The 144179-nt window shown below is 46.0% G+C and overlaps 1 protein-coding gene across 3 annotated transcripts; it reads left to right on the plus strand.

Moving 5' to 3' along the window:
* The first annotated feature begins 3248 nt into the window (after positions 1-3248).
* Positions 3249-111268, plus strand: SYNE3 (spectrin repeat containing nuclear envelope family member 3). Of its 3 annotated transcripts, XR_014525730.1 has the most exons (20): positions 3249-3681; positions 27607-27682; positions 38840-38997; positions 41185-41357; positions 42774-43083; positions 51559-51720; positions 53400-53744; positions 54027-54163; positions 57971-58145; positions 60107-60289; positions 60473-60616; positions 62172-62306; positions 70743-70904; positions 83986-84149; positions 86835-86958; positions 89730-89882; positions 91240-91389; positions 93660-93698; positions 108631-109508; positions 109589-111268. XR_014525730.1 is itself a non-coding variant. In XM_083501548.1 (19 exons), exons 3-19 carry the CDS (start codon positions 38854-38856, stop codon positions 108826-108828), a joined length of 2898 nt encoding a protein of 965 aa, XP_083357674.1. In that variant the 5' UTR covers positions 3249-3681; positions 27607-27682; positions 38840-38853; the 3' UTR covers positions 108829-111268. The 3 variants fall into 3 exon arrangements, 2 of the variants coding, with proteins under 2 accessions (XP_083357674.1, XP_083357675.1); XM_083501548.1 differs by having other exon boundaries at positions 108631-111268; XM_083501549.1 differs by lacking the exon at positions 3249-3681 and adding an exon at positions 25814-25937 and having other exon boundaries at positions 108631-111268.
* Positions 111269-144179: the final 32911 nt, after the last annotated feature.

Genomic DNA, 144179 nt, shown 5'->3' on the forward strand with positions numbered 1-144179 from the left:
CCTTAAAACAAAATTCCTCGAGGTGGCTTCACAGAGCCTTGTTCATCCCAGAAATGTAATTATAAAATGCTTGTTTGGCTGCACAAAATGGCACCAAGGTTCTTCCCATAAAGAGCATTCAGATCACCATAAACAGAGCAACAGTAAACAGAGGTGAGTTGGTAGTTACCACTGCCTGTTCACCCATCGCACTGAGCCACTTTGTTTTAAACCATGACTTAATTGTGAACTTGCCGCACCATCACCACCTGCATGGATTGCTTATGGTTTGTTTGAAACGAATAAAAAAATGCATTCTGAGTTCACACAACACAACAAAACGTGCTGTGGTTGGTTTGTGCCATAAGCAAGCAGCTGTGAGGGGACAGGAAGCATGTTCGCGATTAAGCCGTGGTCTAAAATAAACTGACATAGTGTGACATGCAAAAAAGAGCCACTGTGAATTTTCTCTTGGTCATGAATTAGGAAAAATACAAAATGGGGGCGGGCAGTGAAGCTACCCCTCATAATGTTATACAGTGGTACCTCGGGTTAAGTACTTAATTCGTTCCGGTGGTCCATTCTTAACCTGAAACGCTTTAGCTAATGGGGCCTCCGACTGCTGCCGTGCCACCCGAGCACGATTTCTGTTCTCATCCTGAAGCAAAGTTCTTAACCCAAGGTATTATTTCTGGGTTAGTGGAGTCTGTAACCTGAAGCGTATGTAACTCGAGGTACCACTGTAAATCCAAAACCCCCCATTAACATGATGCCCTTTTATTAGGCCAACCAACCAAAATAGTGTACACACTTTAGTAAAGCTGAATGCCCCAATATGCAGTTTTGTCTTCTAGATCAATATGACATCCTCTAACTTTTCTGGTGTTGTAACCCTGCAGGGCTAAAGTATCCATTTTTCAGAGGGATCTTCTGAAAGCTCCTTTTACATAGCCTGGGATTCATTCAACAGCTGGAGTTAAGCTGGCAGGCAGATGGTGTTTTAGTACTAATAGTTTGTATTAATCTGACTGCAACAAGATATTTTGAGCACACATTTTTTATTGACTTTCTGAGTCTATGGAGCGGGGCTGTCTATAAATTACTATTAATTAACTTAATTAATTCAAGTCAGATGGGGACCTCAAAAAATGTTTGTATGTTTTTGTCATTTTCATCTCCTTTCCACTTTTATCCCACCGTGGATATGAATAAAAGAGAATGCTATTGAACACATAAGAGTTTTGTTTGTTTTTAATGTTACAGCTCCGCAAACGTATTCCTGCTGTATCAAAAAATGAGGTTATCCTGTGTACACTTACCTGAGAGCTTACTTCTGAGTTGACACGCATAGGATTGCACCAGCAAAGTATGCATCTATACTTCAAATGTATGTTACTTTTGCACCGCTTTGTCACAGATTGCCCCCAAAAATTGGAAATTGTGGTTTAGTGGAGCTGTGCAGAATTCTAGTAGCCCCCTCCCAGAGAACCACAATTCCCTTGATTCCACAGAAAGAATGAATTATTTAGATTTAGGCTGTAAATGTTGACAGTAACTTTCCACTATTATATTTTTAAATTCATCAATGAATGGCCACTTTCTGCCTGTCAACTGAGAGCTTGAAGTGAAGCTATTATTGGAGTGTCCCTTCAGCCCAAAGTTCTGCGACCTGAGGTTTTTTTCTTGTAGGACCTCACTTGTGGAACTCCCTCAGCAAAGCTGCATTTTAGGGCACTGTTGCTTTTAGGACACCAAAATCAGTTCCATTTACCTAAACCAATAGTTTTCAACCAGTGTGCCATGGCACCCTGGGGTGCCTTGAATGATGGTCAGGGGTGCCGTGGGCAACACTGGCCTCTTTCCCTCATCTGATGCCCTCTTGCTTCTCTGCCTCCCAAAGGCTTGCACAGGTGTTTGTTGCAGCAGCCCTGGCCACAAGCTCCCCAGGTGAATGGTGCCTCTGGGGTTGGCCAGGGGGTGCTTCCCAGGCCCCTGTGGGGCAGTATAAGGAGGCACCTCTCTTTGGGGCAGGAGGGCAGCTCAGAGACAAGGGGCAGCAGCTGCGGCTGCCCAGAGGACACCCAAGGAAAGGGGAGAGGAGGCTGAGGGAACACTCCACAAAGGAAGGTGTTTGAAAAAGGGTGAGAGGCTGCCAGCTCTGCGGGTAAGGGGTGACGTAACTGGGCTCCTGAGCCCCACAGGGGTGCCACAGAAAGGAGGTAGTTGGTCAAGGGAGCTGTGGACTCAAAAGGTTGAAAACCTCTGACCTAAACTTTTAATATTAGTAAAGAGCAACTGGCTCTTTTAGAAGAAGATCGGATGAAGTTTAAAGAATATTTTTTTAAAAAAATATGTTAATAATTAAATCCTAGAATAGCTTTGGAAGTGGATATAGGCTGTAGGGTTAGAAGTAGAAGATAGTGTATTTTAAAACAGTATTATTTGTAAGTGATAAAATGTGAAGATTTCTATGGTAAAAGTAAGTGTGATAAAAAATGGTTTAAAATTATGATATATGTAAACTGCTAAAGATGAGGTAAAATGAAAATCAGATAGGGGGGACTTGGGGAAGCTCACCTAACAATGTTTAGAAAAAATAAGGATAAGACAAGAATTTGTTTGTATTATTTGTTTTTCTGTTTGTGTTGTTTAGTTGTGCTATAAAATGAATAATTTTTTTGGGGGGGGGAGATCAACTGGCTCTTTTGAGAGGATTATAGTTGATGTTTATATGCTGCCTATAGTTTTTAAATTGCTGTGGGATAGTTTTGCTTTGTTTTACAATAAACAAAATGACATGCTCCATGTATCAGTGGAACAAAAGCAGGCACTGACTTTTTCTAGGGAAATGTTCGCTAGGGAGGGAGATTGTGGTAGCTCAGAGATCATTTCAATGTACTTTGATTATTTCTACTTTTAGTTAAGTATTTTTATTTATTTTCTTGATGCGGGGGCAGCTGCCCCCTGGCTATGCCCATGATTGGTGTGGTGCGCCCTGCGTGTGTAGGGAGGCAAAGGCGCCCAGTATAAAGTTACTGTGGTTCAAAGGGGTTGAGAAGCCTAAGCGATTCCAGCAAGGAAAGCCAAACCAAACTGCAACGGGCCAAACTGACCCGCACCGCTTGTGTTTTTGAATGCGGCAACCTTGAATGCGCAAAAGGCCGTGGCTAAGAGGGGCGGCGGCGTGAAGTTCAAAGGCGCCATCGTGCCAATGCAGGCCGTGTGAATTTGGTATATAAACTCGTTCCCGCAACTGCAAGCCTCGACCCCTAGGGAGCATCTGGCCATTGCATAAGCCTCCTCCGGCCTCTTAAGCAGTCCCTCCTGACGCGCTTACATAACACAAGCCCCCACCGCCGCCATCCCAGCGACCCCGGAAGATAAGATCTGCAGCAAGCACCCCGCACCTCCGATCCCGGGGCGCGCTCAGCCAAACCGTCCCCGGACACCTGTCCCGCCGCGCCTTTGCGCAGCGCTCTGCAGAGCGGAGCGATGAGCCCGGCCGATCGCAGGCAGGGCAAGCGGCGGCGAAGGCGGAGAGAGCGAGGCCCAGAGGGAGGAGTCTCCGGCAACGCCATCGACGGCCCCGCCGCAGCTCCGGGTCCTGGAGCCCTCCGGCTGCGGGCTGCCTTTATTTTGCTGCAGGAGCCTCCTCTGCACCGGGATCCTCGCGCGCTCCCTCCGTCTCTCCATGCCTTTTAGGTGAGTGGCGCGCTCGGGCTGACTTTGGACGACCCACAGCGGGGCTTCCCTCGGCCGCGCGACCGGAGCCCGCCTTTGCGGTCACTTTGACAGGCGATGGCGCCACCCTCAGCCTCGGTTCGGGGGCACCGGCTGCTGGCAAATGGGTGTCTCCCTTCTTCCCTTGACGGGGATCATCTTCCCCGCTTCCTCGGAGACGAGCAGGCAAAACTTTTCATGCCCCCCCCCCCCCCCGTCTGCCCTCCTCGGGATCTAGCGGTCGTCGCGCGCGCTAAAAGCGCAGACGGGGAAATCCCACCCCGAGCCGGTTGTCGCCGCCAGGTCCCCTCCCAGTTCTAAGGCTGAAGCCTGGGAACTTTTAGAAGCGGCGCGGGGCAGCGTCACCACCGGCTGTGTTTCCGGACGCTAATAATATATCGATTGCTATTGCTATTAGATTGCCCGCTGCCGATAGATAGATAGATAGATAGATAGATAGATAGATAGATAGATAGATAGATAGATAGATAGATGAGAGAGAGAGAGAGAGAGAGAGAGAGAGATTGGCGGTGAAAGCGGTTTGCGCGCGGCGCGGATCCTAACTGCCTCTGCATGTTGGAAGGAAGTCTCAGGGTGTCCTTTAGGGCTGCAGGCGGAGGTGCTGCATGCGGCACTCGCGGTGCGCTATGGAAAGGCATTGGGGGACTTTCTTGTATCGGATGACAGCTAGTCTTTGGTTTCACAAAGGAGATCTTTCTGTAAAACAGAAACTGAAAAATGCGAGGAGCAGAGATGGGGGGGGAGCGAGGGGCGCTGGCAGAAAGGGGCCGGTTGTGCAATTGCCTCCTTGTATCGTACACAATGTAGCGGTTTATTTATAGTTCGTGGAAGGAGGAGCCTCTGGAAAAAGGCGCCTTTTTTTAGAGAGAGAGAGAATATATTTTAACAGCTGGGCCGCTATTTTCTCAGAGATACATTTCCTGATAGTTTTGTTGTTGTGTGTACGGAGTGGGGGGTGTTCTCCGAAAAAAGAACTTCTGTTACGCCTCCGACGTATGGCGAAATCCTCCTCCCTCATTTTTCAGCCAGTGCAGAATTTCAGGCGTAATTGTGGGTCCAGAAGTAACTGTTTATTTTTGTTTCAATACTACCGAAAGAAGGGACGGCCTCGGTCTGAGCTCCTCCCAGCCCTCCTCTCTTAGCTCGCTGACCAATAGACACTAACAACAGAGTTTCATTCAGAATTAACTGACTCGAATATATTTTTCTGTTCATTTTCTTCCGCTTCTTCCTCCTCCAGCACAGGGGATCGGAATGGGGCGGGGAGGGGGCTTCGGCATACAGATCACTTCCTCTACCTTTGAGCTGCGGCCCTTTGTTGTAATTCCCTATAATCCAGTAGTTCCATCATAGAATTGCAGGGTTGGAAGGGACCACGAGGGTCATCTAGTCCAGCCCCTGGCAATGCGGTAATCTTTTGCCCTACGTGGGGCTCAAACCCAGGACCTTGAGATTAAGAGTCTCCTGTTCTACCTACAATTGTTCTGGAGAATATTTGGCAAATCCCCTCCACCTAAATTTTGCCACCTGTCTGTAGGGGTCACAAATCTTAAGAACCATTTTCACTTCATCCTAAAATAGTTATATTTGCTCTACTTAACATGAGAGTGGGGAATTCATGACTTGGTGCCTTCATGGGTGCAAAAGCAAGTTAATAATTCCTTGGTCTGAAATGGTCTGAAAACGTCAAATGCAGTAGGCAGGATTCCTCCCAACGTACCGGTAGCTTGAAACCTTTGACTCTTAGGAAAGTCGGAAGGGGAGGTGGCAGAGATAGAACTTCTGCAGTACTTCTTCATGCACCACATAGTTAAACTAAAAAGGTAAGAAAGGTAAAGGACCTCTGGATGGTTAAGCCCAGTCAAAGGCGACTATGGGGTGTGGCGCTTATCTCGCTTTCGGGCCAAGAGAGCCGGTGTTTGTCCACAGACAGCTTTAAAGGTCATATGGGCAGCATGACTAAACTGCTTCTGGCGCAACGGAACACCATGACAGAAACCAGAGCGCATGGAAACGCCTTTTACCTTCCCACCACAGCGGTACCGATTTATCTACTTGCACTGGCATGCTTTCAGACTGCTAGGTTGGCAGGAGCTGGGACAGAGCAACGGGAGCTCACCCCATTGTAGGGATTCAAACCACCGACCTTTTGATCGGCAGGCTATGGAACTCACTATCGGCCACTAATGGTTACCAACATAGATGGCTTTAAAAGAGGATTAGCCAAATTTTGGGAGGATAAAGCTCTTCCTCCCCAGTTGGAGGTAGCAGTGTTTCTGAAAGGTAGTTGCTGGAAGCAAGAGCGGCATCTGCTTGGCTACTGTGAGAATAGGATGCTGGACTACACGGGCCATTGGCCTGATCCTGTGAGCTCTTCTTATGTACAGTAATACCTCATGTTGCATTAGGTTCAGGTTGTGTCTTTTTGGCTTCCAAACACGGCAAACCTGGAAGTGTATACTTCCGGGTTTCACCGCGCGCATGTGTGCAGAAGTGTTCTACGTGCTTTGTGCATGCACAGAAGCGCTCTATTGCACTCCACGCTTGCGCAGAAGTGCCGCTCTGGTTGCAGACTTTCCGGGGTGCGAATGGCACCCTGGAACAGATCGTGTCCGCAACTAGAGGTACCACTGTACATATGTTCCAGTGCCGTTGCTCTTTCAATAGATAAAAGGGTGCAATTTGGTACAGGGGTCAAATCCCTGCTTGTGTGCACACCATACACTTAAAGCACATACACACACTCCAGCCCACTGTAGTCTACTCTTCACAGAGGTACAGTTTCCCACCACCCTTAGCAAACTACAGTTCGTAAGATTCCTTGGGCTGGAGGTCCCCCTACCAGCTGCCTGGGTTTGTGGCTGTCTGACAGACCCACCCGCAGAGGAGATAGTTGAGCAGGAACTGCAGAGCAGGTGCAGAAGTGTCTGCCTAGCATCATGTGAAGTGACTTGGGAGGAGGGGAGGCGCAGGGATACACCTGTTCCAAACTAGGGATGGAGCCTTCAGCTGCTATGTACAGCCTGAGCTGCTTGACCACTGAAGCACAGCTCTCATTCCAGCTCCATCCTTTCTGGTCTGCAGGATCAACACGCAATTGTCCTATATATGACTCTAGTTTTTATTCAGAGAAGACCCACCAAAATCAGTGGCCATGACTACTAATTTAGACCCATTAATTTCAGTTTGTCTACTCTGAGTAAAAGTTAGTTGAATACAACCCCTGATAATTTTTTGCTCTCGTTCTTTACAGCATTCCCCAGAAAACACAATGTTTTAGCTTTATGATCCACCTTACTCTTTGAAAACATGAGGAAAACTGGCAGTTTCCAACAATGTTATTGTTTCCTTTGCCTACCTTTCCTAATTTTAATAATATTTGTAAGCTGCAGCATAAGCATAAACTGAAAACAAGATACTTAGGGTGCTCATGCAAGGCGCAAGGATATAGCTGTGGGAAAACACAGGTAGATGTTGGTGGAGAAACTTCTCCAATCGCACTTGTTCGCCTTCTGTGACTGGACCCCAGCACTGCTAATTGTGCCTGAGCCGAGCCAATGGGTATATGGAGATCTTATACCATCCTTGAGCTTCCAGTCTAAAAAAGCAACAACAACAATTTATTATTTATACCCCGCCCATCTGGCTGGGTTTCCGCAGTCACACTGGGTGGCTCCCAACAGAATATTAAAATACTAAACACGTATATCTTCCCTTAGGGAGATATAGGGAACAATGCAAAGGTAGTGTGCTGGCTGGCTGCTCAGCAAAAAGTGAGCCCGTTCTAGCCTTCCAATGCAATGAGCACAAAGGCATTGTTGGCTTGTTTGGATGATTTAAGTGCTTAATCAAAAAGCTGTCCAAAGTGAAACACAGCTAAAATCCAGAAAGCAATGAAAAACAAATGTACATAAAACAAACACCATGCAAACACAGATGAAAATCAATGCAACTTTAGAATGAATATAGGTAACTAAATTACCTGTCTGGGTAAGCATTTTCAGCAGGTCTCTAAAGCAAAACAGCAAGGGCACCTTCTTAATGTCAATTGGCAGGGAGTTCCAAAGGATGGCCACAGTAAGGGACTGACTCCAAATGCAGAACGAACAATCTATGGCCTTTGCAAAAGGTGCAAGTCTGCAGATTGAAGCAGTCGAATAGGCATCTCACCTCAGAGGCGACTGAAGAATGCTAAGAAGTTAGTGGATTAGGCAATCCTACTGCATTCAGTGCTGCAGGTACAGTATGGGTGTGCATGGAACTGCTGCTTTAATTTTATTAAAGTGTGTTTTAATTGCAGCATTAAATGCATACGTTTATGTATTTCAGACTACTTATTTTTAGGGTTTTGCTGTTTTGCATCGATTTAATTCCCCCCTCATTACCTGTGCATTACCTGTTCTAAAGATCATTGAGATGATATACGTAGAGCACTTTGAAATCCCCTGTTTAAATGCTAAGCGTTCTTCTTAATGCCAAGCAGAAGCAGGCATTAATTAGTTTCAGGAGCCCTCCTGAGGCCTCCTCCTTTACGTCTTTATTAATGGCTCCAGGTAGGACCTAAAGGGGGGGGGGGGCGGGTGGAGAAACATGTTAACATTTTGTCCATCAGATTACTGTAACACTATGGCTTGTCCTCCAAGTGAAACACATTCATTATCCACCCATTAGCATTGTGAACAAGTCTTGGCTTGTGCCTCTGCAGAGTTAAACTGCCAAAAGAGCTGCTCTCTGGGGTATAATTACAGCCCAGCACGTGATGACCTTTTTGCATCGTAGACGTGTGTTGTTGGCACCCTTTGGTGCCTTCCCACTGGCGGCTGCTTGGTGGGCCTGTCTCTGCAAGGGATAAACATAGGGATAAGGGATAAGATATCTCTTTCCAGAAAGGGAGGCGCCTGCACGAAAGAGGCTGGGCATGGAAGACCCACCCGATTCAGCAGGGAAACAAGAGGAGGGCTGAATAAATTGCTTGCCATCAGCCAACTTCAAAGCATTCATGCCAAACCATCCAGGTCTTTCTTTCCCCAGCTCTTTGTGCAGAGGGGAAGACAGCCAACAGCCTTTTCGATTTGTGGATTTAGAGAGGCTGCTCAGTATGTCCCTTTTATTAGGGTCAGGGTGGGGGGGACGTGTGTTGCTCAGACTGTTGTTGAACTGCAGCTCCCACCTTAGATAGCTCAGTCGGTAGAGCATGAGACGCTTGATCTCAAGGTCTTGGGTTTGAGCACCACATTAGGAGAAAGATTCCTGCATTGCAGAGGGTTGGACCAGATGGGTGGTCCAAGTTTCGAAGATGGTGGCGCGTGCAGACACTGAGAGCTCCCTGGAGGGGAGTCAGGGTTTGTTCAAACGAATTATTTATAGCCAATTGCACTCTTCCCACCTTGGATCAAATCTATGCTTCCAGGTGCCATAAGAAAGCTGCAGAGATAGCGCAGGATAGTGCGCACCCCGGGAATGATCTCTTTCAGCTTCTGCCTCCTGGAAGAAGGTAAAGGGGTAAAGGGGCCCCTGACCATTAGGTCCAGTTGTGACCGACTCTGGGGTTGCGGCACTCATCTCTCTTTATTGGCCGAGGGAATCGGCGTACAGCTTCTGGGCCATGTGGCCAGCATGACTAAGCCGCTTCTGGCGAACCAGAGCAGTGCTTGGAAACGCCGTTTACCTTCCCACTGGAGCGGTACCTATTTATCTACTTGCACTTTGATGTGCTTTCGAACTGCTAGGTGGGGCAGGATAAAGATTAGGACTAGCCGCCTGAGAAACAGTTTCTACCCAAATGCGATTTTGGTTTTAAACACAGTGTAAGGAGTCTCTATGAGAGTATATTGTATTTAAAAATGGGGTATCAGAGTTTTTGGGGGGCAGACAGGTTGGGATAGCTGGGATAGCAGGCTTGTTGGGTTTTGAATGTTTTATGTAGATTTTTCAATTTCGTTGTTCTGTATGGGACAATGAGAATAAAGATTATCGTATCGTATCATATCATATCGTGGTCACTTCCAACTCTACAGATCTATGATCCCTGGCTATTGGCCCTGCTGTCTGCGGCTGAAATCCAGCAACACCCTTTTATTAACACACCTCTTTGTAACACAGTCCTGTTGTGTGGTATTAACTGGAAAAGGCTACCAACTTTTGTTTAACCTGAGGACTCACCAACGGGCAGTGGTCTTCAACAGGTGTTTCTAGAGCTAGCCACAGGGTTTTACTCAATGGTTTTGGAGAGCCAGAAAAGGAGCTTAGTGGCTGGTGACAGCTCTGTGACACATTTCACAGTAGCCAGCTAGCTATAACGGCTGAACTCTGCCACTGGGGCTGGAGCCAGTATTGCTTCTGAATAACCAGTGGCTGGAAACCACAGGAGGGGAGAGTGTACTTGGGTTTGGGTCCTGTTTGCCGGTATCCCACAGGCATCTGGTTGGCTGCTCTAAGAACAGGATGCTGGACTAGATGGGCTTGATCCAGGAGGCTCTTCTTATGTTCTTACACACTGGTGCTGGGGGGACGCTGTATCTAAAGAGAGAGAAACAGTTTGGCGTTGCAAGGTAGACAGCTGCCACGGAGTCAAACTGAGTCTTGGGGCATCTTAAAAACTAGCAGCCTTATTATAGCATTAGTGGACAAGTCTCTGCTTCATCAGTTGCATGGAGCATAACCTTTAAGTGGATTTACATATACAACAGGGAGGGTGTGTTGTAAGCAGTATGAGTTGCTGGTGGTCAGAACAGAGGTTTGTCTCAAGGCAAATCTAAAAAAATGTACGGTAGTATAAACACTGACGACTGGGAAACACTGGACTGCGAGCGCTCCAGTTGAAGAGCAGCCTTTACCAAAGGTGTCATGGGCTTTGAAGACACTCGAACTCAGGACGCAAGGGAGAAACGTGCTAGGAGGAAGGCACGCTTGGCAAATCCACACCGTGATCAACTCCCACCCGGAAACCAATGTCCCCACTGTGGAAGGACGTGTGGATCCAGAATTGGTCTCCACAGTCACTTACGGACTCGTTGTTAAAACCGTGTTTAGGGAAGACAATCTTACTCGGCTACGAGTGATCACCAAAGAGAGAGAAGGGTTAGGAGAATGATATGGTTTGTATGCAGAATGGTTTGTTAGGAGAATGATATGCTTTGTATGCAGAATGCCCCAGGTCCAATACCTGGCATTTCCAGGTGGAAAAGGCCCCTATCTGTAGCCATGGACACCCCCAGCCATTTAGTGGAACCATTTAGAGCCACCCAGAGTGGCGGGGGAAATCCAGCCAGATGAGTGGGGTATAAATAATAAAACTGTTTTGGACTACAGTTCCCATCAGCCCCAACCAGACAATGGTTTGGCTGGGGCTGTTGGCAGTTGTGGTCCAAAACATCTGGAGGACATCAGAGACACCAGTACTGAATTTGATGGGTAGGGACAACTGGCTGGGATACAAGCTCCAAGAGAACTATAGGCGTGAGGTTCTCTGGTGTTCCTGCTCTTAAGAGTTTACACTCCTGCACTAGGAGCCGAAGCACAAGCAAGAACCAGCTTCCTTACGGACACACCCTTAATCCCTTTACCCACCCATCTTTTCGCGATTCCCTTCCCCAAACTCAAAAGCAGCACGCAGGCTTGTAGTCTCTCTCTGTGCAACACCTTCCCCTTTTTCCTTAGGAGAGTTCTGCCAAATCCAGTTTCAACCCCAGCCTTTCTTCTTCTTCTTGCTTCTAAAACTCTCAATGTGAGGGATTTAATTCCCAGGGAATTAGCTGCATCCTTTCCTCTCTGCCACCGTGTGCTGCCTTCCCTTTTAAGCCATCTGCTCTTCTCTTTTATCTGCCGCCGGAGGAGAAGCCAAGCCCCGTGTTTACACAGCAGCGTGTCAGGCCTTGCCAAAAAGGCTTTTCTCGGGTTCTGGAGGTGCGGCTTGCATTCTCAGCTGAACCCCCTGGCACATTGGATCCTCATTTGGCCACTCCTTGGCTAGCCACAGATTCCTCCCGTGATTTGACAAATTCATGGAGGATAAAGTTATCAGTGACTATCAGCCATGGTACCTGTGTTCCACCTCCGCTGTTGGGGGCAGCAGTGCCTCTGAATACCAGTTTCTGGACATCGCAAGTGGGGAGAGTTGCGCTCATGTCCTTTTCATGGGCTTCTGGACAGCCACACTTAACAACAGGAGGCCGCAGTCTGCTCCCCCTTCTCCCTTGGACCACTCATCACCATCCCAACACCAATCCCCTGACTCTGAGCCTTCTTCCCCTGGGTTTCCCTGGCTGGTGCCTCCTACCACTCCTTTGCCTCCAGCCAGTCCATGACAAGATGCTCAAGAACTGGTCCTTATGGTTCCTCTCTAATATATGCCTGCTTCTAAATAGTTTACCCACATATTCAGAAGGTGTGCCTGGCTCAGGCATTCCACAACAAGCCATTGTTTCTTTTTAAAGATGAGACGGCGTCACCAATTATTTTTAATGGTTTTCAGAGGAGCTTCAATATGTAGCAAGCTAGAAGGCACACAACAGGGAGGCAACAGCTTTGCAGCAGCTCCCCGTCATGAAGCTTTCCAGCCAATAGGCTCTTGAAAGAAACCAACTTCTCATTTCCTCCGTGACTTGCATCTCGGCAGGAAACCTCAGTGTTTTTTCAGCAAGTCTTAGGGAGCCTTTAACCTGCTCATCAGAATAAACTGGTCACAGGGTGCTCATTCTCAAAAATTCCACCCACACCCCAAAATCTGATAAAGGTGTTTCCTTTTATTGATTGGTTTCACCAGTCTACCGCTGATAGTCATTGCAAGTGGCGCCTCCTGCGATCTTTTGCTTTTTGCACTTTCCCCATCAAAAAAATTTACACATTCTTTGAGTGCTCAGCCTGAAAATGCAATGGAAGGAAGTTTACAGGGGGCTTTACAGGGGCCCCTTCCACCACGCCTGGCCTTCACATGTTTAGCACAAATGTCTGTAGGGAATTCCGTGCTTGGGTGCCTCTTTGCAATCTGGACCCTGGAAACCCTGGAAATCTGTGCAAGGAAAATTTTCAGATGCAGAGATTTGGGCGAGGGAACAGTAGTTTATTAACCATAGACTCAGTTACTTGAGAGACTGCCTAACAGGGGTCAGCAAACTTTTTCAGTAGGGGGCTGGTCCACTGTCCCTCAGACCTTGTGGGGGGCCAGACTATATTTTTGGGGGGACAAATGAACAAATTCCTATGCCCCACAAATAACCCAGAGATGCATTTTAAATAAAAGCACACATTCTACTCATGTGAAAACACCAGGCAGGCTCCACAAATAACCTAGAGAGACATTTTAAATAAAAGGACACATAGGACACATTATACTCAGGTAAAAACACGCTGATTCTGAGAACATCTGTGGGCCGGATTGAGAAGGCGATTGGGCTGGATCCGGTCCCCGGGTCTTAGTTTGCCTACCCATGGCCTAACACCTCATACACCTAGCAAGTCACTGCAGCTGTTGGGGGGAATTTCTCCTTCATGTCCCTAAAGTATCAGAAGTCCCCTCCACTGTAACTCAGAGCAGAACTTTCAGTGTGGTTGCCCCAATTTTGCCAAACAGCATCTCTGTTTAGGTACCCCTGCTATTTGTAGTTTCCAGAAACATTTGAAGACATTCTTTTTTCACCAACCTGTTCCAGATGGATGAAAAAGGCCTCTGCCTTAGTTGTCCATTTTGTACAGTGGTGCCCCGCAAGACGAATGCCTCGCAAGACGAAAAACTCGCTAGACGAAAGGGTTTTTCGGTTTTTCGTTGCTTCTCTAGATGAATTTCCCTATGGGCTTGCTTTGCAAGACGAAAACATCTTGCGCTTTTTTCTTAAAGCCGCTTGAAGAGGCGCAGTTGCGACGGACCGTGCTTCGCAAGACGAAAAACATTGCAAGACGAAAAGACTCGCGGAACGAATTATTTTCGTCTTGCGAGGCACCACTGTATTGCGTTTAAATTTGTACTTAGCTGTATTTTTGTACTATTTTTGAATTTTTAGCTGTACTTAGTGGTGTGTTTGCAAATGGCCTTGAGTCACATGTGAAAGGCGATTCATAAATAGATGCATAAAATGATTTACCTCAGGGTATGCCCTTTAAGATGGCGGTTGTCAATGTTCCAGTATCCTTGACTACAGCTCCCATCTTCTCTGACCGCTGGCTATGTTGGTTAAGGCTCATGGGAGTTGTAGTCCAACAGCATCAGGAGGGCACCATGTTAGCTGGGCTGTCAGTGGAAACAGATTCTTTGACTCCAATTCAAGCCCTGTCTTCAGTACTGGACACTTCTCTCTCTGGGTCTGGAATGTGGACCCTGTTGCCTCACTGATGTTGTTGGTCCCCAACTCCCATCAGCCCCAGTCAGCATGGCCAAAGGGCAAGGATGATGGAGCGGTCATCCAACAACATCTAGAGGGCCACACATTGGCCAGCCCTACATATCTGGCTGCCCAGTTCAGACAACAGATGGTTCTTCTGAACAAACCAGTTTTGCAGGGGTAGGCTGCAAGGCTGACTTTCAACCCTACAGGGTTAGTGAAAGGAACAAACAGGTGTCATTTATTAAGAACACTGTGCTTTGCAGAAATGAATCACCATTTTAGGAGAGTAAATCAGGGCTCTGGAGGCCTGGTCTCTTCGTCACTCACTGAAATCCACCCTGAAACCAAGAAATTGAATTGAGTTCCTCCCAGGAAGCCATCAGCCTTCCTGCGAAGACAGTGACTCACAGGAGGTTGAGCTCCTCATTTCGGCTATATTAAGCAGCTCGGACCCATTTTAATGACAAGGACGCATTGCTTCTGGCCTAATCTGCATCATGGAAGAATGAGATCCCTTCCCCCACCCTCTAGCCTATTGGGTTTTGCAAGGCAAATTTTTGTTCTTCTGGCTCAAGCGGCATAATTAGTGGGCTGGCTTTGCCCATGTTGTGCAGAAATTAGACTTTAGGTCTTGATTACTCTGCATGGAGAAAGGCAATGCTTTCTAAGGCAAATATAATGGCATCATAGACATTTGGGGAAGGGCTGTAGGGTCTGCTTTGCATTCAGGTTCCAGGTTCAATCCTTGGCATCTCAAGGAAGGGTTAGGAATATCCGCCATCTAAAACCCTGGAAAGCTACTGCCAGTCATTATAGATAACACTGAGCTAGAGGAAGCAAGTCGTCTGACTCGATAGAATGCAGCTTCCTATGTTTGACTGATCACTTTTTTCTGGTGTTGTTAGAGTCAGAGAATTGTAGAGTTGGAGGTAACCCCAAGGATCATCTAACCAGCCTTTCTCAACCTGTGGGTCCCCAGATGTTGTTGAACTACAACTCCCATCGCCCCTAGCTAGCAAGGCCAGAGCTCAGGAATGATGGGAGTTGTAGTCCAACAACATCTGGGGACACACAGGTTGAGAACCGCTCTAGTCCAACTCTCTGTAATACAGGAATCTCAACACAGAGACCCCCATCCAATCTGAGACCAGACCAGACCCTGCTTAGCTTTGCTAAATGTTCTAGCAGTTTTATTGCTGCACCACTAGGAAGGTTTGGTATTATTATTATTATTACTACTACTACTACCATATAACACCGGTCCTGAAAGACCAACATTGGCTCCCAGTACGTTTACAATCACAATTCAAAGTGTTGGTGCTGACCTTTAAAGCCCTAAACGGCCTCAACCCAGTATACCTGAAGGAGCGTCTCCACCCCCATCGTTCAGCCCAGACACTGAGGTCCATTGCTGAGGGCCTTTTGGCAGTTCCCTCACTGCAGGAAGGGAGGTTACAGCGAACCAGGCGTAGGGCCTTCTTGGTAGTGGCTCCCGCACTGTGGAACGCCCTCCCATCAGATGTCAACGAAATAAACAACTATCTGACTTTTAGAAGATATCTGAAAGCAGCCCTGTTTAGGGAAGTTTTAATGTTTGATCTTTTATTGTGTTTTTAATGTTCTGTTGGGAGCCTCCCAGAGTGGCTAGGGAAACCCAGCCAGATGGGCGGGGTATAAATAATAAAAAATGTTGTTGTTGTTAAATGTAAAACTTATCTTTAAGTAGATTCAAACACAGCTGGTGACCATTCCTTGCATGTGGATGCAAGTGAGTTGCTGTGTCCTTACACACACATACACACACACCGCCTCTGATCTTCTTGCAAGGAAAGACTGAAGCATGTCAGATGAAGCAGTAGGCTAGAGCCCTTCCTTTCTAATGGGTCAGCTTGCAAGGAATTGCCCCACAGCACTGACTCGCCAGTCATTCCCACGCTGCGCTTTGCAACTATAGACTGCATGTGCTCAGAGGGGCAGCCCAGGAATGTGTCAGGGCAAGAAGAGGGGAAATGCCAAAAAGCTTACCCCGGAAAACAGATTTTCCTGGTGAAGTCGCTATCTTGTTTAACCCAGCGTGAAAGTTTTCAAATCATCTCTGGAAAACACCCATGGGAAAAGAATGCTCGTTCAGATGTGAAGTCCAATCCAAAGTAAAAAAGAAAAAAGAAAAACAATGAAAATTGTCATATGCAAATTGGCCTGGTTTGCATAAAGTCATCCCCCCCCCCCCCGGAAATGCTCCCAATTTAGCAGTTCCCCCAGAAAATCCACAGCACAACAATACAACTGTTTGGCTGGCAAGGGCTATTTGAGCTTTTTCATCTGAGAACCAGCCTTGTAAAATAATAATAATAATAATAATAATAATAATAATAATAATAATAATACCCGGGGGGGAATCCTAGGTTGCCAGGAGATGACAGAAGAAGGACAGAGAGCTCTGTGTCTAATTCAGCTGCCCACTGCATTCCCATAGCAGGAAGAAGCATTTCTGCCAGCCTGCTTACTCGCTCTTGCCTACGGCTGCCAAGCTCGTGCTTAAATACAAGGCTGGTATAAGTTAAGCAGCATGACCATAGAGGATTTAATACATATCACCAATGGTGTGGCATCAGGGGAGGCACCTAATATCCCCAATTATGCAGCATATCTCAGTGGGTAGATCACCTGCCTTACATGCAGAGAAGGTCTCTGAATCAAATAATTCCAGCTGAAAGGATCAGGGAGCTGGTGAAGTGTGTTGGCGGTTGTACCATGTACCCACATGGTTTGTGCATGGTTACAGTACGTCGTGCTGCCCACCACCATTTCTCTGGTTTGCAAATCTGCCCCCAAGCCCCAAAGGGATTGGCAACCGCTGGGATTTGTTTCAAAACGAAATAAACAAACAGCAGTATAAGTCGCCTCAAACAAGAACCAAATGCTTAAATACAGCCAGATAGCTCTGTCCTTAACTCTCAGACCCAGTGGTTATGTTTGCCCGGACCCATTAAAATGATCCCTGCCAATTAATCAACCAGCATTTAGTTGATTAATCTACTACCTAAAGCACTTAAAGTTTGCATTGCCAGTAATTACTGGAACAAAGGAATGGCAAGGGGGCAGTTCCGCTAAACTTTTTTTCCCCAAGTAGGCACCTGTACCTAACCAGTCAAAGGTGATTCTGCTAACTGATCCAAAGGAGCTTTAATAAAGAGATTTGAGACTGGTGGCTGGTGTCTCTCCAGATCAGGTCAGCGGTGACTGAGAGTCATTACTATCTGATCAGTGTCTGGAGGTTTAAGAGGAGTTGGCCTCCTCCCAACTCTTTAACTGACAGCTTAACTATCTTCCTGGCAACTTCAGCGGAGAACCTGAGGAGCACAGCCCTTAAAAGAAATAAAGCGCAACACGCCATTCTCTCCAGGTTGAACTAGTGACAGGTTAATGGGAGTCGCATTGCTTACATTGCACATGTGACCTGACAGGTTTCTCTTGGGCCCCTGGGAAGACACACATTTTTCATTCCTGGCGGAATGCAGCAGAGGGTGGCAGGTGACAGCCTGTGTTATGTTCTGCGTGACACAAGCTGGCAAAAACCCCTGTGAAGCTTGGGAGGAGACAGCTTGGCCCGTCGCTGTGTTTATTCAGCACAAAGGGCTTGGCGTGGGAGTTGTGTGCGGACTGTGGCTTCACAGCTTTGGAAATAATTTCCGCAAAAGTCGTTAGCCTGCGCAGAAAATTGCTAGCCCACCATGTGCTGGCAGAGGAAGAATGGAGGTGCCAACAGCTGGGTGCATTTCTGGGCAGTGGGCTGGGGAATAAGACTTATCAGCGTCTGCTAGCTATAAGGGCTGTGCGCTGCCTCCACAGTCAAAGAAGACGGTGATGCTTCTGAATATCAGTTGCTGGAAACTGCAGAAGCTCAGGTCCTGGTTGTGGGTTTTCCAGAAGCATTTGGTTGGCCCCTGTAAGACAGGATGATGGACTAGAGGGACCAGCAGGCTCTTCTTATGTTCTTATGTTAACCTCAGTTTGTCATTAACATCTGAATCGGAAATTGTAGTCAAAGGTTTTTTGGAACAAATCAGGATCATAAACCATGATTTGACCTTGGTGTATTTCTGTAAACTATGGTTTTAACTACCGTATTTTTCGCCCCATAAGACGCACCAGCCCATAAGACGCACCTAGGTTTTTTGGGAGGAAATAAAGGAAAAAATTTTTATTTCCCCCCCAGGTGCGCTGCGCTAATCCCGAAGCTTGGGGCGTGCGGAGCTCAGCACGCTCCAAGCTTTTGGGTGCCGGCAAGGTCTCCGCTAGCTGTGGGAGAGCCGGGCGCCTCTCCCAGGGCTAGCAGACAGCTGCGCTAATCCTGAAGCTTGGGGCGTGCGGAGCTCAGCGCGCCCCAAGCTTCTGGGTGCGCGCAAGCAGTCCGCTAGCCCTGGGAGAGCCGCGGGGCGCTCCCAGGGCTAGCGGATCGCTGCGCTACACCAGAAGCTTGGGGCGTGCGGAGCTCAGCGCGCCCCAAGCTTCTGGGTGCCGGCAAGCAGTCCGCTAGCCCTGGGAGAGCTGGGTCTCCCACAGCTAGCGGATAGCTTCCTGAAGCCTGGAGAGCGAGAGGAGTCGGTGCGTACCGACCCCCCTCGCTCTCCAGGCTTCAGCGAAAGCCTGCATTCGCCCCATAAGACGCACACACATTTCCCCTTCATTTTTGGAGGGGAAAAAGTGCGTCTTATAGGGCGAAAAATACGGTATCCACGGTTCATCCTTTTCAGACATAGTGAGAAACCGTGGCTAGTTTAAACATGGGCGCGCATGCTTCTGATCTCCTTGTATCCAGGAGCATACGAAGTGGTGGGCAGAGGGGGCAGGCCGCCCCGGGTGACACTCTGGGGGGTGACAAGATGGCCCCTTCCACCCCCCAGCTATAGAGTGGCCGAGTGCATGTGCAGTCAGTATGGGCTCCTCTCACACAACAACCGTATGGGCTGCCACGTGTGCACAGTCTGTATGGACATTGCGTGTGCGTCACCAGTTTGCCCCACCCCTTGGCATCGCGCCCCGGGTGCTAGAGAGGGTTCCTCCGCCACTGCTTGCAACTGCACCAAAGGAGAGGGAAAGTGGAAGTGTGAGAGACCAAGGCTTTCCCAGCCTCTGTTGCATGGAACTAAATTACGTCGTGAACCAGGCCATTAAGTCACAGTTTCCCATTTCAGATGTAAGGATAAGCTGTAGATTTTACCCACGTTTTATTACACAGGGATTATGATACCTGAGCTGACCCACTGCATTTACAAAAGTCAGCTACAAGACCTGATCGTGTGTGCATTTCTGGGTTGGAGCTCCATGTTGCTAATGTTATTTCCTGTGTTTGCTTTTCTGCTTCATTTACTGCTTTGAGCATTTCCTTTCAGAGGAGAAAATGGAGATAGATATTTGTGTATAAGTGAATAAAATATATCCTCTGTGGAAGGGGAGTGGGGGAGTAAGGAGCAGCCATTTGGAGATGGTGTCGATTAAAAATATTGGAACAGCTGCCAGTGCTACACACGCTACACACACACACACAATTGTCCAGAGTCGCTGTGCTATCTTCCACTGTACATTTGGAAGGGTAGTAAATCTCTTCATTGCATTCTTCAAAGCCACCAGATCCTCTTTTAAATAAATCCCTCTTTAAATCTGCCTTTGTTATGGTATATACAGATCTTTCCCATCAGGCACTGGACTTGCTGTCAGCCACCTGGAGCTAACAAAATCACTACAAAGGCACATGAATCGTAAATGTCCCCAGGCAACATCCCGTGACTGGTACCTCTTTCGAGGGAAGCCTGTTTTCTCATAGAGTGCCAAATCCCAGTTTAAGCAGGGAGATGAGCAGGGATAAACATATGATTCAAAAAGCCTGCTTAGGGAGAATTCTTACAGTCAGGCATCTGCAAGGTTATCGCCACCCTGAAATTATTCTGCGCTGGCAATATTCTTAAATTGCTTTCTTAATCCTTGAGGATTTAGGCAGTGCCCAAATTCTAAGATGAAAAGGACCAGCGTCACTCAGGCCAGCATTGTCCTCTTTTCAATGGGCGAGGAAAAAGGTGCTCTGTGCATGTTCAGACACACTTCTTTTCATGTGCCACGGCTGGACGCTGGCATTCTCAGCAGGTTGAATGCTAGCAATGCATAAAAGCGTTCTTAACTATTTATTACCCAGCAATCTCCCAGTGGGGACGCGGGTGGCGCTGTGGGTAAAACCTCAGCGCCTAGGGCTTGCCGATCACATGGTCGGTGGTTCGAATCCCCGCGGCGGGGTGAGCTCCCGTCTTTTGGTCCCAGCTCCTGCCCACCTAGCAGTTCGAAAGCACCCCTAAGTGCAAGTAGATAAATAGGTACCACTTCGGTGGGAAGGTAAACGGCGTTTCCGTGTGCTGCGCTGGTGCCGGCTCGCCAGAGCAGCTTCGTCACGCTGGCCATGTGACCCGGAAGTGTCTCCGGACAGCGCTGGCCCCCGGCCTCTTAAGTGAGATGGGCGCACAACCCTAGAGTCGGACACGACTGGCCTGTACGGGCAGGGGTACCTTTAGTCTCCCAGTGAGCGCCCTTTTGTGATCACACTTAGATGCATGCTGGGCTAGTTTAAAAAGCTCCCTTCTTTGCCTTAAAAGCCTTACAGGCACAGAGGAGAGTTGCAGGCTTCCACCCTGAAAACAGACACTAGATGGCAAAGGGCATCACCAGTTAAGTACTGCAGATTAATCAGTGGGCCAAAGTAATCCTTTCAGTAACTCCATCACTTTCTGTGCGTTTAATGGAGAAGGTTTCCTTGTCCACCATTCAGCAAATCCAAGAGAAGACCTGATGGATTTATGGTTAACTGTAGCTAAGCCCACATCTAGCTGCAGAATTATTCCTGGTACAAGGCCACACCAGAGTGCTATCAAAAGCCTTCCTACCACGGCATCTCAATTTTTTTTTCCTGGGAGGTTCCCAGGTCAAGGACAGGCAGTGCAGCATTTGCACTGCTCAGAATGAACTACCGTTAAACAAAGTTTGCAGAATTAGTTTAAAAATCCCTGAAAGTAGTTCTCACCATTGCCGGGTGAACCGGAGGTGAATTAAGGCCATGTTCACATCATACATTTAAAACATTGTGATGTCACCTTGAACAGACATGGCTCCCCCCCCCCCCCCGAATTATGGGAGCTGTAGTTTGCTAAGGGTCTGAGGGTTGGTGCAAGACCCCTGTTCCCCTCCCAGACCTACAATTCCCAGAGTGGTTTAACAATCAATCGCTTTTCACAGGGAGCTTTGAGATTTGTTATTTCTAATGCCTGGCTATGGGAGAGGATTTGCTGCATGGTTTGAAATTATTTCCTTTTACCATGCAGACTTAAATGTCTGGCTGAGCTATCTACATAGGAGCCAACTCCTAGGGGCAGAGGGGTCTTCAGCCCCCCTCAAAAATATCTGAGAGGACTGGGGGGCCCTCAAAGTTGATAGGCACATTGCCGTTCAAATGGTGGGTGGGTGGATGGGTGTACCATGTCATGTGATCAGTTATGTGAAGAAGGGCTTACCTGCCCCCCCCCTAATATTTTATTCAAGCTGACCCTGGCTATCTGAGCTACTTTCTCATTGAGAACATTTGTTTATTAGCTTGCTTGTTGTTGCTTTGTTATATTTGTATCCTTTCTTTCCACCAAATGGTGCACAAGGCAGCCAATAACACAAATATAATAAAACAGCAGTACTGGTTCCAAGTCGTGCAGGCATCTGTCCTGCAAAAGAGGCACAAGTATTATTATGAGTAGCATTTATTAATTTATATACAGTGGTACCTCAGAAGTCAAATGGAATCCATTCCGGAAGTCCGTTTGACTTCCAAAACGTTCAGAAACCAAGGCACGGCTTCTGATTGGCTGCAGGAAGCTCCTACAGCCAATTGGAAGCCACGTTGGACATTCGGGTTCCAAAGAATGTTTGCAAACCGGAACACTCACTTCTGGGTTTGCAGCGTTCGGGAGCCAAAACATTTGACTCGCAAGGTATTCAGGATCCAAGGTACGTCTGTACTCCCTGATGCTGAAATGGCTTCAAAATGGTTTACAAAAACATAGAAAACGGTTGCACAGCATATGGAGTAGACAAAAATGCACAATAAAACAATCCCATCAAAACGTTAAGATATAAATGTCCACAAATCACTTCCATTGCTGATTCCTAGTCATGTAATGTACAGTTTGACTTGCTTCATACAGAAGGCTCCTGAGTTGAAACTACTGTGCTGGCATTTCCAGTTACAGAAAGATCAGAGAAGCTGTTGATGGGATAGAGCTTTGACTGGCACCTGAAGGGGTTGCTGCCTTTCATCACCACAGATAATTCATTTGACCTGGTATTAGGCAGTACTCTGGGTTCCTTGTGCGAATGAAAAAGCCAAGCTTTGTCAAAACTCCATCTGAAACTGTTGAAACAGGAAAAAATAGAATAAGGCAGAAACTAGGAGGAGTCCATTTTATATATTAAAGGAAACAAGAGTCTTGCCAAATCTCCTTCCCCCATATATGCATATCTGTCAACCGTCCCTTATTTGGCGGGAAAGTCCCTTATCCCAGCGCTGTGTCCTGCTGCTGTCCCTTATTGATGATGTCCCTTAAATTTCCCAGGTTTCAAAGGAAGCAGCTCCTCTCCCTCCCTCCCTGCCGGCCAGGAAGGAGGGAGGCTCCAACTGTGTTGCTTGGCTGCATTGCTCACCCAATAAGGAGTCTAAGAATGACTGGGGAGTGGAGCTTGCATGCCTTGTGCCGATCAAATCGGCCATGTTGCCTGGGGACTCGCCTTTGCTCAGCGCTTCCCAGCGGAGAGGTGATGGTGGTTTTCCTTGCTGCATCCCCTTTGCCAGGTTGCTGTGCTGTGGGAACCACCGCTTGAGGCTTCGTTTGGCTGCTGGCTGGGCTTTCTGCCTTTGGCTCGGAGGGGCCCAGAAGTTGAACATACCTGTGCTAGGAAAATCCCTTATTTTGGCTGCTGATCTCTTATTTTTGAGGCTGCTGGTCCCTTATTTTCAAACCTGTAAGTTGACAGCTATGCATATATGCCTCCTCAACCACTTCGATCTGCAAAACTGGCCACATAATATTTGCTTCTTATATTTGTAAGAAATATAGCTTGAAGTGTGACAGCACATGCACTTTGGAATTCCCTGCCTATTCACATCAGGCAGGCAATTTTGCTGTATTCTTTTCAGTGCTTGCTAAAAACACCTTTGTTTAGGAAAGCGGTCTGTCCAGACATGTAGAATGCCAGCACAGGTTTTAATCTGGTTTTTAGCTTATCATTGATCTTAATTATTATATTTTTACTGTTTTAAATCATTGCTTTTAACTGGTTCTCCATGATAATTTTATTCTTTATTTCTTTATATTTTTTTGTAAACTGCTTTGAGGTTTTATTGCAATCAAGCAGTATATAAACGCTGTGAAATAAGTAAGCAAATAAATGGTTCCTATTTTTCCTGTTTGTCTCCCACACGACTGTATAGATGACAGGGGAAGAGCAGGCCGCTGTCTGACTCCAGAGCCATCCCTTTATGCAACTAAAGGCTGGCACACAGCAGGGGTGCCTCTGTTGAAAAGGCGAATAAGATTTAAATAGAGATAATCCCTGAGGGAAAACTCTGTGGAGCCCAGGTCACCATCAAATAAACCTGTTAACTTGCACAGAAGAGTAATGTTTGAAACTTATAAAAACTGACAAGACGTCTGATGAATGGGGACTAGTTGACAGTATTAAAAGAGGAGGAAGTAAAATATTAGGTTTCAGTGTGTGTTAAGGCCAAACTACAGTAGATGTAACATTCGCCATCAGGTGCATACGTGATTTTTGTTAAATAAATAGCTGTTAAGTGGGATAGGGGAGAGATAGGACCAGGGGAATGTTGTTGTGGCGCCCTTTTCATTTTGATGCTTAGTGCCGGTGAGCCAGTCGCATTCTCCTAAAACTGCCTCTGCACCTGCTGTTTGCAATAGTACTGCTGCTTAACAAAAATACGTAAAGAAAAGGAAAGCTCTCATTGCCTCAATCCGTGGAAAAAGAGTCATGGGTGTTAAGGTTGCATATGAAGTTGCCTTATACAGAGGCAGACCGGTACCTAGCTCAGGATTGTCTACTGCAGGGACAAAGGACCTCTGGCATTCCAGATGTAGATGGACTCCTGCTTCCATCAGCTCCAGCCAACATGGCTAGTGATCAGGGATGATGGGAGATATTGTCTGGCAACATGTGGAAGGCCACAGGTTCCCCAGCCCTGGGCTTCCTTAACTTGACAGTAGGTCTTCAGATCTCATGAAGGGTCTTCTCAAGCCCTGCTGCTTTGAAGAGAAGAGACCAGTGATTAAAACTGGGATCTTCTGCATCTGCAGCATAGCTTCCAAGTCCCAGCCCTTCCCTGCATAAAGCATCTTCTTTTAATTCCTGTTCTATAAACTGATCTCAGTTGGGCTTTTCCCCCTCTCCTCTCTTACTCATTACTTCCTTTCTGTTTCTTCTTCATTTCTCCCATCCTCTCCCGCCTCTATCTACTACTTGCAAAAAAAAAAAAAAAAAAATGCACAAAGAAAGTTAAGTTTTGCTCTAACTTCAGAGGACAACTTCTCATTTTGTATTTGAAACAGAGAGGGGTTCTCCAAATCCTAATTGTGAATTCTCCACATCATGTCTGGTTGTGAATTCTCCAAATCCTATCGAATGTATGGCTTGCTACAGCTGTGTCCCATTCTTCAATATGAAGAAGCTCAAAGCAGCATTTTAGCTGCACAACAATCCGATCCAGCACTGAGGGCCTTCTGGCGGTTCCCTCGTTGTGAGAAGTGAGGTTACAGGGAACCAGGCAAAGAGCCTTCTCAGTAGTGGCGCCTGCCCTATGGAATGCCCTCCCAGCAGATGTCAAGGCAATAAACAACTATTTTACTTTTAAAAGACACCTGAAGGCGGCCCTGTTTAGGGAAGTTTTTAATGTCTGACGCTGTATTGTTTTTGATATTTGGTTGGAAGCCGCCCAGAGTGGCTGGGGAGACCCAGTCAGATGGGTAGGGTATAAATAATAAATTATTATTGTATTATTATAAGTTGAATATGCCCAAGCCCACTTAATTGGCTTTGTTGTTTGAGTGGGGATTTGAACTTACATTCCCATATCTCCCCAATCAAGGCACCTAAAGATTTATAAAAGCATGTCATAACTATACTATTAAGGCTCTTAATTTGCACATCACGATGAATCCATGTACCTGGTTTGTGTTGTGCTGCTTGATCACTCCTGCTTACTCCTCTTCTCCAGCATGAGCAAAACAAACCTTGAAATGCACATGATGATACTGCCAGTCACTACAACCCAGCCTTTTTAAACCTTGGGTCCCCAGATGTTGTTGGACTACAACTCCCACCATCCCTGGCTAGCAGCACAGGGATGATGGGAGTTGTAGTCCAACAACTTCTGGGGATCCACAGTTGAGAAAGGCTGCTGTAGACTAGACTGAGTTAGGTGGGCCAAGATCTGACTTGGTGGAAGGCAGATTCCTGTGTTCCTATGATACTCCAGCGTCCTTGCAGAATTGAATGTACCAATTGGCTGAGAAAGAAATACTTTCAGGGATTGAAAGCAGATGTTGTCTGTGCCTCTGACCCACAATGCCTGGCATATATGCTCAGTGGGAGGGTGGGTGACTAATTTATGGAAAACTGCAGAAGTCCAGGCAAAAATGAGTCATGCAAGAAAACAGCCTATTTTACTCAATTCCAAAACTGTGTTCTGCGGTTCAAAAACTTATCTGTGCAATGTGGGGTTTGTAACAGTTGATTTGCTTCCTGAAGGGAGAGCAGCGTGGAGATGGAGTTGTTGGTCGGTCTTCTCAGATTCAGGCAAGCCTTTGCATAACTGGTATTTGCTTTTTGTCAGGGTTGTTTTGCAATATGAAGCACTCAGGGCCGATGCTATTATGAAAAGGAGCTGAATGGCTAGATCATCTAGGAGCAGTTTTAATTATCCTGGAGCACATGGCTTTGAGATCCTTCCAAAAGTTTGGTGCCCAGAGCGATTGTGATCAGATAGTCTTCTCTAATAAGTTTTCTCGCGGTGCAAACAAGAACAGCATTAGCATAGTTGCGCTTTCATCCTGCAATTAATGCTGCTACCATGCCATTAAGGATATGATTGTGTTTTTGGCACGGGGCATCCTGCAGGACTTGCAATTAATTTCTAACTTCAGAAACAATTAAGCTTTGCCACAAAGCCCCCTGCTGGTTTGCCAGGTGATCTGTTATTAAGGTTTGCAAAAAGTACGCTCAAAAGAGCAGTAGTTTTTAACTTTTTGCAGGTGGGCTGGTGAATTCAGCCACAGCCGTACGCTCCTGCATGCTGCATGAAAAAGGATAAACAGAGCTTACACCTATTTGCTTTTATTTGATTTAACGTAATTTATATGCTGCTCGATTGTAGCAAAACCCTGTAAGCGGTTTACAAGAAAAAAGTTGTGCATACCAATCCTAGTGACTCCCATGTTGCGCCCTTGACTTGCTGTGCCGTGTTATATTAATGCTGTCAACTCCCAGCATTAGGAGTAGCTTTGAATAATTGTTACGATGCAGCAAGGATCACTCAATTAAATCGTTGAGGGCGGGATTCAACTAAGGAGCTGCCTCAGCAGAAGTCTGAAATTGGCTGGGGGTGGGTAGGTGGGAGGACCTCCAGAACAGTGTGCAGGAGAGCAGAGGGGATTTTTCCACCTGGCAAACTGCAGTGTTTTAATTCCACCCCTTGTAACTTAACTGCCATTGTCCAATATTTTATTTTTTCCATTTTTAGGGGAAAGGGGCATTTGCGTACTAGTAACCTTAACTTTTACTACATTGCTTTGAGGGTCATATCAAAGCTAACCAGTGCTGCTGAAATGTTAAAACAGGATTTGTGGCTATCATATAGGAAAGAGTAACCAGCATGCATTATAAAAGCAATAACAGCAACAGCCATTCTTTTCAATCACTTAATGCGTTGGGGAAATCCCCGAGATGAAAGTAATCTATGAGATTGTCTGGTGTTGCATTTCCCTGCCGGTTTTCTAAGCAATATTAAAATGAAACTTAATCTGTATTTAGGGTGGTTGGGTGCCCTACATTTCAGAGGATGGGGCTCTGTTTTAACAGCTGCCGGAAGACAGTCCTCTATTTGAAGACATCCTTTATTTGAAGAGCTGTCCGGTCAAAGTCTGATTTTGAAAGTCTGATAAAGTCTGATAAAGAACCCTAAGAAGGGAGCATAGGGTCCTTGAAGTGACCTCTCAGCAGGTAGCAGGTATCTTCAGGATGACAGACTGACTGAGCAGGCAGACAGGTCACCAAGTCAACCGTCCTTTGAAATACAGTTTTTGCCCAGTGTTAGCAGACGCATGCCCCTAGTTTTGCAGTGCTTTGAATCTTGATTGCTGTCTGCAGTAGGAGAGAAGCCAATTCAATCTGGTGATACCAGGTAAACATCAGTGCAAGAGCTCTTCTGTCCTTTGATATATGGATAAAAATATAACTCTTATTTCAGGGAAGTGAAGCTGGCTTCATAGATTTGGGCTGTTTTCACCAGACACCTGCTAAGGATTACAGCCTGAAAGTTGAAGGTAAGTTCCATGTAATGTTTACTGGCAGTTCTGAAAGAACTAGCAAAATGCCCATATATATATATTACGAGCTGGATGTATGTAAAGGGAGGGTCTGCACAATGCAGATAACCTGTGGCTGTCAGATTACAAAAGGCATGGTTCTTCAGGAGGCTTTTGTCTGCTAAGTATCTGCTGTTCTTTTTTTAATGTAATTTTTAGCTGCGGTCTGTGCCTTTTCATTGTGTTTTTTGAACTATTTGATGGTTGCTTTTTTGTTGCATTTCATGACATTGCCATTTTAAATTGTTGCAAGCTACTCTTCACAATGTATACGCGCTTAAAGAACAGAATAGTGTTATAAGAAAAAACTGCTCTTTTTCCCTTATGGGGTATCCAAGATCCCGTATAGAGTCCTTATGTAGGTTCTCTATTGGTAGGAGAAAATAACAGAGGCCAACCAGAGAATATTGAGAAGCAAAGCAGCTAGTAAGCATGATCTTTATTATACTGTTGCACCAGGGTCCCCTGCTCACCCCACGCAGGGAGGGAGGAGAGAAACCCAGAACATTGGTGTGCAAGCTCTTATATAGACTTTTGAAATTGTAGCTGAAGACCACCCCCCAAAACATTATACATACCGGGTACATCACAGAAAGAGGTGGTCCCCCAGCAGAAATTTGAGTGTGTCGCTTCTCCTGTCTGCCAGGATATCTGATAATGCCTTATCTGACTGCCTTTTCTGGGTAGCCTGGCCATTCCTTTGAGATGGTAAATACTTAGTTCCTGAATCTCTTACGCATATTGATAGTGTGCTCAGCTTAACAGATACCATACTTGCCAGACTGTATTTACAGGGAGGTGTAAGCCCCTACAGTCCAAAGACAATTGGAAAGCTTTTCCCATTTCTTTCCTCCTTGCAGAGAAACATTTGAGGTCAATTTGGGAAAGTAAAATGGCTTCAGGATTGTTCTCCTGTACTATTTCAGATGCGTGGTTTATATACTTATGTATGTGTTTGCTTGTACATTTATGAATGAATACACACACACACACACACACACACACACATATGACCTTAGAATTCCTATAACAATAGAAATCTCAATCTTAATGTAAATAAATAACATGCATATGCATAGAGTTTCTGGGCATTTTGCATCAGACATCCCTTTTCCACTCAGCTCCTCAATAAGGCGCCGCTTGGCATTTTTACCCCGCCCTTTCCTCCAAGCAAGCATTTCAAGGAAGTGTGCAGTAGTGGAGGCAGTGCAGTGTAGTGGTTAGAGATTCGGGCTAGGTTCCCCCACCTCAAAGGAGCCTCTTCTATCAATGAAGCACAATTGGACAGGAATCAGCAAGTTCACTTCGGAATGAAAGGAAGGAAGGAAGGAGCAGCATTCCTAAGTCATCCAAGCAGCCTCAAAAGTTCTTATTATCTAGATTAGTACTAACAAGTGTGATAATTATCTCAGATCATTTGATCCAGACAATCCTATGGACATTGGCCAGTTCCAGGCTGTCGCCTGTGTATAACATTTGACGCACTCCAGCATATTTTGAGTAGCTTTCTCCAAAGGAAACTCAGAGCGCTGGTCATTTCCAAATGGAAAACGCTCTGAAAAAGTTGTAATGCTGGAAAATGCCAGGATTGCTCCAGCTAAGGTTTACTCAGCGTAGACCTATTTAAAGTCATTAGGCCCAGGATAGCCATGCCCATTAATTTCAGTGGGTAAAATTTAGTTGACAGCAATCCATTATCTCAAACAGGGACCAAGGTCAATTTCCTGAAGTGTTTCTTATCTCCATGTTTTTATACAGTATTTGTATGAGAATTGGGTTTTGGATGGCAGTCAGGTGTGGAACGTGGGGTAATCTGAGACATGCTGGAGCTATTTAGGAGCCTTGTACAGTATAGATGTTTGGCTTAAATGTGTATTTAAAAAAGGAGTGCCAGGCATTTTCAGAAGCCCATTTTTGTTTTGTTTTTCATCCGAACAGCTTTGGGAACAAAGAGTGGATTAGGAAACACATTATGAAGCATTTCCATTCTTTCTCAGACTGAGCGCTTCTCCAGATTTTGAATTGCGGTTTCAGATCACAGAAGTGCAACTGTAAATATGTGACATTTTAAAAAGCATACAAAATGTGTATTTCAGGGGGAAAGCGCTGAAATGTGTACACTGTGTACAATTTCATGCGTTCTTTCTGAAAGTCTGCAGAAAGCAGGATAAACATGTCTGAGCACCAGCAAAACTGACATGCGACAGGCTTTGGTTTTGTCCATCCCACCTTTATTTGGTAAAGCCATGTTGATAGATCGAGATGTAGGTATTCTGTTTGCATCAGCTTTTACACTGGCCTTTGGAAACGCAAACATGTACAAACAACTTGTGGGGATGTTCAGGGAGGCAGGAGAGGATATATTGTTTCATAATGTCCTTCCTAACTTGCGCTAGCAAGTTCTAGTTACAAGTAGGTAGTTGTGTTGGTCTGCTGTAGTTGAAACAAAATAAAAAATTCCTTCCAGTAGCACCTTAGAGACCAACTAAGTTTGTTATTGGTATGAGTTTTCATGTGCACGCACACTTCTTCAGTTCTATAATTTAGCAGAGTTTTAACATTCCCTTTTTAAATACACAGTGGTTAGCTTCTTCCAAGCTCATTTAAGCTTCTCAGTATAGGATTCCTGGTAATCCCCTTTAAGGTAAAGGGACCCCTGACCATTAGGTCCAGACGTGGCCGACTGTGGGGTTGCGGCGCTCATCTCGCTATATTGGCCAAGGGAGCCAGCGTACAGCTTCCAGGTCATGTGGCCATCATGACTAAGCTGCTTCTGGTGAACCAAAGCAGCACACGGAAACGCCATTGACCTTCCCGCTGGAGCGGTACCTATTTATCTACTTGCACTTTGACGTGCTTTCAAACTGTTAGGTTGGCAGGAGCAGGGACCGAGCAACGGGAGCTCACCCCATCGCGGGAATTTGAACCACCGACCTTCTGATCAGCAAGCCCTAGGCTCTGTGGTTTAACCCACAGCGCCACCTGGGTCCCGGTAATCCCCTTTACTCCCCCTTAAAAAGAATAGACACAACACAATCTTGTGTAAAAGTATAAAAGAAGTTTACTCACACATTCAGTTCACAAATGGGTCCCTGAAGGCAGACTTAGTTACAAAGTATATACACGTGGATTCTATCCCATAAGGATATAGTTCCTTTGTGTTCTGTTGGCTGGAAGCCAACAGGGCATCTCTAGCAAAAGAGATGTTGCTTCTATGAGGAATGGAGTCAGAGAGAGAGAGTGGGCTTTGTTCCTGGTCCTTTTGTCACCTGGACAGGTAAGGTCTCGCCCATCTCTAGTCACATGCAGAGGAAGTTTGTTCTAGCCCAGGAGGAAACAGGAAGTTTTCTATTGGCTGATGCAAACATCCCATTTCATGTCCACTCTAGGAATGTTGAACTTAATTGCTATGTGTTTCACATCCTACACAACTAAGCAGGTAAAACAATCAAACTAAATTAAAACGCCAGCTGGTGCAACATGTGCACAAAATATAAACATAAAAACACCACTAAGCAGATAAAATCTCCATGCTCAATCAGAATTTAAAAATTCTGCAATTTAAAATTAAGGACATTGTTGAGATACTTGGTTGCCAAGGGTTTTGAAGTTTTTGCTGCAACAACCTTTTCTTGATCTGCAAGATATTGATCCATCCCTCCTTGGGTGAGATGGTAGAGCCATGTCAGTTATGCCACTTTTAAACCACTTTAACTTTGCAGTGTAAATGTGCTGCCAGTGGACAAAACAGTTTCAGCCAATGCAGTTGAGCCATGTCTTCCATTTGAAATGCTTAAACCACCCAACTGCCCCTTCATGTCTACTTTCTCCTGCACTAACGAGCAGCCCAAAACAAATCCACCTCTACGCTTATATAATAAGACAATACAGACACAAAAATAACTCCCCAAAATACACAGAACACCAGCAGTGACGTTTTGCAAGGTTCTCAGGATTGCATGACAAATATTGACAATGAAGGTGTCAGCGCACCTTCTCAAGGATCGCTTGTTTCAGTGTCAATATAGTTAAATGGTATACTTAAAACAGAAGAAAACACTGCTCTGGATTTTGAAGTGCCTTGGATAATAAAGAAGATTTCTGAATACAGTCATACCTTGGAAGTTGAATGGAATTCGTTCCGGAAGTCCGTTCAACTTCCAAAATGTTTGGAAACCAAAGTGCGGCTTCTAATTGGCTGCAGGAAGCTCCTGCAGCCAATCGGAAGCTGCAGAAGCCCCGTCAGAAGTTTGGCTTCCAAAAATAGTTCACAAACCAGAACAATCACTTCTGGGTTTGTGACGTTCGGGAGCCAAAACGTCCGAGTACCAAGGCGTTCGGCATCCAAGGTATGACTGTACAGTGGTACCTTGGGTTAAGTACTTAATTCGTTCCGGAGGTCCGTACTTAACCTGAAACAGTTCTTAACCTGAAGCCCCACTTTAGCTAATGGGGCCTCCTGCTGCTGCTGCTGCTGCTGCTGCTGCTGCGCCACCGGAGCACGATTTCTGTTCTCATCCTGAAGCAAAGTTCTTAACCTGAAGCACTATTTCTGAGTTAGCAGAAACCTGTCTGTAACCTGAAGCGTATGTAACCTGAAGCGTATGTAACCCGAGGTACCACTGTATAATGCATATTTGGACTGGGTTCCCCACACACACACTTCTGCATAAACAATTTTAAATACCTTTCTGTTCTTGTTATTTGAATTTATATCCCTCTCTTTCTTCAAAATGAGCCAGCAAACAATAAGCAGTAAAATGATTTTTAAAAACCTTTAAAACAATTCCAGTTCAGATGCAGACAGGGAAAGATCTCAGTTTCAAAGGTATTCCATAAGCACCAAAAAGGCAACAGAGACAGCACTATTGAATCATAGAATGGTAGCATTGTAAGGGCCTGTTGTTGTTTAATCATTAAGACCAGAGCACGCCAGGCATTCCTGTCTTCCACTGCCTCCCGTAATTTGGTCAAACTCATGCTGGTGACTTCGAGAACACTGTCCAACCATCTCGTCCTCTGTCGTCCGCTTCTCCTTATGCCTTCAATCTTTCCTAACATCAGGGTCTTTTCCAGGGAGTCTTCTCTTCTCATGTGGTGGCCAAAGTACTGGAGCCTCAGCTTCTGGATCTGTCCTTCCAGTGAGCTTGTAAGGGCCTATATATTCCCTATATTGTGCAGAATTGACCTCCTGATATCCTGGCCTATTGAGATGTTTTGCCCTTATGTGAACAAGCTCCAAAGAACCACAGACCCTCGTACAGATTCCAAATTCTACCCTCCCCTGGCCGCATGCCATAATTCTCAATTTCCTAACCTTGTTTGTGACAGGCCATAGTTTTCTAGTTTGTCTGAACAGTAAACTATGGTTAGAGCTTGCCTGCAGACTAGGATCAGAAATCAGGATCATAGGCTGGATTGCAAATAAGGCTTTTGTTTGTGAAATGCCCCGAATTTTTGGCTAGCTATGCAGTCATTGCTTGTAGCTTGTTCCTGCAGTTCACTTTGCTAAGATTAGTCTTTTAAATTAAGTTGCCACTTAACTGAAAATGTAGGCCTCTGGGCTGGGCTTGTGCTTCTCCAATAATTTTTGTAGTGTCTAGTGTTTGAGATGATGAAAGCATTGGGGTGGCTTTGTGATGGGGCAGCCTTTCTCAACCTGTGGGTCCCCAGATGTTGTTGAACTACAACTCCCATCACCCCTAGCTAGCAAGGCCAGAGCTCAGTGATGATGGGAGTTGCAGTCCAACAATATCTGGGGATCCACAGATTGAGAACCTCTGTATGGGGGAAGGGGGAAACATCTCTGATAAGATCTCTGTTTTTCTCAGAAAGGAAAAGCCAACCGAGGGGGGGCATACTTAAAATGTGTGTCTGTCTGAGCAGTATATTCACACAGTTAAAAATAGGGCACTTTGAGACAGGGGGAAGAAGGACAAACCCAAAACATGAAGTAGAAAGCCAAACAGATTACTCGTTATTCTCTTCTCTTTTTAACGGTTATTGTATATAGAGTAACTGGGAAGTGAAACAAGCACAGATAATTACATTAAGCTCCCGTGTGCCCTGCTGACAGCTGCATCTGGGATGCTTTCACATCTGCCAAGGCCTGTTACTGATGCATTCTAGGAAATTAAAAAGCGTTTATAGCCCCAGCTCTGCAGTGCTGCTGGGCACTCTGCTTCCACAGCCAGATAAGCCTGACAGGGGCCGCTGATAGGCAAAGGGACAGCGGAACCTTTGCCCAGTGCACCCTCAAATGTGAATCTAGATCTGGTCCCAGGTCTTTAAGTCTTTAAGGCCTTATACAGATCCTATGAACAGTTGTACTTACAACTGTCCAGAGTCTTTTCGGTGGTGGCTCCCAGATTTTGAACTCCCTCCTTAGGAAAGCTAGACTGGCTCACTTCTTGCTGTCTTTCCACTGGCAGGTGAAAACCTTCTTGTTCCAACAGGCTTTGGGGGACTGACTGCTTTTAATGAAAGGGCTGGTGTTGTGCTGTTTTCATTGTAATTATTGGCATGGTGTTAATATATTTATGTATATAGCTTTAATTCTATCAGTGTTTAATTAGGTTTTTAAAGGTTGCTTTTTCTTTTTTTTGGTGGTCCTTATTCTTATCTGTATGCCACCTTGAGTCCTATAAGGACTGTGAATAGCTCAGTTGGTAGAGCATGAGACTCAGAATCTCTGGGTCATGGGTTCAAGCCCCACATAGGGCAAAGGCTTCCTGCATTACAGGGGGTTAGACTAGATGACCCCCATGGTTCCTTCCAACTCTACAGTTCTTGGATTCTAGGATAGCGGTGTAAAAAGGCAAGGTATACATAGATAAAGAAAAGCAAGCAAACATGCTTTCAATTCCTCAAGGGGGGAAACCACCAAAGAGGAATTCAAACAAATAGCCAGCACGTGTAGACACAAAGTCAGAAAAGCTAAAGCACAGAATGAACTCAGGCTTGCTAGAGAGGTTAAAAGCAACAAAAAAGGCTTTTATGCGTATGTTCGTAGCAAAAGGAAGAACAAAGAAACAGTGGGGTCACTCAGAGGAGAAGATGGTGAAATGCAAACAGGGGACACAGAAAGGGCTGAACTCCTCAATGCCTTCTTTGCCTCAGTCTTCTCCGATAAAGAAAACAATGCCCGACCTGAAGAATTTGGAGCAAATGATTCAGCAAAGGAAACACAGCCCAGAATAACTAAGGAGATAGTACAAGAATACTTGGCTAGTTTAGATGTATTCAAGTCTCCAGGGCCAGATGAACTGCATCCAAGAGTATTAAAAGAACTGGCAGATGTGATCTCAGAACCACTGGCAGTCATCTTTGAGAATTCCTGGAGAACAGGCGAAGTCCCGGCAGACTGGAGGAGGGCAAATGTTGTCCCTATTTTCAAAAAGGGGAAAAGAGAGGACCCAAATAATTACCGCCCAGTCAGTCTGACATCAATACCAGGGAAGATTCTGGAGCAGATCATTAAGCAAACAGTCTGTGCGCACCTAGAAAGGAATGCTGTGATCACCAATAGTCAGCATGGATTTCTGAAAAATAAGTCATGTCAGACTAACCTGATCTCGTTTTTTGACAGAATTACAAGCCTGGTAGATGAAGGGAACGCAGTGGATGTAGCCTACCTTGATTTCAGCAAGGCATTTGACAAGGTGCCCCATGATATTCTTGTAAAGAAGCTGGTAAAATGCGGTCTTGACTATGCTACCACTCAGTGGATTTGTAACTGGCTGACTGACCGAACCCAAAGGGTGCTCATCAATGGTTCCTCTTCATCCTGGAGAAGAGTGAGTAGTGGGGTGCCACAGGGTTCTGTCTTGGGCCCGGTCTTATTTAACATCTTTATCAACGACTTGGATGATGGACTCAAGGGCATCCTGATCAAATTTGCAGATGACACCAAACTGGGAGGGGTGGCTAACACCCCAGAGGACAGGATCACACTTCAAAACGACCTGGACAGATTAGAGAACTGGGCAAAAACAAACAAGATGAATTTTAACAGGGAGAAATGTAAAGTATTGCACTTGGGCAAAAAAAATGAGAGGTACAAATACAAGATGGGTGACACCTGGCTTGAGAGCAGTACATGTGAAAAGGATCTAGGAGTCTTGGTTGACCACAAACTTGACATGAGCCAACAGTGTGACGCGGCAGCTAAAAAAGCCAATGCAATTCTGGGCTGCATCAATAGGAGTATAGCATCTAGATCAAGGGAAGTAATAGTGCCACTGTATTCTGCTCTGGTCAGACCACACCTGGAGTACTGTGTCCAGTTCTGGGCACCACAGTTCAAGAAGGACACTGACAAACTGGAACGTGTCCAGAGGAGGGCAACCAAAATGGTCAAAGGCCTGGAAACGATGCCTTATGAGGAACGGCTAAGGGAGCTGGGCATGTTTAGCCTGGAGAAGAGGAGGTTAAGGGGTGATATGATAGCCATGTTCAAATATATAAAAGGATGTCACATAGAGGAGGGAGAAAGGTTGTTTTCTGCTGCTCCAGAGAAGCGGACACGGAGCAATGGATCCAAACTACAAGAAAGAAGATTCCACCTAAACATTAGGAAGAACTTCCTGACAGTAAGAGCTGTTCGACAGTGGAATTTGCTGCCAAGGAGTGTGGTGGAGTCTCCTACTTTGGAGGTCTTTAAGCAGAGGCTTGACAACCATATGTCAGGAGTGCTCTGATGGTGTTTCCTGCTTGGCAGGAGGTTGGACTCGATGGCCCTTGTGGTCTCTTCCAACTCTATGATTCTATGATTCTATGATTCTATGCTTGAATGGTGGGGCTTAGATAGAAGGTAACTGAGGTGGTACCTGTGGCAGAGACTGAGATCAGGCCTCAGACTTGAGTCTTCCTCCCCTGATGTCTTTACTGTCAGGAGAAACTGCTGAATTAACAAAGAGATTCTGCAATCATTTAAAGACATCACAAAATAAAGTCATGATGGTAATTCTAAATTTGATGGAATTTCGCTTCTCTGTTGATCAGGACAGTGTTTACTTTTCCCAAAGCCTTTTTCTTGTTGCATTTCTTGTTACCTTCCCTCTGTAACCAAACCTTCATATAGCAGACACAGAGAACATCCAGCCCAGTGGCCTTAACTAGGCCCAACACAAGCCAAACTTTGCCTGCAAGGCTATTTCACCTGCTCTGGACCTGACATCATGTGTGGTGTCAGGTGAGGCGCAATGAGGAATGTGGCTCCAAAGGACCATTTGGGAGCTGAAAGTGAGCTCCCAGCCGTTCTTCTGCAAGCTGGGTTCGCAAACAGTGCCAAGTTCATGGGGTGGGGGTGGGGGGCTCACTGTCGCCTCCAATTAGGTGATCAGCTATCAGCCACCCCCGCTTGTCTGTTTGCAAGATAAAAATGCTTAAGAACCCCTTGCTCAGGCAGTCAAAGGTATTGCGGAGGCTGCTGGCTTTCCATCATTAGGGAGATTACTGATTAATAGTCCTTAATAGACAGTCAATGTCTCTAGAAGGAAGCTAATGCTTAGAATTAGTGCCAGAGAGAGATATTGGCCTCTGTGGAAGGAGGGACACAAAGTTATTTGAAAATTCAGTGTGTGTGGGGGGGGGGGAGAGATTTGGATAGAAATAGCCATTTTTTGTTTTCTGTTTTTTTCCGGTTTTGAACTTTATTTTTGAACTTTATTTTTGAACTAAGCTGTGTAGGGCTTTTCTTAGACATAATGTAGTTATGCTCACTGTCACTGGCAAATAGAGAGTCAAATATGTTGGGGGCGACCAAAGCAGTTTCTGTGCCAAAACCGGCCCTAAACCCTGATTGAAATGGATCCAGAAAATCAGTTTCTTCCAAAAGCGCCCGGATCTGGTCTGCGATCATTCGCTCCAGAACCTTGCTCAGGAAAGGGAGATTAGTAACTGGCTGGTAGTTAGTTAGGTTTTCTGATTCCAGGAAAGGTTTCTTAAGGAGTGGTTTTACCGGCAGTTCCTCCTTCAAACAGGCAGGGACCACCTCCTCTCGTAAAGAGGCATTGATCACCTCCCTGGCCCAGTAAAATTCTTCAGCTGACACAGCAAAGCTTGGGCAATTGCAGATTCCCCTCCGTGTGGAAGCTTCTTGGAGGCAGCTTCAATATTCACCACTCAAAACTGTTTTCCTTTGTTCTTCACTATGAGGAAATATACCATGTCCCTAGATGAACCCTGCCCACTTGAAGGCAAGTTTCACCTTGTGTGACAGGTTTGAAAACTTTACGTGCCCAGAGGACGTTTGTTGTAATGAAGCCTCGCAACTGAAAGTTTGGGGCATGCCAGCCGAGCAGAGAGAAGGCATAAGAGCACAAGGCAAGCCCTGCTGGATCTGGCCAATAGCTCCAAAAGTCCAGCATCCTGATCTTACTGTGGCTGGCTAGATGCCCAGGGGTAGCCTGCAAGCTGGACATAAGCAAAACAGCACTTTCACCTGCCTGCAGTTTGCAACTGGTATTCAGAGGTGCAATGCCAATCTGCATGTGAACTTGGTTCAGACATGGCACTGGTTCAAAACGGCATACCAGATTTGGCATGAGCAGAAAGCGTTTTCCCCTGGCATGGAGGTACAAAAATGGTGCAGATAATTGGCACATTTGCACACTTTAGGAGAAGCTACAGAAATCCTGTTTTGGAATCAGCAAAGAGCAAGGAACTGGAAGTGTGTAGTGCCTATTGGTTTTTAATTCCCCCCATCCACATACCACAGTGTCCCAAGCAGAGATGGAACAATCAGCCTATTTCATGTCTGTTTCTCACTGGTAAATCAGTCCTATCCTGTTTCTATATCCAACTGCGAGTTTTGTTTTGTTTTTTAAAATGTTGCACAAAAAGTGCATTTTTTTAAATATATCCCCCACATGCACATTTTATATGCAATTTGTTCTCTCCAAATGTGCCTTTTTAAAGGAGATGGTGACATCACAGAATTCAGAGAACTGAACCGCATTTCAATTTGCATATCAGTCCAGGAAACGTGTAGCAGGTTGCTTGCCTTAAAAAAAATGGACTGAAATCCATTGAGTATCCTTAGTCCAAACTGGTTCGGTGCTATAGTAATGCCTCAGGAAAGTAAGCTTGTTCAAACTCCTCTCTCTCCCATAGTTTCATCTAATGCAATGACCCAGCAGCCACAGGATGAATTTGACAGCAGCGTGGAGAAGGCAGTAGATTGGATGAAGACCATTCAGGAGAGACTGCGGATCAATGACAACACCAAGGGACCTAGGTCTGCCCTGGAGGCCAGGCTAAGAGACACAGAGGTACACACACACACACACACACACACACACACACACACACACACACCTGATTTCCTTCAGACATTTTTTTAGCTGTAATATTGTTACTGCTGTGATTACCATCTGAACCTGCCCTGACATTGAGATCTTTGTCTGAGGACCTGCTCCAGATGTGCTCCCCAGTGCTATTTTTCTAGAAAAAGAGGTGCCAGAACTCGCCATGAGTGCCTCCCATGTTCTCTTCTAATATCAATGGCACCCCCCTGAGAGGTGCCAGAACTGAGTTCTGGTGAGTTCCAGCTGGAAAAAAGGCCCTGGCTGCAGGCATCTGAAAGCAAAGGCTATGGCACATCCTTCTGATTTAATCACAATCCAGTCCTCTGTGCCCTGTCCTTTTCTCCTATTAAATGATTAAATTAGCTAATGGTTAATTCATATCTGCAGTCATCGTTACATACAGAAATTAGTCTTGCTAATGTCTCAACCTCGTTGGCGGTTGGCTTTTTAAATAACTTGGCTCCAAAGTTGCTGTTTCTGAGCTGGGCAGTTTATAGTCATACTTGATTTATATGATTTATGTTCCATTAATCTGTTAATGAAATCTTCAGCCAAGGAAAGCAGAGATTTATTTTTTTTTAAAGCATGAAAAATGAGAATGTCATCATTGCAACAGATTTTCTCAAGAACACTTATTCACCTTCCCATTACTGCGAGCACTAATGAGTTCTGAAACCTGGCTTCAGGTTTATTTATAGATCTTCCTTTTGTTACCTAGTGCAGTTTATGTTCCGGGATTGGCTCCTGGGAATTTTAATTAGTTCTATAGAAACACACAGGGAGATGCAACCTAAGGTTTAATTTAGACATCATGGCCATACCATGGTGTGGCTATCAGATAAGTGTTGCAATGATCACATGCTCCCTTCTCTCCTCATATGCTCTGATTCTCTCATCTTACCTCTCCTGAGCTACTATTCCTAGAGTTCCTGGGGAAGTGGGATTCATTATTAAGTCCCTCTGGGAATTGTAGTTCTGTTAATGGAACCGGGATCTAACAACTCTCAGCATCCTACTACACTTCCCAGAATTCTTTGGTGGAAACCATGATTTTAAAAGCGTAGTGCAGATGGGGCCTTAGGTTGCATGCACACCATACATTTAAAGCACATCACCTCCCCACAAAGAATCCTGGGAATTGTAGTTTATCCCTCACAGCGCTACAATTCTTGGTGCCCTTAACATAGCACGGTTCCCATGATGCTTTGGGGGGGGGAAGTCATGCATGTTGAATGTGCTTTAAATGTACAGTTCATACCCAGCCTTCACCTCACAAGTTCTGCTACCCTACAGGCATAAATTTGGGGGGTGTCCCCCCACATCATTTGGCTTCCTTGCACCCTTGTACGGTGGTACCTCTGGTTGAAAATGGGATCCGTTCCGGAGCCCCGTTTGCATCATGAGCAGAACACAACCCTCGTCTGCGCATGCGCAGGTTGCAATTTGCCGCTTCTGCGTATGCACGTGACGTCATTCTGAGCGTCTGCGCATGCGCGAGCAGCAAAACCCAGAAGTAACCCATTCTGTTACTTCTGGGTCGCCGCGGGACTCAACCTGAAAATACATAACCTGAACCGAATGTAACAAGAGGTATGACTGTATTGGTGGATCAACCTATGGAAGCCTGATTCGTACATAGCAATAATTAGATCGAGTCAATTAACAGCCAGCTCCCTGGAAGCCCTGCCACAGGGTTGTGCTGCAGCTTCGGGCCTGCTTGGATACTGATTTATTTTTTAATATTATTTTCATTTGGTTAGTTGATTGCATTTATATATACCAACTTCCTGCCAAGGCGCACGCAAGGTGGTTTACAATTTTCAAAACAGATAGTACAAAATAGCCTCAGGCGTCCTTCAGGGGCTGATGGCACTAGCACCATGACTTAGGCAGAGCCTCTTCTGCCTTCCCTGAGGGCACACAGGCCTGAGGGGCAAGTATCTCAGCAGTTCTTTAGGGCTGCTGAGAGACCCTTCCCAAACCTGATAGTTTTGCGACCCCTAGCCTGGATCTCCTGGCTTCCTCTTTCTCTAAAGGGCCTCTGGTCATAAATCTCCCCACAAAAGGTGGAACGGGGTTTGCAATGCTCCTAAGTCCCCTTCAAAAAAACCTATTTGTGGTTTACTTTTAATGTTTGATTCTTCCTAACAGAAAATCTGTGCGTTGGAACCTGAGGGCCGGTTGAAGATGGACTTGGTTCTCATGAAGGCTGACGCTCTCCTTCAGTGCACCGGCGAGGAAAAGAAACACGAGATATTATCCAAACTAAAGGATATTAAAGCCATGTGGGAAGAGACAGCCATATACATTACGCACTGTCACAGGTAAGATTCCAGCCATAGGAATGTGCCATTTGCCATTTGCCAAGTCAGAGGTTCTCAGACCTACCTGAAAATGTCAGGGACTGAACACGGGACCTTCTGTGTAGAAAGCCTGATCCACCATCTCTGTCATTTTTTCCAGGGCATCCCAGACTCTGCTTTTGTTCTCCTAGTTTGGCTGTGGGGAATATATAGCCTCTCTAAGCCAGGGGAAGACCCTACCTCGAACACTGTGTTGTCTCCCATATCCAGCAAAACTATTATGACACAACAATATTTAGTTCTCCCTTATAGCACCTTCATAGCAAACGTACAGACCATTTTATCTGTGGTAAGAATCATAGAGCTGGAAGGGATCCCTAGGGTCATCTAGTCCAACCCGCTGCAACGCAGGAATCTCAGTTAAAGCAGATGGCCATCCAGCCTCTGCTTAAAAACCTCCAAGGAAGGAGAGTCCACAACCTCCCAAGGGAGACCGTTCCACTGTCGAACAGCTCTTCCTGTCAGAAAGTTTTTCCTGATGTTTAGTCGGAATCTCTTTTCTCGTAACTTGAAGCCATTGGTTTGAGTCCTACCCTCCAGAACAGGAGAAAACAAGCTTGCTCCATCTCCCATGATGCACTAGCAGAGGTGGACCAGGCTAGTGGGCCCTACCTTGTGTTTTAGAAGAAGAGTTTGGATTTGATATCCTGCTTTATCACTATCCTAAGGAGTCTCAAAGCGGCTCACATTCTCCTTTCCCTTCCTCCCCCACAACAAACACTCTGTGAGGTGAGTGGGCTGAGAGACTTCAGAGAAGTGTGACTAGCCCAAGGTCACCCAGCAGCTGCATGTGGAGGAGCGGAGACGTGTACCCGGTTTCCCAGATTACGAGACTACCGCTCTTAACCACTACACCACACTGGCTCACTTTTAATATAACCCTGAGATCCATGAAACAGAGCCTGGTGCTGAAGACCTCCCCACTGTGGCTGAAGGACTAGTAATAATAATATTAATAATAATGTATTTATACCCTGCCCATCTAGCTGGGTTTCCCCAGCCACTCTGGACGGCTCCCAACAGAATATTAAAAACACGATTAAAACATCAAACATTAAAACTTCCCTAAAGAGGGCTGCCTTCAGGTGTCTTCTAAAAGTGAGATAGTTGTCTATTTCCTTGACATCTGATGGGAGGGCGTTCCACAGGGCTGGCGCCACTACCGAGAAAGCCCTCTGCCTGGTTCACTGTAACCTTACTTCTTGCAGTGAGGGAACCGCCAGAAGGCCCTCGGAGCTGGACCTCAGTGTCTGGGTTGAACGATGGGGGTGGAGACCAACCATAGTGACAACAGCAGTATGGGAAGGGAACACGGTCAACTGCTCCAGAAGAGGTCCATCGCTCCCATAACCCAACTCTCTATTTATCCTTTTGCAGCCGTATCGAGTGGGTGTGGCTACACTGGAGCGAATACCTGAAAGCCCAAGATGAATTTTACGTATGGATTCACAACATGAAGGTGACTTTGGAGCCTGACATAGAGCTGCAGCTTGGCCTGAAGGAGAAAGAGTGGCAGCTCAGCCATGCCCAGGTCCTGCTGAACGATGTTCTAAACCAGTCAGCCCTATTGGAACGGCTGCTGGAAGAAGCCTCTTCCCTCTACAACAGGATTGGGGACCCAAGTGTTGATGAGGACATCCAGAAGAAGATGAAAGAGGAATACGCAGACGTCAAGGACGAAGCACAGGTAAGGAGCACAAGGGATCGTAACAATAATAATTTATTACTTATAACCTACCCATCTGACTGGGTTACTGCAACCACTCTGGGCAGCTTCCAACATAAAAACATAATAAAAACCCAGCAGAACATCACGGATTAAAAACTTTCTGAAATAATAATAATCTCCAGTTCAGTAGGCACAACAGGAAGTCTAATGTTGGTCCAGCCAAGTGGTCACATGCTCAATGAAGTTATAGTGACACTTCTGGTTCCCAATTGAACTCCCAATCCCTCTCTCTCCTAAACTGGGCACTTGAGTTCTTACTCAAAGAGTTTCACTTGCTCACCACTGGGAGCAAACTAATGTTCCCATTTTGTGCCAAAAAAGTATTCTCACTCTTCCTGGCTGCATTCTCCTTAATTTTTTTTTTTTAATGAAAAAGAACTATAACTACTGAAACACAACTTTACGAGTTTCCTGCCAGTTTCTTTTCCATTCAGTTGAGCCAGAAACGGCCTAAAAGGTTTATTGGCAATTCGCTCTTGAAATAATGTAAATAACCACTCAGGGGACATCCTGTCTTAGCTGAAAAGGGATATTTCACTACTTTACTGCAGTGTGGGTTAGTGGGAAGCATCACTGGTGTTTTCTCTGTGTAACTTGAACCTGGTCTCACAGCAGTTAGTTGGTACCGTACATTCCTGACTGAGGCCAACAGAATGATCAATGAGGGCGGTAACTGGAAATGGGCGGAAAGCCTGGATGATTTGCAGGAGATCAGTAGGGATTTCTGACTACCAATTGCTCAACAATAGCAGCAAGAAAATGACTCCTGCATCCTAAATTATTCTGCCGAAATGAAGGAACCAGGAGTGGATTTTTGTGCAGAAGGGTTGTGAGCTCTGTTCAGTTCTGGTGCTCAGATCAAATCCCTGGGTCCATGATTTTTAAATTCTAAGTGCATGCCTTCTGCATCTGGCTCTGGTTGGCTGGCCTGGGACTCTACAATTGCATCCATGTATGAGTGGGCCTTATCCCAGGAGTGGAACAAATGGGAGATTGATACCCCATCTGCACTGTACATTTAAAGCAGTATCATACCACTTTAAACAGGCATGCCTTCTCCCAAAGCATCCTGGGAACTGTAGGGTGTTGAGGGTTGTTAGGAGACTCCCATTCCTCTCACAGAGCTACAGTTCCCAGAGTGGTTTAATGGGTGCTTTTTTCTGGGGGGAAGCAGGGGTACGCATACCCCTAGACATTTTGTGAATCTAAGTTTGGCCTCATTGAGGGGCAGTCTTTCAATATGAGTAGGAAAATGAGAGCACCCCTAAACATTTTTTAAGAAAAAAAGCATTGGGTTTAACTATCAATCCCTCTTTCCAATGAGTTATGGGAATTGTTGTTCCTTGTGGGAAACAGGACTGTCCTAATGACTTTCAGCACCCATAACAAACTACACTTCCCCGGATTCTTTGTGGCTGCTTAAAGTGGTATGATGATGCTTGAAATGTGGAGTGCAGTTGTGCGTGAAAACTGGACACAGTTTTATTGGCTACAGCAATATATAGGATTGTCTAGGCATGGGCAGGAATAATGACCGGCTTCCTGATGATCTATCCTAGCTGATTTGCTGGGGTCCCCTCCTGGATGTTGCCAGAACAAGGTTTCCACTGTGGCTCATGCCAAGTGTGTGAGTTTCACTGGCCAGCTTGGCTGAGCAGTACAAAGCCATTCCCGCCATACATTCAAGCTACGGCTGTCTAATGCACTGCCCGCAAGACCCCATACACTGCCTGGTGCCTTTTCCTGCTCCACAGTTATGACAAGAACCAGATATTTTTTTTGTCAAATGTCTCTACAGAACTCCTGCTGAGGGGGAAAGTGAAAACTCACAACTGCATGCCAGATTGGCATGAGCAAAATTCCTTTCCAGTCCTGTCAACCAGTGGCCAACCAAGTTCCCAGCAAGGGATCTGACTGGGGGGGAGGGGTTGTAAAGCAGGTCTCATGGCAGGAACCCCCACCTTGAGGAAGTCCCACCTTCCCAAGAAGCCTCATGATAGTGCAGAGGCTTCTGGGCAATCCCACAAGACCCAACCTGGTTTGGAAGATGGCTCCCACATCTCTAGGCTCGGCACAGAGGATTGCCCCACCTTGAGAGGGTTGGCGGGCCATAGGTAGAAAACAGAGTCAATCATACAAGCCTAAAGTCTGTGTACCCCTTTGTTTATGTACACTGGGTTAGAATCAGGCCCACGAAATGCTTATTTCATGCAGGATAGTGCAAATAAACACATGCCCCACTGCAATCCAATTGGTAAGTCTGGGTTTTGTCGTGGTTCAGGTGAGGGAAGCAGCAACAACAACCTGGAATTTCATTTGGCATCACTTTCCATTACTTTTACCATTTTAGCCTTGGTTATTTCGGATCTCTTTTTGTACACAATGTTCCAGACAAAAGGTTGCGTCCCTGAAACACTAAACACAAATAACGCAGTCATAACATTTTAACTCTCAACTTGTGTGCCTGACAGGTTCCACAAGAAATACCATAGTCTGGATCCTCTTGATAGATGTGCATAAGTAGCTAAGCTTTCAGAAGCCTTGAGAAATTGCAATAGTTATAAATTATAGCAGAGCCAGGCCAAAAAGGCCAACTGATTAAAAAGATAGCGTCTCATTTAACCCTGAAACATGCAACCTTGATTCGCTTTTTTTTTCTTTCTAAGTAACCTGTTCTCATGGTTACAGAAATTCACCAGAAAATCTGATTCCGAAAATGAGATAAGGAGCAAGTCAGGTCTCAGAAACAACCTTGATCTATTGTTTTTCAACATCCATGTGCCACAACATTTCAAAAGACTTCCTATTTATTTATTTATTTGATTTCTCACTCAACTTTTACCATAAGGCTACAACAATAAAATAGAAGACATATTTTAGAGGACATCTGAAGGCAGCTCTGTATAGGGAAGTTTTTAAACGTTTGATGTTTTACTGTGTTTTTATATTTTGTTGGAAACCGCCCAGAGTGGCTGGGGCAATGCAGTCAGATGGGTGGGGTACAAATAATAAAACTGCTGTTGTTGTTTGAAATAATTTTTAATAAACATTTTCTTGGATTGCAAAAGAATGTGCATTGTATAACATTGGAGGGGAAGCGAGATGAGTTGTGGGAAGAGGGTGGGTGGCAAACGTACAATATGTTGTTGCTGCTGCTGTTATAAAATATGAAACAATTATAAAACAAAGCAGTTACAACCATAAAACAGGAAAAGTGGAAAAACACGTAAAACCAGTTCTGTATATAAAACAATTTTTAAAAAACCACAATCCCATTATGTAAAGTAATACAAATGTTTGAAAACAATTCCATATATATATATATATATAAAACACCAGTTAAAAATAGTTGCAATATAGATGCAGACTGGGATAAAAGTTCTCTTCTTAAAAGGCCTGTTGGAGGAGGACCCTTTTGCATGTGATAATGCTGGAATAACACAACAACAACAACAACAACAACAACAACAACAACAACAACAACAACAACAACAATTTGGCTGGGTTTTCCAACAACAATTATTTATTATTTACACCCTGGTTATCTGGCTGGGTTTCCCCAGCCATTCCAGGCAGCTCCCAACAGAATATTAAAAACACGATAAAGTACCAAGCACAAAAAACCAAGCACAGTCTAGGAGCTCATTCACACTTCCACTTGAGTCATGCCTAGGAAGCCTTGGTCTGAGCTCTTTTCCCCTTGCTCCACTGCTTTCCAAGGGAAAACCCACTCTTTAGCAACAGATAGGAACAAATGGCAATCTGGGGAAATCCCAAATGGCCATTTGCTCCAATTTCGCGCTACAGAGCTGTTTTCCCTAAGTGGGAAAGGAGCATGGCAAAAGGAAGTGTTGCTAAGCCCTAGGTCTCGTTGACGGGCAAACTAAGGGCAAGTGGAACTCTCCCACTGAAATAAAGGTGCAAGGTCTAAGCCTGTTTACAGATTTACTCGGAAGAAATTCTTGTCGGGTGCAAGGTTGAGGCTGCAGCCAGTCGGACAGTTAATGCCGAAACTTCATAAGTTCCAGTGCGCAACCCCAGCCAACCCCAGCGCTTGGGTAGAGAAAGGCTTGCAGAATGATTTCCTTGTACAGTGGTACCTCGGGTTAAGTACTTAATTCATTCTGGAGGTCTGTTCTTTTTTTTTTTTTATAAAATTTTTATTGGTTTTACAAAATTTTTAAGAAAAACAGACAAACACTAAAAATGACAAACATACACGTATAGTTTCAAACATATTTTCATAAACCTCTTTTCTTGGACTTCCCCATACCCCCCCTCTCTGCATCCCAATGTCCAAAATTCAACTAGCAACTTCCAATTGTTACTTTCCAATCTTTATCATCTTAGTCCTCTTTTATAGTCTAACCTTGTATCCCTGTACCCTTTTGCTTCTGAAAACCACAACATTTTAGCATTCATTAAGTTTATAGTAGTCCTTAAGATAACTTTTAAATTTTTTCCACTCTTCTTCCACCGTCTCTTTTCGTTGGTCACGGATTCTGCCTGTCATCTCGGCCAGTGTCATATAGTCCATCACTTTCATCTGCCATTCTTCCACAGTGGGTAAATCTTGTGTCTTCCAATACTTTGCGATGAGTATTCTTGCTGCTGTTGTGGCATACATGAAAAAGGCTCTATCTTTCTTTGTCACCAGTTGGCCGACAATGCCCAAGAGAAAGGCCTCTGGTTTTTTAGGGAAGGTACATTTAAGTACCTTTTTCATTTCATTATAGATCGTTTCCCAGAAGGCCTTAATCTTCGGGCATGTCCACCAAAGGTGATAAAAGGTACCTTCAGTCTCTTTACACTTCCAACATTTGTTATCGGGCAAGTGATAGATTTTTGCTAGCTTGACTGGGGTCATGTACCACCTGTATACCATTTTCATAATGTTTTCCTTTAAGGCATTACATGCCGTAAATTTTATACCGGTGTTCCATAACCATTCCCAGTCAGCTGACATAATGTTATGTCCAACATCCTGAGCCCACTTAATCATAGCCGATTTAACTGTTTCATCCTGTGTGTTCCATTTCAACAACAAGTTGTACATTCTAGATAGATTCTTAGTATTGGGTTCTAACAGTTCGGTTTCTAATTTTGATTTTTCCACCTGGAAACCGACTTTCCTGTCCTGTTTAAAGAATTCCATTATTTGGCGATATTGGAACCAATTTTCTACTTTATACTTCAATTTCTCCTGACTTTGTAGTTTGAACTTATCTCCATCCTGTTCTAAAATTTCCCAATACTTCGGCCATCCGACCTCCATATTGAGTTTCTTCACTGCTTTAGCCTCCACTGGTGACACCCATCTAGGGGTTTTGTTTTCCAATAGATCTTTATATCTTATCCAAACATTAAACAATGCTTTTCTGACAATGTGATTTTTAAAGGCACTGTTAGCTTTATCATACCAAAGATATGCATGCCAACCAAAAGCGTTATTGAAACCTTCCAGATCCAAGATGTCCGTGTTCTCGAGGAGCATCCATTCTCTGAGCCAGCAAAAAGCTGCTGCCTCATAGTACAGTTTCAGGTCCGGCAGGGCAAACCCCCCTCTTTCTTTAACATCTGTCAATATTTTAAATTTAATTCGGGGCTTTTTGCCCTGCCAGACAAATTTCGAAATATCTTTGTGCCACCTCTTAAAACATTCCATCTTATCAATAATCTGCAAGGTCTGAAACAAAAATAACATTCTAGGCAATACATTCATTTTGATTACTGCAATTCGGCCTAACATTGACAATTTCAAATTTGACCATATTTCTAAATCTTTTTTGATTTCTAACCAACATTTTTCATAATTGTCCTTGTACAAATTCTGATTCTTAGATGTTAAGTAGACCCCTAGGTATTTAACCTTCTTGACCACAGTCAAACCTGTTTCCTCTTGAAATTTCTCCTTTTCCATATCTGTTAGGTTTTTCCCTAAAACTTTGGTTTTTTGCTTGTTCAACTTAAATCCAGCTACCTGGCCAAACTGTTGTATTATTTCTAATACCTTTTTCGTACTAGTGTTTGGCTCTTGCAAAGTCAATACTAGGTCATCTGCGAACGCTCTTAACTTATAATGTTTAGCTCCGACCTGCACACCTTTAACCTGCTGGTCATTTCTTATCATGTTCAGCAACACCTCCAGAACTGAAATAAAAAGTAATGGGGAAATCGGGCACCCCTGTCGTGTTCCTTTCTCTATCTTAAGTTCCTCAGTCACAACATTGTTTACAATCAGTTTAGCTTTTTGTTCGGAATATATTGCAGCCATACCATTCTCAAAACCCCGGCCTACCCCCATCCCATGAAGATTCTTCTTCATAAAACTCCAAGAAATATTGTCAAAGGCTTTCTCCGCATCCACAAAGATCAATACTGCCTTAGTGTTTATATTCACCTCTAGCTTTTCCAAAATGTCTATTACATTCCTTACATTGTCTGCCAGGTGTCTTTTAGGGAGAAAGCCTGCTTGGTCCTTATGAATCTTCTCCATCAAAACTCTTTTAAATCTTTTTGCCAAAATGTCTGCAAAAATTTTGTAATCCACATTAAGGAGTGATATTGGGCGGTAGTTCTTGAGTTGGGTCTTTTCAGTCTCTGACTTTGGTATGAGTGAAATATATGCCTCTTTCCACGATTCAGGCGCCCTTTTTCCCTCAAGGATCTCATTACAAACTTCTCTTAGTGGTTGAGTCAACCATTCCTTCAGCGATTTGTAGTATCTGGAAGTCAGTCCATCTGGTCCCGGAGATTTGCCCAGTTGCATATTCTGAATGGCAGCCTCTATCTCTTGTTCTGAGATTCTCTGGTTCAAATCGATCTTACTTTGATGAGAGATGTTTTGTAATCCATATTTTCCAAGGAATTTGTCTATATCTTCTTCATTTTGCGGGCCTTGAGTGTAGAGTTTTTTGAAATAACTTAAAAAGCAATTTCTGATTTCATTGGGCTTAGATATATTCTTTCCATCCACCTCAAGGCTTGTAACTGTATTTAGTTTCTGCCTTTTCTTCAGTTGCCATGCCAAAAGTTTACCACATTTATTTGCTGATTCAAAGGTCTTTTGCTTCATTTGCTTTATCTTCCATTCAATCTCTTGGTTCATCAATTCCATGTATTGTGTTTGATATAACTTGATCTCTCTTAAAATGTCTTGAGACTTTGGTTTTATTCTTAATTTCCTCTCTCCTTCCTTTATCATTTCCAAAATCTTCTCTTTTTTCTCATTTTGTTTTTTCCTCTTTATTGAATTTTGTTGAATCAAAAATCCTCTCATAACCGCTTTACTTGCATCCCAGATCACTCTTTTCTCCACGTCGGTCCTCAAATTTATTTCAAAATAGTCTTTTAGAGTCTTTTGGGCCTTCGTGAGAATCTCCTTATCATGAAAGAGGGTGTCATTCATTCTCCATCTAAATTGACCAGTTATTGTGAGCTTCATCTCCATCTTCACGGCGTTATGGTCGGAGCAAGTTTTTGGGCAGATTTCCACTTTCTTAATCTTTGGAGCCATTCCACTAGTAACCCAGATTTGATCGATTCTGGTCCAGGTCATCATTGCTTGGGAGAAAAAGGTTCCCTCTCTTTCCAGAGGGTTCCTTGTTCTCCAAATGTCTATCAAGTCCATGTTTTCAGTCATTTCGAAAAAAGTCTTAGGGAGGTCTGTTCTTAACCTGAAACTTTTCTTAACCTGAAGTACCACTTTAGCTAATGGGGCCTCCCGTTGCCACCGCGCCGCGGGAGCACGATTTCTGTTCTCATCCTGAAGCAAAGTTCTTAACCTGAGGTACTATTTCTGGGTTAGCGGAGTCTGTAACCTGAAGCGTATGTAACCTGAAGCGTATGTAACCTGAAGCGTATGTAACCCGAGGTACCACTGTATTTTCATGAGCAAAAAACGGGTAGAAAATTGGAAGGCGCACACAGGGCCCCTGGTGGCTGTGGCCTTCATCCGCATAATAAATTGTGCAAAAGCTAAGTGAGCAGCATTGAAGTGCATTCTTTTTCCGCAGATGAAGCGTTTTGAAATTGTGGGTATAAAATGTGGAAATCCAGCATGGATGTTTTACAGATAGATTTTGGCATGCTAAGCCTTTCTTTTGTTATCTCGCTTTTTCTTTTCTAGAGAATGAAAGACTGTGACCTCACAAGGCCTTTGAAAACCTTGCACTCATTTAATTAAGTGCTTGGTAATTACAGCATCCTCAGGCCTGGGACACACTGTTTTGTTCTTGAGCTGAAGACAGCAGACTGTTTCAAAATTCCCAAAAGCAGCCAAGTGACGGGTGTGTGTGTGTGTGTGTGCACGAGCACGCGAAGGGGCAAAGGGAAAAGAACAGGCTCTTTGTGTTCTGGGTTTCTCAAAAATGCAAAGTATGAGGGCAAAGATAACTTTCGCTTTCCCTGTTTCTGATGTTTCTCTTTTTGCAGAGGAGAGTGCAGCTGCTCGAAAAGATAACAAAGGAACACGAGCGATATAAGAGCAACGTGGACCAGTTTCAGCTGTGGCTGACCCAGGTGACAGAGAGATTAAACTCCTGCCTTAGTCAAGAAGCAAAATCGCCAGCAGAGAACAGAATTAAGTCGTTGCAGGTACTGGAATGGTGTTGGAGCTTTCTGTCACGAGCGGAAAGCTTTACTCCTATTTCCTCGTCCATCCATGAGCAGGTGTATGAAATGCATGCCCTGAAAGAACTCATGTGTTCCACCCAAATAGTAGTCTGCATTTCAAAGATCCCGTCCCTCTGCAGCTTTGAAGTTCACAAGCAGGTTAGGGGAAGTTGCCATCTCTGTCCGGCCTACCTCACCATGGTTGTTGTGAGGATTTTTTTTTTTTTTAAAAAAGAGATATTGTACCAGTGTTGGAACCCTCAATGCTTGGTAGGTGGTAGGGTTTCCAACTTGTGAAGTGCATTTATGTGCCCATTTGGTATTTTTGCCTCAAGGCAAAAATTGAATGTGCCAGAAATTGACTAGGCAGGACAGGCATCTTCATGTGGCATCCTTGACCAACTGTTTTTTTTTTTTAAAAAAAAATTATTTATTTATTTATTTATTTATTTATTTATTTATTTATTTATTATTACCTCTCCTATCTGGCTGGGCTACTTGCAGCACATATGAAAATCTAATAAAACGTCAGACATTAAAAACTTCCCAATACAAGCCTGCCTTCAGGTGCCTTCTAAATGTTCTGTAGTTCTTTATCTTCTTGACATTCCACAGGGCACTGAGAAGTCCCTCTGCCTGGTTCCCTGTAACCTCACAGTGAGAAAACCGCCAGAAGGCCCTCGGAGGTGGACCTCAGCACCTCAGCAGTTCAGCACAGGCTAACTCCTGAACACCTCTGTATATTGGCTCAGTGCTCCGAGCAGCGCCAGGTGACATTTAGCTGACATTTAAATTTCCTGCAATGTCCTGGAGCCGCGCTACACTGGGGGCATTCTGGGAAATAAAAATGGTGGTCTGACTTGGTCACATGTTACTGCTCAGAGCACAACTCCTTGCCTCTAAGTAAGCCCACCCGGGCCAATCAGACAGAAACACACCAGGCCCTGCCTCTGACCACTTAAATCCCACGTTGGCTCCACCCACTGACCTGTCCCTTGCTCTGACCACTGACTTGGTGTTCTTCCACATGACCTGCTCATTCATCCTGATTTGCTTGCAGGAAAATAAGACAAAGCTGACTATGTAACGGGCACCCATTCTGGTTTGTTTGAGGCAGGTTAGATGGTGTTGTGTCAAAGCAAGCGTTATCCCACACTTTTATCAGAGCAAAACGTCCAAGGTTTTGGGGCAGTGGGTTTGTTGCACAAGACTTCTCAGTCAACTGTACTTGCGTAACCTGAATTTGCTGGTATGCGATTGAATCACGGCCAAAAAATAGCAACAACCTGGAATTGCTCTAGGTATTTTTTTAAAATTGGAAATTGACAACTCTGGGAGGAAGAGCATTTAAAATGAAATATTTATTAGCATTATTTGGGGAAGGGGCATAGCTCAGTGGGTAGAGCCTTGCGTGCAGAAGGTCCCGGGTTCAATCCTGGCTTCTTCAGGTAGGGACTCCTGCCTGAAACCCTGGAGATCCACAGCCAGACAGTTCTGAGCTGGATGGGCCAATGGGTCAGACTCAGAACAATGCAGTTTCCTATGCAGTTTCCTATGTTGGAAGCTACCCCTGAGGTTCATCTAGTCCAACTAGTCCTGGGATGTCGTAGTAGCAACCTTGTCCCTCTATGTAACTCTTTCTGAACCCCTTTCTCCTGTAGGACATTGCCAAAGATGTGAAGAGTGGGGAAAAGAAATGGCGCCATCTTGAAGCTCAGTCTATAGGTGTGATGCAGAACACCTCCCCGCTGGGAGCCGAGAAGTTGAAAGAGGAGCTTGAGGATCTGAAGAAAGCTCTGGAGAAGCTGAAGGTGGTCAGCGCTGAGGAAGAAGAGAGGCTGCTGAAGAGCCTTAAATCTGAAAACGCCTATCATTCGCAAGCCAGGCTCTTGGAAGGCGAGGTCCAGGACTTCCGTAAAAGCCTGAAGAGATTAGGAAGCACCTTTGAATCAGATGACAGAGTGAGAGGCGACGAAGACTTAATCACTCTGTGGAGAAAATTCATGGTGAGTGATTATTTGTCAGGGACAGACAGGGAACAAGGAAACTGTTAAGTCTGTATTATCCTGCCAGGCTTTCTTATCTACACTTATACATGCCCATGTGATTGAAGTATGCAAACTTGTTTTGCTCAGGGAATTTTAAGGGCAATAGGGAAGCAATCTGGAACAAGAAAATTGCCTTTTTCTAGATAAATGCAGAATAAAAATATATGCAAATGTGCCCAGTAAGATAAATTGATTTGATGTGTGTGTGCATTTTAAATCATAATACCTTTGTCTTTTAAGGCAGCAAAGGCAACTCTTGCAGCAGAGGAATCAAAGGTTGAGAGACTGAAGGCTCAACTGAAGGATTTGTTCAGGTTTTCGCAAGACACGCAAGCACTTTCCGAAAGCATGATAGGCCTAATACGGGAATATCAAAGGTATTTGGGGGGGAACGAGGAGGACAGGAACGAGTAGCCATTGAAAATAAACTATACCTGAGAAGAGTTGCTTCAAATGGGATGGTGGAGGGGGGAGGCGAACCATTTGGCTTCTATCCAGGCAGCAAAATGTCTTGGATCACTATTTCACATCTGGCTCTGGTGGGATATTCATGCAAAGCTACACTATACCAAGTCAGTCCATTGGGTCACCTAGCGCAATATATTCACTATGTTCCATCTCCACTGCCTTGGGTGTCATGCCTCTGAATACCACTTGTTGAGAATCACAGGTGGGCAGAGTGATGTTGTGTTCATGTCTAGCTTGCAGGCTTCCCAGAGGCATCTCCTCAGCCACTGTGAGAACAGGATGCAACAGTAGGTGGACCATTGTCCTTGTGTCCATCTCTGTAGCAGAAAGAGGTCAAGTGGGGGATCCCATTATTGGATACGTGGGGAAAGTGTTGGTGGCAAGAGTCTTCCTTTTGCTGCTGACCCTTAAGCACATGTCCTTACTTAGGAGGAAATGTTTATTGGATAAAATGAGTCTTATGGCAGCACCTCAGCAGGATTTTGGAAAGGGTCTTCTCAGCCCTGTGTGGAAATGCAAGGGATGAAATCTAGGGCCTGCAAAGCAAATTGCTCTCTCACTAAGCTCTGGTCCTTCCTTGAAGTACTGGGTGGTCCTGCCACATACCTGGGATGTGACCTAAATAAGCCTTTTGGTCTTTTCCAACCTTACTAATTGGTGTTCTGGTGCTGGAGCACATCAGCAGCATTTAGTTGGGAGAAAGACTCACAAAGGTCGATGCTCAGAAACACCCCTGTCTAAAATCCAGCACAGCCAATGGCAGTAAATGTAGACGATGTGAAGCTGGAAAGACCAGTGGTCTGACTTAGGCTATAGTATCTTCCCATCTTCTGCTGCTTAACCCAGCTTGCCTGCCCTTAGTGCCAAAACAGACTGACATTTCATTTTAAAATATCAAAGTGGTTAAACTATAATAGGAATCACACAAATATTAAAACAGATCACCAGCTGACTAGTGTGGGAAATGTCCCCCCCCCCAGCCTTACTTGTCTGTATAAGCCTGGCAGCAAGGAATTTCCCCCCACAAACCTTTTAAAGTTAATGCAGAGAGCACCTGCTGAATCTCTGCTGGAAGAGTTTTCCACAGGAATAGGCAATGACGCTGAATGGCTCAGTTTCGTGTTGGTGTCAATTGAGGATTTTTCCACCCTATAATCAAGCGGTATATCAATTTTAAAAAGTAATAATAATAATAATAATAATAATAATAATAATAATAATAATAATAATAATTAATAAATAAAAACTTGGGAGGCAAACACTGACGCTCCTACAGACGATCTCAGCGATGGTGCTGAGATATAAGGGCTTAGAAAGTCCCTACAATAACCTGGACCTAAGTTGTTCAGGGCTTTGCAAATTAAAACAAAGGGCTTGAACCTGGCTCAGTAGTCAGTAGGCAGCCAGTTTTAAATCACACCATTTGTTCCAGTGGCAAGGGAGGGTGGGAAGAAGGATGCTTCTCCTCTCGCTACCTTGCATGGCATCCTGCCCTCCTTCCTGTCTATTCTGAATGTCAGGTGTTGGCAGTCTGCTTTGAAAGTTGAGCAAAACCACTTCTCCTGCTTGCCTGGGTGACATCTGTCCTAAGAGCCAGCTTGCTCTGTAGGTCACTGTTAGTGCTGTTAGTCTCTAGGTTAGGGCTGCCCATTTATACTTCGTAATCCTTATCTTGAAATGTTCTGTGCCTTGTTTGCCATGCTTGAAGACAGACAATACAGAGATAGCAGTCGTTGTTGTTGTTTAGTCGTTTAGTCGTGCCCGACTCTTCATGACCCCATGGACCAGAGCACGCCAGGCACTCCTGTCTTCCACTGCCTCCCACAGTTTGGTCAAACTCATGCTGGTAGCTTCGAGAACACTATCCAACCATCTCATCCTCTCTTGTCCCCTTCTCCTTGTGCCCTCCATCTTTCCCAACATCAGGGTCTTTTCCAGGGAGTCTTCTCTTCTCATGAGGTGGCCAAAGTATTGGAGTCTCAACTTCACGATCTGTCCTTCCAGTGAGCACTCAGGGCTGATTTCCTTAAGAATGGATAGGTTTGATCTTCTTGCAGTCCATGGGACTCTCAAGAGTCTCCTCCAGCAGAGATAGCAGTAAACAGTAGTGAATTGCTAGGCATGGCCCTTCTCTCCAGTTTTGCTGGGCTAATTTCTTTCCCGTCATAGATTTTTGGGTACACCTATCCTGCCAGCTTCTAATAACCAACCTCCTGTTTCCTACTTACATTCAGCTGGGATAGGCAGGAAATCCAGCCTCTCTCTCTCTCTCCCTCTCCCCCTGAGCTTTGGCAAAAGACTTGCACTTCCAGGCTAACTGGAATCAGGAAGTGACGAGCATATAGCCCACACCTTTCCAGACTTGGAGGAAAGATCGTCGGTCTTGCAAATTTTGTTTGCGTCTGAAAAGCTGTCTTCCTTATGTCAAGCGCAGAGCACGCTGGCAAGCTGAAAGAGGTTTGTCTTTATTAAATGGGTCGTTTCAAGAAGGCAGTTCAGATTTTAGGAAGCAAGTCTGGGATGCTTTCCAATGAGGAGTAGCAAGGAAAAAGAAAACTCCCAACGTTTGCCAACGCAGAAAAAACAGATTGCTGCCAGCTCACTGCTTTGCAGGAAGTGGCAAATCCTTAAGGGGCAGAAGCGGAAGAACAGCAAAGGTAGTTGTTGCAGGGCCTCTCATCCTCCAAAATTAGTTTGAGGGCTACCTCCTCTTATTGTATACAAAGGGAAATGAGAATCCTGCTGTTTAGTGTCAAGTGAGATGAAAACTCCTCACTGTCTCTAGTTTAGCTAAAACAAAAGGTTTCTCCCAGGGAGAATTAACACCCAGGAGATGTTTTCTCCAAAGATGTTTCTCCATTAAGATTGGCAGCTGCAGCTGGCCAGGTTCCATCCAGCTAGAGAAAAGTGTTTTGCCAAGTGTTTGTAAAGCAGCAAGGAGATTCTGATTTAGGGAAGTCGTTGCTGGTTTCTGCCTTTCTAGGTCGGAGGGGAAGGGACATAGCTCAGTGCTGGAGCACCTGCTAGGCATGCAGAAGATTCTGGGTTCAATCCCCAGCATCTCCAGACAGGGCTGGGAGGGACCTCTTACTGTAACCCTTGAGAGCCACTGCCAGACAGTACTAGCCATGATGGCTGTCGTCTGCCTCCACTGCCAGAAGCTTCATCCTTCTGAATTCCTGTTGCTGGGAATCGCAGGTGGGCAGAGCGCTGTTGCACTCATGTTCTACTTACAGGCTTCCCACAGGCATCTAGTTGGCCGCTGTGAGAACAGGACGATGGGCCTGATGCAGCTGTTCTCCATGTAGACAATGCTGTGGTAGGTGAACCAGTGGTCTGTCTCGAGCGATCTTTGTTCCAGTTGCACAGACCCACTTATGGTAATTCCACACGGCAGGTGCACCAGGAAGGAATGTGCATCTTGGTATCTTAAAAATAAAATAAAAAAGGTTTTGTTGTTCCTCTGAGTGGCAGAGGCAGCTGCCCGGAAGCAAGAAAACGGGTTTATTATGAAGCAGAGACTGAACTGCCTTGTGTCAAAAGAGCAAAGCACAGAGGGCATTGACCATTTGGCTTCCAATGTAAAGGAAAAGCCAGGCCTTCTCTCTCTCTCTCTCTCTCTCTCTCTCTCTCTCTCTCCCTCTCCCTCTCCCTCTCCCTCTCCCTCTCCCTCTCTCCTTCAGCTTTGTAGCGTAGTTCTCTGTCTGTTTTTGCAGCCTGAAGCAGAAGACGTTTAAAATGAGCACCGAGACTGAGACGGAACTGAGGCAACGCTTTCAAAACCCCGTGAGAGAGTTCCAGCTATGGAAGCCATCGGCTCAGAGGCTCCTGGACACAGCGGCGAATGTCTCTGACCCGGCCTTGACAGACGCTTTTCTGCATCAGATAGAGGTGACAAGATCCTCTGCAGTTCTTGAAAGCCTAAAACTTGGTCAGGCACAGAACCTGTTGGTGTACACACACACACACACACACACACACACACACACACACGTAATTTGCTGGCAAGGAGACATGACATTGATGTTTCTGCAACCGCTGGGCAGCCCCCGTTAAAGGAAGGCTTCTCTGCTATTATAGGAAATAGCATTTATTATTAAATAATTACATGCTGCTTAATTCCCAGATGGCTCCCGAGCCATTTCACGAAACGTAAAAACCAATTGCCCAATGTTGTTAAAATACAGAACAATTAAAAACACACCATAATTAAAAGGCACAATGAAACAGTCCCATTAAAACATAAAAATATAAATGGCCATGATTAAAATGTGCAGCAAAACAACCCCGTTTGTTTTCAACCCACCGTGATGGCTGTCATTATGATAAGATCTGGACGCATCGAAGAACCCTAAGTTCTGTGCATGGAAACACACCTCCCTTTCTCCCCAAGTGAGCAGAATCTAGCAGTGAGGAATAACAACTTATTTATTTATTTATTTATTTATTTATTTATTTATTTATTTATTTATTTATACATACCCCACCCATCTGGCTGGGTTTCCCGAGCCACTCTGGGCTGCTCCCAACAGAATATTAAAAACACGATAAAACATCAAACATTAAAAACTTCCCTAAATAGGGCTGCCTTCAGATGTCTTATAAAAGTCTGATAGTTGCTTATTTCCTTGACATCTGATGGGAGGGCATTCCACAGGGCGGGTGCCACTACCGAGAAGGCCCTCTGCCTGGTTCCCTGTAACCTCACTTCTCGCAGTGAGGGAACCGTCAGAAGGCCCTCAGCGCTGGACCTCAGTGTCTGGGCTGAATGATGGGGTTGGAGACACTCCTTCAGGTATACTGGGCCGAGGCCGTTTAGGTCTTTAAAGGTCAGCACCAACACTTTGAATTGTGCTCGGAAACGTACTGGGAGCCCATGTAGGTCTTTCAAGACCGGTGTTATATGGTCTCGGTGGCCACTCCTAGTCACCAGTCTAGCTTCCGCATTCTGCATTAGTTGTAGTTTCTGGGTCACCATGAAGGTCATTAGAGGTGGACAAGTTGTCTTTTGGGGAATAATTCCCATCGCTATGATCTTCTCACCAAGCAATCTCTCATAAACAACCCAAGAATCCCAGGCCACGGTTTGAAAACTATAGAAGATTTAAAACCTTAAACAGCCTGGGGCCAGGTTACTGGTGTGTGCACATAAGAACAAAAATTCCCTACCAGATCAGACCAAAGGACCATCGATTCCCAACATCCTATTCCCTCAGTGGCCAACCAAGCCTGCAAGCAGAATCTGTATGCAGCAGTGCTCTCTCTACTTGTGATTCCCATAAAGTGATATTTTGCTTCCTCTAACGGTTGGAGACAGAACATAGATTCCATAGCCAGTAACATTTTTTCACCCCAACTAGTACAAATCTACCCAGTCCCTGATACTGAGATCCGAGAGCTCTGCTTTCTGGCCAGTCATCATTGAGAACATTTATACAACAGCCTTTTCTCAGTGAGCTCATGGTGGCAGCCAATGTAATAACTTAGGAGTTTTAAAAACAAGCTAAGAACAGCAACAGTTGTTATAAAATACCAAACCAAAGGTATTCACTATCACATTCCATTGGGCTTGGAAGCAAGGATTTTATTGGTGGACACAGGACACAGGGCCTTTTTGGTGTTGGCACCACAGCTGGGGAATTCTCTCTTCAGAGAGATGTGCTCAGCCTGTTCCTGTTTTCAGATGGGCTTTGAAAATGCTTCATTTCCTGGAGGCTTTTATATGCTAGGTTTTCAGATTTTCATGCATATTGCTGCATTTTTGACATGCGCTGGACTTTAATGGTGGGGTTGGTGTTATTTTGGAAAGCAGGGTACAAATTATTCATGTGAAAATGTGTTCTCCCCTGTAGGCATTTCTGGCCGAAAGCTCCCGCTTTAAGGAGCAGCTCATGATGTTGCAGATGAAGAAAGATTTCCTGGGCAGCATTTTCGAGGCAGAGAGAGCAAAGTCGCTCCTGGCTGAAGCAGCGGATGCCGCAAAGGAAACGGAACACCTGCACAAAAGTCTGCTTCAGAGCAAAATCAGGTTGCAGGTGAGATGCTTCTATGGACTTTGCTCTTAGGCCACGGGATGAATTCTGTGTTTTGGGACCATGTGTCCTCTTGTTATTTGATACACTTGTATGCCTTCATGTGAGTCTGGCAGAGTAAGCAGCGGAAGGCAATCATGCCCAGGTGTGTGGAATAAAAAAACAATCTTCTCTCTCTTCGGTTAGGCTTTGGTGTCTCAGCATAAAGACTTTGACGTGGTCTTCGAGCCTTTGCAGAAGAAATTGTCTGCTATCAGAGCCAAGTTGGAGGCAGAGAAGGAGCCGTTGGCTGACCTGGCGGGCAAAGAAGCCCGGCTTCAGAGGCTACAGGTAATTGGATGGTTCCTATTCAGAAGAATTCTGTTCTGCTGGATGTCATTACTAAGGCAAAAGAGCACCATCAATGCACAGGGTGTTTTAGTGGAGTCACAGGAGCAAGAGATTCCGTGTAGTGTAGTGGTCAGCTCATTGGACCTGGAGTTGTGAGACTTGGGTTCAAATCCCTACTCAGCCACAGAGCTTACCAGATAGCCATGGGCCAGTCACTCTCTTCCTTTGTGTCTATTCTGCTTTGCAAAGTTGTTCTGAGGATGAAAGGAGAGAGAGCATGTCCACCACCCTGTCTGTTTGTAGGAAAAGTGGGATATTAATTGCAATTCCTTCATTTTGAAAGCTGAGACTCTGAGGAGTTTTCCTTACCTCTGTACCATTTCTGTATGTGCACCTCTGCACACCTTCTCTGATGTCTTTGCAAGGCTCTCATTCTCTCCTACACATATACTATATAGTAATGTACAGAAGAGACTTCTATGTGACAGTGTGCAAAACCGCTGTGATTAAACAAGAACTCCTCAGTCCCTTCCCCAGCTCCCAGGCTCTCTCTGCCACTAGCTCTGAAGTTTAAAATGTGGCTTGAATTGTATGCTAAGCTGCTGAACTGCGGGGAGTGGTGGTGGTAATAAAAGTTAGAGATGGGTGCTCATTGCCCCTAATGAACGTGTTAGGGCATTCAGGTTCCTGACATATTTGTTTGGTTTGCTGGTGGTACTGTTGTTTGAGCAATTCTGCATATGGCATCATGTAAAAGGCACAACACAGAAAATCCTCACTGTGAGGCTTTTTTCCTGCTGTGCTCAGTTGCAGGGCAGTTGCTTTGACTGCAGAAGGCTGTTGGTTTAATCCTTGGCATTGCCACTTAAAGGATCTCAGGTAGCAGCTAGACTGGTGACTGGGAGCGGCCACCGAGACCATGTAATATATATTGGCTCCCAGTACATTTCTGAGCACAATTCAAAGTGTTGGTGCTGACCGTAAAAGCCCTAAAAAGCCTCGGCCCAGTATATCTGAAGGAGTGTCTCCACCCCCATTGTTTAGTCCAGACACTGAGGTCCAGCTCCAAGGGCCTTCTGGCGGTTCCCTCCCTGCGAGAAGGGAGGTTACAGGGAACCAGGCAGAGGGGCTTTTTGGTAGTGGCACCTGCCCTGTGGAACGCCCTCCCATCAGATGTCAAGGAAATAAACAACTATTTGGGTATTAGAAGACATCTGAAGGCAGCCCTGTTTAGGGAAGTTTTTAATGTTTGATGTTTTATTTGTGTTTTTAATATTCTGTTGGGAGCTGCCCAGAGTGGCTGGGGAGGCCCAGCCAGATGGGTGGGGTATAAGTAATATATGATGATGATGATGGCAATCATCACTGCATGCGCAGGTGGGACCAGAGCTGGTTGAGAATCCCAACCCCCAATGACAACTATTCCCTCCCCCTGATGCCGCCATATATTGCCGACTAGCCCTGGCCCCTGATGCCAATGTTTTCAGTGCAAATGTCTCCAGGAAGAGAGACTTCACACTTGACAACTTGTGCAATGTGAAATCTTCTTCTCTAGGTCATCCAAGGAGACATGACAGAGTGCGCTGTTCAAATCGAAGATCTGGAAAAACTCGCACAGTCCGACCCAGCGCAGATTAATAAAACCAAGCAGCTTTCCTCCAGCTATCAAATACTGAAGAGGTCTCTGGAGGTAAATCAGGTTTCGCTCAACGTTTTGCTTTGTGGCATAGTTTGCATCTCTGCAGCTGTTTCTCCACAAGTTCCAGCTGGGCAAAAACGCTTTGGTTGCAAAGCAAGGTCAGTGAATGGCGTGGCTCTGGGAGACTTTCAAGGGCTAGATGGAGAGGACTGAAGGGCCTCATTTGGCCCCTTGACCTAAGGTGGCCCACCACTGCTTTACCTCCCCCACCGCCCCACAGTTGCTATTTTCATTGATGCTAATGCAAATAGTAGTGAGGGGCAGCGGCACAGATTTTCATTACACAAGCCAAGTCCTGCCTGGGCCTCCACACTTTCTGCTGTGGTTTAAGGACAAATGCAAAGCCACATTTAACAGTAAGTGTCATTTGCCTCCTAAAGATCACATATTTAGCTTCTGAGGAGCCTGATCCTCTGTGCATATTGATAACATGTGATTGATTTATTGCTCAGATAAATCAGATAAATTCTTGGCGTCCAGCCCGCTTCGGCTGCTCTCGTGGCCAGGCCCCAGACTTCAAAGGCCACATTCCGAGGTTCTGAGCAAAAACGCAGAGATCAGCAGCGGCAAGAGAAAGCTTCAAAAACTCCAGTGCTTGCTTCAGTGTGCTCAAATAAAGTCCACTCAGGATCTTAGCAGCTAAAAGCAGTTTTATTTACAGCAAACTATCCATTGTCGAACAGCATCGTGAAAACACGTCCACTCTCCTCAAAAGCGAAAGTAGAGAGTCAGAACAAAGACTTGAGAGACTCGGAACTGACGTGGAGTCTCCCCCCTCCCAACAGTAGGCAGGGCGTACACTCTGAGCTGTTTAACCCTGTAAGCTCAGGTTCCCTTCACACCCCCTCTCGTCCTGCGCTACTGTGGGGAAAGTATGTACAGAACTTACCCCCAACTCCAAACCACCACAAAACTCCCCATGACGCTGGAAGCTTAAAGGTTTGGTAAAGCCATCGGCCAAGTTATTGTGACTGGCACAATACTTCAACCGGATCAAACCTGACTGAACACTCTGACACACATTTTGGAAACGTATGTCCAGATGCTTGGTTCTGGCCTTAAATTGCGCAGATTCAGCCAATTTCAAACAAGGTTGATTGTCTTCCCAAACCGTGATGGGCAAGCTACAATCTCCATAGATCTCTTGCACCAAGCATCTATAGAACTCTAGTTCCCGGCACAAATCTGACAGTGCACTGAATTCAGCCTCAGTAGAAGACAGCGCAATGAGACTTTGCTTCCGGGACTTCCACCCAATTAGTGACTTCCCAAACTTTACCACCAACCCAGACACAGACTTGCGGTCCTGCAAATTCGCCCAGTCACTGTCCGCATAGCATGTGAGCTTCGCCTCACCTTCAGCTGGCAGCTTAAGACAGAAGTCTTTGGTATGCTGCAGGTAGCGCAGTACCCGCTTGATACCGTGCCAAGCACTCACACTGGGCTTTGACGCTTCCCTACTTAGCAGGTTGGTAGCAAAGGCTATGTCCGGTCTGCTCCATTGGGATAGATACAACAGACTACCTAGAGCTGACTGAAAGAGCTCAGCATTCTCGAACTCTGCACTTTCTGCTTGCTGGCTCTCTTTCACGAAGTTCGTCTCCATGGGTGTCCGAACTCCTGCACAATCGGACATTCTGAACTTCTCAAGCAACTGCTCAATCTTGCCTTTCTGACTGAGCAAGAAGCTACCATCCTCAGTTCTCGCTATCTGGACACCTAGGTAGATCTTTACTGCACCCAGGCTCTTGAGCTGAAACTGTTTCCCTAGCTCTTTGGCAAACTTCTGCACCTGTTTGTCTGCCTTTCCAATATGGATGATGTCATCAACATAAAATAAAACCAGTTCCTGTGAGTCTCCTGATCCTCTTAGGAACAGGCAACTGTCAGCAAGACTCTTCCTGAAACCTAGCTTCTCCAAAGCTTCATTCAGGCACAAGTTCCAATTCCTGGCCGACTGCTTCAGGCCGTAAATTGACTTGTGAAGTTTCCACACAGTACCTTGCTCAATGCCCTCAAACCCTGGAGGAGGAAGCATGTACAGATCCTCCTGGAGGTCTGAGTTCAAGTAAGCAACATCCACATCAAAGTGATGCACCAGCAACCCTCTTTGTGCAGCGATGGCCAAGAGCAAACGTAGAGATTCACTCCTACAGGTGGGAGCATAAACTTCCGTATAATGCAACCCCCTGCGCTGCGTGAATCCTCTCGCCACTAATCTGGCCTTATACTGCGGTTCTCCTGTCGCTGTGGGCTTAAGACGGTAAACCCAGCGGCTACCCACTGCCTTTTTGCCCACCGGCAACTTCGTGAGGGAGAACACACCTAAAGACTCCATTGAGTTCATCTCCTTCTGCATCGCCTCATGCCATTTTCTGGCTTCTTCCTGAGGCAGTTTCTGAACATCCTCAAAACTCTCGGGTTCACACTGTGCCATTCCGACCCACACGCTAGTGACGGCAAACCTATCAGGAGGTTTCCCCTTGGTCGTCCGAGCTGATCGACGCAGCACTACTTCAGGAACCGCCTCTGACCCACTAGGGCCAGCCAGAACGTCCTTGGCATCAGAGAGCTCCCCCTCTGACTTACTGCGCCTTCTGGACTTCTCAGCCGAACCTGTGGGGGAAGATGGAGCACTGCGTTGCTCAATCTTCACAGCCTTGGGAGAAGTTCTCCCCTCTGCCTGCACTGGGTCTGGACTCTGAGCCACAGTTGCAGGTTCAACCTCTTCCTCTTCTTCATCAGCAGAGTCAAGCAGACTCTCTGACAGGATGTCAGGGTTCCCATGTATCCTTGCCCAGCCATTCTGCTCACAGAATTCAGCACTGTTGCTGAGCAGAATCCTGGACTGATTCCCTGACGGATACGCAAACCTCCAACCCTTGGTCCCTGGCTCATACCCACAAAAAATCATCTTTTGGGACTTGGGTTCACCTTTCTTGCGTTTGGCTTTTGGTATCAAAACCCACGCTTCACAACCGAATACACGAAAATAGTGTATTTTCGGTTTCTTTCCATGCAGCAAAAAGTACGGGGTGTCACCTACCACTGAATTGAACGACCTGTTCAGAATAAAGTTGGCCGTTCGCCAAGCCTCTCCCCAAAAACGCTGTGGGAGCCCGGCATCAAACAAAAGAGCTGCGGACATCTCCCCTAGAGTCCTGTTCCGTCTTTCCGCAATCCCATTCTGTTGGGGACTGTGCGGAGAAGTCAACCTGTGTTGAATCCCCTTTTTTCGGAAGAAACTTTGCAGGGCAGACCCGGTGAACTCCCCACCGCGATCGCTCTGAAAGTTTTGCACTCGTGTGGAAAACTGCAGTTCCACAGCCGCAATCCAGTCTTTGATTAGCGGTGCAGCTTCACTTTTGTGTCCAATCGTGAAGGTCCAGGAGTTGCGCGTATGGTCATCAATCAGAACCAGCGCATATTTGGCTCCTCCCATACTGGTCACAGCCATCGGCCCAGACAAATCTGCATGAATTAACTGAAAAGCCCTAGTGGTCACCCTCTCAGACCTAGGGTATGTGCACGTTTTCACCTTTGCGGACTTGCAAGCTCTGCAATCTAGAAACTTAGCACATGATTTCATTTTGCACCCTTGCGTATACTCTGGGATCTTTTTCACTGACCCCCAGGATACGTGTGCCATGCGTCTGTGCCAGAGGTGAGCACACGCATCATGAACTGGAACGTTGGCACACTGTGCTTGCGCCTCCTCCGCGTCACCTGGACCTGCAAAAGAAGCATTCAATACAAACAACCTGTCTTTACATTCAACACTGACTAGGTGCTGTCCATTCTTAGAAATAGAGCACTTATTGTCTTCAAAACACACTCTGTAGTTCTCAGCAAGAAGTGCGCTGACAGACAGCAACGCGCAAGACAGTCCTGGAACAACATAAGCCTGGATTGAATCCTGTAAGAAAGAACAAAACAGTGAGCCAGTCTGTGTGAGCGGGTGTCTAGTTCCATCTGCTAAACAGACAGTCTTCCCAGAAGTTACAGAGGTGCAGTTCTCTAGGACTCCTGCAGATGGCACTAGATGATGGGAAGCTCCACTGTCTATGACAAAAGTCAGCACAGCATCCTGTTGACAACTCTTGACTGTAGCCATAGACGCTGCCAAATGTTTATGTTCAGTGTCTCTGCCAGCTGCCTTCGGCTTGCCTTTCCCACGCTTTGAAGAAGAGCCCTTTATCTGGTTGCTACGGGAGACGGCCTTCGGCTGTTCCTGTGCCTCCACTGGACATTCTCTCACCAGATGGGAGGGGGAGCCACAGCGATAACAGCGGCGCGTAGCAAAAGCTCTCACTGTCTCTCCTCCGGCCCTTCCTGCATTCCCTGCACCCCCACTCCTGGGAGCACAGCCTGGGCCTGGAGCTTTCCCCCCAGCTCTCTGTCTGCGTGATTCTTCATCGCAGAGACGGCCCGCGACGTAATCCAGATTTAGTTGATCAGCCGGCATCGCTTCCAAGGTCAGACACAACGTCTCATAGCTCCTGTCCAATGAGCTCAAAAGAATGTACACTTTGAGCTCCTCAGAGAGAGGGACCTGTAACTGCCGGAGCCTGTTGAACGCTGCCAGCATTTGGGTTATATGCTCCTGCATTGACCCCCCCGGCTGAAGCTTCAACTCAAAAAGGCTCCTAGTAGTATGGATTTTGGCCCCAGCCATCGTTCTCTGGTGGACACGCTCCAAAGCGTCCCAGACGGCTTTTGCAGTGGTCAAACCATCAACATGAGGGAGCTGGGATGAGTCCAGGGCAAGGATTAAAAGCCCATAAGTCCTCTGGTCCCTTCTCTGTGCTGTAGCTGCCTGTACTCTGGCTGCCTCATCAGCACCAGCAGCTGCTGGGGTAGGTTCACGTTGAACACAGCTCCACAGGCCTTTCCCTGTGAGCCACGCCCGTGCTCTTCTTGACCAGTCCTCCCAATTTTGCTGATTTAATCTTTCAAAGGGGACGTTGAAACTCTCCTGGAGTTCTGCCATCTCCTCCCCCGGTCCCCCCTTGGGGCTTTGGAGTACTCACATGTACCAACCGGCTCCGAGGATAGGCTTGCGGCGTCCCTTTGCAGCACACAGCTTGCAGTCAGCCTCCCTGCGTTCTCCCAGGCAGAGCCTCAAAGCAGGACTTTTGCCTCCGGCAGCAAAAACAGCAGCTTCTCAGCACACAGCACTTCAAAGCTTTCTCTAATTGCAGTAACTGACGTCCATAACCTGATAACATGTGATTGATTTATTGCTCAGATAAATCAGATAAATTCTTGGCGTCCAGCCCGCTTCGGCTGCTCTCGTGGCCAGGCCCCAGACTTCAAAGGCCACATTCCGAGGTTCTGAGCAAAAACGCAGAGATCAGCAGCGGCAAGAGAAAGCTTCAAAAACTCCAGTGCTTGCTTCAGTGTGCTCAAATAAAGTCCACTCAGGATCTTAGCAGCTAAAAGCAGTTTTATTTACAGCAAACTATCCATTGTCGAACAGCATCGTGAAAACACGTCCACTCTCCTCAAAAGCGAAAGTAGAGAGTCAGAACAAAGACTTGAGAGACTCGGAACTGACGTGGAGTCTCCCCCCTCCCAACAGTAGGCAGGGCGTACACTCTGAGCTGTTTAACCCTGTAAGCTCAGGTTCCCTTCACACATATTTGATCCAAAGCAAGTCTAGCTGAGTTCAGTGGAAGTTATTTCCACAGCGGTCCGGGATGCACTCTCAAGACGCTTTAAAAAATGGAACTTTTTGTTGTCATGGCTATGAACCTGGAAGTCTCTGTTCAGTGCTTTAAGGCTGCTGATGCGTGGGACATAAAAATCCATCTTGGTGTTTTTCCAAAGCTTTCGGGGGGGTGTCTCCGCCACTTCAGGCACCGATCTGGCCTTTATATATTGTTGTGCAGAGAATCTTACTACTAGATCATCCACACAGTTTATTGCCGGAGGATTATAACCGCTGGAAACAAATAGTGTTATGTAACATAGCGAATCAATTTAGCGTCTAGTGATTTGTAGGTGGGGGAATAAAGGTCTACACTCGTTCTCAAAAGAAATATCAAGCTTGCTGCAATATTTTAGTTTGATGGGCCAACTGAAATCTAAAGGTGGTGATAAAAAATGTACAATAATGCAGAAATTTGGGCTGGGTTTTCAAGAGGGATAAAGTTGCTTGTAAATGTCAAACTCCTCTTTTAGGAAGCCTTTTTTTAAAAAAAGCACCACCATGAATGAGAACTCTTTTTTGTTTGTTTGTTTGTTTGTTTGTTTGGCTGTTTAGGTCTGTGGTTTTGAGAAAAGAAAAAAGTGTGCCTTACAGCACAAAAACATACATATTTCTGTGTGCATGGGTGTGTTTATTTTATGTATATATACACATACACACACACACACACACACACACATATATATATATATATATATATATATACTCACACATACATACAGTGGTACCTCGGGTTACATACGCTTCAGGTTACAGACTCCGCTAACCCAGAAATATTACCTTGGGTTCAGAACTTTGCTTCAGGATGAGAACAGAAATCATGCTCCGGTGGCACGGCGGCAGTGGGAGGCCCCATTAGCTAAAGTGGTGGTTCAGGTTAAGAACAGTTTCAGGTTAAGAACAGACCTCCAGAACGAATTAAGTTCTTAACCTGAGGTACCACTGTATATATTTCCTGTGCTGCATCCTACTTCATCAGAAATATAAATAAATGTAGGGATTGGCTGAGCAACCAATTCTATTCCATTCTGGTCTCGCTGTCACTCAACCATAGGCGTCTTCAAACCCATTGTATGCATTTCGTACACATCTTATGCACACTTCTAGCATGAAATCCAAACTTTCCAGTGCTTTCACCAGTAAAATGTGCATTTTCTATACACCTTCCACATCTTTTAAGTTCTTATTCATCCCCAAAATGCACTGCAATATCCTGAGAAGGGCATAATCTGACCGGGAGTTGCGTTCTAATCCACAAATACATTTGAGAGCATCAGTTCAGGACAGGTCCACTGTGAAAAGCGGACCAAGCAAGTTCTCCCTCATCCCCAGGGATACACTTGCGTCGTGCATTTTTATTCCTAGAACACCACCGTGTGGCCAGCTTTAAATATGCAAGGGTTCTTTTAATTGCGTGCTAGTTAAGAAAGATCTCATTTTACTGCTGATGCAGATGTTACTTTGATCTGCTATCTACCCTCATTTTTCATGCCGCCAACTTGCAGCGCAATTGTACTCATTTCTACTTTGAAAAAAGTACTGTTGAGTTCAATGTGACTTATTGCAATGTGAGTGTATATAGGACTGCAAATAAGGCTCCACCTGCACTATACAGTTAAAGCAGTATCACACCACTTTAAGCAGGCATTTTAGCGCACATTTCTCCCAATAAACAAACCTGTGTGCACAAACATTTTCTCCTAATGCAATGCATTTTTGTATGTTACTTTTAATAACACCTTGTGCTGGACCCGGGGGGGGGGGGTTACCGAGAGGCGTGGTCAGAGTCCGGTCCTGGGTTGAGGGTCTGGAGACTGTCCACCAAGGGCGAAGCGGGCTCCAAAGCAGGAAGCCGGGCATGGTCAGGAACTCCGAAAGAACAGGTCTGGGTGCTGGCAGAAACAGGTTTCCAACGACGTTGCTCCCGCAACCTGGGACCGGGCTGACTGGCCTTTATCTTCTCTGAGACCAGGGGCGGTCCCGCCCCACAGGTGACCTGCCTCTCCTGGCCTTAAGGCGAGCACTCCTCCTGGGAGAAACCAGTTCCCTCCGCCTCTCCGCCCTGAGCCTCTGCAGCTCAGGAGAGGCTGGAGGGTTAGTGGACCCAGGGGGAGGCTCACCTTCCCCTGACAGGGCTGGGAGAGGTGCACCTATGGGCAATGGGTCCTCAATCACCTCCGGAGCCAGAGTGGATTCATCTGGTGTCTGCTCCTGAGGATCCGGCACAGGTGCAGGTGCTTCAGATTCAAGGCCCTGCCCCTGCTCAGCTGGCCCTGGAGGCGGGGAATCCTGTGCAGGCTGGGATTCCTCTGGTTCAGCCTCTGAGTCAGACTCCCAGGCCATACACATCTTCATTTTTATGCATGTTTTCTCTTAAAATCTGCATTTTCATAAACATTTTTTTGTTGGCAAATTGCGTTGCAAAATTTGGATAAGTGTGAATTTTTTGAAGGATGGCTCGACTGCGTTTTGGTCCTCATATCATTTTAGAAAGTGCTGGTTTGATGCATGTGGTTTTAAAATCATCAAATCAAATTTCTCCCCCATCTCAAGGAGTGTCAGAATGAAACCTGGAGTTGCGTTGCAGCCCAGGACTGTGCAATATGCAGGGAGGCCTGAGGCAGCATCCTTGCTCACTAGGAGATAACAAGGAGGGCCACTAAGACATCTCTGTTGTGACTGATTACTGACGTGGTTCTCCCTGATGTTCTTTGTAGAACATGACAGCCCAGAGCAAGCACCACGTCCAAGTCCACTGGACATTTAATGACAAATCGTCAGATCTCCTGCAGTGGCTGACGGTGACCAAGCAGAAGTTGGAGTCCTATCAGGATGGCAATGGAGGGTGGAAAACGAACAACAGGGCTTTGGACTTGGAGGTGAGGAACATTTATTTCCTTGTGATGCCATGGCCATGCTGTGCAGGTAACAAATCCGCCTGCCCCCACCTGGTGTCCTCCAGGTGTTTCTGACTACAACTCCCATCAGCCCTAGCCAGCATGGCAAATGGTCATGGGTGGAGAAAAGTGTAGTCCATCGACATCTGGAGGGACACAGGTTCCCTATCCTGGGTTTAGAATAAGGGTGAGGAACCTCAGGCACAGGGCCTAATGTGGCCCTCCAAGCTTTTCTGTCTGGCCCTTGACACTGCCTCCAGATCACATCCCTTCCTCGGTCACACGCTTGCCAAGCCACACTTCTCACCAGCCCTTGCTCTGTCCCCTTCTCAAGTGCTAAAGGCTCTCGCTTGCCTGGAGGAAAGGGTGGAGAAGTGTGAATGTGTGTGCAGAAGCCCTTGACTTTTGCATGACTGAAACGTTACCTGCTGTACAAAACAAAGTATTACATCCATTGACCCACACCCACCTTTGCCTCTGGCAGCCATTTCCAACCAACCTTGCACCCCTAAAATGTTGCCCTCAAGGAAATGCAGCTGAAAGGGGTTCCCCATCCCGGGTGCAGATGGATCCGTGGCTGATCTAGCAGGGGGTCCTCTTCTGTTTCCATTTACAAAAGCATCAACTGTGCATAGACTGTTAGCATCCGTCTGTTGAAGAGTTACAGCATCTGCTGTACCTGTAGAGACTGATTCTAGAGAGACATGTTTTGTTGCAGCTGGGGCAGATGAAGGCGTCCAGTTGTGCTGCTGCAGATGTACCATGGCGTTTTTTCTCTCTGTGCTCCTCCCAGTGGCAATTCCTCCTCTGTTCACTGCTATGGATACACAGCCTATCTGCCTGTTTCATGGCACTGCGGTTGTCTGCAAGGATTCCCATAGGGTGGGGTTAATGTTGCCAGCCTTCGTGCCTCGTTTGCTGACATCTTTGTAACGCAGAGCTGGTCTACCACCGGGCCTAGAGCTGGAAGCCAGCTCCCATAGAGCACATCCTTGGGGATCCTGCCATCTTCCATTCTGTGGACATGAGCCAAGCCAGCGTAGATGTTGCTGAGACAGGAGTGCAGAATGTGGGCTTGGGAGACCATGCCTTTGTTTAAGACTCTTTCCTGCTATGTGATGCCGCCAATCTTCCTGACACAGTGCATATGGAAGGTGTGGAGGCATCGCTCCTGGCGGGTGTAAGTTGCCCACAACTCACTTCCATAAAGCAGCATGCTCAAGACGCAAGCCTGGTAGACCTTCATCTTGGTGCTGGTGTTGGGATATTTCCGTTCCACCTTAAAAGGGAGCAGGCTTTGAGAGTCACAGAGTCTGCGCATGTCCTGTTCACAGGATGTTTATGTTCTGATGTTCCTTTCGTTTTCCCAGTTGGCCGAAGATGCTGACACAGAACGGTCATGTTTTTCTTTGTTCTGTTCTACGCTAAATAAAGTCTGTAAATCATGCTCTTCTGCGGTGCAGCTTCTACCTGTGTTTCTGCTGATAAACAGTGTACACAAGCCTGGAATGTGGCAATCCGTTTCTGAGGCTTTGTGTCGCTAACTGCTGGATCTGCCTGTCTACGGGAGATCGATGGACGTCCGGCACCTGGCTTGGGGCCATGATGGACTATATCTCCCTGGCAGTTTCCCAACAACAAGGTTTCGGGCCCAGATTCACAGCACCTACAGGAGAGTAAAAGCTGCAACAGACTGCGTCAGAGAGGTATGTTGTGGGGAAAGCGAAAGAAAGGGACGCTTTTCTGTTTACCTCGGCAAGGAGCCTTTGATCTCTGGCAAGGCTTAATTGGCCTGGGAGCTGCGCCAAAGAGGCTTCGTGATTAATGGCTGCCAAGATAAGGAGTCTCTGAAGTTAAAAAAGACTCACGGCTAAAGCAAAAGCTGGAAATGGAGTTTTTCCAAGCTTATGGAGATACTCAGTGTCCTAAGTTGGATGGGCAGAATTATGAAACCTGGGCAAAATGGTGTGAAAGTTTGCTGCGTCAGTTTGGGGTCTGGCATACCGTATTTGAGCCCCCCCCCCCAGTTCCTCTGACAGAGAGATGGAAAGCCGATGATTCGAAGGCGATAGACGTAATAGTCTTATCCGTCTCTCTTGAGGAAATTAAGACGCTTGCTGGCAACACCACTGCACGTGGAATGTGGAATGCTTTGATGAAAGCTCATTTGCCAGTCATCCCAGCCCAGAGTTTGACTGCATCGGAGGTCCAAGCTGTTTCCCAGAATGCGAGTGAATGCAGGGATGCTGAGGGCACCGGTTGTAAGCTGCAGGGGGAGCTGACCGTCACGTCATCCCAGGCAGCATTCCAGCCTCCAGGGGGAGCCAAGGAGTCGGCAGCTGAGAGCTCTGTTTCTCGTGAGAACCAAGGTCATCGCCTTTGCAGAGGCCGGAAAGGCAAAGGTAAACACAAGCAGGTGTCTGCAGATGGCCAGGAGCAGAGGGAGGGTGAAGAGCCCGCGCCAGGGAAAAACAAAGCGTTGTTTGCTGGCACAGCTTCACCAAAGGCTAAAGGCACGTCTGCTGACCAGAAGCAGGGGGGCAAGCTGCAAAAGCCCACGCCAGTGGAAAGCAAGGTTTTGCTTGCTGGCACAGCTTCACCAAAGGCTAAAGGCAAGTCTGGTGGCCAGGAGCAGCAGGGGGCAAGCTGCAAAAGCCCACACCGGTGCAAAACAAGGGTTTGCTTGCTGTAAAGACTGCTCCAACAGCCAAAGGCAGCTTTGTTGTTGATTCAGGCTGTACCCGCCACATCTCGAAGGATCGGCACCTCTTTATCTCCTTCAAGCCTCAGGAAGGTGAGATCCACCTGGCTGATGGGAGGACGTTGCAAATTGCAGGAGAAGGGACTGTGAAACTTGCAAGTCTGCACACTACCATCAGTAATGTACTTTTTGTTCCAGGCGCTGCGAGCAACTTGCTGAGCGTCCCACAGCTTACTGGGCGTGGTTTTCAGATTTCCTTCAAGAGGAGCGTCTGTGTCATCAGTAAAGGCAAAGAGGACTATTTGCATGCAAAGTTTATGGATGGTTTGTTCCATATAACTTATGAGGACACTGCTGTTGTATCTAATGCTGATTCTTGTTGTGTTGCACAAACTAACAAAGTTCTTCATGCAGGTTGCATTCATGATGCGCATCGAAGGTTTGGTCACCTCTCTTGGAAGGCACTGGCCAAGATGCCAGAGGTGGTTGAGGGTTTGAACATCAAACCCTGTAAATTTCACATGAAATGTGTATCTTGTGCAGAGAACAAGGTGAAGGTTGCTCCAAAAGGCAAGGAGTCTAGCAGGCAGGCTTCCAAACCCTACCAGCTAGTGCATGCGGACCTGGTTGGTCCACTTGCGCCCTCTTTAGGAGGAGCAAGGTACTTCATGATTCTGATTGATTCTTTTTCCAGGTTCATTCATGTGTTTTTGCTCGAACAGAAATCGCAAGCGTTTCCGAAGTTTAAGGCATTCTGTGCTTGGTTGGAGAATGCTCACGGTAAACGTATCGCCTGTCTGTTTACCGATCGAGGCGGGGAGTTTACTTCTCAGCAGTTTGAAGCTTTCCTGACTGAGAAGGGAATCCAGCATGACACGTTAACGCCCAGATCGCCATGGATGAATGAGCTTGCGGAGAGAGCAAATCAGACATTGCTGCAAGGAATCAAAACATTGTTGCATGATGCCAATCTCCCTGATAAGTTTTGGGGGGAGGCTCTGGGGAATTTGGTTTACAGTTTTAATCGCAGATTGTCATCACCCATTGGTTGTACCCCCTATGAGAAGATGTTTGGCAAGAAACCCAACACCAAACACATGAAAATCTTCGGTTCTGACATGTGGGTACACTCCCCACAAACCAACAAGCTTGGGAAGCGTGGGGCACATGGTTTGTTCATGGGGTACGAAAAAGGTGCATACAGGGTGTGGATGACTAACTCTAAGTCCATTAAGTTCACAAGGAGTGTTGAGTACAATCCTAAGTGGGGGGAAAATGTGGGAATTTTCCAGTGTTACCCAGAGGAGGATGAAGGTGATGTCAAGCAAGCAGCTAAAGCTGAGGAAGCTGCTGAGGATGATGAGGATGATGATGATGATGATGATGATCAGAGTTCGGATTCCAGTTCAGTGGGCGGCGCGGCTGCTGGTGTCAGTGACAGTGATGACACAGCAGACTACCAGAGCGCAAAGGCCTCAGTCAGACCATCTGATGCGTCTGACAATGAACTGGAAGAACCACTGTTCACCATTGGTCATTTTTCTCCTAAGAAGGAGGAGATGAGTCCAGAAGACTTGCGTCTAGTACGTAGGTCTGAAAGGGCGACCAAAGGCAGACCTCCAAAGAGGTATGCTGATGAGTTTGCTAAAACAGCAACTGCTGTTCTTAGTAGCTCAGAGAAGGTGTGGGAACCTTCAAGCTTCAAAGAGGTTCAGGAGTTAACCTCTAAAGATGCTGAGCCTTGGCTTAATGCCATGAAGGCTGAAGTTGATTCCTTGAACAGGAACCAAACTTGGGAACTGGTACCGGTAGTCCCAGGAATGAGACTGGTTGGCAGCAAATGGGTCTTCAAGGCCAAGACAGACCAGAATGGCAAGATAGTCAGACACAAAGCCAGATTGGTTGCCAGAGGTTTTTCACAGGTACCAGGACAGGATTACCACGAGACCTACTCACCCACAGTCAAATATGAGAGCGTTCGGCTGATGCTCAAGATCGCTGCGGAGGAGAAACTGCATGTTTCCCACCATGACATTAATACAGCTTTTTTGTACGGGATTTTGAATGAACAGCTGTTCATGCTTCCACCTGATGGGATGGAGATACAGAAGGGAATGGTCTGTAAACTGCGGAAATCCTTATATGGTCTCAAGCAGAGTGCCAGGTGTTGGAACACAAAACTCACTGAGACATTGCTTTCTCTAGGTTTTCACCAGGGCAAAGCTGATCCGTGTGTGTTTGTCAAGGAGGAGGGGCAAAACAAACTGTATTGTTTATGTTTTGTTGATGATCTTCTGATGTTTTGGAAGAATCAGGCTTTTTACCAAAGCACCCTAGCTCAGCTGAAGGAGCACTTTGACATGAAGGATCTTGGTGAGGTATCCAACTATCTTTCTCTGCAGGTGGAGAGAGACCAAGCAGGTAATTTTCTGGTACACCAAACACAGAAAATTGCTGATGTGTTAACCAGGTTGAATTTGGTTGATGCAAACCCAGCAGACACACCGATGGTGACAGGTTACCAGGTAGACAGTACTGCTGAAGCGTTTTCAGACACAACGCTGTACAGATGCATTCTAGGCAAGCTGAATTTCATTGCCAGATGTTCAAGACCTGACATAGCTGTAAGCTGTAATCTGCTTAGCAGACATGCCAACAATCCTACGGTTCAGGATTGGAAAGCTCTGAAGCGCATAGCTCGCTATTTGAAAGGGACTATGCACTACAGGCTGAGGTTCACCAGTCAGAAGACTGGAGGTCTTGAAATCTTTGCAGATGCAAGTTTTGGAAGTGACACCACGGATGGTACGAGCACTTCTGGAGTATGCTACTTCTGGAGTATGCTACATGTACAACCACTTCTGGAGTATGCTACATGTACAACCACTGCCTGTTTGACTGGTTGTGCAAGAAGCAAACAACAGTGAACTCAATGCTCTGTCATTTTCACTCATGGATTGTGAATGGTTGATGCAACTGTTTCAGGACATCGGGGTTTCTGTGAAATGTCCTATACAAGTGTATCAAGACAATAGATCTTGTTTGCTTTGCTGAACTCCGAGAGTTGCAAGCAGAGAACCAAGTACTTGCAGATTAAGCTACATCGTGCAAGAGAGTGTATTCAGAAAGGACTGATTCAGGTGTCCTACATGCCAGGAAATGAAATTCCTGCTGATCTGTTGTCTAAGGTTGTTAACAGAGAACAACCTAAGGTTTATGTACAAAGGTTGCAATTGAGTGAACCACAGGTACCACAGGTGTCAGAGCTGCTTGAAGATCCTAGCTCACAGAGGATCACGCTAGCCAGCGATCATTAAGTAAAAGTCTTTATTGAATTACAGTTTCCATTCTCACGCTGCTGCGCGCAACTCTACGTCTAGTAGCTAGATCGGCGAAGCTCCGTCTGAGTCTCCGCCCCGTGTGCACCAACTTAATATCCTAGCCTTGCTCCACCTTTTCCGCCTGACTGTCCTCCTCTGGGTCCCTCTACCCCCCGGGGCTTCTTCCTTCCGGGATTCTTCTGACGCTGACCCGGACCCTCCTGCCTCCTTGCGCCGGGCTTTAGGACCTGGCTCCCTTTCGGGGCTGCTTACTGCGCCGCCTTCCTCTGCATTTGAACTTGGCGCGCGCGCCCAACCTTCCACTTTCCTCTTAACCGTTTCTTCGCTCCCCGATGGAGGTGTGGCCACTCCTGACTCATGCCCTCCCTCCTGTGGTGAGCTGCCAGCGCTTCCCCCCTGGCTCCCTTCCTCTTCCCTGCTTCCTGGCGGTGACGCTGGTCCCGATTTCCAGCTGCTCCCCCCTGAGTCCCCTCTGGCTCTATCTTCCTGGGGTGCCCCCCTAGACTCCCCCCTTGCCCTGGCCACTGGTGCTCCTTTCTGTGAATCCTCTGATTCACTGGAAAGACTAGGAGATCTCGGGTCGTCGTCATCACTCATCTTTTCTTCTGCCTCCTCCCCTTCGCTCTCTGTTTCCTCCCTTGCCCGTGCCTCTGCTCCTAAACCCCTGACATCCATCCCCCCCTCGAAGCCCCCCATTCCCCCCTCCCCTCCTTCCGGTGCTGGAGCTGGGGGCTGCTGTTGCAAAGGGACGAACGTCGGATATCGGTCGCTTCCCGTGGCGGGCCTCCATCTGAAGTCTCGCGGGTCTTCCTCCCTGCTCTCGTCGACAACGGTCACCTCCGCTTCCATCTCTGTGCCGCCGTGCTCGAAACCAGGGTCGTCCCCGAAAACGTCCATGTCCGTCTCTCCCTCACTTCCTCCTGGCGGTGTTGCTCGTCCTGGGCCTTCCAGCCACCGTCTGCGGAACTGCTCCTCTGGTCTATCGTCCCACCAATACGAGGGTTCTGATGCAGATCCCGAGGGTGACCCCTCCGGGGAACGGACGTCTTGTGTCGGGTCCTCGTCCGAGTCGAACCCCCGGAAAGTGCTGGCCGAAAGCGTGGGCGTGAAAAGCCAGTCGTCGAAAAAGTCTGCTGGCATAGGTCTATGGGGGAAGAGGGCATGAAACTCGTCTTTGAGGAGAGGTTCGTCCAAGGCGTAGCCCGGCACCCAGCTGTTCGCACTGGCCGGGGTGCCCTCCTTGGCGAGAAAGTATTCTACCCCCTCTTCCCCCCATCTGGAGTCCAAAATCTCCGTGACTTCGTTGATGCGCTCCTTCTGTGCCACTCCCGCGTGCCCTGTTCTGTCTCTGACCGGACTCGGCGCCGTTCCGGGTTCCTGGAACCTGTGCGGTGCCTTGTAGGGAGTGAGCACCGATCTGTGGAATACCGGATGCATTCTGGAACCCTCCGGAAGTGCCAGTCTGAAAGCTACCGGGTTGACCTGCTCTTCGACTTGGTAGGGCCCCAGTTGTTTATGCCCTAGTTTCTTCTTGGCCAACGACCTGGCCGGCACTGCGTGGGCTGCTAACCAAACCCAGTCTCCCACGTGGAGCTCTTCGCCAACCCTTCTGTGCTTGTCCGCTTGTACTTTGTATGCGTGCTTGGCCAGCTCCAGGTGGCGCCTCAGCTGATCGTGGACTTCCTGCAGCTCCGACGCGAACGCATCTGCTGTCTGCGGCTCCCCCTCCCCCATTCTTTCCAGTCCCGGGAAGGTTCTGGGGTGCCTCCCGTTGTTGGCGAAGAACGGCGTGACCCCCGTGGACACGTGCTTCGTGTTGTTGTAGGCGAACTCGGCAAGCGGCAGGTAATCCACCCACGTCGCAGGCTGTTGATTTGCATAACATCTCAGGTACTGCTGCATGATGGCATTGACCCGCTCCGCTTGCCCGTTGGTCTGCGGGTGTCTCGCCGACGCCAGGTTGATCTTGACGTTCAGGAAGCCCATCAGCTTCTGCCAGAAATTCGAGATGAACTGCCGCCCCCGGTCGGACAGAATAGACCGTGGCAGACTGTGAACCTTGAACACGTGGTCTATGAACAGTTTGGCGGTTTGCTCCGCCGTGGCCACCTTAGCACACGGAATGAAATGCGCCATCTTGGAAAACAGGTCCACCACCACCAGCACTGCCGTCTTGCCCCTCGAGCTGGGCAGATCCGTGACAAAGTCCAGGGCCACCCTTTCCCAAGGTTCGACCGGAGTTTGCAGCGGTTCCAACAGTCCGGCCGGCGGTTTGTGCACTGGTTTGGCCCTCTGGCAGGTGTCACACCTCGCCACGTAGTCTGCGACCTCCCCTCTCATTCCAGGCCACCAGAAATCCCTGGCTACTAATTCCACCGTCTTCTCCTTGCCAAAGTGCCCGGCCGTGGGCGCGTCGTGCAGCTGCTGCAGCACCTTGGCGCGAAGGTCGTCTCCCGGCACGTAGATGGCCCCTTTACGGATGAGCAATCCATCTCGTAGCTGGAAACCGTCGGCCGCAGCCGTGCCCCTTTGCACCTCTGCCATCTTTGCTTGCGCGAAGGAGTCATCCTGCAACGCTCGTCGCACCGCCTCCAGGTCCACGGTGGCCGCGGCGCACGCCCATACTGTTGGTGCGAAGATGTGCATGGCGGCCGCTGGCGTTGCGTCCTCCAGATACTGTGGCTTACGGGAGAGGGCGTCCGCCATGATGTTAGTGTCCCCCGGGACATACTCTATGCGGAAGTCGAAGTTCGCAAAAAACTCAGCCCAACGTATCTGCCTCTGGTTTAGGAACTGTGCCGTGCGCCAGTGCTCCAGATTCTTGTGGTCCGTGCAAACCTGCACCGTGTGCTTGGCGCCGATCAGGAAGTGCCTCCACGCTTTGAACGCTGCATGAATGGCCAGCAACTCCCTGTCCCAGATGGTGTAGTTCTGCTCGGACTTGCTGAGCTTCCTGGAGTAAAACGCTGCCGGTCGCCACACCCCCTGCTGGTCCTTTTGCAGCAGGACCGCCCCCACGGCTCTGTCCGAGGCGTCTGTCTCCACCCTCATCGGCCTGCTGGGGTTGACGTGAAGCAGCTGCTCTTCCGACGCGAAGAGACGCTTGAGTGCCTGAAAGGACTGCTCCGCCTCCTCTGTCCAAACGAACTTCTTTTTCTTGGAGCTAAGCGTGTCTGTGATGGCCGCTGTCTGCATAGCGAAGCCCTTGATAAACTTGCGATAGAAGTTCGCAAAGCCGACAAACCTCTGGACCTCCTTCCGGTTGCGTGGACTCTTCCAATCCAATACCGCGCGAACCTTGGCGCTGTCCATGGCGAGCCCCTTGTCAGACAACTTGTAGCCCAGAAAATCCACCTCCGTCACGTCAAATTGGCACTTCTCCAGCTTGGCGTAGAGCCTATGTTGCTTTAGTCTGGTCAGCACTTCCTTGACGTGTCTGTCATGCTCCTGCTGCGATTCCGAAAAGATCAGGATGTCATCTAAGAAACAGACGCACGTCTTGTAGAGAAGTCCCGCCAACACGTGATGCATGAAAGCTTGAAAAACGTGGGAGCCATTTTGCAATCCAAAGGGCATAACTCTGTATTCGTAGGTACCCAGTGGCGTGAACATGGCCGTCTTCCACTCATCTCCCTCCCGCATACGAATGAGGTTGTACGCCCCTCGCAGGTCTAACTTGGTGAACACTTTCCCCTTCCGCACCTTCGCCAGGAGGTCGTCGATTCGGGGCATGGGGAAGTCCGACGGCTTGGTCCCATTGTTTAAAATGCGATAGTCCACGACCAGTCTTTTTTGGGGCGTGTCTCGCTTTTTAACAAAGAATACTGGACTGCCCCCCGCTGCCTTGGACTCTCGGATGAAACCGCGCTCCAAATTATGATCTATGAACTGTTTGAGTTCCTGCAGCTCGTCCTCTGACATGGAATACAGTTTCCCCTTAGGCAGCGCCACCCCCGGCAGCAGGTCAATTTTGCAGTCATATGGTCTGTGAGGGGGCAGCCTGTCCGCCTCCTTCTCGCAGAAAACTTCCAAAAATTCTGCGTACTTGTGGGGAATCGCTTGCAGCGTGCCTAGCAGCAGCTGTGACTCCTCTTCCTCTCCTTCCTGCCGGGGCACGATGCAGTGTTCAGCACAAAAGGAAGAGCCGAAGATCAGCTGCCTCTGGTACCAAGCCAGCGTTGGGCTGTGCTTGTCCAGCCAACTCATTCCCAATACAATGGGCGTATCCGATAGTTGAGTGACATTGAAGCTGATGATTTCTTTGTGATTTCCAAGTCGCATCGCCATGGGCGGCGTCTGCTTCACCACTTGCCCCCCTAGCAACTCCCTGCCATCCACCGTGACAACCTGCAGGGGCAGTGTGGCCGGCAGCAACTGTATAGCGTGCTTGTCGACAAAGTCCTGCCCTATAAAGTCCGCGTTGCTGCCCGAGTCAACTGTGATGGGCACGTCAGTGGTGATTCCATTGGGCAGCTGGAGAGATGCGGTGAGCCTCACCACTGGTTTGGGCGGGAGGGGGTTCACGGGCTGTAAAACCTCTGGGGACTGCGTCACTAACACGTCTGGCTGGGCCCCAGGGCCTCTTCCTCCAGCCAGACTGCGTCGTTTCCCTGCTGTAGTCCCCCTTGCTGCGTTGCTGCAGTCACCATTGCCGAGGCTGCAGTAAGCTTGTGGAGCCTCTGGGGACACTCTTTTGCCATATGCCCTGGCTCCTCACAGACGTAACACTTCCTGTTCCCTCTAGGAGGCTTCGCTTTCACTGCTGCCGGTGCTAGGGCTCTGGTTGCTGACTGAGCCCTTGCACCTCCAACCTCCATAGGTTCGGCTCCTCCTCCTGGCGGAGGCGTGCATTGCGCCCGCGCTGCTTCTCTGGGAAGGAAGGAGGGGCCCCTGGCTGGTTCGCGTCCTCCACGCCCTTCGTCCCTGCTCCACGGACGTTCTTCCAGCCTCACCCCCACTGCCAGTGCCCTCTGAACGACCTCCTGGGTGGTTCGGGGTCTCTCCCCCCTCGCGATCTCATCTTTAATCGAGTTGTGCAGCCCCTCCCAAAAGAGGTCTCTTACAGGAGCCGAATCTCTGTCCCATTCCAGGGCACTGACCAAGGCGAAAAAGCGGGCATGATACTGCCTGACGCTGGCCCTCCCTTGTCTCAGCCCATGCACCTCCTTCCGTGCAAGATCCACGTCAATACTTGATAAAAAACACCCATCCATCGCTTTAATAAAGGCATCTGCATTCTGGAGCGCCGGATCCTTATCTCTCCATAAATTGCGTAGCCATGCTTTAGCATCCCCATGCAAATGGGACATGATGAATCCCACTCTCTCTTGCTCATCTCTAAAGTCTTTATGCAGCAGTTGCAGTGAGCACAGTACGTCTGCTCTAAAGTTGGGATACTGTTGCAGGTTCCCATCGAAGTGAGAGACCAGCCCGCCTGTTCGTCTCGCCAACCCAATTCCCTCCTGCCGGGGTGTCTGCTTTGTCAGCACGTCTAACCTGACCTGGAGATCCCTGCAGGCGGCAGCTGCCTCCTCCTCTCTCTTCCTGGATGCGAGAGCCTCGGCATTCAGTTGTGCCACTGCTTTTCTGAGTTCCTCTATCTGCTGCTCAGCCGTCATGTCGTCTGCCGTTCGTGAGCTCGCTAGTAGGCACCTGTTTCTCTCCCCTCCTCGAGGCTGTAGATGCCCACAATCGAGAGACGGAGCTTACTGTCAGAGCTGCTTGAAGATCCTAGCTCACAGAGGATCACGCTAGCCAGCGATCATTAAGTAAAAGTCTTTATTGAATTACAGTTTCCATTCTCACGCTGCTGCGCGCAACTCTACGTCTAGTAGCTAGATCGGCGAAGCTCCGTCTGAGTCTCCGCCCCGTGTGCACCAACTTAATATCCTAGCCTTGCTCCACCTTTTCCGCCTGACTGTCCTCCTCTGGGTCCCTCTACCCCCCGGGGCTTCTTCCTTCCGGGATTCTTCTGACGCTGACCCGGACCCTCCTGCCTCCTTGCGCCGGGCTTTAGGACCTGGCTCCCTTTCGGGGCTGCTTACTGCGCCGCCTTCCTCTGCATTTGAACTTGGCGCGCGCGCCCAACCTTCCACTTTCCTCTTAACCGTTTCTTCGCTCCCCGATGGAGGTGTGGCCACTCCTGACTCATGCCCTCCCTCCTGTGGTGAGCTGCCAGCGCTTCCCCCCTGGCTCCCTTCCTCTTCCCTGCTTCCTGGCGGTGACGCTGGTCCCGATTTCCAGCTGCTCCCCCCTGAGTCCCCTCTGGCTCTATCTTCCTGGGGTGCCCCCCTAGACTCCCCCCTTGCCCTGGCCACTGGTGCTCCTTTCTGTGAATCCTCTGATTCACTGGAAAGACTAGGAGATCTCGGGTCGTCGTCATCACTCATCTTTTCTTCTGCCTCCTCCCCTTCGCTCTCTGTTTCCTCCCTTGCCCGTGCCTCTGCTCCTAAACCCCTGACAACAGGTTACACGGAAAGGGGGAGGATGTTGGGATATTTCCGTTCCACCTTAAAAGGGAGCAGGCTTTGAGAGTCACAGAGTCTGCGCATGTCCTGTTCACAGGATGTTTATGTTCTGATGTTCCTTTCGTTTTCCCAGTTGGCCGAAGATGCTGACACAGAACGGTCATGTTTTTCTTTGTTCTGTTCTACGCTAAATAAAGTCTGTAAATCATGCTCTTCTGCGGTGCAGCTTCTACCTGTGTTTCTGCTGATAAACAGTGTACACAAGCCTGGAATGTGGCAATCCGTTTCTGAGGCTTCGTGTCGCTAACTGCTGGATCTGCCTGTCTACGGGAGATCGATGGACGTCCGGCACCTGGCTTGGGGCCATGATGGACTATATCTCCCTGGCAGTTTCCCAACAGCTGGACATTAGCATCACATTCTCCAATACCCTTTTGGAGAGGCAAGCCATTGCTGCAGCTGCCTTACCAATATGCTTGTCTGGCTCAGCGTTGATGGAGAGATACTTTGGTGGCATCTACATGATTCTGCGTGTTGTGCCCTGTGCCTTTCAGAGGCTGCAAACTGAGTTTCCAGACAGAGAGATTCAGCTGCACCTCATTGAAGCCCACGGGCAGCTGGTGGCAGAAAACTCTTCGTTGGAAGGTGCTGAGAACATCCGAACCAAAGTGAAGAGGCTAAAGGAATCTTTCGAGTCTCTCGAAGGCATGATGTCAAGGTAGGCAGATAGGCAGCTGTGATATTCTGCACTCCAAGTTGGCTGCCACAGAGGGTGGACGGAGCGAAAGGGCAGGCGAAGCCGTGGTTGCGTTATTAGCTCCCATTTCCTCAACACTTTGAAAGGTCTGTGTGGTTCGTGGGCTTCCAAGAGACAACTGCTTTGTTAGTGTGAGAACAGAGTGCTAGACCAAATAGGCCTTTGAGCCTTTCCAGCAAGGCTCTTCTTATGCCCTTAGGTAGCATTTCCAGTTTGGGGCCTGCCGATCCTCATTTGGCAATGTCGCTCAGCCTTGCAAATAAGCCCACTAAAGTTACTAGCCTGCAAAAGTTGCCGGCTGTGGCAGAGGCTTCCCTCCTCTGCCAGTCGGCTCAGTTTCTTTTTCTAGTTGTAGAGGAGTGATGGTTCCTCCTCCGCCAACCTGTTCATTCGCCTGCTGGCAATTCCATGTTGCCCATGGCTACTCAGCAAGTGCTTAATTAACAGTTCTGATATAGACACGGCACAGGAAGCAGCAGGCAGAGTGGCTTCCTTTCTGAGTAACTGCTGCATGAAAGCTCCAAAATGCTGCAGCAGGGGTTCTAGTCTGGTTAAACTGTTTATCTAAATGCATCCCACAGTTTATAAAGCCGTATCCTGGTAACAAAGGAACCCAGCAGCATTTGTGCTCTATGGAAGCCTACAAGCAGGAACCAATTCTCTTCCAATAAGCCCTTTTAATTTTTCTAAGTAGAGAGACATTTTCATAAGGTACAGTCATACCTCGGGTTGAATACGCTTCGAGTTGAGCAGGTTCGAGTTGCACTCCGTGGCAACCCAGAAGTAATGGAGCGCGTTACTTCCAGGTTTCGCCGCTTGCACATGTGCAGACGCTCAAAACGATGTCACACGCATGCACAGAAGCGTCGAAAAGTGACACGCACATGCGCAGACGTGCTATCGCTAGTTACGTTTACTTCTAGATGTGAACAGGGCTCCGGAACGGATCCCATTCGTATCTAGAGGTACCACTGTACATTTAAAGTACATTTCCTCACCCTCCCACGAATCCTAGGAACTGTAGTTTTCCCCTCACAGAGCTGCAATTCCCAGGGTTCTTTGGCTCGGGGGAAAGTATGCTTTAAATATATTATGTTTTTTATATGTTGGAAGCCACCCAAAGTGTCTGGGACAGGGCACAAATTATTATTATTATCATTATTATCGTTATTATTATTCACAGTGCTTTTTCCTGGGGGGACGCAGGTGTACACATACCCCTAAACATTTTGTGAATCTAAGTTTGGCCTCGTTGAGGGGCAGTATTTCAATGAGTAGGAAAATGAGAGTACCCCTAAACATTTTTTTTAGAAAAAAGCACTGATTATTATTGATAATAATGCATAGTGTGTACATAGCCATAAACTTAAATGATCTTGCCACACTTAACCTTTTCTGTGTGTGTGTTTCTGCTCCAATATTTAATCACTTAAGCTCCAATAATTAAGCATTAATTTTTAGATCTTTCCCAATGCAGCTGAATAATACCATCTAAGTCTTTATGAATCACTGTGGGGTTCTGGGAATTTGAGCTTTCACCTCCTTTCCTTTATCCATAACTTTCCTGGCAAGTTGTATGCTTTTCTCCTTTGCCCAGACTTCCACCCCCCTACACACACTTTCCAATCTAAGTAGCTCTTTCTTTCCCCACCTCCTGAGCCTGTCAGGTTTCCTCATCAGTTCAGAAACCAGCCGCGGATTGTAACCGTTTCCTAATCACAGCTAGGAGCGCTCTGCTAGAACGATCCCCTGGAAAGTAACGATCCATTTAAAAAGTGGCCTTAAAACGGCAAGACCACGTCCAGGGAGAATGAATAAAACCCACTGGCAGGAACTTGTCACGGTATCTTTTACATCTCTGCTTCGTCCCGTGATGCTGCTGTGCTTGTGCTGTTTGGGAGCTGGTGGTTCAGTTGCTAGAGAACGTCAGAGAAAGCTTATCCAAGCAAGGTCATCCATGAATCAAAATGAAGGCAGGGATTTAATGCCTCACTCTTCTGGTTGTTCCCAGTGCAAGCATTTCTGCTTGCCAGACAGAATGGTCTCCCCCCTCTCCTCCCCCTGTGCACTCACCTCAGGGTTCTCCTATCCTTCTGGAGTGGATTGGGGCTGGGGTTCTAACTACCCCATGCTCCTTCCATCCCTCCTCCTCATCTGACGGCTCCCTCAAGGACACCAGCTCAGGGCTCATGACAATATTGGCCACAGCTTCAACACACTACGTAGCCCATAGGATCATAGAATCATAGAATCATAGAATCATAGAGTTGGAAGAGACCACAAGGGCCATCGAGTCCAACCCCCTGCCAAGCAGGAAACACCATCAGAGCACTCCTGACATATGGTTGTCAAGCCTCTGCTTAAAGACCTCCAAAGTAGGAGACTCCACCACACTCCTTGGCAGCAAATTCCACTGTCGAACAGCTCTTACTGTCAGGAAGTTCTTCCTAATGTTTAGGTGGAATCTTCTTTCTTGTAGTTTGGATCCATTGCTCCGTGTCCGCTTCTCCGGAATCTTTAGTAAGCTTAACGGTTTAGTTGGTGGTCCCAGGATGAATAAGGGAGGCAGTGGAGTTTTATAAATGTTACAAGCCTTAGCTTAACTATCTCTCCTCTCCCCCCCCCCCTTCTTCGGTTTGACCATAGTCTCCTCCAGAAAATCTACCCAAACAGGACAACGGTAGATGCCGGCAAGAAAACAAACTTTTCGGCCAAAGTGTCACCCCATGGTTTTGCCATTCGCTCTACAGAAGATCTCAACCACTCCTGGGTGAGAAAAGCATTTTAGTCACCTTTTTGCTATGACTTAAGTTTTGTGCAACAGGGCTGGCGAAGGAACGGGTCTGAGCCCCTGTAGCAATTTCACGGCTGGGGTCATAAAGGTGAGAACCTGTTTCAGCCAGAGCGCTGTGTTCCCTTGCGTTCCCTCGCTTCTTCAGACACTAGGTCAGGGTTTCTCAAACTTGGGTCTCCAGCTGCTATTGGACTACAATTCCCATCATCCCAAACCACTAGTCCTGCTAGCTAGGGATGATGGGAGTTGTAGTCCAAAATCTGCTGGAGACCCAAGATTGGGAAACCCTGCTATAGTTCTCACCAACTTCTGAGGGTGGAAATCAGATTGGCTCAGACTTACCTTTATCAGGAAGCGCATTGTAGATTTGTACCTGTGTAAGATGCTAAATATCTCCGTTCAGTGTATGCAATATGAACTGGGCTCTTCTGTCTGTTATTTTTGCTTCGCCCAACTGGTGCTTGGTAGGGAGAATGGTGTGTGTGTGTGTGTGTGTGTGTGTGTGTGTGTGTGTGTTTCACAAACTCAGATCTACCACAAAAGCTGCTCTGCTGCACCCACTAAGCTGGCCTGTTTGCTCACAGTTACTCACAGCAGATGCTGTCCGGTTGCCAGTGTGGAACTGATATTTAGCTGCCAGCGCAAAGCTTTTCTCTTTTGCATTGTACTGCGAACATAGGAAGCTGCCTTAATTTGAGTCAGTCCATTGGTCCATTGAGCTCAGTAATGTCCACGCTGACCGACAGCAGCTTTCCAGGTATCAGGTTGGAGTCTTTCCCAACAGTACATGGAGATCCCTGGGACTGAACTTTCTGCAAACAAAGCAGCTGCTCTACCAGTGAACGTTGGCCCTTTCGCCAAGGAGGGAATATGATGGGTGCTGGAGCTCAAATCTAGTCTCATAAACTCCCACCTTCTACCTACCAGTCCTAACTGGGACAGGCAGCGGTTACTCAATAGTGGAGGAAATGTACTCTGCAGATGGCAATTGGCACACTCTTTTTTTTATTGCCATTGCTTTACATGTTCCAGGACTGACCCCTGACATTGAAAATAGGTGGCAGGACAGAGTGTGCAGGTGCCGGGTCTGAATGTTGGAGAGAGCCCTGGTTCAAATTAAATCCTGATTTTGCAGCAGACCCTTTTTCTTCTTCTTTTTTTAAAAAAAAGAGGCCCGTGCTGCTTTGTTTTAATTCAGAGTGTGTTTTCTGCAGTTTACAACTCTTCGTTCAGCCATCAAACTTTTTAATAGGGAACCTGGGGCCATATTCACAGCGGGTGTAGCTTGTAACACTGACATTCAACCAAACGGCAAACACCTTGGGAACGGAGCCTGTTCTCGGCTCTGAAATGTTTTGAATGTGAAAAGCGCCGTCTTTTCCAGTACCTTAAAAGTCCTTCCTAGCGTCTCCCCTAAACTGGGGATCTATGTTCATTTCAGAACGAATGAAGAATGAAGTCAAATGGGACCGACTCTGTGCTCAGGGAAACATCATTGCAGATCAGAGAACTCCTTCCTGAGTTCTGCGTTCTGCTCCTTGGTGGTTCTCAATGGCAGCTGGTAGGAAAACCTTCTGCCCACCAACAAGCATAAGAAGTACAACTCCTTGGCATTTTCCTGCCCACCTCAGAACCAAATTTCAGTCTAACCTAACAGCAACTTTTGGGCACATTTATAATGGCAGCAGTGGGTTACATTGTGGGTTGAGCAGACAGGTTTAATATCTTTCTGCCCAGTCATGTGTCACAATAGGACTAATCCTCAAGGATCATCGGTGGGGTTTCTCTGTCCATGTGGCCCCCAGAAGGCAATATGACCCTTGGGCTAAAAAAGGGTTAGTCACTCCTGCTTTAAACTTTTTTTTCAAATCCAGTTTAAAAAATCAAATAGTGTCCCAGTCTAGTTATTATTTATTATACAGTGGTACCTTGGTTGTCAAAAGGCTCAACTCCAGAACAAATTGACTCTCGAATGCCACAAACCCAGAAGTGTTCTGGTTTGCGAACATTTTTCAGAAGCCGAACTTCCAACACGGCTTCCGCTTGAGTGCAGGAAGCTCGTGCAGCCAATCAGAAGCTGCGCCTTGGTTTTCTTTTCTTTTAAATATTTTTTTAAAAATAATTTTAATTGAATGATTTGATGTTACAAAAAACATTACAACCATACGACCACTAAATATAATTGAGAAATAAATATTACATACATCAATATTTAGTTTGTTATTTGTTATTTACCGTCTTATTTCCTTCCAAACGTTCCATACAAAAACACACATATGTCTCGAATGGTTTCGAGAGTCGAATGGACTCCCAGAAAAGATTAAGTTTGAGAACCAATGTACCACTGTATTTGAATGCCATCCTTCATCCATAGATCTCTAGATGATTTGCGTCATAAAAATGCAAGTTTGAAAACACAAAATACATAATAAAAGCAAACCAAAACAATAATCTCACACCACCTCCCACAAACACATTTAAAAGGATACAGGATGTTAGTCAGCCAAAGGCCTGGTTGAAGGGGAACGTTTTCGTCTGGCTCCTAAAGGTGTATAATGAGGGCACCAGGAGAAACTCCCTGGGAAGAACATTCCACAAATGGGATGACAGAAGACAGGATAAATGAATGATTTGTTTCATAGCTGACTCATCTGAGCATGGGATACAACTAAGCAATAACTCATGGGGGAAAGTGCATGCCCTTGTCTTCTACATTTGTGTCTTTTGCAATTGTTTCTGCAACCCAGGAGAACATGGCCAAAGAGGAAGATACTGATGATCTCCAGCTCATTAAGAACTTCGAGCAGTGGTTGCAAGAAGAAAATGCCAAGCTGTCCGAAATTCTCGCCCGGAAACCATCCAGTGGTGAAGAACTTAAAGCAAGGCGCATCAAGTTAAAGGTTTGCTCCACTCCATAATACTGCGTTAATTTAGCATTACTGTATGGTGTGCTTGAGAAGACACCCCAGTCTGGTCTGTTGCAACGGGTTAGGGACATAGGAAGCTGCCTTATGACAAGCCACAGTGTTGGTCCGCCAAGCTCAGCATTGACTGCACTGACCAGACTGTAAGCTGCTCTCCAGGTTTGCAGGCAAAAGCATCTCCCAGCCCTCCCTGGAGATGCCAAGATTTGGACCAGGGACCTCCTTGCATGCACAGCATGTGCTCTACCACTGAGCTGTGATCCTGTCCCCAATTTCCCCAGAGAAGTCTTTCCACATCTTTCAGACTAGCATAGTTTTAAAAGTAGTTCAGAGTGGGGTTGTAGAGTTGGAAGGGAACCCAAAGGGCATCTAGCCCAGTGCTAAAGAATCCTTGGCAGAAGGCCACCTGGCCTGTGTTTAAAAACCTCCAATGAAGGTGAGGCCACCGGAATCTCCTTTCTTATAACTTGAAGCCATTGGTTGAGGTCCTCTGCTCTGGAGCAGGAGAAAACAAGCTTGCTCCTTCTTCCATGTGACAACTCTTGAGATATTTGAAGGCGGCTGTCATATATCCTCTCAGTCTTCCAGGCTAAACATGCCCAGCTCCTGCAACCGTTCCTCATAAGGCTTGGTTTCCAGGCCATAGATCACCTCGGTCACCCTCCTCTGCACACGTCCCAGCCTGTCAATACAGTCGTACCTCGGAATTCGAACAGAATCCGTTCCGAAAGTCCATTCGACTAATGAAACATTTGACTTCCAAAGTGCAGCTTCTGATTAGCTGCAGGAAGCCCTGTCGGATGTTCGGCTTCCAAAAGAACGCTAAAAAATAGGAACACTCACTTCTCGTTTTTGATCGTTTGGGAGCTGGAACGTTCGACTCCCAAGGCTTACGGGACCCGAGGTACAACTGTATCCTTGTTTTAGTTGGTGTTTTCTTTCTTTCCTTCTTCCTTGTGACAGCCCTTAAGATATTTGGTATCTCCTCTTAGTCTCCCCCTTATCCAGGCTAAACATATCCAACTCTGTCAACCTTTCCTTCTAAAGCTTGGTTTCCAGACCCTTAGAAGAATTATATAAATATAGTTAATATATATTTATGAAATATATAAATATAAAACCATGTAAAATAAAACCAGGCAGCTACACAGGAATAAAAAAAATGGGAAGCATCACTGCTTTGTGATCCGCCTTCCCCTTTGGAAATATTTGTGAAATGCCCCCTAATTACTGTATGTGTAATGGGAAAAGGCGGTGTGTTCTCTCTTCACCGCTACCACCTCGATCGTTTGCACAACAAAACGGTGCTTTATCTCCTCACTTTCCCTTCCAGGAGCTTCAGTCTCGCGTCCCTGAGGGTCAGCAACATTTTGAAGATCTCCTGCGCCTCCGGCCGATTGTTAAGAACTCCGATGATCTGGAGGAACTGCGCTACAGATGGATGCTCTACAAGTCGAAACTGAACGATTCCGGCAACTCCTTGGTAGGCCTTGTGATCTGAGGATAGGTGGATTGGGGATCTTTTACATTACACACTGGGAAGCCAGTGTGGTGTAGTGGTTAAGAGCGGTGGACTCGTAATCTGGTGAACCGGGTTCGCTTCCCCGCTCCTCCACATGTAGCTGCTGGGTGACCTTGGGCTAGTCACACTTCTCTGAAGTCTCTCAGCCCCATTCACCTCACAGAGTGTTTGTTGTGAGGGAGGAAGAGAAAGGAGATTGTTAGCTACTTTGACACTCCGTAGGTTAGTGATAAAGCAGGATATCAAATCCAAACTCTTCTTCTTCTTACCCCATTTAGAATAGGGGTGTTAGGCTTGTGCTGTTCCCCTTCTACCCAGAGGAGCCATATTGTGCATGGTCATAATGGGTATATCGAAGTCTGACGGTCAGATTCACATGTTTCGTGGATTTTCATTATTATTATTATTATTTGGAGCACTTGTACTCTGCAACCAAAAAGGCTTCCAATCAAAAAAACAAAAAACAAAACCAGGACGAACAGGGGAAAGGAAACAGGGAGAGGGAAGAGCAGAAAACAAAACTCAGGCACCAATTCTGAGACAGTTTTTCTTCTAATGACCAGCTGGCACAGTTCAGGGGCAGCAGGCGCCTGGTACAACTGGCCTTTTGAGAAAGCTGATGGGTTGAGCCCTGCTTCCCTTCTCAGATGGGATGACTGCCCCCAAGTGACGGTGGAAGGAGAGGAGGCTTGATGGTACTGGTCTGAAATGTGGAATAGCACAGGGTACTAAAAGGAGTCTATGATTATCCTGTGTCCCATGCTGTTGGTACCCATCAGTTCAATGCATTAGGCAGGGAAAGATGTTCTTGGGTTTTTTTGTTTGTAGTTGTGCCATGCAAAAATTCAAAGTACTTGAAACTGACACTAAGTCTTTATAGGTGGATGCATGCATTACTAGCTGCCATCAAAAGCAGCACCATCTTCATTTTCTTCCACTGCAGGGGTGGGGATACTTAGCCCTGGGGGCCAAATGCAGCTTTCTATGCCCCTCTCCCTGGCCCTCAAAACTGTCCCCAGCCCAGGCCACACCCACTCCCCAGGTCAACATTCCTCGCCGGCCCAGTTTTACACCCTTGAAAGTTTTAGTCTCATAATCTGGTGAACCGAGTTCGTTTCCCCGCTCCTCCACATGCAGCTGCTGGGTGACCTTGGGCCAGTCACACTTCTTTGAAGTCTCTCAGCCCCACTCACCTCACAGAGTGTTTGTTGTGGGGGAGGAAGGGAAAGGAGAATGTTAGCCGCTTTGAGACTCCTCAGGGTAGTGATAAAGCGGGATATCAAATCCAAACTCTTCCTCTTCTTCTTCTATGGAGGATAGAAAGTGGGGGTGGGCTGGGGAGTGCATGTTAAAAACCTAGCCTGCCTCACGAAGGGAATATTGATATTCATTGCTCCTTCTAATTTGCCTCTGGCTCTGCCCACCACTGGCATGCGGCCCCTGGAAGGTTGCAGAGAATGGAATGCGGCCCTCTGTCTGGAAAAGGTCCATCCCCCCACCCCGTCTCTGTTATAATGGAGGGGGGGAATGTGTGATTCCATTGCCCTGCACATTCCCCTACCCTGAGGTACTTCACTGGCCAACGCTTGCAAGGTTTGGGGAAATGTTTCAACATGCCTTTAGCTGGTCTGCATGTAATATGGGGAAAGATGGGGAGAGGCCGGCTATGCAGGTCCAATCTTTGCTGTTTTGTATGGAAAAAGTGCTTAAGATTTTAAGGGAATTTGCTCTTCTTCATTTCCCCAGTTCTAAATGCAATGATTTTTTAAAAAACTGGGGTGAATAAGAATAAGTAATAAGAAAGCTAGATGGGAAAAAATACACAACAATCAAATGTTGGCTAAAGTGCAAGTAAGAAGTTAATGTCCAGTGTCCTTACTCTGTGGTAAATGTGTGTAGGAATCCAGCCTCAGTGGCGCGCTTTTACTGTGCCATCCCCTGCAAAACTACAACTAGTCAGAAGGTGTCAGTGAAATCATAGTTATTTCTCTTGTAAGCCTAAACCAGACTTTAACTTGCTAGGGAACAAAATCCATTTGGAATTTAAACTGGATGTGTGCTATAAAGCTCATTAAATAGAAAATCACCTGCTGCTTTAGCTTGTCCAGACGATGAGAAATTTAAAGCAACATTCCCCTCGTGAAATAAACATTGGCTTATAGGTTCCATGGGGATACCGTGGTTTCTTTTCTTAAAACAAAAACCCCAGTGCTTTTGTCTTTTTTAAACAGGCAACAAGCTCTTTGGAGGAGACAGACACATTTAGAAAGGTAAGAGTGTGTTTTTGTTTGTTCACAGAAAATGAGAGGGAATGGCAAATGTGTGTTTGTGTGTTTTAAAAACATAGTTGTCCAATAATGAAATGAAATATATTTTGTTATGGAGGGCACGGCTGCAGGATTAGAATCCCCAACATAGAATTATACTACATTGCCAACCAAATGTGCCACATAATCCGATGCATTCTAGAAGACGAAACAAAACCATGGGTACACCAGGAGAGAGACATAATCTAAAACACCCCCACCGTAGCATACCCATTCCTCCCAAACAAACTAAGGAAAATCCCCACAACACTATAAACAGGTTCACATAGACCATACTTAAAGCATGGAAGGAAGAAGCAGGCAAACTGTCCCCAACCTCAATCCCACTAATCCCACTGGTTCACCACCCACTATTCCATCACGCAGCACAAAACCTCCAGGTAAAAACCTGGCAAATCAAAGGCTCATATCGCCTAGCAGACTTCTACAAAAATAACAAAGCCACATTGACACAAGAAATACAAGACAAACTAGGGGACACCCAAATTCCCTGGCTAACCCCACCAGCTAAATGCCTTCTTAAACAATCCAGTAGGAAATCAGCAGCAACTAGGCCCTTGACAACCTTCGAAAACCTCCTCCTAACAACAAAGGGACACAGTAAAGGGATGGTATCCGCAATATACAAAATACTACTCCAAAATCCCACAAACTCCCTAGACACAATAAAAAAAATGGGAGGGTGACATAGGCTATGAAATTAACCCTGCTTAATGGACTAGAATGTGGTCTAAACCTCCCTTTAAATCCATCTCAGCTACAAGAAAAGAAACCCTGAAACTCACTTACAGATGGTAACTAACACCATTGAAACTAACACTGATATGCCCAGGAGCCTCACCAAAATGATGGAGAAGCTATACCTCCACAGGCACATACCTCCACAAGTGGTGAGACTGTCCCAAAATCCAACTCTTCTGGACATCAGTTATACAAGACATATGTAAAACAGCTAAACAAGTATTAGAGGTCATCCCAGAACTGGCCCTACTGAACATCTTCCAAGATAATAATGCCTACTCACATTATAAAGAACTCATAACCCACCCAGTCTCAGTAGCTAGAAGCATCATGGCCAGACACTGAAGAGATCTGTCAAGAGTGAACATGGACCAATGGTATCAAATAGCATGGGAAAACTTACTAGAAAAACTAACCAATAAATTGAAACAGACACAGGGACAAATAGAAGACACCTTCACCCCGGTATGGTTCCTCTTTATCACATACGTAGCCCAACAAGACAAGAATCCACCGACAGCATATAAATCCATCTGGCTAACCTGACCCCAAAACCCACCCTCTCACACACATAAACAAATCTCACTGCAGTCAACCAAAGACAGCCAACCACACCCTAGGCCACCCCCAACCTCTCTCACCACCAAGGAAATATAACGAGCAAATAGAAAGAGAACCTCCCCCCCAAGTGATGCCGACACAAAACCCCACACATACACTGAGCAGAAAAATAGAAGCATTGTCACCTGACCCCTCTTTCCCCCTCTTTTCTTCCCACCTAATACTGCATGCAACACTAATGTCTCACAACAGATGAAACTGATCTGTAGAAAACACAACTTGAAGAAAGAGACAATGCACGTATTTTAGTAAACTAAGAAATCTTTATTAAAAATTTATATATATATTTTTTAAAAAAACAGAACAGCCAGTCTCTTTTAGCTCTCCTTGTTTATCTCATTTACCATTAACAAAATTGTAAAGGAAAATATATCTAGAGAGAGGAGTGCTTCAAGAACACAGAGAAAGAGTTGCACTTGGTGGAGTCAAAATAAACATGAAAGGAAAGTACACTAAAATGTGAAAGTAATTTTTAAAATGTCAAACACTTTAAAGCAGTTTTCGCTGACCTGGTAGCCTCCAGCTACTTTGGGCTATTCCCAGGTTGGCGCTGATGGGAGCAGAAGGTGGCCCCAGGTTGGCAAAGACTGCTTTAACATAGACATAAGATGTATCATAAGCAGTTCAGCCATGATGGCTTTGCTTTGAACCACACCTGGCCATTTTATGAGGTGAACAGTTGAGGAGACCTAAATGTCTTCTTTTTTCTAATATGGTTCACCCTTTCCTGGAAGTGTGCATATACAGTGGTACCTTGGTTTAAGAACAGCTTAATTTATGAGCAACTTAGATTAAGAATGCTGCAAACCCGGAAGCAGGTGTTTTGGTTTGTGAACTTTGCCTTGGAATAAGAACATGTTTTGCTTCCTGTTGAGTGTGTTCCATTTGTAAATTGAGTCCCCCGCTGCTATGGGAAAGCATGCTTTGGTTTAAGAACAGACTTCTGGAACGGATTAAGTTTGTAAACCAAGGTACCACTGTATGTCCCAGCAGCCTACCATGAGGTAGATTACACATTCCTGTTTTCCTCAGCATCCAGTGTGCTCCCACCGCTGCCCTGGAAAGTGAAATACACACACTGTTAGCCACAATTGTTGTTGGTGTTGTCATTTAAATTTGTATACCACCCTTCACCCGTAGATCTCAGGGCGGTTCACAACACAAAATTACAATATAAAAAAACCACAAAATACATAATCAAAACAAGAACAAAAACAAACCAAAAATTCCCCCCACACACACACACACACAAACACACAAAACACATTTAAAAGGGCATCATAAGTCAGTCAGGATGAAGAGGATATATTAAATTAAGCCAGTGGTTTTCAGACCATTTGCCCTCAGGAGAGATCTTCCCCTAGTGGTTTGTCCACTAAGGAGGCACCAAGAATCTGCTACAGTGCCCCTGCGATCCATCAGGGAATGTTCTTCCTCTTTCATGGAGGTTCTGATGGAGCTTCATCCAAGGAATTGACATGATCTATATTACCTGCTTAGCTTCAGCAGTGCTGCAACCTCAGATGCATCCACATCATTCCATGTGGCTGCACAAGCTTTTGGATTCTGGCTATTAGTAGGATGGGGGAATCAAATGTTGGATATTGCCAGGGCCCGGCTAAAGTTGATTGATTCCCATCTCCCTCCCTCAGTAGGAACAGCTCAAGCGGCAGGAATGTTTCTCTTAGCATCCATTATACCCCTAGGGGGAAAACATGCTGTATTTAATTCTTGATGGGAACATTGCCAGACGCCGAGACAAAAATATAGTTTTCCTCTCTGTAAGGGATGGTTCGAAAGACCAATCAAGGCCACCACCCCCCATTTTAATATTTGCTTATTTTGCTTGTATTTTTAGATAACCCTATCCCTACTGGCTTATATATGAACATCTATAGAGATATAGAGCTAGTTAGATGTCATGTGCTGTGCAATCTTGTGCATGTTTTGCTAGAAATAAGTTCCACTGACTCAATGATACTTAGGCAGCATTCGCACCATGCATTTAATGCACATGTTTGTTAAATTTCTATACTATCCTTCATCCAAGGATCCTAGGGCAGTTTTACAATATAAAAACACAAAAAATACATAACTCATATATGTGTTTGCAGACATATGTACTAGGGATGCTCAAAAAATTCTCCCCATCCCAATGTATGAGGAGTATGGAATTACTTTGGTGTTTCTCCAGCTGACTGCCCTTCTTCCATTTTCAAATATTTTTGGACTTCAGTCTGCTACTCCTCAGGCCCATCTCTCTGCCCCCCAACCCCCATTTTAGAAGCCACCAATGCACAGGCGTACATATGCACATTGACAAAATCAGAGCACAAGGAGGGAATTCACTTTAAACCATCATGGCTTCCCCCAAAGACTTCTGGGGCTACCGTTTGTCAGGGGTGCAGAGAGTTGTTAAGAGACTCCCATACCTCTGACAGAGCTACAATTCACAGCGTTCCCTGGGAAGAGGAATTGGCTGCTAAACCACTCTGGGAATTGCAGCTCTGGGTGGGGAACAGAGGCCCCTTGCGAGCTCTCAGGACCCTTAACAAACCACAGCCCCTAGTGCTTTAAATGTATGTTGTGAATGTGGCCTTACTCACCAGTAAGTGTACGCATGGTCTGCAATAATAAAAGAACCATTTCTTGATCATCCCCGAGCATAAAAACCTTGCTTGGATAAATAGCGCGCACAGAGAAAAAGATGTCAGATAGAAAACAAACGGCGAATATGCACTAGCATAATATTATCCATAAACAGAAGACTGTAAGATTAAATTGAGAAAGCTAATGCGTTGGGGCCTGTGGTTTCTCCCCCGTAGGCTGACAGTGATGGAATAGCTTATTGCCTCTTCGCATACGACGGAGCATTGTAAAAACAAATATTTAAAAAAATAATGATGATAAATGTTTCTTCAAAGGTTGGCTTCCAAGTTGCTGAAAGTATTGCAGGAGCATACTTAGCGTCAATTGGAAATCAAAGCAGGTTATTTATGGGGTTCAGAAGTTCTTGTCTGGTTTATTTTCTGCAGTGCTCAACCCTAATTAAAGCTCCTTGCTGCGCAAATGATTTGGGCCTCATTGTTTGTACAAACAAAGTAATTAGGATTTATTAGATTCATGACTGCCTAATTGGTTCCCTTTGAGATGCTCTGGGATGTAATCTCCTGGAGCAGATGGAGAGTCAGGATCTGCAATTGCGTCTCATTTAGAAAGTCGCCACTGATCGTCGGACCAAATACCGTAAGTTCAGGCAGCTGCGAGCGATGCTAGTTCACTCCTTCTCTGGAAGGCTCCTGGTTCAGTTCCTCATGCTAAAAACATCAATGAGAGTAAAATTCTTTCACTGCTGTAAAACAGAATTTGAGTTGGAAGGGATTTTTGAGGTCCTACAGCCTAGTTATTCAATGCTCAGTGAAGGAATCTGAACATGAAATCTTGTTGGATGAGACCAAAGCTCGTCAACTCCAACATCCTGTTCTCACAGTGGCCAATCAGATCCCTATGGGAAGCCCAGTGGATATACTAGGACACCATGCTTCTGATATCAACCGGACATCATTAGAGCTTCCTGGATGAGGCTGTTAGCCCATCTAGTCCAGCATCCTGTTCTCATAGTGGCAACCAGGTGCTTATGGGAAACCTACAAGCAGGACACTGAGGTTCTTGGTCTCAATTCATGTGGTCCTCAATAATGAATGTGGGAAGGAAGTCCCACTGTGATGGAATCTGGGAAGGAGAAGGAATGGGAATCCTCTGTAATCAAGGAGCTCAGGCCTCTGGAAAGAGTGATCTATCCCTTCCCCATCAGCCTGCTTCATGGAGAGGAAGCACAAGAGCACTCTCCCTTCCTGTGGTTTTCATCAACTGGTACCCAGGAGCATACTGCCTCCTACAATGGAGGTAAAACATAGCCATCAGATGTGGTGGCCTGGGATTCAGACTCACAGGTTGAACCTGAGGAATCCCAGCCTGCACAGGAGTCCCTGCCTCCAGAACCAGCTGGGCTGGGGCCTGAGCCTGAGCCTGAAGGGTCCTCACCTGTGCTGGATCCTCAGGTGCAGGCACCAGCTGAGTCTGCTCTGGTCCCTGAGGTGATGGAGGACCCATTGCCTGCAGGTGCTCCACTCTCAGCCCTATCAGGGAAATAGGAGGTTGCCTCTGGGTCCGGTAACCCTCCAGCCTCTCCTGAGCTGCAGAGGCTCAGGGCAGAGAGGCGGAGGGAACTAAGTTTCTGCAGGAGGAGTGCTCCCCTCCAGGCCAGGAGAGGCGAGTCACTGGTGGACCGGGGCCACCCTATGCCTTGGGGCAGATAAAAGCCAGCCAGCCCCAGTCCCAGGTTGCGGGAGCAACATTGTTGGTAGCCTGTTCCTGCCTGCACCCTGTCCTGCTCTTCTGCCAGAGTTCCTGACACCACCCGACTCCCTGCCTTGGACCCAGCTACAGCTTTGACAGACAGCCTCCATACCACACCATTGTCCTCAGACTGGACTCCGACCCCGCCTCTTGGTTAGCCCCCAGGACCAGCACACCAGAGTTCGTAGCCACTGAGAGCCATATGCTCCATGAATTGGTCTAATTCTCTTCTCAAGCCATCCAAGTTAGTGGCCATCTCAGCCTCTTGGGAGAGCAAATTCCACAATGAAGCCATGTAAGGACTTTCTTTTGCCTGTCCTGAATCTTCCAAAGTTCAATTTCATTGGATGTCCATGTGTTCTGAGAGAGAGGGGAAAGATTTTTCTCTGTTCACCTCCTCCATGCATAATTTTATACGCCTCTATCACATTTCCCCATCCTTGACCTTTCTCCGGTATTCAGAACTACAGCATCCCTGATAGATAATGGCACAACCTCTGCTTAATAATCTCCAGTGAAGGTGTATTTAGAACATCTCCAAATGGAGGCAGTGGATATGGATAAGCTCATTGGTAGAAGATACGGTTTTACATGAAAAAAGGCATTGGGTTCAGTCCTTGGCATCATCAGCTAAAAGGAGCTCAGGGAGTAGGGCCCAGACAAACATCTCCTCAAGTCTGAGTTGACAATGAACTCAGGCAGACCAAGACTGCATCAACAGGCAACAGCTGCAAATCATTTAGTTGCATCTCTGTCCTACTGTTTCTCCAAGAAGTACATTGTGGTGTGCAAGCTTCTCCCGGTCCACCATTTTATCCTCCCAGCAACCTGTATGGTAGGCAGGCTATGTTTAGCAATAGCAACAGGCATTTGTCCATCACCCCTCAGGTGGCTGTATTGCAACGCCTCTTGCAGCGTAGCAGAAGATGCTTGGCTTGGTTCTTGGGTCACACGTGGCTGCTAAGGGCATTCAGGGATTTGGGTTGCAGGCTTCATCGGTGCCCCTGAAACATTGAGACACTGAGGCTCTTGGTCTCAATTCATGTGGTCCTCAACTTTTGATGGGTGTGGGGAGGAAGTCAAAATGGATGGAATCTGGGAAGGAGAAGGAATGGGAATCCTCTGCAAGCAAGGAACTCAGGCCTCTGGAAAGAGTGGCCTGTCGTCTGTTTCGTGGGGAGGGAAAGTGTGTGAGAGAAAGAGTTGCAGAAAGAGAGAAATAAAGGAAGGTGGCCACACACACTGCCAGCTCTGGCCCAAATATCACCAGCATCCCCTACTTAAATTTTACCCTTGGGATGCAGCCCTTGGCAGAAGAAAAGCTCCACACACACACACACCCTTTCACTGAAATAATTGCCTCTTCCCAAATGCTTGGATTGCTTGCACGGTTTGAGCATCTCCATTCAAGGTGACGTTCAATATTCCTGGCAGAAATATTGGGAAAGCAGCGACTGCAGAGAAATACATTGCCAACTTTCACAGGCACACTCTATCCAGCCCTGGAGGCTTAGGGGTTTGTTTTTGTTTTTGCTTCTCCTGCCTGTTACCAGAACCATTTTTCACGATATATTTGGAATGGAGTTATATTAATGAATGCTCTGCATAATGTGCTAAAGAGCCCACAGCTCCCCAATAACCATCTCAGCAGGAGTCAAAATGCCTCAGGAGGATGAGTCAAGAGCAAATGTGACTGAGGACAGCTAGGCCGCCCGTGCAGCTAGAGTTCAGTCCTAGTGGCACTTTTAAACATTTTAAATATAATTTCTTACACACTGCCTTCTACGCTTGGTGGAATGTTTATCTAAGTTTACTATTCTTTTTACAGAAGTCATACGGTTGCCAACTTTTTTTTACTAGCTGTGCTCTTGTGCCTTTAATAGCCTGGCCTGCAGAAATGTAGCAGGCGAAGGTTTACGCCTGGCATGAAGAGGCACCTGCGAAGCTGTGCTAGCCTAGTCACCAGTGAGTGACATTCTGCTGCTCTTCTCCAAGTGTGGAAAAGAGGGGAGAAATCTCCCACTCTGGCTAATGGCCTCTGAGAGCCTAGCAAGTAGGGCTGCCAATCCAGGACTATAAGACTATTGGTCCATCCAGCTGAGTACTGGCAGATTCCAATGGTCATGGCTACCCATAGCCATGTTGGCTGGGAATGGTGGAAGGTAGAGTCCAACAACATATGGAGGGCCACAGGCTTCCCAACCCTGGTGTGGACAATAGTGAGCTAGGTGGACCATTGGTCTGCTCTGTTTAGCTCAGTAATGTCTGCATTGACTGGCAGCAGCTGTCAAGAGTTTCTAGCTGGGAATATTCCCAGCCCTACCTGGAGATGCCAGGGGTTGAACCAGGGATCATCTGCATGGAAGGAGATGCTCTTTCACTGAGCTACAGCCCTAGATAAGGCAAATTCATGCATAAGGCAAATTCATGGAGGATACGCCTGCCAATGACTACCAGCCACGGTTGCTATGCTCTACCTCCAGTCAGAAGAAGCAGAGATTCAGTTTCTGGAAACCACAGGAGGAGATAGTGCTCTTGTGCTAGGATCCTCCTGGAGGGTTTCCCGCAAACATCTGGTTGGCTGCTGTGATCATTGGCATGGTCCTTCTTCTTGCATTCTTAAGGCACCTTGGTATAAGGCAGAGGTAGGGAGCCTTTTTTCAAACAGGGGCCACATTCCCTTCTGATAGTGGCAGATTTTGGCTCTCGTATTTCAGCGGCACCCTGTGCAATGCTAAAATTCAGCCTCTCCCCGCCTCTCTCACTCCATTCTATAGCATTGTTGTGGTGCCCCAGTGCATCTGAACCAGTCACACTACCCTAACAAAGGTGGCGCTGTGGTCTAAACCAATGAGTCTATTGGGCTTGCCAATCAGAAGGTCAACAGTTTGAATCCCCATGATGAGGTGAGCTCCCGTTGCTCTGTCCCAGCTCCTGCCAACTGACGTTCAAAAGCACGTCAGTGCAAGTAGATAAATAGGTACCACTGTGGCGGGAAGGTAAATGGCATTTCCGTACACTCTGGCTTCTGTCACAGTGTTTCATTGCACCAGAAGCGGGTTAGTCATGCTGGCCACATGACCCAGAAAGCTGTCTGTGGACAAACACAGGCTCCCTCAGCCTGAAAGCGAGATGAGCGCTGCAACCCCATAGTTGCCTTTGACTGGGCTTAACTTTTTTTACCTTTTTTTTTTAACCTAACTCTGCCTCTGCTTCTAAGCAACCTTCCAAAGGCCGCAGGCCCATGGTGGGTCAAGCGAGAGGCCAAAGTGGACAAGGGAACAAATATGAGTTTCACCTCTGTATAGGAAGTTCATTGCTACACACACTCATTTCCCCCACCTTGTCTCCTCCAAGCAGACAAGCAAGAGGCATTCTCAGAGTTCCTAGTTCCCATTCCAGCCAGGAAAAGCACTCAGTGTTGAAGCATGGCCAGTGATGGGTATAGCTTGGGCTGAGTCTCCAGGGCCAGACAGAGAGGCATTTATACCTGGGCCTGAGGTTTCCCTAGCATTCAGCATCTTCCTCTGTCCCTTCCGACGCTGCCAGCACTCTTAATGTCTGTCTTCACACCTGGTTATTTTGCGCAATGGCCGCAGCTGCCTCAGTGCCTCGCTGTCCTCGGCAGTGTTATTGGCGAGACCCGCCGTTGCTCCAGCGATTGAATTTTTGTGCTCTGCAGAGCTAAGATGCATGGCATTTTGATCACATGCCTCGAGTCAACAAGCCCATGGTGCCTTCCCACTCCTTGATCCTGCAGCGGCATCTCAATGCTGAAGTTGTGACAGCCCGGGCATTTCCATGGCGACCAGCTGAGTCATTAAGCATGATAGCATGGCAAAGCCAAGCCGAGAGCAGGTGGGAGGAAAAGCAGTGGCAGGAATGCTGGATTTATATGACCTCTCCTGCAGGTGTTTGCCTTAGGGCAACAGGGATAAGCTGAAAGGGAGAATCAGAACTATAGTGTGCAGCTTGTTTGCGAAACAGCACCGCAGTTTACCAACTGCTTCACATTCCTCAGGTCTCACAACACCCCCGTGAGCTAGGTCCCCATTCTCCCATTTTACAGGTTGGGAACTGAGGCTGAAAGGCAGCACAGAAGTATAGTTTTATTTTTATTTATTTTTTACTTAACAGGCTTTATATACTGCTTAATCATCAGATCCTTTAAGTAGATTAATATCCATCTGCCTGGGATATGGAGGCAAAACAACTCCTCATTTCAGGAAGGTTATTTGCTTAAGGTTATTTGAGGAAAATAACCTTAGTTGAGATGTTGTAATCTTTCATGCCATGAGGGGGGGGGGGAGCTAGGGAAATGAAGCTTGTTCCTACTTGCCCTTAAGCAATTCTGATTCCCTCCCCACTCCCGGGATTAGAATGTCCCCCTGGGATTTAGGAGATGGAAGATTCCTTTGGGGCATCTAGCTGGGTGCAAGACTATTGTCCTTTGTGCTGTAATTGTTTCTTTATGCTGCCAGGATTATGGCAGCTTTGAGCCACTTACTCAGATGCTAGGCATGCATGTCAAAGCATCCCAAGGGATGGATTAATTTAAGCACCCACTCTTCAAAATCTCATTCAGTTTCCAAGAAACACAGAAAGGACGCAATGCCAAAAATAGTTATGGGAATGTTTCAGCTCACTGGAGAGCAAGGGTTGTAATCAACTGGCTTTAGGCTGGATTTTTCTTGTGGCCATTACATTCACCATCTAAGAAAAGATTGTCCAATCCCAGACTCTTAGGCATTTAAGTTCCTGCACCTGGTGGACTTGCAGTTTTTGGGGGATGTTCCAACACATGAACCTCAAAGAGCTAGAAACCTACTTTTCCTCATTGCAATTTCTGTACACACCCCGATTCCCCTTCTGTTATGCGATAATGTCAAAAAAACAAGTTGCTGTGCTGTTTCACGGTGAATTTGGCAGGAGTTACTTATGGCTACACTGAGGCTGCATGCACGCCAAACGTTTAGAGTGCCTACACACCCCAGAAATAATAATATTGGGGTCTGTAGTTCATTAAGAGTGCTGGGAATGGTAAGTCTGGCCCTACCACTAGGTAGAGTGAGTCAGTCACCTCAGGTGGCACCCATGCTTTGAGGAAGTTTCAATTTCCAGTCCACTTAACTTCTGTACACGGAATGGTGGGCACCATCTTGTCTGCTTTGGGCAGCAAAATGTCTTGGGCCATCCCTGTCAAAGTTCTAGCGGAACGACACGCTGTTAAATAGATCCTGTAAACCTGAACTCTGGCAGCCCTGAATCTAGAATTTCCCTGCTGGGTGCATAAGGACGTTGGACAAAGCAACTGGGTGAGAAGCTGAACAACAGAAATCTTTCCCGGTGCCTCAGCACAGTTAAGAGTGGCAGAGGGGGCTCTCTTGGTAGTTCTGCCCCCCTCAAAAGTGTCTTTCTCTAAGTTTTGGAACTCCCTTCTTACAGAGGTGCATCTTGCTGTCTTTGTTGTACAGCTTCCAGTCATACACTGAAGACACACCTCTTCACCTTTCACAGTTAAATGAAGTGTGTGGTAAAACTATGGCACTCACTCCTAGTAAAAGAGCATTGGGCAAATCCACGGGAGAGAAAACTATCAATGGCTACTTGCCATGATGGCTATCCTCTGGTCAGAGGCAGTAATGTATCTGAATACTAGTTGCTGGAAACCACCAGAGGGAGAGTGCTCTAGTGCTTCAATCCTGTTTGCAGTTACTCGACAGGCATCTGCTTGGCCACTATAAGAACAGGATGCTGGGCTGCATGGGCCATTGGCCTGATCCAGCAGGCTCTTAAAAGGATTTTGTTTTGTGATATCTACCTCTTCCATATTATTTAAGCCTAACTACTCTATTTTGAACTTAAAAATGGAAAGCGTAACAATGGTGGTCAACAAAAGAGGTTTAAAGACTGTCTGAAGGCAAGTTTTAAAAAATGTATTATAAACACCAACAATTGGGAAACACTGGCCTGCGAGCGCTCCAATTGGAGACCAGCCTTTACCAAAGGTGTCATGGACTTTGAAGACGCTCAAACTCAGGACACAAGGGAGAAACATGCTAGGAGGAAGGCACGCTTGGCAAATCCACACCATGATCAGCTCCCGCCCCGAAACCAATGTCTCCACTGTGGAAGGATGTGTGGATCCAGAATTGGCCTCCACAGTCATTTATGGACTCATTGTTAAAACCGTGTTTATGGAAGACAGTCTTCCTCATCTATGAGTGATCGCCAAAGAAGAAGAAGAAGATTATTTAAGCCATACTGTTCTGCTTTTGCTTGCTTGTTTGCTTTTGTAATTGTATGAAACCTATTTCTGTTCGGTTGTTGCAACCCGCCCTGGGACATTTCAGTGAAGGGGTGGGGGTAAGCAATCTCATAAATAAATGAAAAATTCACTCTCCCGGGGCGAGTCCTGGCAAACATAGGACGTGGTTATTTTTAATGTAGACACCCAGGCTGTTATTTCCCCACAATGCATTGTGCCGGTCTGGTGTTCTCAGAAGGAAACCAAACCTTTTCGTAAGGCCAGAATTGGATTCCTGGCCCACTTTGCTCCCTTGCCCTTCTTATAATGAGCCATTTCGGAGCAGCAGACCCAGTTGTAAAGGCTACTGCTATACGTTGAACTCAAATTTCACCATCTGTTCCACTTCCCTTTTTATTCTCTGGCATCTTGTAAAATATGAGGCTTGTACAGGGAGCAATGAAAATAAGTCAGCCTGATTGTAAAGTGAGGTGCAAGGGGTGGGGACCCAGAGCTTTCTGCTGCCGTCCAGAGATTAAACAGAGAAGGCCCATGGCTAGATTCAGATGCTGTATATCCCAAAATGGCGGCTGCCCCTGAACTTGGCAAACCTATACAAACATGAAGCAGAGCTTTGGCCATGAGGGAAAGTGTGTGAAACTCGCACTTCATTGTAACTGAATACCCAACCAAAGGCGGCCATTTCTCTCCAGCAGCCACCAAGTTCCTGTCTGGCACGCAAGACAGGTTGGAAAATGTGTAACTGGCGCGTGGAAATCTCAAAATTAATACTAAAAGCAACTGCGCTCTCCCTTGAGGAAACCGAGGCTGAGAAATTGTCTGGAAAAAATCGTTTGCAACACTGAGCATTTTCTTAGAGATTTTAGTGTCTGGAAGATTGTCACACATAGGTCAACCCCAAATGTTGGCTCACGGAAGCCCTTTTTATGCTACCCAGAAATCTCCAGCCCCTTTTGCTCAGCACCTCATGTCTCTTGAGGGTGTGGTCCGTTCCTGCATAGAAGCATTGCTAGCACATGTAGAGGGCACACTGCCTTACATAATGGCTTCATGGTCTGAAAATTATCAGATGGTGTGCCAAGAATCAAATCACCTCATGCTAATGGCTCAGGGACAGAGCCAAGTTTGATGTTAAATGCAGTTGTGGCCTATTGGGACTTGTGAGACAGAAAGCCAGGAGCCCGACATGATGCGGGGCAAGATCAAATGACAGACTCCTCCTCTCCGTTGAGTTCCAGAAAGGCAACATGGATAATGAGGAAGGTGAAGGTGACAGCCAGTGCGACTCCTTAGACTGGTTGGAAGTAAGAAGGCAGGCAAATGGGGGCTAGCTGAAGGCAGAGGGAGGCTGGTAGCCCCATTTGACCTAATGGAAGAGCCTCCACTGGTTAAATGCCTCTTCACATGTAAGAACCACATCTTTCCATATGAGCCTATCCGGACCCTGAGATCATCTTCTGAGGCCCTTCTTCATGTGCCTCCTCCATGAGAGGTCCACAAGGTAGCAACACAAGAACGGGCCTTTTCTACAGTGGCACCCCACTTGTGGGATGCTCTCCCCAGGGAGGTTCGGCTGGTGCAGGGGTAGGCAACCTAAAGCCCGTGGGCTGGATGCGGCCCAATTGCCTTCTCAATCTGGCCCGCGGACAGTCTTGGAATCAGCGTGTTTTTACATGAGTAGAATGTGTTCTTTTATTTAAAATGCATCTTTGGGTTATTTGTGGGGCATAGGAATTTGTTCATATATATTTTTCAAAATATAGTCCAGCCCACCACATGGTCTGAGGGACGGTGGACCAGCCCATGGATGAAAAAGGTTGCTGACCCCTGGGCTGGTGCCTTTAGGCACCAGGCAAAAATATTTCTCTTTTACCAGGGCTTTGGCTGATTGACATGCAGTGCCGTGTGTGTGTGTGTGTGTGTGTGTGTGTGTGTGTGTGTGTGTGTGTGTTTATTATGCATTTTTCATTTTGATGTTGCGATTTTATGTTTTAATCGCCCTGAGACCTGTGGGTACAATTAAATACAAATTTAATAAACAAATAAATGATAAACTTGCAGATTAGATTATAAAATGCAAATTGTATTAGCTGGGAAGAGCAAATAATTATTGGGAACCCAGAAGGCAGGGATGAGGAAATGGGTACTTTCTTTCCCTGCTGTGGTCATAATGAAAACCCCTTCTCTGAAATGTCACTTCAGGTGCAAAGACACATTTAACATTCTGTGTAGTTTCACCTGCAGTACTAGTTTTTGATGCATTTAAAAATTGTAGGGCGAGAGAGTGAACAGGATGAGTGATTAACTTTTACTTCCTGTTCTCCAAACACTTGTAGTCCCCTCTGCTGTTGGGAGGGGGGGATTGATTCAGTTCATATTGAAAGTGTGCTTTTCTGATTTGCACTTTCCTAAACTAGATGAAGATGAAAATGCGGCTATCCTTTGAAATTTGCACTTCTCTGAATTTTGCAGGAGCTTCCTGCAGCCAATCAGAAGCCTGCCAGCATCGCTGCCTGCCCAGAGGCATCCATGGCTTTTGATTGGCTGCAACCAATCAGAAGCCATGCCGGCCACGTCACGGAAGTCAGTCTCCGTGCAGCGAGGCCTCTGTGCAGCACCTGTTTAGTGCGGGGACTGACCGAGCAAGTGGAAGGGTCCGCAAGGTTCGCGGGCCGGATTAACAAGCCCAGTGGGCTGTATCCAGCCCATGGGCCTTAGTTTGACTACCTCTGCTCTGGGGTGTGCCCTGTGTCGGACCAGTCCTGTAGATCAGTACCATCTGCCCCTTCCTCCTCTCTGGAGGGCTCCTGGGGAGGTGGTCTCCACCCCTCCTCTTCATCTGCCCAACCCCTGACATTAATGCTCCATTTGGTTTGTGTCTTTCAGGGACGACCAGCCGGGGCGTGTTCCTTCCTGCGCCGCGTCTGCTGCGCCGCTTTGCCTCTCCAGCTGCTCCTGCTCCTCCTCCTGCTCCTCGCCTTCCTGCTGCCTCTCGTAGAGGAGACGCACAGCTGCAAGCTCGCCAACAATTATGCCCGCTCCTTCAACCTGGTGCTGAGATACAACGGCCCACCACCAACTTAAAAGTCCTCTACGCCTGAAGGTGCAGCTGAGGTGACAGATTAAGTTATCCGAGTGGCTTTTCCCTGAGGTGTCTCGCCTCCTGCAGGTCCCCCAGAATCCAGGGCAACTCACTAAGGGACCCGTGTAAACTGGAAACTTGGTCAAATGACCTGCATTGTCCATATAGGCTCAGTCCATAGAAATGAAGTATTCATACTTAGAGCTAAAATTATATTTTTTAAAAATATATGGCTATATTTATACTGTATATATGATTTTTATATATGTGTCTCAATGAAAGATATATTGAAATCACCATTTCCATTTTTAACCCTGCCAATTTTACTGCTGTTCTTATTTTATGCCTTTGTCTTTGTTGACTAACAGTAGATGTTTCAACTAAATCCTTGTGTAAGCATAGAAACCAAAAGCTAAGGCATAACCACAAAGGGGGACAAATGTGAGGCTGTCGTGGGGGCGGCAGAAAGATAGCCACACAAGTCAAGTTCCATCTCCTCAACCCATGAATGTTATGAAAACTACAGCGGCCACCAGCTTGAAGAGACCCTGGTTGATTAGTTGTAGTTGTTCATTAAGTACTTAAATCTATTCAGTTTGCATGCATTTGAAAATGAGCATGAACTAAAGCAAACAGCAAACACATATTGTCTGTATCTTTAGAGCAGGCATAGGCAAACTCGGCCCTCCAGATGTTTTGGGACTACAGTTCCCATCATCCCTGACTACTGGTCCTGATAGCCTGGGATGATGGGAGTTGTAGTCCCAAAAACATCTGGAGAGCCAAGTTTGTCTATGCCTGGTTTAGAGGGTGGACATCTGCTTTTCCAGCAGGCACCAGCAACATGCGGTCAGTGGACTAGCGGAACTAGGCTAGTCCCTTAAAGGCTCCAAAAGCCCTCCTGCCACCCTCTCAAAGCCTGCTCAGCTTTGGGAAGGAGGCAGCTGGGATCCAGCATCCTATCAGAGGCTTGGTGCCTCCTTCCCGAAGCCCAGGAAGCTTAGGTAGGGAGGCACGATGCTTGTACCTGCAACATCCCCCTGCCACCCACATTGCCCTCGCAAGCTGACTCTGTTCACCTACAAAAAAATTCACCGCACACCACTGGCAGGCCCTATCTTTTCTCCTCCATGTGAGAGAAAATGGGAAATACCTCTTTTACAGGTGGTGCTTTATTTCTTCTGTTTTTATATGTGCATGCATTTAAAAGATTTTTTTTTTAAAAAAACCTGATACTCAGTTAATTGAAGCATTATTATTATTATTATTTAGTTGTTCAAAAAGGAATTAATCCGTTAATCCAATCAATTAATCAGCTAACAGTTGCAACCTTGTACCTGTTCCACGCGATTGGCTGTGGCAAGATAGTAATATCATACCACGTTTTCATAATTACATTCTATGGGCGGAGGAAGGGAACTCCACATGGAGCTGCCTTTTTTTAGTGGCAACCATTGAGCGTCTCACCGCCAGTTCTACCCAAAGTGTGAGAAGGTAAGAGATTATCCTGAGAATTCTGTGGCACCGGAAGACTCAATGTGCCCCCGAGTGAATGCTTATGAGCTTCCCATAGGTACCTGGTTGGCCACTCTGAGAACTGAATGGGTCTTTGGCCTGATCCTGCACAGACTTCCTATGTTCAGCCATTTTATATGCAAGATGAGGCCCCTCAACCTTGCTGCACCATCTCATCTCTCTTCCCCATTACTGCTACTCTCCTGTTATCAACGCTTTCTCTCTCGCACCCTTAACATAACTTGAAATGCTTGAGTCCGACTGACCCCTCTCTATCGTTTCACTTCTTACCAACCGGCAAAAGATCCTGCCAACCTCAGCAGGAGAGATGTTTCTGGAGGAGGAGGAGGCAGAAGCATAGGGTGATTGTAGGCAACATAGCAGACATTCTTTCCATGTGCAGAGGTCAGAGCAAAATAGTGGCAGCGTCACTTCAACATTTCAAATGTTATGATATCCCCCCACCACCACCAAAAAAAGAAATAATGTTGGAGAAGGGGAAACTAAATTGGAAACACATTTTGGCAGCCCAGGGTCTCCCCACCCCCACCAACCTCCTCTCAGCATGGAATTAATTTTCTGCTGAATATGACAGCACATCCAGGGTCTCTAAAACTTTGCCCTGTAAGACTTCCTCTTCCAGGATGTTAACTTTGGTTTCCCCTTCTATCCAGTTTTTCACTCACTCACTCTCTACCCTGCAATATTCAGAAATACATGGCCACTCCCCAGTGGGCTGCTGTGGGGGTTCCTTCCCGGCCCCTGCATTGCAGGGTGTTGGCGTAGATGACCCATCCATAGAGAAATCATCACTGGACTTAACAGAGTCTAGTCATCACCCTCTAATCCTCAGCCTCTCATATTGCACAATCCAGCCCTTTTCTCTTTGCAAGTTAGGCCCCATTTGCGCTATACAATAAAATAAAAGGGATCGTACCACTTTAACAGCCATTGTTTTCCCCAAAGAATCCTATACTATAGTTTGTTATGGGTGCTGACAGTTGTTAGGAGACTCCTATTCCCCTGGAGTTCCCAGGGAAGAGGGATTGATTGCTAAACCACTCTGAGAATTGCATCCCATCCCTGATCACAGCCGCATGGCTTGGCTGCAACCCTCTGCATAGTTACCTGCGAGTAAACTTGATTGAACTCTCTGATGCTTATCAGTTCCAAGTTGGAGCTCACCCCATCGCGGGGATTCGAACCATCGACCTTCTGATCGGCAAGTCCTAGGCTCTGTGGTTTAACCCACAGCGCCACCCACGTCCCCCTGTAAAGCATGTTAGGCTTTAACAAAAGGCTTTCAGCCAGCTGAATTTCAGCCTTTAGCTTTTAAACAATCTTGCAAAGAAGTGTTACCATTTGAATGGCCAGCGGAAGGAAAGGAAAGATGTGTCCAACCTCTGCTTGTTTATTTCTGCCCCCCCCCCCCATTCTCTGACTTCCTCTATGCTAATCGGTCCCAAACAACAGACAAAACGTCACTAACAACTCAATCGCTTGCTAGAGCAAGGAAGGTGCACCACTTACCCTGGTGATCTGGAAGATGATTTCATCCCTTCCGCTCCGGAAAAAAAAAGACTGGAACTGCACCCCCTTCCTCTCTCTTTCCGCGCCTGTTCTTGCTCTGGTATTCTTCACTGCCTTTTTGCACTCTGGTCCCATAAAAATTATTCAGAGGAAAGGTCTACTGATATCGCTTAACTGTCCTTAAAATATTTTGCTGCTGTGGATTAAGACTATTAACTTTTTGCAAATAAGGAGGCTGCTTCACAGGGATGTTAGCAGCCCAACTGCACGGGATGTTCTTATGCTGTTGGCTACTCGAGTGTCCACTGGAGGCTGACTTGTTCATTGCTCAAACCGGCACAGTGTGGTTGGGAAGAAGACTCATTAGCCCATGCAGGGGTCACCTAAGGTGGCAGACAAGTCCAGCTTGGTATTCGACGTATCAGTCTGCTCCGAAACATTCCACTTTCTTGCTTTAACCCAGCTGCTGCTGCAGCTGCTCAGCTTTTGTCTCAGCCTCCCTGCTCAGAACCTAGAAATGGTTTGTTTGCTGATAGACTATGATCACTTTACATAGGCGTCGACTCCATGGGGCTTGAGGGGGCCCGAGCCCCCTCAAAAATTCGTTTGGGGGGGCTCCGCCCCCCCAATAATCTCCGGCGCCCCTCCAGCAGAGCGCCATCGCCGCCCCTCCCCCAGTCCAAAATGCACAGGGTCGGGCTGCCTGCATGCCTCCTGCCCTCCCTCCCGAGCAAAAGCTCCACCCAATTTCCTTCGGAGCTGATTAATAGGCGCAGCACGAGGAGGCGGCGCCACTTTATTTGCATATTCATGAGCTTATTTATTATTCATGAACTTTCCCGGGCCCCCCCCAATATTTTTTATAAGTCCGCGTCCCTGTCACTTTAGCAGCCGTTATCACCTTTAATCCCTGCTCTCTGCAGAATCATGGTGTTTTCCAAAATATTATGCTAGCTTTCTCTTTCATGTGACCCCCCCCCCTTTTCTGTGGAACAAAGAAGTTAGCTTTTTTCTTGTTTAGATCCATTATATTTCTGTAAGGCTAAGAGGCAAGCAGATCCACTTATTTTCTGCCATTACTCCACGCAGTTCATGTTGTGGTCTTCATTTCTGAGAGAGAAAGAAATTTAGCATTCGATATCCCTCCTTAAAAAAGAAAAAAAAAGTAAAAACCTGCCTCAGTTCTGTTTAGTTTAAAACCTGGGCATGTGTTTACTAAAGTATTATCAGGGGTCTCCAAAGAATAAGACTTATCTTGGAAAAGCTGAGCTGACCTGTAGTCTAAACGGCACCATCGTAATTGCACAAGGGGATCCACAAGCAACCCATTGTTACTTTTTCTGCTTTGGAAATTGCACAAGGATTGGCTAGTCGCATATTTTTCCAGGCTGTCTTCCCATAAGGCATTCACACATACTGCTGGTGAGGCTGGATTGTCAAGGAGTAGGGAAAGTGGTGGTCCTAACTGAGGTCACATCCAAGTAGGAATGGGGGCAGAGGGAGGGGAAATTGATTCAGTTTGCACTTAAACTTACCTAATTCGCACTTTCTGGAAATGCACTAACAGAAATTCGGAATTCGCACGTTGCCGAATTTTCGCAATGCAGTTCTTCAGTCAAGTAATGTGTACAAAGAATGCCTATACTAGGGCAAAGTGTTCGTGTAAATGCATATATTAATGAGCAAACAAACACAGCATGCCAGGTTTCTGCTTTCAAACTGACTTCAACTCCCAGGGAATGGTGGGGGGGGGGAGCCTATTTTCTGCCTCGAGCATCCAGTGCAGAATGACTTGTGGAGCTTAAGGATATAGTAAGCCAGCCTTTTATTTAAACCTGATAGCTATAGGTTACAAGAAACTACAGTGGTACCCCTGGTTACAATCTTAATTCGTTCTGAAGGTCTGTTCTTAAGCTGAAACTGTTCTTATCCTGAGGCATGCTTTCACTAATGGGGCCTCCGGCACGTGATTTCCGTGCGCATCCTGGGGCAAAGTTCACAACCAGGAGCAGCTACTTCCGGGTTAGTGGAGCTCATAACCTGAAGCGTTCATAACCAGAGGTACCACTGTAAATGCAGGTATGTACAGGGAATCCAATGCAGGCAAATGAGCAGGCTGATATTATTATTATTATTATTATTATTATTATTATTATTATTATTATTATTATTATTATTATTTATTAAATTTATATACTGCCCTATACCCACAGGTCTCAGGGTGGTTCTCAAGGTAAAATTACAATATAAAAACACAAAATACATAAACAAAATATAAACATAAACAGCTGAATAACCCCATAAAACAGTTAAAAACATTTTTAAAAAATATATCAAAAAATACAATTAAAAAGCAGTTTAAAAGAATGTAGTGTTTTATCTTTGACTGTGATATGGCTAGGATCTTACTTCTTTTTGCTGCTTTTTGTAACTATCTGGTTCTTGGAATGTGCATTAGAATGTGATAGAGGAGAGTTAGAGTATTCCCTCTCATCCCTGTGCCTAGCATAGAAATGAAGCCACCCTCAAGGCGGGACAAGTTAGTGGAAGTCTCCCCGTAGGGTCTGTGCTTTAGAGGCTCCACAACATTTGATTTGTCCTGAAGCGATAGTTGACTTGAACATAGGAGAGTGCCTTACAGCAGAGGTGCAGGATTGGGGGGCCTCCAAATGTACCTGGACTCCAACTCCCATCATTCCTGACCATTGGGCATGCTGGCTGAGGGCAATGAGAGTAGGAGTCAAACCATTTGCTTGGTGGTGGCAGCTCTCCAGCATCTCAAATTGGGGTACTAGCCTCACTGGAGGTGGTGTGAAGTCAGGGGAAGCGCTTTCTCTGCCATAACTAGATACCCTTTCCTACTCTGCCCTCCCCACAATTAAGCAGCAAATTGGCAGACGGGCACCCCACTTTAGGTACACAGGAAGCAGCCCCTGTCTAAGGTGTCATTCAGCAATATCAAAAGCAACACGATGGCCAGAAACAATAACAATGTGAAAAACTTTATGGAATAACTCAAAACATCAAAACTAGCAAACGGTAGTCAACAGTGACTACATAATCACATGAGCACTGTTCCAGAGTATTTTTCATTATATCTATTCAAAAAAAGATTGGTTAATGAAGAAATTACATATCTTTCTACTTATGAGTGTTGAACTAATTGGCTGATGAAGAATTCAATGAAACAGTAGTTGTTATCTGGAAACACTGTACAGCAGAGTTCAGAGTTGGACATCAGAATTGGACATTTGCTGATTATACAAAGCTTCACAGCTTGCTCTCTGCCAGGTAAAGTCTGGCACCATGATTCATTTAAGGACTTTCAGAGACTAGACCTCAGTTTGTTAGTTTTGATGTTTTGAATTATTCCATGAAGTTTTTCACATTGTTATTGTTTCTGGCCATCGTGTTGCTTTTGATATTGCTGACTCATATTTTGCAACACAGGGGTTTGTTTGTTTACTCGTTAATGTGTCATTCAATCAGGAAGGAAAGGCAACGTTTTTTCAAACACGACTCTCTTGCTCCAGCTTTGTCATTTGGCTTTTACAAGCTCAGCCGTGCATTTTGATGCCCGGAGCCCCACTTCCTGCTGGAAATGTGTGAAAATGCCACTATTAGGCCGATTGTACTACACAGCAGGGTCTCGTGTTTCTCAGAAGGAAAAGACGGGGGTAACCGTGAGCAGGCGGCAGTAACAAAGCATTTACCCGCAATTTTTCTCTTTTTCACAAGCCATTGATCAACGTCTCCTCCTGGAATTAGTGTAGATTGGTTCCAAAAAAGGCATAGCAAATTTCTAGAGGAGGAGAAGGCGGCAAACAGGTCTTCTTCCCACCCACTTGCCTAGCACTTCTGCCCCTTGAAGCCATCGTTTTCCTGCAACCCCAGTTGTTACCTGGGGGGGGGTCTATTTTTCTCAAAACAAAAAGCCTTTGTCAACTCCAATAAGAGTAAAAGAGCGCAGGCTTGGCATTGCCTCGCACATGCATCTGCCTCATAGCTCCATAAGCAGAGCCTAACCATTGCTGTGATCTGTATATAATAGGAAATGTCATAATTGCACTATTTAAAGGAAGGTGACGTTCCACATCCATATAATTTTCATGCCCAGCTTTATAAAAAGGAAGAATGCTTTCATAAAAGTGGAGAATTTTTTTTTTGGGGGGGGGAGCTTATTGTGCTAAGCTTTCCCTTCTGCTAAGGCTTGATCCTGTTAGTTTCAGATAATAAAAAGGGTTCTCATTCATTCCATCCATGCTATTGGGATTTTGCTGGAATTGACCTCTTTATGGTGCTGCCTTGGGGGGGGGGGGGGAATGTTTGAATTTTGAACTGAATATTGTATTTGTCTCAAGTTACATGGATACCCATGGATTTGTTTTTTAATTATCAGGGTTTTTAATTTTTAGACATAAATGCAAAGTAAATGGTGAAAATACTGATTATCTGGGGGTGCCTTTTCACAGCAAACTAATATATATAACTAATATTTATGACAATTTAATTTCCATGGCTCCCTGCCCCCCACCCCAAAGAATCCTGGGAATTGTAGTTTTGGAAGGGTGCTAAGAATTCTAGCCACTATACACATAATATCATTAGTGCCAGATTTAGTTATGTCTCTGAAGTTTAAGAACGTTCAGTCTGGCCAGTATCTGGATGGGTGATTGCCTAGGAACCTTATCTAAGCATGCTACCTTTCCTGGTATTTATTTTCTCTATGGTTCTGTCCTAGAGGTAGATTTTTCAAGTCCTTTTGTTGTTGATCCTTCTACCCATACTCTGCATTTTATCAGATACTCTGCTATTGTCACCCATCTGTAAAAGCTTAGAAACTCCTAGAAAGAAATATCTCACAATCCTAATATGTGAAGAAACCTTTAGCTTCACATGATAATGATTTTTCATCTCCAAAGCATCTCAAACAACTTACCCCTAAACTTAACACTTTTATGTGTGTGTGTGTGACTTCACAGTGAGCTGATCTTACATGCAGATATCTGTACAAATGGCTGTTTGAAATGTTTTTCCAGTGTTAAAACAACCAAGAATTTTATGACACCTTAAAGACTAGCACATATATTGTGGCATAAGCATGTATCTGATGAAATAACCTCTGGTCCATTGAAGCTGACATGACAATATATTTGTTATTCTTTAAGGTGTCAGAAAAACAGATAGCATTCTGGGACTTCTTTAGTCAGTGAACCTGAACCATGCATGAATTTTTCTTATGAACTGGACACCGCTCCATAGTGTTTTTTGGAAGGGGAACCATTATGTGTACGGCTTATTTACACAATACGATATAATACCAGTCAAGCAAATTGATGAGCTACAGATCATCACACAAAATCTGGTACCAATAACTGTCTAGGAATGCAAACCACGGAGCAATGCTTCTATGCATGATCCAGTGAAATGAATGGACTCTTAAGTGTGATCAGTGCTCCAATCCACGGGAATATCGATTGTGCTTTAAATTGCAGTGACACCAGTTTCTCCTTGCAATTCTGCAACATAAGTCAACTCATTGGGTGTTCCATCTTTGCTTCTTCTGTACAGTGCACCAGGCAGCAAAATGCTTTTGTGTGTGTGTCAAAAGTAAACCACTTCATTTCTGTAACTTTTCTATTCGTGCTAACTTGAGTGTGTTGTCGGCTCAGGAAAAGGGAGCAAGGCAGGATCATGATCATTCTTTAGCCCAGGGAGAAGATCGTCTTTCCTGCCTTCCAGAGATAGAACCTCGTTTCTTACCCTGCATCACCTAGAAGAGATAAAGATGTGTTTTATATTGAATCAAAACTATGCTGCACCTTGCCCTGGGCCTTCTAGTCACCAGCTCAACAAATCTCAGACAGGCATCCTTCTCAGTTTAGCACACAAGATCTTGAATGGGAGATGCTATAGACCAGTCTTCCTCAACATGATGCCCTCCAGCTGTTAGACTGCAAGTCTCATCTTCCCTGACTATTGGTCATGCGGACTGGGACCAATGGGAGTCAGAATCCAAAATGTCTAGACAGCACCAGGTTGGGAATACTGCTGTAGACCAAATCAGAGGCATTAAGATGGAGCTATGGCCCTTCTTTCCAAGTTACCTTATCATCTCATCTCATCCTACCTGACAAGACACATGATCAATGGAGCTTACTGGTGGTGGTAAATAGTTGGGACAGAGCATTTCCACGTGTTAGAGAGATTCTCTGGGTCCCTTCAGAGAGCAATTAAAGCACATTCAGCACAGATTTAAAGCACGTGGCTTCCCTCAACAAACCCTGGGAACTGGAGTTTTGCCCTCGTGGAGCTTTAATTCCCAGCACCCCTAAGAAACTACAGGTTCCAGGATTCGTCGAGGGAAGCTGTGGGCTTTAAATGCATAGCGTGGATCTGCCAGTGGATCTGCTAATGTATAGAAAGACTGGCTACATGCAGACATGTGTTCCTAGAAGGCCCTGCATAGTTCAAGGAACGGGTTTCGTAAAACAACCCAGGTGGCTGAAGCAAGTGTACATCGTTCCCAGCTTTCCTTGGCAATCATGGTCCTTTGACAATGGACTACTAGGACACAGGCTTCATATTTCCTGCTACCCCACCCCTTTTTTGATGTTTTAGCTTGGGCACTTATAAACACCCCATACTGTAGGGACCATTTCCATCACACTGTCCTAGGGTGTGTGGTTTTGAACTATGTTTGTAGAAGCTGGGCTCATTTTAGCTTAAAAAGTGTGGGCCCAAACAGATGTCTCAGTACATGTGCGAGATATGGCAGTTTGTACCTTATCTTAGGCAGATTTTGTGTCCTGGACTTTTTAAAGCTTTCTGGCGTCATACGGAGAAATGCTGAGCAGCCTAGCTCCTTCACAAGATAGAGTTGCCATATTTCAAAAAGTAAAAATCCGGACACAAAAGTTACGTTTTTGAGCTGTTTTTAAGGAAAATCAGCAAAAACGACACTGCCAACATGGGTTGCCATATGTCCGGATTTTGCCGATTTCCACCCAGACACTGCCTCTGAATGCAGTATTCCAGGTATGTCCAGGAAATTCCAGGCATTTGGCAACCCTGTCATGAGACTGTTGTCTTTTTGAAGAGCTGCACTTTTTAAAAGAAAAAGATAGAAAGAAGAATCCTCTGCGTGCTCATTTAACATCACTGTGGTATTTTTGTAAATGGCTTTTTTTAATTAAAAAAATGCATATATTTTTATTCTAATAAATGCCTTCCTGTTTGTAAGCTGTCGTTTCAGTTTGGTTTTTTTGGGGGGGGGGCTCTATTCCAAAAGGGGTTCTGCACGTCACATGGAATCCAGATGTCTGAGGATGTTGAACAATGAGCAGGTGATGCTAATTTTAGGCACATCCACACTATTCATTTAAAACACATTCGAAGCATATGGTTTCCCCTAAAGAATCATGGGAATGGTGGTTTGTACAAACATAGCACTTTTTTTGTTACTAAATCAATGAAAAAGGGAACTGTGGTTTGTTAAGGGGAGGCCATGTGTTTTAGACGCATGATGCGGCTGTGACCCTAGTTGCAACTAATAAAATAATCGATTTGGGGAACTTCTTACTATTCGTTATGGAGGAATGTAATATGCCAGCCTATTGTAGACAATTTATTCTTTCTCCCTTCAGTCTGATCAATAGCACACTGGTTTCCTATTAAAAGAACAGCTTCTTAACTTAGGCGAATAGTATGATTTGGCTGCTCTCTCTTCAAGTGCTGCCTTTCATACGCTTTTGCTTCACTTAGTTTATTCCTCCATCCCCCTTCTGACACATGGCACTATGACACAGGCAGTAGTTGGCGCCATTAAATATGCAACCGAGTGGTGCAGCAATAAAACAGCTAGCACATTTGCAAAGCTAAGCAGGGTCCAGCATGGTTCCAAAGTGGATGGGAGACCATGTCTTGAGATTGTTTGGACTGGAATGCCCTTGGGGTATCCCTTCCAATTCTAAGATTCTCGTAATAAGCATTAATACCCGCTTAATCTCCGGCCTGCAGAGTGTACAGAAAAGAAAAAGCGCAAGTCCTACCACCCTCGCGCACAATATCCTAACGCATCTTTACTTAATTCTGGGCAAATGTGTACAGGATCACAGCCCTAGTGGGCATTCGTTGGGATGACACCACTGGTCATATATGGTGGGGGTAGGTGGCTTCATTTAGCAAAGCACACTTCAACCTCTCTGAGAATCGTGGATCTCTCTTTTATTTATTTAACAAAACACTGCTGCAGATGGTTGCTTATCCTGTTGCCGCTGGGCTAGCCTCGGCATTACAAAAATCCTCCTATTTAACCCAAATCTCTCTGCGAGTGCCAGACCAGGGCAGTCACTGAGAACAAGTAGTTACTATTCAGATTATGGCAGCTCTGGGCTTTCCCTCACCGCAGCTTTCTTCCTAGGGCTAAGAATGTTCAGCTTCCTCGGCCTCCTCAGTCTTTTCTAATTAGTTTAACTGTAGTACCCCAGGTGAATGAAAAGTGACAGAATAGCCTTTTGCTGCCCACTTTGACGGCGCTGCGAATTTCTGTTCGTAATACTATCTTTGTTGCGATGCCGGGAGGCAGGCTGAAGTCTAGCCCGTTAAATGAAAAATGGGGACCAAATCGCCAAGGAACATAGTTTCAACCAACGGCACCAAGCCCTCACAATTTCCGCTCGGTTGAACAGCAGTTCTGGGTCTGTTTCCAGAAGCAAGGCCGCACATCTAGAAGTAAGTAATCCAGGGCCAATGAAACAACCCAATTTTGTCGAGGTTGAGCCATAAACAGCTATCAAGAGGTGAGCCAGGAAGCCGGAGCTGAAGAACACACAGCTACATGCCAGGTGTAGGGAGACGTTGAGGCAAAGTCTCAGCCCAAACAGGAACATGTTTGTAGACCTTTGCGTCCAGGCAGCAGAGCCAGCAGAAGATATTTTGCTGCCTGAGGCAAAAAACAAGATGGCGCCTCTGACCTCCCTCCCTGTCACTTTTCCATGTACAGAGGCTGAATGGCCCAGCAGTTGATTTTTCCTTCGACATTGGCAAGTGGATAGTGTTCTCCAATGTGCCTGAGGGTAGCAGGCTAGTTTCAAGAACATATGACAGGCCTGTGGGGCATACAGCTCCAGCCTCCAACAAGGGGCACCAATGGGGATGTCTGAGGACTCAACGTTGGGGGCTCCAGAATTACGTTAGAGAAGAAAGCAGCAGTTACCATGTGCAGCTCCCTGCTTCCAGACAGATGGTCAGGGAAATTGCTGGATATACTATTGAGCTACATGAATACAGTGACAGTTGTTGTTATCTTACCCATCCTGCACCATAAGGTCAAAAGGAAGTTACAATATTGTTGCACACAGCCTGAAGATCCAGCTGGCAACAGACTCCAGGGGTTTCTGAGCTTACTCAGGTTCAGTTTCCACGTACAGTGGTACGTCAGGTTACAGATGCTTCAGGTTACAGACTCCGCTAACCCAGAAATAGTACCTTGGGTTAAGAACTTTACTTCAGGATGAGAACAGAAATCGTGCAGCGGGAGGCCCTCCTCTGCACATGGTCCAGCTTGACGTACCTCTGTGTCTCCAACATCCCAACTCTCACATACACAATCACCCTTGGCCTGTTGTTCTCCATCCTAGAGTGATGTGGCATCAATAATAATACAACATTAAAATCAGGTTTTTTAAGCAATTCAGAATGAGAATAGGGTGGGGTCCCAAAAATACATATCTCAAGTGTCAAAGACTGATGGGTAAAAGAGTTGTGTCTTCAGCATATGATGGATGCTATACAGTGGTACCTCTGGTTACATACGCTTTGGGTTACATACGCTTCAGGTTACAGACTCCGCTAACCCAGAAATAGTACCTCGGGTTAAGAACTTTGCTTCAGGATGAGAACAGAAATCGCGCGGCCGCGCAGCAGCAGCGGGAGGCCCCATTAGCTAAAGTGGTGCTTCAGGTTAAGAACAGTTTCAGGTTAAGAACGGACCTCCAGAATGAATTAAGTACTTAACCCGAGGTACCACTGTACAATGAAGGTGCCAAATGTGCCTCTGTGTGGAAGGGAATGCCACAGGTTAGGGAACACCAAAGTGAATGCCCTTTCCCAGGCCACATACGTGAACTTCTGAGTGTGGTGGAACAGGAGAAGAGTAAACACAGTTCCCAATCACACAAGTGGTTCTCCATCCCACTAGAGAAGCCTTTCTCAACCTGTGGGTCCCCAGATGTTGTTGAACTACAACTCCCATCAACCCTAGCTAGCAAGGCCAGAGCTCAGGGATGATGGGAGTTGCAGTCCAACAACATCTGGGGACCCACAGGTTGAGAACCGCTGCACTAGAGATATATGCAAAAAGAGAGTGCCTATTTATGCTTTCAAATGGTCCCTAGCTACGTCATGGAATCTTGAGACAGGGAGTGCATCAAATGCATTTCAGTCTGAGTCTTCTGCTTTTCCCTTCAAGTCGGAAACGCGCTTGCCAGAATAAAAGCAATTTCAGGAGCTGTGCCATAATGCTCTTCTCCCCAATTCAATGGCACCATCATTTAGAATTCTATAAAAGTGAACGGAAAGGGACAAGACTGCCAGAGGTGAAGTGATAGTCATGAAATGAGCACTAACAGGCAGCTACACAGCTGGAGCCATCCTTGGTTCAATCCCTCCCAGAAACATTTAGCACTGAAATCTGACCTTGTCTAGAGGGTTCGGCCAAGTGCATCATGCAGGAGAGATATAATGCAGAGGAATTAGATATTTTTTGTTGTTGTTTTTTGGTTTTGTCCCCCTTCAGGTTAATATTTCAAGCTTTCAGAATTTTATTTCTTGTGATTCCATGAAATCAAGTCTCCAGCTGTGGAAAATCACTCACGATAAACCCATATTGCTGCAGTGGAATGAAGCCGAAGTCTCATCCAGTTTAGCTGTAGCATTTGTGGCATTACTAAGGATTGTAATATAATCTTCTTCAGTGAATACACCAAACAGATGGTATCAGCTGGGCTGCACCGTACTGACTATAGACCTCTCGATACAGCTCCCTTAGTGGAAGCCCTGTTCATAAATTGTACTAATGGGCTGTTTAATATATTTTTTAATAATTTTTTGCCAAGTCTATGCATGCACTCCATCAGAGTAATGTGGGAGAGATGTGGTTAACAGTGTCCATAAATATGTATAATTCCCATCTGCTGTGCATTACAAATGCACTAAGTATTTCATGCCTCTTTCTCTCTGTCTCTCCTCTTTTTTTGTTTTACTATTCAGGCAAATAAAAAGAGAGCTAATCTTTCAGAGGAATGTTTCCTGATTGGCAGTTTGAATGTATACATTATATATACAAAAAAACTGTTTAGCTGTCCATCTTTCTATATTTTTTGGTGGATCCCCTTAAGGCAGTCAGCTGAACCAAAGCAAGGCTCCGTGAACTTTTAAATGACTTTTCCTCCCTCTTCAACTATTGATGGTGAGAGAGAGAGAGAAAGGGAAATGGAGATGATGGACGATCTGTTCCATCTGCTGGGATTTCCTGACTTCCAAAGAGATAACACAATGAAGTGAAAATGGAGACAGGGAGCAGATCATGACCGGATGCCAGAAAGGGGATCATTTGGAATACCTGGGAGCTACCTAATGACGTTGCTCCTTCCCACCAGCAGTGCTTTTTATTACCAATGACTTAAAGCCACTTTCTCATTATGGGATAATAAAGTATTGCAATGGTGCTACATGACAACCATTTCTCGTCATATCATTTCTTAGCACAGGGGCTGCAAAGCACCCAGACGATACATCTCTATAATTTAGGCATTGGGCTGTGTGTGTATTTAACTTCCAGGCACACATTCAAATCCATTTTGGGGGGGGGGTGGGGAGCCACATCTTTGATAATTTGCAAATGACAAAACTGTGCAAAGGTTCTGGCTGCTTCCCAATGTGGACATAAAGGCTGATTTTCAGAAGTTAAAGAACTATGATTTCTATCTAAATTGAATTGACCCATAACCTAAAGTGTGTGCATGTCATGATTCCTTGGGAGTACAGAAATATGGTATAATGCCATATACTGAGACTCTCAGCTTTCTTTTCTTTTTAAAAACAAGTTTCTAGTCCCTGTTGGATTTGGCTGGAAGTATTGAACCAATACCTGATGAAATATGGGAAGCCAAAGGATGATATTTCCAGTGATCAGGGGTGAAGTTTCATTGTCATAGAAGGCTCCTTGCCTTTCCCCGTGACGCAATTATGCAAAGAAGTTTAAAATATGAAATACATTTTGGAAAAACAAGCCAAACCTACATGTAGGTTAGGAAGATCATAAAATGATGCTTCTCTCGGTGAATTACCTTTGTCTGTAGCAGTGGCGTAGCAAGGTCAGGTGGTACCCGGTGCGGAAAATTTCTTCTCTCCCCCAGCCACACACACATTGAAATCTATTTGGAGTCCCAAGAGACTGTGTTCTACTCATAGTATAAAAAGACTGGCTGTGATCTACCCATTGTCATTGCCAGAAGTTGCTGACCTTTTTTAAGGGAAGGATTGACCAAAGTTGTTAGGGGAGGGTTGGCCAAAGTTGTGTTGAGCTTTTTGGGGGGTTGCAGAGTTTAGGTCCTGAGTTGAAGGAGCTCAGTGGCGTAGCGTGGGGGGTGCAGGGGGGCCCGGCTGCACCGGGCGCAACATCTGGGGGTTAGGGTTAGGGGGCGCAAATCCATGGGTTAGGGGGCGCAAATTACTTGCCTTGCCCCGGGTGCTGACAACCCACACTACACCACTGAAGGAGCTTCTTTCCTTCCTTCCACCCTCCACTTGTTTGCTCGCCTGCCTCCTTCCTGACCTCTCCCTGCCTGCCTGCCTGCCTGCCTCCTCCAGCAGCCCGGGAGTGCAGGGCTGTCAAAACGAAAGGGCAAGGGGGGAAAGCAGCCGTCAAAGTGGCAAAGCTCCCCCCATCCTCACTGGCCTGATTCAATTACATGCATGCATCCAAACAGCAGCAACAGAGACGACTTGATGCCATGGCTACATTCAGCTGTCACACTAAACTTTGGTTTGATGAGATGTAACATTAGTCTAGCGTCCTGCTAGCCCTTGCGCATTACAGTACCTCGCTCCCCTCCAACATCTTTAAGGCCAAGAGAGGAGCTTACAAGCTTTCACTTTCAGTTTTAACCATTTGCAGTTTGTCATGCAGTCCAAGCCAACAAACCATGGTTGACAGTGGCCATGGTTAGGATGGAAGAGGAGTTTGGTTAGGTTCACCTTCACAATTTGCTCATCCTGAGACAACATGCAAAATGAACCGCAGCTGTCCTCTGAAATTTGAGATGCAGTTCTCTAACAAAACAAAAACGGGCACAAAAATGTGTATGTTGTTTAAAAATGCAGGTAGTGACAATAACATACAAAAAGGCATTAGGGAAAGTGGCTTGCAATAGTGTGCATAGGGCAAAATTGCACACACAAAATGTTATATTCCCTGTTCAAGGAAGTTTTTTGTTTTCAATCTTTCGTTGGGAGCCGTCCAGAGTGGCTGGCGCAACCCAAGTCAGATGAGCGACATATAAATAATAAAACTATTATTATTATTATTATTATTATTATTATTATTATTATTATTATTATTATTAAATGCAGGAATGATGGGAGCCCTCACTCAACACAAGTGTATCCATTAAGCTGTTTGCAGCAACAGTTCGTACCTGGATTATTAAAAAGGAACTGTAACCCTAGGTCATGCCAGTAAATTCTTATGTGCCATTCAGGTAAACTCGCTTCTTTTTTAAAAAGATCAATAATGTTAAACTATGAGTCATGCAAATATAGGAAACAGTACAGCCCAGAACGCAAGTGACCCGGCAGTGTCTGATCCACTGTCACTTATAATACCCACACAAGATGAGAGTTATGGGTTCCACCCTTCCCCCCTTTTTATTCTTGTACAAATGAACTGCTGTAACATGTATGAAATCTCTGCAGGCCATCTGTGGCAGTAATTCATTTAGCTGCAGTTGTACAGAACAGATACACACAGAGAGAAGCGGAGGGGAAAGTCGCGGCGAAGAGAATCTGTGAACCGTGTCTAAAAATATAAATTAATATATATATATATATCAATTGTCACTTTTGATGAATCAAGTGCCTGATGCAGATATGGGCAGCCAGTGGAGGGGGGGAGCCATAGCAACTAGATAAATACGTTTTAAAACATTTTAATTTTGATACATTGGAGTGAACAGCAACAGGGGCTAGCTGAGGTTGAAATTAAGCAGGCGTTCCCAGTCCCTCTGAAATTGTTTAACTTGGAGGAAATGTTCCTGGAGATAACTTGGAAGCGCAAGAGGAAGTTTCTCTTCAAGCCCAGCAAAGCACTTCTGATGCTTGGTTATGATTACCTTTTTTCTTCTAAATCATCTGTTCCTCTCAAGGTGCCAGAACAAGTCAAGGAAGATTTGCATTAGGCCAGACTAGGCCGCTGGCCAAGAACACATCAGACACTTGGCTTCAGACGGTACAACGAAATGAACGCACAAGGTTATGACCTTGGAAGCAGCAATTTTGGTGTTGCTATTGGTATATAAAACCCAGTTTACCTACGAAATCACCTTACCCCCATAGGTGCCCATTCAACCACTTCAATCGGCCGATTCAGCCCTATCACAGATGCCACATAATGCCCGTTCCACATTTGTAAGAATTTGGTCATTTAGCGCCTAAACTTTGGAACTCCCTGCCTAATGAAATCAAGCAGGCAGCTTCACTGTACTCTTTGGGGCTCCTGCTAAAAAAACATTCTTGCTTTTACCTTACCTAGACTTTTAGAAAGTTGGTGTGTGTTTTGATCTTGTTTTCTGTCTGTTGCTATTTTAACTTTTTGAATGTCTTAGATGGTTGTTAAAATAATTTTTTAGCAAAAATATTTTTGTTTTATCTTTTTTTGTAAACCTATTTGAGGGGTTTTTAAAACAATCAAGTGGAAGAAGAAGAAGGAGGAGGAGGAGGAGTAACAACAACAACAACAACAACAACAACATTTATACCCTGCCCATCTGGATGGGTTTCCCCAACCACTCTGGGTGGCTTACAGCACACACACACACACACACGGTTTTTTGGGGGGGAAACTATCTTCCAGCAAGACCCCAAACACCTTGCTCAGACAGCTAAATCAGCCAAGCACCCAGGTGGCTTACATTTTTTTAAAAATGTAGGATAGTTAGAATAGATAGATAGATAGATAGATAGATAGAGTGCTTTTTCTATTAAAAATGTTTAGGGGTACTCTCATTTTCCTACTCATATTGAAATACTGCCCCTCAATGAGGCCAAACTTAGATTCACAAAATGTTTAGGAGTATGTGTACCCCAGCGTCCCCCCAGGGAAAAAGCACTAGATATAGATAGATAGATGATTGATTGATGATAGAGATAGATAGATAGATGATAGATAGATAGATAGATAGATAGATGATAGATAGATAGATAGATAGATAGATAGATAGATAGATAGATAGATGATAGATAGATAGATGATAGATAGATAGATAGATAGATAGATAGATAGATAGATTAGATAGATAGATAGATGATAGATAGAGATAGATAAATAGATGAGAGAGATAGATAGATAGATGAGAGACAGACAGACAGAGAGAGAGAGAGAGAGAGAGAGAGAGAGATATGCTAGATAGATGATAGATAGATGATAGATAGATGATAGATAGATAGATAGATAGATAGATAGATAGATAGATAGATAGATATAGAGAGATAGATAGATAGATAGATAGATGATAGATAGATAGATAGATAGATAGATAGATAGATAGATAGATAGATAGATAGATGATAGATAGATAGAGATAGATAGGATCCAAAATGAAATCCATAGGAGCCAGAATGAAAACTTATATAAAGTCAGGGAGGAGAAAAATGCATTTGCCAGTGTGATGTAGTTGTTAAGAGTGGTGGACACATAATCTAGAGTAATGAGAAGTTTGGGTCCAGAGTATCACCTCTGGTGAACACAGTTCTGGACAAATAGAAAAACGAAAACCTTGGGCGCAGAGGGAAGAACCAGCCCCGAGTGAGAGAAATTCAACGGAGGAGCTAAGTAGTTAAGGTTAAAATAATAGCATTCGCACATGGATAGTTAAAAGGGGTGTGTGAGAAAAACGAAATGACAGCTTTCTAGCAGAACTAAAGAGAAATGGAAGCAAAAGCAGATGGAAATTCTATAGCAGAACAAAAGCGGAACAAACAAAGAATAATCCAGGAGGAGGTGGGAGTCAAACCAGACGGAAGAGCTTAAAAATTATCAAAGCAAAGCAACGGTGCACAGGGAGAGCGACACAGATTTGGGGCGGGGGTGAGTATAAGGCCTGGAAAGAATTTACAGGGACGCTGTGAAGTGTGAATGCAACATGCATGTGTTTTGCCCACATTTACATAATGCAGGCATCTTTGGTCAAGGGGCAACAGAGGTTTCAGGGGGTGCACCTGAACTCTTCCCTTGATTTTTCTCCAGAATTCAGACTAGGAGAAGTGGTATGGTTGTGTGCAACCCACAATCATCCATACACACAATGCTTTTTACATGGAAAAGTGAGGTGCTGGTGCTCATATATCGATAAAAGTGCCGTAGATGGCAGCTCAAGATGGCTGCTATGGGTAGCAAAGAAGAGGTCCCAGACACCAGTACTCCTTATCAGTGACACACACAAAAAGCAACCACCACACATCCTGCCTCTGGCTTGCTTTCTATTCCCTGCAAATTGTGGATCAATACTATTTTATAATTAATTGATTGGATAAATGGATGTCATTTTGGGGGGAAAGAGTTTATGTGGTATTTTTATTTATTTTCGTACACTGCCCTGAGAACTTTTGTTGAAGGATGACTAGGCTACTGAATTATTGCTGCCCAAAGCAGGACAAAAATAAATCAGAACATTTGTGGTATAAAAAGTTTTGGAATTTCAGCAGGAAGTTATGGGTTATGCACTGGTAAGAAATGAAGCAGTGTGGCTCCCCCAAAATCTTTGCAGGCACAAACAGTACTAAAAGTAGGAGGGATCCTGCATTACAAATACGTTCAATGCCCTTCGGATGCACCAAGCAACAGTCTAATTGAAACGGCTCAGAATCTTTTGGACTTGATAATTCAGATTGTTCTTTGAAGAGGGCACACTCTTCATTCTTTCCTACCTGAGTTCTGCAAAATGTTTAAAGCAGGCCTGTAAGTTATCAGAGTCTTCAGGCCTTCCCAACTCTTCTGGATCAGTGTCTCTCTCCCTGGACCAGGCTGGACTTCTGAAGCCTCTTGAGAACAATCATCCTACCCTGAAATCCTATCTAAACTTAGTATTCTCCAACTACATCTAGAAAGAGAAGGAGGGTGGGTAATTGCTACACCTTATGCTGGTCAATACAAGCATGCTGGATTTCTGCTTGAGAAAGCAACTACAACATTTGACAACAGCATGGGTAACAGAAACAAACTGAAAATGAAATTAACACATTTATAGGCTCCAATACTTTGGCCACCTCATGAGAAGAAAAGACCCTGATGTTGGGAAAGATGGAGGGCACAAGGAGAAGGGGACGGCAGAGGACGAGATGGTTGGACTGTGTTCTTGAAGCTACTAATGTGAGTTTGACCAAACTGCGGGAGGCAGTGGAAGACAGGAGTGCCTGGCATGCTCTGGTCCATGGGGTCATGAAGAGTCGGATACGACTAAACAACTAAACAACAACAACATAGTATCAATCAATGTAAAGTTTGGGGCATCTTGCAAGACTACACAACAGAAGCAACACAATGAAAAAATAACAGAGTTAGCACGATATCATTTTACTTAACAATCCTAAATGACTCACTCCTCTTCTTTTCAATGTCAACAATGAGAAGGCGTGATTCTCTGTGTGTGATTTATGACAGCTCTTTCCTGTTCTTCTTTGAAGCAAGTGGGGGCAAGGAGGTAGCAGGTAGAAGAAAAAGAAGAAGAAGAAGAAGAAGAAGAAGAAGAAGAAGAAGAAGAAGAGGAGGAGGAGGAGTTTGGATTTGATATCCCGCCTTTCACTCCCTTTAAGGAGTCTCAAAGCGGCTAACATTCTCCTTTCCCTTCCTCCCCCACAACAAACACTCTGTGAGGTGAGTGGGGCTGAGAGACTTCAGAGAAGTATGACTAGCCCAAGGTCACCCAGCAGCTGCATGTGGAGGAGCGGAGACACGAACCCGGTTTCCCAGATTACGTGACTACCGCTCTTAACCACTACACCACACTGGCAGAAGAACTGTTGCAACCATTTGTCATGCACAATCTACAAGCACTGAAAATCATTGAGTGTTATTGCACTCAGGTCCTGCTTGTGAACTTCCCATAGGTATCTGCTAGGGCATAGTGAGAACAGGATGCTGGACGGGCCTTTTGTATGGTCCAACAGGGCTCTTCTTAGGTTCATATGTACAAGAGACAGAGATCCTTGCTCTTGTACCCACCCATAGCGAAGAATGCAATATGGAGCAAACAAACCCTCAAAGTGAGCTCTCGCTGAAAGAGGCTTATGCCTGTGCTATGCAGATAAAACCTGGCAGGGGAGGGAAGCTGGCAATCCTACGCAGCTCTGGCATTTCAATGCAGCTTGTGTGAAATAATTTCCTTGGTAATTATACCACCATCCAAGAAAGTCTGCTAATTATTATTATTATTATTATTATTATTATTATTATTATTCCATTTATTCCCCACCTTTTTCTCCAAGGTTAGACTGAGAGGCAGCGACTGGCCCAAGGCCACCTGGTGAGATAATAATAATAATAATAAATAATAATAATAATAATAATAATAATAATAATAATAATAATAATAATTTATTTATACCTCACCCATCTGGCTGGGTTTCCCCAGCCACTCTGGGCGGCTTCCAACAGAATATTAAAATACAATAATCTATTAAACATTAAAAGCTTCCCTAAACAGGGCTGCCTTCACGGCCAAGTGGGAACTTGAACCCTGGGCTCCCAGGTCCTAGGCCGACATTCTAACTACTATATCACACTGGCTCTTCAGAAAGCACAGAACACATTTTTCTACCCTCCAACATTTCTCCAATGAAAACAGGGAATGTCTTAAGGAAAAGTGGGACCTTCCAGGATTAGATCAGAAACTGGGACGGCTTCTGTAAATCCAGGACTGTCCCTGGAATATAGAGACACTTGGAAAAGTCTACATTTTATTTCTACAGGGAGGTGAGGATAAGGGAAATGGGTGAACCTAGGAAGCTGTCTTATGCAAAGTCAGACCAGTGGTCCATCTAGGTCAGTGTTGTCCACCCTGACTGGGAGCACCTCTCCAAGATTTGAGGCCAGAGTCCTTCTCAGTCGTATCGGGAGATGCCGAGGATTGAAGTTGGGACCTGCTGCTGCAAGGAAACCCCCATGAACAACAGTTCCTTTCCTACGCTGCAGTCCTGAACAGCAAGCAAGCCGCTTCCTGTGTGGCGTCTTTGCTCCGCTATCGCCCACTGAAGTCTATTCCAGGCACCTAATTGGGGTGCCAATATGAGCCGGGCTGTCAGTTCAGTGACTCATCAAGGCTGGGAGGATTTTCTGCTGCGCCAACCCTGAGGGAGGGTGGGAAGAGCTGACAAGTTTATTTCTCTTCTAAATGGGAACGAAGGGAGAGATATCTCTCATCAAAAGTAGATTATGAAGTGACTTGTAGGTTTGTCTTCCCGTAGGGAGATGCTGACACCACTTTTTTTAAAAAAAGTATTTCTAGCACATTTACTGGGGGAGTGAGGAATACATGGTAAGGCTGAGTCCCTGCCAGATTTCCTGACCACCCTTCAGGGGGAAGCAGATTTTAGGCTGGGGTTATTCTGATTTTTTGAGGCTCAAGCTGAAAGCGAATGTGCCCTGGGCAAAGTCCTCTCTGGTGGGCCCTAGAGCCTGTCAGTAGGTTTACATATTAGGGAGGAGTTTGCTTCCTTTCAAAATCCTTATTTCAACTGTTCAATATGGGCCAGGGCTGTGGTAGCTTATGTGGTGCCCATGAGATTTTTTGGACTACAACTCCCATCAGCCTCAGCAAGTGTGGCCAATGGCCGAGGATAATGGGAGTTGTAGTCCAAGAAATCCCAAGGGCACCCCTATGGGCCACTCCTGGCCCAGGGCCTCCTGTTGTCATTCTCTACAGCTGGGCTCACCCAGATGCCCTCAGCCTTTTTACTATGTTGCCACCACAGTCATTTGCCTCACAGGGCTATTTTAAAGGGTCACGGTGTGAAACCAATATGCCCGCCCACTTTAAAATAGCTATACGTCTTCGTAGTATTGACATTTTGTCATTGTCAATTCAGCTGGGCTCGTTCTTAAGTGAAAGTAGCACAATTAATGGAGAACAATACGCTAATTGATCTACATGACCAACTGGTCCTCCTATTAAATGTCTGTTTTGCACATGTCTGACTCAACGAACTGGAACTCATTAACCAAAGGAGGTGAGTTTCCATGAACCTATTCTAACCTGTTTTTTGTTTCCTGCCCACAACCTTGAGGATTTTCTGCTTCACTAAAATAAGAAATAAAATAAAATATATAAAAAAAGTGGGGGACCTGAGCTTTTTCAGTTCCACCTGCCACAAAGCAGTGATTTGTTTGTGTTACAAGGTGAAATGGAAATGACACAGGGAGAAAGCACCTCGCTCACCTCAGCGGCCAACAACGAGGGACAGATCAAAAAAATTGAGATGTACCTCAGCCAATTCAAACATGTCGGGAAACCTTTGCAAGAGCGCAGAAAAGAAACCAGATTGCTGTAGAAATGGGCGCTTAACATTTCAGCTGGAAAGCACAGCTTCAATAAATAAATAAAAAAAGCAAGGAAACCAACTAAGGACCCCCAATGGCACACATATTTATTGAGAATCCAATAAAAGTCTCGGAACAAATAACCGGAAGGACCTGTAGACGCAGTCTCCACTGTAATAAAAATGCAATACAAGGCATGAGGGAAATAGTAAAGGGTGAGGGGAACAAGGCTGTTCCATGAGAAAAATCAAACAAGAGTCCCATAGCATAAAACCTGGAGACACAAGCTGAGGATGCTGTAAAACTGCTGCCTTTGGGGAGAATGAACAAGAAAAACAACAGGTTCTCTCTTTTTTTAAAGCATACAAAGAAACCCCAGATCCATATAAATGAAGCTAGGAATTCTGCACAAGCTGCTATAAAAACACATCGGAAAATAGGAAGAGAGTAACGACTTCTGAGCAACTAACTCCTGCAGGTTCACCGAGAAAGCACGTGTGCTAGCTTGACAGCTGCAGGGAATGCTGCGTATGCTCAGGAGACCCGTGCGCATAAAGGTGAGCAAGCTGCAGTTGCAAATGACCCGAAGAAATTTAACAGGGTGCTTCCGTTCCATTCAGTTCAACGTGGCTTCAGCAAACGGGCCATCGTTGGTTTTAAAACGTATTCAGCAAACCACGAGCCATCTCACAGCTTGTTTCTCCAAAGTATGGCTGGTTTTCCAGCAGCTCCTACTTCATGCCTCTGCACCTTGGCAAGTGTGTGTGTGAGTGAGTGAGTGAGTGAGTGAGTGAGTGAGTGAGTGAGAGAAAAACTGAATTAATTAAATTTATGGTGATTGTTACAACTATTAATTTATTAATATATTGGAGAAGGAAAAGAAGGGGAAAAAGACCTCTGCTGCCTTGTGGCTATAGTCATGAAGAAAGACTTCAGAAGTGAACTCGTACCTGCTGCCTTATGGGACATCTTTGGAAGAAGATAAAGCTAAAGAGTAAACCCTACATGAATCTGGAGCGGAATCTGTTGGATGGCACTTGTATGCCTCCTTCCGGCAAATCCTGTAGCCAAGCTGGTGCCAATTGTATTGCTCTGCTTTCCTTTGGAACACATTCGTGAGGCCAAGAGGAGGGTCTTGTTGTCTGGACAGCTCAGGAACCCCATACAACAGTGGTGGCCAAACTTGGCCCTCCAGCTGTTTTTGGACTACAACTCCCATCATCCCTAGCTAACAGAACCAGTGGTCAGGGATGATGGGAATTGTAGTCCCAAAACAGCTGGAGGGCCAAGTTTGGCCACCACTGCCATACATAATGTCACTTCAGTGCTGCTAACACAGCAAAAACAACACTGGAGGAAGCTGATTCGAGTTATCTGTTCCTGCAGCCACAACGGGTGCTGTGATTCTCCAGAGGTGATTCCCCGGAGGTGCACTCGGTTGTCTTTCAAGACAGACAGATGCCAACGAGAAAACATTATACAATCATCTCAAGGCTGAGCACCTCCACCCCTCTGCTAAACAGCTCACATGGGCTGTTTTGTCACCCATTCAAATTTCTTGCTTGATGACAGAGCTGGAGATGATGGATACACCACTCATAGAGTCTACATCTACTGCAAGTGATGAAAGCTTACTTCCAAGTGCCCTGGGGAAAAGGGACATCTCGTTTTTTTCAAGCGAGATCGTGGCTGCCATTTTGGGTGCCATGATCCTGCAAACTCTTGAGCTGCACTCTCGCTTTTTTCCAGGGCGAGAGTGAGGCGTGGGTCACATGACTCACCCAGAAGAAGTTTGGTGCTTTTGAAAAAGTTGGATGGTATGTGAAAATCCCTTTTATTCAGACTGGTGCTGTGGGGGGGGGAGGGGGGGAGCAGCCCCGCCAAGAAAAAAAGCACACATGCCCTTGGAGATGGACAAGTGATCAGTCTAATAAACCAAGTAACTTATAATTTATTCCCCTACTATTCTCCACTAACTATGGATATTGCTTAAAAAATAAAGTCACTAGCAAGTCAAGCTTTATCAGAGACTTTGATTTGTCTCTCATGTTAGCAAAATCACAGCTAGATGGATCTCTAATGAGCATGTCTCCACTGCTAAATTCATATTACATAGCAGATATAATTATAGCCATGTAGCAGCAGAGGGAAAAAACAGACTACAGGGCCTCTCCATTGACTCAGAATGGAGCCAACAGCTTTTGGCTCCTCGTCTCATTTTCCCCTTCCAGCAGTTTGTTATAAGAACTCTATAGCTAAAAGTCAAATACCTGTGTTTGCTTTGTTCCTTCTCCCTCCCCGTCACCTTTCTTTTGGTGTTGTGTTCTTTAGATTATAAGCCTGACAGTAGAGGCTGTAACAACAACAACAACATCTGGAAGCCTATTTTTTTCAGCCAAAGACTAGGATAAGAATCCTTCAAATCAAAAATAAAAATAGTAATCAGGCATAATAAGCCCTGGTAGTACTTGTTAATTCAGTACTACATAATACTGGTATCCCTCTCCATTTGTACCTGTCTGACATCTATTTTTTTCTTTAAGACAATAATTTCTAATAAGAAACAATATAATTTACTGCTATACTCTTGCCAACATCACTTTTTGAACAACAAAACGTGTGGTTCTTCTTACCTTTGATGCCATTTTCAGTCCTATTATGCAGTGATCCTATGATGATTCTGTTATGATTCCGTAAATCATTGATTGTAGAGTGTTAGGAAAACCAGGAATGAGCTTAAATGCTTTGAATAACATCTTGCAAAATTCCTGTGTAATTTGGCGACTCCTGCATATCACATTTCATTGCATGTGCTTATTTTTCTTTGGCAATCTCTTCTCCACTTGAATGGCAAGTTGTGTGTGTGTGTGTGTGTGTGTGTGTGTGTTTATTCCCCTAAAAACAACTTGAGCACCAGTTTCATCTTGACTCACCACACCTGGGTAAAATCAAGATCACATGATCTGGAGGCACTTCTAAACAGGAAATACTCCATTTATTTTTTTAGCTGTGTTTGGGTAATAAAGTCTAGCATCCAAGTGTGAGCAACACATTTTCTTGTTTCATTAAACAGCATGAAAGGATTTATTACTTCTCTCCACCAAATGCATTTCTGGCTCTGAAAAGTGCAGGATGGCGAACCGCAAGGTAACAAGGTTAACAACATTGCAAGGGAACTCCTTTGGTAAGGCGGGAATCGACTGTGAAATACAAGGGAATCTATTTCACAAGTTTGGAGGCTTTGCTTGCTGGTGAAGACAACATCTTGGGTAACGTTCCAACAATGCATTTTTTAAGCAGGTCTGAGCAGTAAACCCCTGTTCTAGCAATGGTACAAAAAAGAAATTTAGAGGGGAGAGAGGAGGGAACAAAAAACATTCCCACGAAGAATGAGCTTGATCAGTGGCCATGGAATAAGATCAGAAGAAGAGCCTGTTGGATCAGGCCAAAGGCCCATTTAGTCCAGCATCCTGTCCTCACAGTGGTCTGGGATGTGGGTGGCGCTGTGGTCTAAACCACTGTTCCTCTTGGGCTTGCCATTCAGAAGGTCAGCTGTTCAAATCCCCGCAATGGGGTGAGCTCCCATTGCTCGGTTCCAGCTCCTGGAAGCACACTAGTGCAAGTAGATTAATAGGTACCGCTGTGGCGGGAAAGTAAATGGCGTTTCCATGTGCTCTGGTTTCTGTCACGGTGTTCTCTTGCACCAGAAACGGCTTAGTCATGCTGGCTACATGACCCGGAAACCTGTCTGTGGACAAACGCCGGCTCCCTCTGCCTGAAAGTGAGATGAGCGCCACAACCCCATAGTCACCTTTGGTTGGACTTAATCCACAAGCAGGATCTGAGCACAAAAGACCTCTCCCTTCCTGTGGCTTCCAGCTACTGGTATTAAGAAGCATTGCTGCCTTCAGCTGTGGGGATAAAGTATAGCCATCGTGGCTAGTAGCCATCGGTAGTCTTCTCTTCCATGAATTTGTCTGCTCCTCTTTTAAAGCCCTTTGAGTTGGTGCTGCCACCTCAGGGAGGGAGTGCCATTCTTTAACTATGCACTGCATGAGTATTTTCTTTCATCTATCCCAAATCTTCCAACGCTCAGCTTCTCTGGATGTCCACAGGACGAGTGTGATAAACATTGGCTCCCAGTACGTTTCTGAGTACAATTCAAAGTGTTGGTGCTGGCCTTTAAAGCCCTAAACGGCCTCGGTCCAGTATATCTGAAGGAGCGTCTCCACCCCCATCGTTCTACCCAGACACTGAGGTCCAGCACTGAGGGCCTTCTGGCAGTTCCCTCACTGCAAGAAGCCAAGTTACAGGGAACCAGGCAGAGGGCCTTCTCGGTAGTGGCGCCCGCCCTGTGGAATGCCCTCCCACCAGATGTCAAAGAGAACAACAGTTACCAGACTTTTAGAAGACATCTGAAGGCAGCCCTGTTTAGGGAAGCTTTTAATGTTTGATGTATTACTGTATTTTAATATTTTTTTGGAAGCTGTCCAGAGTGGCTGGGGTAGCCCAGCCAGATGGGTGAGGTATAAATAATAAATTATTATTATTATTATTATTATTATTATTATTAACTCATGGACCTCTATTGCAATCCCGATTGCCTTCCATAAGTCAGAGAGCAACATTCTGAAGAGGAAGGACTATCATGGAGGTCCACCATATGATGCAGAACCTCAACAGATGGGGTGTGGAGCTTAGAGGCTTAGCACCCTCTTCCCCTCCCTCTCGCACCCACATGTTTCTTCTAGAGTGGAGGATTATAACAGCTCAAGAGAGCTCATATGAATGCCCAGTTCCACGGAGGCCCTGCTCACACAAGTCTTCATCATTTTTTGACAGGAATAATCACATAAGTTGTGTCTTTGTGAGATCAGGCAGTCTTGTGGGATTGTTGAGCTCACATAACCTCATCTGCATGATAGAAGGAAGAGGTCTCCACATTGTTCCTCTGCCATGTGATCACCCACCTCATTTCATATGAACCAAAGGATAGCTTCATGTGACGATACTTCATTGAAAACAGAGCAGGTTGTCTGATACATTTTCAGCCCAGCAGAGGGCAGCGGGTCTCATCATTATTTCCTTGAGGCTACCTGATCATAGTTCCTGAGAATGGTCCTCCCTATTCACATAGAAAGTGGTAGAGATGGAACAGTACAAGGAGGAGAGAGGTGCTGAGCCCTCATCCCTCCGCATCTTGCTTTCTTCTCTGAGCACAGCACTCCAAGTCCTTTCTCAGCTCACATCTCATACAGGAGCTGAGAACAGAGAAAAGTATTTTGAGAAACTGACTAAGGGAGAGGGTACAGCACCACTTCCCCCATGCACCTCTTTTGTACTTAGATTTGGGCCTCTGTAAAGGTTAAAGGGACCCCTGACCGTTAGATCCAGTCACGGACGACTCTGGGGTTTTGGTGCTCATTTTACTTTACTGGCTGAGGGAGCTGACGTACAGCTTCCGGGTCATGTGGCCAGCATGACTAAGCCACTTCTGGCGAACCAGAGCAGCGCACGGAAGAAGAAGAAGAAGAAGAAGAAGAAGAAGAAGAAGAAGAAGAAGAAGAAGTAGTAGTTATTATTTGTACCCCGCCCATCTGGCTGGGTTTCCCCAGCCACTCTGGGCAGCTTCCAGAAAGACCAAAAATACACTAACGGAAACACCGTTTACCTTCCCACCGGAGTGGTACCTATTTATCTACTTGCACTTTGATGTGCTTTCGAACTGCTAGATTGGCAGGAGTAGGGACCGAGCAATGGGAGCTCACCCCGTCACAGGGATTCGAACCACCAACCTTCCGATCGGCAAGCCCTAGGCTCTGTGGTTTAGACCACAGGGCCACCCGCATCCCACAGGCCTCTGTACCCTGATTTATAAGGGATGTGGGTGGCGCTGTGGTCTAAACCACAGAACCTAGGGCTTTCCGATCGGAAGGTCGGTGGTTCAAATACCCGTGACGGGGTGAGCTCCTCTTGTTCGGTCCCAGCTCCTACCCACCTAGCAGTTCGAAAGCACGTTAAGTGCAAGTAGATAAATAGGTACTGTTCCGGTGGGAAGGTAAACAGTGTTTCCATGTGCTGCTCTGGTTTGCCAGAAGTGGCTTAGTCATGCTGTCCACATGACCCAGAAGCTGTCTGCGGACAAACGCCAGCTCCAAAGGGTTTGCAATAATCACATGTAGCATTGTCAGCTTTGAATGTTGTGAACTCTTATGCCTATTGGGAACTAGTAACCAACCACAGCAGCATGACAGGCAGTGGCTCTCCAGAGCCTTAGGAAGGGACTTTCCACATCACCACCTTCCTGATCTTTTTAATGGGAAAGGTTGGATTGATTCATAACTATTGCAAAAATTCCCATGGCGCTGTCTGGTCACAGAGGGCTTCAGGAGAGGTTTATGATCATGCCACGGGTGGCTGCAAGTGCCAACAGTGGGATCCAAAACAAGGTTTTCTAGAGCTGGGGTTGAGCTGGCCCAGGATCTATTGAATCCTGATGTTGTCCAGATGCTGTCATGTGGCAGCATTGGGCCCAATGTGGATGTCTACCAGCACTTTCCACCATGCAGGGCAAGGCTGCAGGTGAAATGATTGCCCTGCGGCTCCACAAAGCCACACTGGGCTGAGTTTAGGATTGCACCCTTAGTGCTTCTCTGTATTTTATTTAATACAGATACACTGCCCTGTGTTTATGCATCTTTCTCTCTCTCCTTCTCTTGTTCTCACACATTCTTCTGCCACTGATTGAATGGCAGATTAGAACATTGCAATCAGGTCTAAACAGAAGGGGATGCCTCTTCTAAGCTTCTGTCTGCTGTGGCGCATCTAAAATTACCTACAAAGCGAAGAAGTGCTTTTGTTTCCTTCAAAGGCGTTATCTGATTCATATGCAAATATATGCAGATTTAGGCAGCACTCCTGCGAACACTTACTTGGGAGTAAATCCCAGTCAATAAGGCGGGATTTCCTTCTGAATAAGTGCACACAAGGGGACTGCTAATTAATTAATTAATCTATTTAAACACATACAATTCATCAACTAAGATGTTCAGTGACAGCTATAATAAAAAATGTACGTGTGTGGCAGGGAGGCTCAAAACAGAATTAGCTCAAGGGTCGTTTGCCTATGATAAATGTGAAAACAGATCACCCTCTGTTCAGAGGAGTTCTGTGTTTAAAGGAGTCCTCTGACTAAAGGACTGTCCAGCCTGGTTTAAAGTTAAAACACCATATGAAACCCTAAGAAGAGTGGCCTTGAAGCTACATATCAACAGTGGGCACTTGGACAGCAGATTGAGCTGGCCCACAAATCACCCAGTCCCAGTTTTCCTTGCTCTGGCGAGATCAGTGCTTTTTTTCCTGGGGGTACTCACGGGCCCCCGCACCTTTTTTTTCTAGAAGAAAAGCACTGGGTGAGATATATTGTGTTTTCATTTACATTATTTGTTCTAAATTTGCGCCTGTGCACATAAAATAGCATATGCAACTTTCAGGCAAATCTGTTTTTCCCCCTTTTATTAGCATCTCATGCACAGGAGGCCTGACTGGTGCCATGTCTTCTGCCATTTTGGCACCAGGTGAAAACTCACCTGTTTTGCCTAGGACCAATCTCTGTTGCTCAGTTGGTTTTCTCTGTTCCTGAAATTTGGGCTGAACTGTTTTACTGCATTGAAACCCACCCTGGGATCATATGATCAGTAGAGGCGGATGCTCATTGGGAACAGTCAGGTGGAAAGCTGGGAGACTACCAGCAGGTGGTGCCACAGCCAACTAATTCTGGTTTGGTTCAAATCCTGCTGAATTTTACCAAGGCAACATGGAGGAGGAGGAAGCGGACTGCTGGTGGGTGCCACCCCCTAGACCAGTTTTAAGTAAGGAGGTAGGCAAGTAGGCTACCTGCAGGCAGACTAGGCTTGGTGGGGCAGTACCCGTGAAATATACTCAGAGTCGAGAGTGGATTTCTTGCTCTTTATTCAGCTCATAGTGGTGAGGAGGAATGGAAGTTCCCTCGGAATGTCTGCTTATATACATTATTTACACAATAGGCCCCACGTGATTGGCTAATTCGTTTCCTGCTTGGCAGGGGGTTGGACTCGATGGCCCTTGTGGTCTCTTCCAACTCTATGATTCTATGATAATTCCGGGATTCACCTGTAGGCCAATCAGGTTGCGGATTCACTTCCACCTGGAGCTGGATTGGGTGGCTCCTGTGGACCAATCAGACTGCTGCATTCTGAATCCTATTGTTCTAGGACCAATCAGACTGCTGCATTTTGGATCCTATTCAACTCAGTACATAACAACCCCACTGCCCTAATAAGCCAGACTTCCTTGCATATGACGGACAGGCTAGAAATCCTGTTGTTAATTTATGTATTAATTAATAGTTCACCAGACACTGCAACAAATGCAGGTATCCCAACTAAGTTCTTCCATGGCAAACAGGCTGTTCCCTGTTGTTTGGCAAACCAGAAATAAATGATTGAGGAAGTGAATTACTTCCTAGCACAAAGTAAACAGTTTCTGTGCTCACTGCCTCTCTTTTTTCTTTTTTTAAGCATGCTGATCATGGAGGCTTGCCTTCAAATATTTATGTAGGCTGCCAGGAGACAAAGTGCATCTGATCATTGCAAAAAACAACAATGGCTCCTCATAGAATTTACATCTCATTCCAACTAGCTGCCGGTGGCCACCAGGGAGTTCTCAATGGTGGTTTTGTGTCGAGAAATGCATGCTGCAAAATGTGCTTCGCGGTGTGCATTGTTACAAGCCTCTTTCAGGGAGAAACGGAGGGGAAAGGGAATGTCAGAGATTGAAAACCAGGTCTGCAATAAAGCTGCACGGATGCCGCAAGACTTGACAGTGAGTCTGGTCAGGATTTGAGCCAACAATATGATAAATAGTTCCTCCCGGCACTTAGTGCATGCTAAACAGCAGACACTTTGCATATGCTGAAGACTGCTGCTTCTGAGTTTTTGTTTATATTCCGAATGAGCATGCCTTGCAGTCCTCTAGGGGCCCAGTCCAGGCAGCTTGCAAGAGAAAGCAGGAGCAGAGGGAACTTACCATTGGTCCATCTAGGTCAATATTGTCTACACTGACTGGCAGCAGCTCTCCAGGGTTTTGGGGGGGGCTTACTTCTGAGTAGGCATGGCTAGGGTTCTTTGCATGCAAAAGGTCCTACCTGCGGATGCTGGGTTCAGCATCCACAGGTAGGACCTTTTGCATGCAAGGCAGAGGTCCTCCCCCGAGCTATGGCAATGAAAGCAACAGGAAGAAGCAGTACAATTGGCAGTGCAACCCTAGCCATGCCTACGCAGAGGTAAGGCCCTCTGATTTCAATAGGACTTACTCCCAGGTGATTGTACAGAGGATTGTTGCCTAAAACAATTATAGAATACAGCAGGGGTGGCAAACATTATTGTTATGTACTGAAGTTTTCAGCCTGGGCCAGCAGGGGGATACTGTAGATAGTTTTCACTCAGGTCCACATATGCAAATAAGGAATTGAAAGTGACATTCAGTGATTGGATAGTTACAAAAAGTTGCTACTGTTGCTTCTGGCTCATGTGGCCAGCATGACTAAGCCGCTTCTGGTGAACCAGAGCAGCGCACGGAAACACCGTTTACCTTCCCGCCGGAGCGGTTCCTATTTATCTACTAGCACTTGGATGTGCTTTTGAACTGCTAGGTTGGCAGGAGCAGGGACTGAGCAACGGGAGCTCACCCCATCGTGGGGATTCGAACCGCCGACCTTCTGATTGGCAAGCCCTAGGCTCTGTGGTTTAGACTTTTATTTCCTAGGCTTTAGGATCATGAGGAAAAGAGGCTTTTAGTGTGGTGGTGCTATGGATGTTGTCACTGCCATCTCCCCTAAGATTGGATTGTCGTTCTCTGATTTTAATTTTATTGACATTAAAATTTATTATTACATTACAATGAATTAAAATTTATTATTACATAAATAGCTTTGCTGTGAGCACACTGTGCTCCTGATTTGAGGAAGGGCAGGTTAATGAAAACTGCAAACGAATAGATAACCAGATAGATAAACAAATTGCCTAAAATATGAATAGAACATAGTGTATGCTTTTGCTGCTAAGGAAGACAAAAGGCTCTATGATTTCATGCCTTAACTGTACCTCAGGGCATTCTCTTATTTGAAAGAGGTACAGCATTGTGTTGCCACATATGAAATCCAAGCAAGAAGTGTCGTTTTTAACAAGCTAATGACTCAACTATCAGCTGCTGGGCACGGTGCCCAGGTATCGCCCGGTTTCCACAGAAAGATGTTTACCTTGATAGAAACTTGCACAGTCTGAAGACGCAGTCTGAATTGCACTTGTGGAGTACTTGACGAAGCAAGTACTTAAATCAGCAGATGAACTGAAATAAATATTGGAAATGGGAAGAGATTGTATAAGTTTTGTCTAGCATCATGAGGAAACTCTTCTCTCAGCCAGCTCTTGAAAGAACCAGGTAGCTGACGGAGGTAAAGAAAAGAAGATAAACACCCAGACAGCACTTCTTCCTCTTAGCTTTCTCTCTCTCAACAGTCTGGCTCTCCTGAGCAAAGCTTTGGGGAAATTAATGCATTTGGGATTTTGTGGAAGTATAATTGCTTTCTTGCCCAGTTTTCCAGTCACCCATAGGAAACCTGCTCCCAATTGTGTTTCGTTTTGATTCAATGTTGTTGTTTATTAGAGTTATATACTTCTCTTCATCAAAAGATCTCAGGCCAGTTCACAAGATAAAAATATAAATAAAAAGTTAAACACAAAAACAACAAAACAATACCCTGTGCAGCACAGGGTGAGCACAGCAAAATCCCATTTCTCTGACCTCCCTCCAACAACCTTGACGATTCCTGAGTCAGAACAGGCACGGTAAATTCTGAGATCATTGCACTGGCTGCCAGTGAGCTACTTGGACCCAATTCCTAGTGTTGGTCCTAGTGTAAAAAACTGTAAATATCTTGGGTCCCAAGGACTATTTAAGTATTAATTTCATTTTTAAAAATGAAAGCAATTCGCAATATAATAAAAAGCATAATACAGAACAACTGCATACTCAAAAAAAAACAAACACAAACCAAAAACCCAGCCAAAGCATTTGCATATATAAACACAATTTAAATCAAAACAACAACCCACCCACCCATATAAATCCATTGAAATCTAGTAGATACCAAATGGGGTGGAATTCCCTATTTAGAGCTCAACAGAGGGCAGCATATAAATAATAAAATGATGATGATGATCTTCAGCAGGTGGCAGAAGCACAACAGAGAAGGTGCCTGCCTGATATTTTATGGGAAGGTACTGCAAATGGTTAAGTGCCACCACATTAAGGGCCTGTTTCTGACATAATGCAGAACAGACCTCCAGATTACGATAGTAAGATGCAGAACAACATACAAGATATGTGGGGGATGGGATGATGAGGCAAATCATAGTCATCAGGCTTAGTAGCCACTGATAGACTTATCCTCCATGA

This window comes from Podarcis liolepis (assembly GCF_965112155.1).
Source record: "Podarcis liolepis genome assembly, chromosome: 1".
Classification (NCBI taxonomy): Eukaryota; Metazoa; Chordata; class Lepidosauria; order Squamata; family Lacertidae; genus Podarcis; species Podarcis liolepis.

What these genes read in the sequence shown, in the direction of transcription:
- SYNE3 (XM_083501548.1), top strand. Translation starts at nt 38,854, where the DNA reads ATGACCCAGCAGCCACAGGATGAATTTGACAGCAGCGTGGAGAAGGCA. An exon ending in ACAGGGCTTTGGACTTGGAG is followed by an intron (nt 70,905 to 83,985) that starts GTGAGGAACATT and finishes TGTGCCTTTCAG; the next exon opens with AGGCTGCAAACTGAGTTTCC. An exon ending in ACGATTCCGGCAACTCCTTG is followed by an intron (nt 91,390 to 93,659) that starts GTAGGCCTTGTG and finishes TTTTTTAAACAG; the next exon opens with GCAACAAGCTCTTTGGAGGA.